The sequence below is a fragment of the Callospermophilus lateralis genome, chromosome 13 (assembly GCF_048772815.1).
Source record: "Callospermophilus lateralis isolate mCalLat2 chromosome 13, mCalLat2.hap1, whole genome shotgun sequence".
Lineage (NCBI taxonomy): Eukaryota > Metazoa > Chordata > Mammalia > Rodentia > Sciuridae > Callospermophilus > Callospermophilus lateralis.
In genome coordinates this window covers 10,964,436-11,098,056 of record NC_135317.1, presented here as the reverse complement: position 1 = coordinate 11,098,056, position 133,621 = coordinate 10,964,436, and the positions used below count along the sequence as shown (strand labels likewise).

Below are 133,621 nucleotides of genomic sequence, written 5' to 3'. Positions count from 1 at the left end.
GGAATGGGTGAACGCTGGCTGGTGCATGAAACTCTGGGGCCTCTATTTCAGTCACTGGGTCCTGGCCAGGGAGACTGGGGGCCCTGGAGGAATGTGGGGAATGAGCAGCCTGGGTCTCAGCCCTTTCACTTCCTCTAAGTCCACTGGTGCCCTGGGGCTGGCAGGAGTGTCCTTAGAGCCAGAATATTCTCTATAGAAAACCCTACAAGACCACAGGAGGATGAAAGCCTGTGCTATTTTGGTCTCTTTCCTCATCATGCATAATTTGGGGGAAATGTTAACTAGTAAATGTCTGAAGAAACCTGCTTGGGGGGGCTGGGGTTGTGGCTCAGTGGTAGAGCTCTTGCCTGTGTGAGGCCCTGGGTTTGATCCTCAGCACCACATAAAAATAAATAAATAAATAAATAAAGGTACTGTGTCCACTACAACTAAAAATATTTAAAAAGAAAAAAGAAAGAGACCTGCTTGGGCAGCAGGCTTCACCTGTCTGCTCTGGAGTCCCTGCTTTGTGTGAGAAAAGGGAGGGAGAGGGGCAGAGAAGGGAAGAGGGACAGTGAGAGAGGGAGAGGGAGAGAGGGAGGGGAAGGGGAGGGGAGGGGAGGGTTAGAGCAAAGTGGGGAGAGGGAAGGGGCAGAGAAGAGAAGAGCAGGGAGAGGAGAGGGAGGGATAGAAAAGAGGGATGGGAGAGGGAGGAGAGAGGGGGCAGAAAGGGAAGAGGAAGGGGAGAGGGAGGGACAGAGAAAAGAGAGGCGCAGGATGGGAAAGGGAGAGGAAAGTGAGGGGAGGAGGGTGGAGGGGAGGAGGGTGGAGAGGAGGAGGGCCCCAGGGACTGGGAGGTGGAAGAGGAGGGGGGAGGGGAGGCACAGCTGTCGCGGAGCCTGCCACCCGTGAGTCACAGTGCCAGCTCCCTCCACCAGCCTCTATTTTTACATCAGCGCCTGCTCCTGTCTGAGTGGTGAAATGAGCCTTCCCGCGGGTGGAGGGGAATCTGGTGGCAGAGGGTGAGGACGAGGGAGTGATTCGGATGTCTAAATAGGAATGGTAAAGCCATCCCTCTCTTATCAGGAGCTCTTCTGCCTTTTTAATAGCCAGACACTTTAGGCTGCAGCCTTTCAGAGCTGGAGAGTTTCCAGCCTTCCAGCGGGTCAGCTGGGAAGGGAGCAGAGAATCCACTAGGACCCACTGGCCTGGTACACGGGCAGCTGCAGGAGGGCTGGGGAGCTGTGCTCAGGCACCTGGGGGTGGCCTCACAGCTGCCCCGCCCAGTAGCAGGCTCCTGAGCAGATGGTGGAAGGAAGGGAGTCCAGAGGAGCACGGGCTGGCACACACTCAGCTGGACGCTGGTAGGTGGCACTCCCTCACGCCATCTGTCTGTGTATCTGAGCCTCAGTCTCCTCATCTGAAAAGAGGGTGCTGTGCCAGCTTTGCTGGCTGGGGGATCACAGCAACAGATCAGGGGCTCTGGTCTTGCTGTTTGTGATGAGAGGGATCCAGGGACAGTGCTTTACCAGTGTGTCCAGCACAGCTTGCCCCTGGCTCCTGGGGAGTGAGGTGCTGCCCTTTTATGGCCTGAGATGGGTACAGAAGCCTTTCCAAAGTCATTGAAGAGGGTCAAGGGGTCAAAACCTCAAGCCCCACTGGGGCCCAGTCTCCCTTCCAGGAAAGGGAGACTGGAAATATCAGGTTCTTCTTCCCCAGGGCTCTGTAATTCAGTGGGTGTTTGGTGCCTCTAAACCAGCTGTGTAGAGTCCTGGGCCCTGAGGCCATGTTGAGTCCTCCTGTGGGTGTTGAATGACGGAGGATCCTGGTCTCCCTCCTTCTGGGAGGGGCCCAGGAGTCACCTTCTTGCTACACCCTGGGGGGACAGAAGGCCAGAGCTGAGGTGTGCGCCTGGGTCCCCAGGTTGGACGCTGGCCCTCTGCCATTTCCTGGCCCATGTGCCTTATGGGGAAGAGGCCTGTTGGGTCTGGTCTGTCCTCCAAAAGAGCCCCGCCTTCAAAACAAGGAGCTGGGGCCTGGCCTGAGCCTGCCTGCACAGGGTGGCAGAGCCCAGGACCCCTGCACAGCTCCCTGAACCCTGAGGGCCAGCCGACAGGTCAGGCCCATGTAGGCACAGGCTCCCATTCTGAGACTCCTGGTCCAGTTGACCTCTTTCACATGCTCTGCCTGACCCTAGAAGGAATCAGAGGGACACTGACAAATGTCCTATTATTTTTTTGCTCACCTCCTGGGGTAAGAAAACACAGCTTTAAACACAAATGTTGGAGCCCAGGGAGGCCCTGGAGGCACCTCCGGGGTCTCGTGCTGGGGGAGAAGGAGCCTGCAAACCTCACCTGGATGGCCCAGGGGCCATTGTAGAGGCTCAGGCTGTCCTCCTTTTGTCCCTCCTCTGGGGGCTTGGCAGGAGCCTCAGCCCTTGCGCCTGCGCCTGTGCCTCCGCGCCTGTGCCTCCACGCCTGTTGCAGAAAGTCAGGCTCCCAGCCCTCCACCCCTCTTGGGCATCTGGACTTCTGCACAGAGTTGTGTGCTCCTGACTGGCCCCTGTGCAGAAGGTGATGGTGCACCTGCCCAGGGTGCAAGGCGGCTGGGCCCTGAGCTGCTGGACACCCTGTCAGGCCCAGGTCTCCCACCAGGGCCTTGTTGGTCTGCAATGCTCCCTGAGGGCAGGGCTCACGCTTCTCTTGTACTGTGGCCCCAGAACCCACACAGTTCCTTACACCAGGGCTGCTGGCTGACAGGTGAGGGAACTTCCCTCTGGGAGCCCATTTATTAGATCTGGAAACCGAGGCTAGGGGGACCAGGAAGTGCCTTGTCAAGCAGACATCTCCTGCTGCTGTCCAGTGGAGTGTCCTGGGAGGCACCATCCTGAGATGGAGGGACAGAGGCAGGGGTCACCTCTAGATCCCTCAGCCAGTTGCCTGATGATGGGGCTGCCCCTTCCTTGAGCAGGTTTCTGACTCTTCTGTCCTCCATGACCTCCATGGGTTCCCCTTCATGCTGTTGGTCCCTGTGAGCATCCCTGTCCTTGGCAGTGTCTACCTGGTCCTAGCTGGGTGAGAGCACAGGGCTGGGTCTCTCTGTCTTGGCTGACTGGGAGCCTGGGCAGGAAGAGGCTGCGGCAGAGCCCTCTCTATGGGCAGCCAGGGCAGGGCGGGCAGGGACAGCTGGGCACATGCCTGCCATTCCCCCCAGCATGCTCATCCTCTCAATATAGGCCCTGTTGGCGCCCAGCAGCCCTGCTGCTCTCCGGCAAGGCCAGCGGGGACAGGCCAGGGCAGGCCTCTGCTCTTCTCTCCTTGCATGGCCAGGGCCTGCAGCCTGCCTTCTGATTCGTGTGTATTATTAGTTCAGGGAGGGTGGGGCGACTGTCTATGAGGGGACCCTGTCCCTGGACCTGGGCTTGGTCGGGGTCCTGCAGCCCAGCTTCCTCCAGGCCAAATGTGGAGGTGCCTCATGTGCTGGGTAATGTCCTGCTGTCACTGATTCACAGGGACCTGCACCCGAGACTCCTTCCTGTGAACTTGCCTAGCTCTGGCTGGCAGAGCCCACTTACCTCCCCTGTACCTGGCACATCACAGCTGGGCCACGTCACAGCTCAACAAGGAATGTTCGTTCTGGAGTCTGAGAGGGGCTGCCCTAGAGAAGTGGGGCTATGGGGGTTCAATACCTCCTGCCCCACACCAGGGCCTGTGAGCACTGGGCAGGAGGGAAGGGGGCTGGGGGGGTGATGAAAAGTGACTGCATTTCTATGCAAGGGGACCCAACCCCCTTCACACACAGTATCCAGCAGGGGGGACAGCACTACCCATAGCCCCAGAGTCAGAGCCTTTATAGGAAGGTTTGTGCACCCTGTGGCTCTGGGAGCCCTCTCTGGTCTCTGGGTGCCACCTCCCCTTTCTCCCCTAGCAGGGCTCACACCAGCACCTCCCAAGCCATGGTGCAGTATCCTTGCTCTGAATCCACTGGTACCTGGCGGGTTTGCCAGTGCCCACTCCCTGTCCTGAGCAGGAAGAGCCCCACAGCCCACAGGTCCAGAACCCTGAGAAGCCTCCCCTGTGTCCTGCAGCAGGGCCCCAGGAAAGGTGGCCTTCCTGGTCTCCTGATCTGAAAGCCACTGGGACTGCACTTCAGTATCTCAGCCAAGCTGTGCCCCACATCTGGGCAGACAGCAGTTACCTGACCACCAGCCACCATGCCTGCTCAGTGCTGGGCAGGGAGCAGACCGGCTCCCCCACCTCCCCTCCCTGCATGGACAAAGGGCCATAGGGATCGCTCCTTGTCCAAGCCCAGGACACATCCAGTGCACACAGGCTCACAGATCCCAGAAGCTTCCAGGTGGAAGGCAAAGGAATCTTGACTTGACAGCAGCCTGGAGGGGGAGCACCAAGGGTCTGAGAGGCTGGCCTTGCCTCTCCAGAGTAAATGAGGCTTGGGAACTGCTGAAGACCTTCCGGGTGGGCTGTGCTCACAGAGGTGAATAAGGCAGAGGAACAGGCCATTTTGGGGCACCTATTGTGTACTGAGCAAGGTCAGGGGAGCATGGCTCCTGCCCCAAAGGGCTCCTGCATTCTGGAGAACTTGGAGTGGGCTGCATCCACTGCCCACATCTGCCAAATCTGAGGGCTCAGTGGCCTCTGGCTGGCACCCGCAGGACTGCAGGACCGAGGTGAGCTGGGATGGGGAGAGCAGACCAAGCCTAAGGACTATGCAGGCTTGAGGGCCCCCAAATGTAGGATCTTGGGGTTGTAGCAGGGTCCACTCATGCTCCGAGTTAGCCCTTGCCACTGTGACTGAGTTTTAAAATGGACCTGATTCTTTCTCCTCCTCTCCCCTTGCTCCTCCCTAACCTCTCCCCTCCATAATCTCAGAGGAAACAGGATGACTTCTCCCGCATCCAGGCAGAGAGCTATCTGTCCCTGAGCACACACCCACCATAGGAATGGGGTAATCCAGACTCTGGGGATGGCAGTAGAAGACCTCCCAAATTAACAAATGAATTACAAATGCAACAGAGACCACCTGGAGCGTCGCCTTTGAGTCACCTCTTTAACAGCCTGCTGACGGCAGAAGCACAGCCTCTGGGACAGGAGCCCCCTGTGTAAACCTCCTTTCCCTTTTTCTCAAAACCGCACTCTCCTTACTGGATTGGCATCCGGACAAGGACTGAGCTTTCAGCAACAGGGTGTCCATTTGCTCCCCTGAGCTTTCACTTCCTTGTGAATAAAAAGAAAACACTGTTTGCTCCAGTGGTGTGGGCTCATCACAGGGGTGGCTGCCATTGTCATGCAAGCAGCGAGAACAAAGCCACCGGGCTCTCCCCCGACCTAGTGCCCTCGGAGGCGGGGCCAAGCCTGGAGGCTCGGCCCCGCCCAGGGGGATGGTCTTTCCCAGGCCTGTGAAGAGGAGCGCTGCTCTTGGTCCTCTGCAAGTCAGGCTCCGCGCGCTGCTTGGAAGAGGAAGGCTGCTTGGAAGAGTGGAGGACAGAACAGTGGCCCCCAGGGATGTCCCCCTAGTCCTGGGACGTGACCTTGTGTACCAAGGGACTCTCTGGGTGTGGCTGAGGATGGACTTCCCAGATGGGAGCATATCCTGGAGTATCCACGGGGTCCTAGTAAGGGAGGAGGAGGCCCAGAGTCTGAGGGGGAACAGGGGAGCAGAGGTCAGAGTGATGTCTTGGCAGGAGGGGCCATGAGCTTGGAAAACAGATGGCCTCTAAGGAACTGGCTTCTTCCCTGGAGCCTTCAGAAGGGACGAAACTGGTGGCCACTTGAGTTGAGACCCAATTCAGAGGCCTGACCCTGAAAGGTGTGGGCTGGTAAGCTTGGTGGTCAGCCACTAGTTATGGTGATTTGTCACAGTACAAGGGCGCGAGTGGTGTGTCATGTGGAAAAGGGCCTTTGGCCGATTTCTTCTTGGCACTTTCTACAGGGCAACAGACCCTGTAGGGATGGGTGTGATTTCCTCTGGGCCTATATTACAAACCTGTTATCCCATGGTAGTCAGGTGGACGCTGGTGCTGGGCACCCACCACCTCCCCTTCGGAATTGAAGGTCACCTGTGCTGTGCTCCAACGAGGCAGCTGGCCAGCATCAGCCTTTACTGTTTGGAGTGTCTCCCTTTCCTGAGTATAGATGACCACAGTGTCCTGCATATGGTCTCTCACATGTTGCTTTTCCTGAGTGAGAGCATCTTCAGGAAAGGCTGCATTCGAGGGGCCCACAGCCCCAGAGTGTTAATGAGGGCACAGTTTGTGCATAGGCCACCAACCAAGCCTGTGGCTCCCTGTGTTCAAACCCCTCCAGGAGAGGCGGCTAGACCTAAGTGGGGTTGAAGAAGCCTCCAGACACATGCTGTGTTCAAGACTGAGCCCCAGATCTTCCTCCTCCTCCTCTTTCTTTCTTTTTATTTTTTTGGTACCAGGGATTGAATCCAGGGTGCTTCACCACAAGCTACATCCAGTCCTTTTTATTTTGTATTTTGAGACTGCATCTTGCTAAGTTGATCAGGACATTGCTAATTTGCTGCGACTGGCTTTGAACTTGTGGTCCTTCTGCCTCAGCCTACTGAGCCTCTGGGATTACAAGCGTGCACCACCACACCCAGCTGCAGAGCCTGAATTGTGAGGCCCTCTGCTGACCTGGGACCTGGCAGCTAAGCAGGACAGCAGAGCTGGGCACCCACCCAGTCCTGCCACAGAAATGCTGACATCCACCCAGTCCCATCAGGTGGACCCTGATGCCCACCCTGTCCTGCCATACAGATGCTGCTGTTCCCTCTCTAAAAACAGTAGCATTTTCTTCTCCATGAATTGGAGAAATGGCTGGAGCCATGTTCTGCATGTTTGGGAGCCAACCCTCTGGGGTTTGACCCCGTTCTCTCCTACCAGCCAGATGACCTCACCCCGATCATGTCACCTCTCTGTGCCTGTTTCTCCTGCAGGAAGGAATAATGGCTTTACCCATAGGGCATTGGTGTTTGCAAGGTGCTCAGAAGTGATGGCTTGCCCTGTTGGGTGCCTGCCTGCCTCACTCTGGTGCTGGCCTCGAACAGCATGCTGACTGGATCAGCTTCCATCCTCTGTGGTCCTTGGTGGATGGTTGAGTGAATTTCCACAAAAGTGTGAGGACGATTCAATAAGGGGAAGAACATCACTCTTATCAAATGTTCTGGGGAAGCTGGGCACCCCCTGCCAATGCACGGAGCTGGAGTCCTCCTTCACCCATGCATGCGATCGGCGGGATGGGTCACAACATTAACACAGCCACCTAGCCACTGAGAGTGAGCCGTGGCCATCGAGTAGGTGCAGGGCTCTGACTCCATAAACACAAGCAACAAAAGGAGGAAGAAACCAAGTGAACTTCATCAAAACTAAAACTTCTGTGCTGGAAAGTGAGAAGAGGACCCTCAGGATGGGAGAAACGATTGCAAATTGTATGTCTGATAAGAGACTTATATCCAGAGAAAGTGATTCTTCATTTCCAACATAAAAAAACAAACTAATTAGCCAGGTGCATTGGTTCACGCCTGTGATCCCAGCAGTTCTGGAGGCTGAAACGGGAGGATTGTGAGTTAAAAGCCAGCCTCAGCAAAAGCAAGGCCCACCTGAGTTCAATTCCTGGCACCAAAAACACAAACAAAACAACAACAACAAAAAAAAAAAAAAAAAAAAAAAAAAAACTAATTAAAAAATGGTGCTGGGCATGGTGGTGCACATCTGCAATCCCAGCAGCTCAGGAGACCAAGGCTGGAAGATATCGAGTTCAAGGCCAGCTTCAGCAATTTAGCAAGGCACTAAGCAACTTAGCTGTCTCTAAATGAAATATTCAAAGGGCTTGGGACATGGCTCAGTGGTTGCACACCCCTGGAGTCAATCCCCCATACCAAAATAAAATGAAATAAAAATAAATTAATCAATTTAAAATAAATAAATAAAGGCCCAAGGATTTGAATGGACTTTTCTCTAAACAGGTGGTGGTGACATGGCTGGTGAGCGCCTGACATTGAACACCCCAGTCATTGTGGAGACGCTGGCATTCCGCAGCCTCCAGCCAGTGCAGAAGGACTATGTGGGTGTCGGCAGGAATGTGGAGAACTGGAACCTGACATCACCACAGGAATCCCAGATGCAGGCAACAAAAGTGGCTGGACCCCAGGAAGCAGCTGATGGGGCCTCCAGTCACACCTCACCTCCTCCCCAGCTCTCTTTCTTTTAATGGGCATTTTTGCTTTGAGAGTGGGAGGAAGGCAGGAGGGCTGTGCCTCAGGCCTGGGTCTGTTCCGGAAAACAATGCCAATAAACTCCCTGCCCTCAGAATTCCAAACTGGCCAGGTGCAGCTGGACTGTTCCCAAACACAGGTGAGTCCCCCTTGCTGTGGAGCCAATCAGGCCACTGCCAGGACCAGAAGGAAACAGGAAACGGTCAGATATGCTGGCTGCACCTCAAATCCCAGCCTCTCTAGAGGCTAAGGCAGGAGGGTCGCAAGTTCAAAGCTGGCGTTAGCAACTTATTGAGGCCCTGAGTAACTTAGTGAGACCATGTCTCAAAATAAAAAATAATAAGGGCTCGGGATGTGGCTCAGTCGTTAAGCACTCCTGAGTTCAATCCCCTGAACATAGGGGGGAAAAAAAAAAAAAAAGGAAGGTCAAGCCTGGCCTGCAGGCTGGCTGCAGGAGGAGAGTGGGGTGGTCACCTGTTGGGCCCTGAGAGCAGCCCCAGGTCTCCACTGGAGAGGCTGGTTCATGACTGTGTGGTGTTTCGGGGGATAGAACTCAGGGCGTTCTACTGTTGAGTCATACCCTTGGAACTTTTAATTTTATTTCTTATTTATTTATTTTTAAAGGTTACAACTAATTGAGGAAATACTTCCTTTTTATTTTATTTTATTTTTTTTTTAGTTGTTGATAGACCTTTTTTTATTTATTTATATGCGATTCTGAGAGTCGAACCCATTGCCTCACACAGGCCAGGCAAGTGCTCTACCATTGAGCCCCAGTCCCAGCCCCAACCCCAACTTCTTATTTTTTAATTTGAGACAGGGTCTTGTTAAATTACTGAGGCTGGCCTCCAGCTTGTGATCCTCCTGCCTCAACCTCCCAACTTGCTGGGATGACACGTGTGTGCCACTGCAGTCTGGTTGATTCTCAACTGTCTTGGTGCCCTTCAGAGGCCCACTCTCAGGCTTAGAGCCTTGTGCCTCTCTAATTCCCAGGCCACATCCTCTGCAGTGCACCAGGTCCTCGTACCTATTTTTCTCCTCAATAACTGTGGGCAGGTTACTTCTGTCTTTGACTAATATTTTTGTTTGACTCACTTTAAGTCCCAATTTTCAGTTAGAATTTTCATTTATTGGAACAAACATGACACAGCTGGGCACAGTGGCACACACCTGTAATCCCAGTGGCTCGAGAGGCTGAAACAGGAGGATCATGAGTTCAAAGCCAGCCTCAGCAAAAGTGAGGTGGTAAGCAACTCAGTTTGACCCTGTATATAAATAAAATGCAAAATAGGCTGGGGATGTGGCTCAGTGGTCAAGTGCCACTGAGTTCAATCCCTGGTCCCCCCCCAACACCAAAAAATCAATAATAATCATGCCACAGATTTATTTAACTCAAGATTGAGGAGGCCAGTAAGCATACAGAGCTGTTTGTAGGATTGTGATAGATTGTGGGGGAGATGCTCCTGGGTGCATGTCGGCTTCGCCCTGATATCTTCAACTGGAAGTGCCGTGGATGCACCTGACCCTGAACGTCCAGGCTCAGCAGAGGGACCCTACCAAGGGCTACTGGGCCTTGTGCTGGCAGCTGACCAGAATCGGCTGCTCTCCAGTGCCTTAAGAGCTTCATACTGTACGTGGCCAGTCTGGGAAAAGGTGAAAATGAAAATTTGAAGTACTATTTCTTTTTTTTTTTTTTTTTTTTTTTTTAAAGAGAGGTGAGAGAGAGAGATAGACAGAGAGAATTTTTAATATTTATTTTTTAGTTTTTGGCGGACACAACATCTTTGTTTGTATGTGGTGCCGAGGATCGAACCCTGGCCGCACGCATGCCAGGCGAGCACGCTACCGCTTGAGCCACATCCCCAGCCCTGAAGTACTATTTCTACATGCATATTGCTTTCATACTGGTGTAAAGTAAAAAACCCAAGACAAATCACTATAAGTGTGAGGTTGAATGCTTCTAGAAGCGTCTAGTCACCAGTAAGGGGTGCAGTGGGTTGGGGCCTGTGTGCTCCATCTGGCCCTTGCCTGCCCTCTGGGCTGGCCCCCACCCCCTGCATTGCTGGCGGGTGTGAAATGGCAAGCTTCTGTTGAAAACTGTGTAGTGGCTGTAGTTAGTTGCTGTCTGAGGAACAGGAGAAAGGCCATTTATTACCTGGGGCTTGCGAGCAGCAGGGGTGCGCACAAAGGCAGGCAGGCAGTGCTTGGTTCTGATTTCTGGAGTGGAGTCTGTAGCTTTTGGCAATTCTCAAATTTGGGAGCCATGGACCTTTCAGTGAGCCTGGAGGTTGAGGCCAGGGTGGCCCATGTCCTGCCCTTGGCACGGCTATGCACACTGCAAGCTCTCACCACCCACTGTGCATGGACTCCAGTGACCCCTGGGACCTGGCAGCCACCTGAGGCCAGGGATGGTGGGGACCTTGGTGCTGCCAGTCCATCCTCATCCCCACAGCCATGCTCACTGGGAAGAGATCCCACACCAGCTGTTCTGTGCAATGACGGGGTTCCAAAGCTGAGTGTTCCAAATTCATATTGGCGTAGACAACGCCCCTCAGGGTTGCAGTGACGCCAGTTGCAGGTGGGCAGGGGATGAGGCTCAGAGGAGGCTCCTTCCAACCTTGGCCTGCCCGTGTCCCAGCACCTACAGGAGTCACAGGCCGTGTTGAAGAACGGGAATGCAAACTACTGATTCTTAGTTTTACTCATTCCTTGTTTTACTCGTACCCCTTAGTTTTACTCATATCCCTCCTCAACTTAGGAAGAATTTAAATCTGTTTTGGTACTGATTTCCAATTAAAATGTCTAACGTGTTTGCCTCCAATGTGAGTTTCACATTACAAACTCCTGCAAGTTTTTTTATTTTTTTATTTTTTAATATTTAGTTTTTAGTTTTAGGTGGACACAATATCTTTATTTTATTTTATTTTTATGTGGTACTGAGGATCGAACTCAGTGTCCCGTGCATGTCAGGCGAGCATACTACCACTTGAGCCCTCTCCAGCCCTTCTGCAAGTTTCATTGAGTTAAAATTGCAAATGCCAATCTTTTATGTTCATTCTGGAGAGTTAATAGTTTTCAAGCAGTTAAAAAATTATTTAAGGGCTGGGGATGTGGCTCAAGCGGTAGCATGTGTGCGACCTGGGTTCGATCCTCAGCACCACATACAAACAAAGATGTTGTGTCCGCCAAAAAAACTAAAAAATAAATATAAAAAAATTCTCTCTCTGCCTCTCTCCCTCTCTCTGCCTCTCTTCCTCTTTCTTTAAAAAAAAAAAAAAGAGGCAAAGCCAAACTTTAAAAAAAAAAAATTTATTTAAAACCTTCCAAAAATAGAAATAATACAAGAAAATAGAATCATTAGAAGAGGAAATCAAAGCAAGAAAAGGCTAAGAGTAGAAAACAGAGCAGAGTTGTGCACACAAACAGGCCTCACTCTACCTTGTACATTCTACAGCCGAAGCAGAAGGAAAATAGTTTTCAGTGTCCACCAATAAGAAGGAAAGTCAGTTTGTCAACAGAGGGTTGTATCCAGCGTCCCCTGAGAGCTTCACCATCTGGGCAGGTGTGGCCAGTCCTGGCTGGGGCACTTCTAGCCTTGTGCATTGCAGGCAGGAGAGAAGGGGCAGTTGAACAGCTCGTGTTGCAGTTGAAGGTTTTCAACATTCGTCTTCTTGGTTCTCCAGTCCCAGGCAAGCTCCTTCGGGATCAGCTGCAGCTCTCTGGCAGGTGTGGACCAGGAATCCTCGAGAGCTCAGGTAGGCCTTCCTGGATGCAGACCCTCTGTTCAGGTCTGGCTTCTCTCTCTGCAGGCCCACAAAGGTGCTCGATGCTTGTGATTGTGCCCTCACTTGGGAACTGTGCTGGTCAGCCCCAACCAGGGGATAGGGGGTGTGGTGGTCCCAGCATGTGGTTGCAGGCCTCAGAGACTGCTGATTCCCTGGTTGGACCTGGAAGAATGATGATGCTGTCTGCAGAAACTGGGACAGCAGAAGGGCTGGGGTGTGGGGAGGGAGAGGTGGCTCTGACGCATGAGCAGGAGAGGTTGACGAGCTAAGCTGGAGGACCAGTGGCCAGAGGGCTGGAAGGGTGGGGAGACCAGAGAGGGGCTGGACATTGAGCAGAATCCTGGCCTCAAACAGGGATGGTGAGTGAAGAGAGGTGAGGGGGTTTGAAAAGGGGAAAATGCAGGAAGCCCAGCGTGCTGGAAAGCCTACTGCAGAGGAAGGGATTGGGACAGTCGAGCGTGCTGAGAGAAAGCACTTATAGGCACATCACAGAGATCCATCTGGCTGAAGCATCAGGCAGATCCTTGGGAAGGGCTGAAGCATCAGGCTTGGAGCTCTGAGAGGAAGCTCCGGCTGGCTCCGGGAGCACCTCTGCTCTGAGGCTGCAGCACTTTGTACTTTGGTCTTTGTACTGCAGCTGCTGTTGTAGGGACTCAGCTGTGGTGTCCTCTTCTCACAGGGAGCTACTCCTGGCCCTGGCCGACCTGGATCCAGGCAAGTGCCAGGAGCCGCTGTGGAGCAGAGGTTGGATCTCACACTGCGCCCTGGCTGCAAGGGAGGCTGAGGAAATATTCTAGCACCTACACTGGGGAGGGTTCATGAAGAGGGTGGAGTGGACAGGGGCTCCTTGGGATGTCTGTGTTGGGGCTACTGAAAGGAGAGACAGAGACAGGGACAGATATTCAGAGAGAAGCAGGGAGGTGTCTCTGGATGTAACAGGGGTTCACTTGATGCTTTGACTATATCTCTTGTGGCTTTGAAATTTACATGTTTTTTTTTCTTTTCTTTTTCCCAAACAACTTCTCCCCGATCTGTTCCCTGATCTTCTTTTCCCTGACCTCCTCCCTGATGTTCATTTCCCTGATCTTTTTCCTAATCTCTCATCCCTAATCTCATTTTCTCTGAATCACCTCTTTAAAAGCCCCCTGTTCCTGCTGATGGGCAGAAGCACAGCCTTTGGGACAGGAGTCCCCTCTGTTTCTTCTTTGCTAGCAAAGCAATAAACCTTTTTCCTTTTTCTCAAAACTGTGTCCTTGTTATTGGATCAGCATTGGGGACAAGGACTGAGCTTTCGGCAACATGGAGGGACTCTGGGAGGGCTGATGGAGGGAGCAGAGTGGGAGAGACCAGGAGAGGTGGGAGCAGAGCCTGCCACATAGAGAAGAGCTTTCTGAGAAGGATAGAAATGGAGGTAGAGGAAGCTCATGGACTATGGCCTCACCTACTTAGTACAAGTCCTGCAGACAGGATGGGGTGATACCCAGGGAGAGTGGCAGTGCTGGAGGCATAGGCAGGAGGGCTCTTGGAGGTGGGAGCCTAGGATGGTGCATGGAGGGTGAACCCCCGCTGCTCATGTCTGGCCCACTGTGGTCAGGCTTAGTCACCAGCAGTTTTCCCATTTCCTTTTCTTTTTTTCACAACTGGGGATTGAACCTGGGGTACTCTACCACTGGGCTACATCCCCAGCCCTTTTTATTTTTGAGACCAGGTCTTACTAAATTGCTGAGGCCAGCCTCCAACTTGTGATTTTCCTGCATTGACCTTCCAAGTCACTGGGATTACAGGTGTGCGCCCCCATGACTGGCCAGCAGGTTTGCTTATGTTGAATCTCTATGCCTGTGTAGCAAATATCATTTTCCCCTTTTCCTTAGGGAGTCCAGCATCAGAACTTTCTTTCCAGGGTAGCCTCCCAAGCTGCTCTCACTGAAGTCTCTATTATGGTTTGGATGTGAGGTGTCCCTCTAAAGCTCATGTGTGAGATAATGCAAGAGGTTTAAAGGAGAAATGAGAGATTATGAGAGCCTTAACCCAATCAGTGAATTAATCCTCTTATGGGATGAACTAAAGTGGTAGCTGAAGGTAGGTAGAGTATGACTGGAAGAGGTGGGTCCCTGGGGGTGTGCCTTTGAGGTATATATTTTCTATCTGGAGTGTGGAGTTTCCCTGTTTCCTGATTATCATGTGAGCTGCTTCCCTCCACCGCACTCTTCTGTCATGATGGTCAGCCTCACCTTGAGCCCTGAGGAATAGAACCTGCTGTCCATGGACTGAGACCTCTGAAGCCCTAAGCCCCTAAATAAACGCTTCCTCCTCTACGATTGTTCTGGTCAGATCTTTCAGTCTCAGCAGTGAGAAAGCTGACTAAAACAATATCCCTCCCCCATGCTTGAGGGAGCAGATCTTCTCTCACCTGTCCTGCTGGGACCTGCTTTGAGTCCTTGTTGTCTGTCCATTTCCTACTGACTCCATGTCTACTGTGAGCCCCTGAGGTCATTCGTAACAGTTTTCTCTTGCTTACCCCAGTCCCCAGCCAGTGATATCTACCCTACTTACAGCTGGTCATCTCTGCTCATGGGTCCTAATCTCACCCATAGAACAGACTGAACTTCTTCCACACTGGTGCTTGTGTAGCGCTGCATGAGTGGGTTCTAGAGCACTTCACATCCCTGATAGAGGACACAATTCCATAGGTAACTCTCGGATCACAGCAAATTTCTTTCTTTGCTTCCTTCTTTCTTTCTCTCCCCTGCCCCTTCTTTTCCCTCTCTCTCTTTTGAGGGGTACCAGGGATTGAATCAGGGGCACTTGACCACTGAGCCACATCCCCATTCCTATTTCATGTTTTATTTAGAGACAGAGTCTCACTGAATTGCTTAGTGCCTAGTGCCTCGCCATTGCTGAGGCTGGCTTTGAACTGTCTATCCTCCTGCCTCAGCCTCTCCAGCCACTGGGATTACAGGTGTGTGTCACTGCACCCAGCTAGATTTCTTAATAGTTTGTACCCTCTTAAGGTCAATTATATCCCAGGAAACCTACCCGCAAGAACTATCAAATCCCATCTTTCTCATCCTTGTTATTTAAACACAAAGACAAATATATTGATGGATATTTGTCATTTGCATGCACACTGTCTTCTCTGTTCCATATGGGTCTCAATGGACTGTCAGTTCTTGCCTTCCACCTTAGCACCATCTGCAGGGATGGGGACATGGCCTGGGCATAGCTGACCTTTCCACTCAGGTATTTGCCACCACCTAGCGTGGACTGGATAACTGGAAGTTCTCTTGCTGATGGTCCTTAGTTGAGACAACATCTTTTGGGGACACAAGTGGCTCTTTCTCCATCTGTGGGAGGAAGTCCATTTCTAGACCGAGGGGAGGGAAACCCTTAGCAGGAAAGCAGAGTTCAAAGACAGAAGGAAGCCAAGTCCTAATATTATTGAAACCCTGTATCTAACTACCTGAGCCAGTAGATGACCTCCCAAGATGAATTGTTTGTCACTTCTAATGGAAAGTCTTGATGTAATAACACCTTTAAAAGAATAAAAACAAAACATTTAATTATGGAAAATAGGGACAAATTTTTAAAAATCAGATTATTTCTAATTCCATTTCTGAGTTATCGAAAAACTGGTATCACAGGGCTGGGGTTGTAGCCCAATGGTAGAGCGCTTGCCTTGCACAAATGAGGCACTGGGTTCAATCCTCAGCACCACATAAAAATAAATAAATAAAATAAAGATAATATTGTGTCCATCTATAGCTAAAAAAATATTTATAAAAAAACTGGTATCACACTAGGTGTGGGTGTGGCTGTTGCAGACTGAACATGGCTGCTAGCTGGCTTAGCACAGGGCCTCTCTGCAGCCTGAGTTGGCATTTACAGCTTGAGTTTTAGCTAGCATCTTAGGATAGGGCAGCAGATGTCCCGGATCTTCTGAGGCTGCTCCAGCTGCCTGTGCATGACCCAGGCAGCCCAGGCTGTCAGCTCCACCTGCCATGCAGTGGCCACCTGAGCCTTTCCAGCACTAGTGGTGGGACTGCCCAGCTCACCCCAGAATCCCAACAAGTCAAGTCATAGTTGCTCTAACCACTAAGTTTTGCAGAGTTACACAGTGAAAGTTGAGATCAACTGTGTAACTTCATGTCACCATTTCTTCCTCACTATTAAATATCCACCAAGGTTCTTTTGGTTGCCTAAGCATAAGGGGAATGAATTAAAATGTCCCAGAGGTGTGTCAAGGGGCAGAAGGTGACATTAGTAAGAGGAGAGGTGAGCTTTGGTGGGGACTGCAGAGCAGCAGATGGTGGTTTCCTTCTGGAAGCTGCACTGAACGTAGAACTTCAGGTTCTCAGGAGGGACAGTCAAACCATCTCATTGGGGCCAGTGCCCTCTCAAGGTCTTCAATCTGAGATGGGGGATGGGAGGGCACAGACACCAGGAAAAGGCAGTGAAGCCAGGAAATCCCAGTGCGGGAGCTGGATCTGGGTTGCTCATCCACAGACAGGCCTGCTTTTGCTTGTTAATTATGTTGCAATTTCCCAGAAGGTCTTTCCTTTCAAGGCTTTCTGTGCTACTGTATCAGGGCCTCTTTCTATAAAAGCAGGAAAGAGGGGAGGGCCTGCTGGGCAACATCAGACACTTCTGCACACTGTAACCACAGGCCACAGGCTTCTGGGTGCAAATGCATTCCTGAGCGGGCTACACAGTGTTGTTGCTCAGGGTGACCTGGAACTTTTGATCTTCCTGCCTCAGTCTCCCCAGTCAATGAGATTACAAAGTATGCCATTGCGCCTGGCACTACGCGGCTTTTAATCAATTAATGAATACTGGTGTGTTAAAGATAAGAAAGGCTTGTATTAAAAGAAAGGTTGAAAGCCAGAGCAACAGATACTGTGAACCAGGAGGAAGCAAGGTGACGGGCTTGTGAATGGGCCGCTGAGCGTGGCGGCGGCAATTTGGCCTGGGCTGACCGCTCCCTCCGGCGGATTAACTCCTGATCTGGGCCTCCAGGGCAGCGCTTGGACGCCGCGGGCTCAGCGCAGAGTGCGGGCAGGGGGGGCTGGGCTGGCGGGCGGCGCTCACGGCGCAGGCGGGGGACGGGCGGGAGCGCGGGGAGGCGTCTGCTCCGGGCTGGGGCGGTGCCTTGGCGTCGCAGCCGCGGGGCCGCCGACTGCCCGCCGTCGGCGACATCTTGTCAGGAAGCGAGGGACCGCAGCCGCGCTTTAGCTGCTGCGCCACGCACGCAACGGCCCGAAGAGGTAAGGCCGCCGGCCGCTCACACCGGTGCCCAGAGGTGCTCGGCCCGCTCTCGCTCCTGCTCAACCCCGGCCTCCGCTTTCCGCCTGTGAAGCCGCCCCCGGTGACGGGCCGCCGGGTCCCCTCTAGGAAGCCCGAGTGGCCCCGCCCCCGCTCCTGGACCAGTAGGGCCACCCCCGCCCCCGCCCCGACTCCGCCCATCCTCTTCAACCGGGAGGGCGGTGACACCTCCCCGAGCCCCCGCCCCGACTCCGCCCAGCCCCCGCGACCTCGAGGGCAGCGACACCGCCCTCGCCCCCTCCCGGCCCCGCCTCCGCCCCCGCCCCCGCCCCGTCCGGGCGGGGCTCCGGGTTTGAAACGCTCGGCGGGCCGGCCCGGGCGGGCGGGGCGGCCTCTGTCGTGTGGGCCCCTCAGGCAGCGGCGCGGAGCGGGCCGGCGGCGGATCGCAGCACCATGTCACCGGGCAGCGGGGTGAAGAGCGAGTACATGAAGCGCTACCGGGAGCCGCGCTGGGACGAGTACGCGCCGTGCTACCGCGAGCTGCTGCGCTACCGCCTCGGCCGCCGGCTGCTGGAGCAGGCGCACGCGCCCTGGCTCTGGGACGCCTGGGGCCCGGACTGCGCCTCGGACGACTCGGCCTCGTCGGCGGCGTCGGGCCCCGCGCCCCGGTGCGCGCTCGCGGACCCCGAGGAAGCCTCGGAGGCCTCGGAGCCCGCGGAGGCCTCGGCGCGTGAGGAGCCCGAGCGGCCTGCTGGGGAGCGGGGCGCGGAGGCCGGGGACGAGCAGGACGCGGCGCAGCCAGGTACCGGGCCGAGGGGCGCGCGAGGGGCCGCGCCGGGGTGGGGCACTAGGCGTCGAGCTGCCTGGTGTGTTTTTTGCAGCGTTTGGGGCGAAAGCTTCCTGTTTTGTTTTGTTTTCGGTGACGTGCGGTGAACCTGCCTACCCCCACGGAGTTTGAAGGGCGTTGGCCCCGCCTCTGCCCTCCCACTCTGCATTTCCTTAATTAGGTGGCTCAGGGTCAACCCAGCCGTGTGGCCTCTAAGCACTGCGGGGACCAGGTCTCTTCGTTGGCGATAGCTCCCTCGGCGAGCCCCCGACTCCGTCTGTTTCTTGCGGTCTCTCGCGACGGGAGGCGCTTTCATGACGCTCCCAAAGGCGTCCCGAGAGGTTAGGAGCCCCGGACTGTGCCTGGTCATAACGATGCCCGTGCTTTCCAAACAAATTCTCCGACCTCTGAGCTCTGTCTCTAAGGAAATGCTGTGCGCTTGGGTGCGAGGATACGCGGTCTACGCTGGCTGCTCTCTGGTACTGCCCACGCGTGACAGTGCGGCCCCCGTGCCTGCCGCCGTGCGCAGGCGGCGACTCTCTTTGGCCATTGCACAGGCCATGGCTCTGTCGCTGCCGGGTGTGGAGCCTTCGGTGTGCGCTGGAGTCCTGGGGGTGCTGGTACCCAGCGCGGAGGTAAAGCCTTCGCACAGCTGGGTGACTCCGGGCTCCTTCCCGCTGCTTGCAGCACTGACCAGGCGCCACCCCGAGGTCTCCGGGTTTTAAGGAGGGTCTAGTGAGAAAAATAAACACTGAGAACTTCAGTCACCGTTCTAGGAATATGTATTTTCAAAACAACATTAAGACGTAGGACCATAGTTTTTATCTCAGTTGCATAAACGAACTAGGGGAAGCCCAGGATCAGTGATCAGTCTGAGAAGCTCCACTCAGTCCCATTACTTTGCTCAGCTCCTCTCAGTTCATCCAAGCAGAGCTACCTTCTCGGTATGATGTCATGTGAATCCCAGCCATTCCTGGTGCTCAGGGCTCATTGCTGGAAATTAGAATAAACAGAAGATTGCGGGTGGGGGGGTGGGGTGGGGAATGGACGTTCTAGTGATGCCTTCCAAGGTGAGGTACATGCAGTATCAGTGCTGTCCAGGGGCCTTGTGGTACGGTTGAGTACCTGTGTTTGCCTGCCCAGGTGTGCCTTGTCTTCAGGATTACTGTGGTTGCCTTGGGAGATCCTGACTCCTGGTGGTTCTGAAATTCTTGGTTAAAACGTGTGGTTTGGCATCTGGGAGGAGGGGGATGCCTTCTGCATTCAGGATGGTGGCTGACTGCTTACCACTCTGGCTTTCCTTTGGTCTTGTCTCTTTTCCAGACAGGGTCTCCTTATGCTGCCTAGTCTGGTCTTAAACTCTTGGGTCCAAGGCGTTGTGCCTCAGCCTCCTGAGTAGCTGGGGCTACAGGCATGTACCACTGTACCCAGCTGTGTGTTCGTTCTTTCTTTCTTTCCTTCCTTCCTTTTCTTTCTTTCTTTTGCTGGAGATTGAACCCAGGGCCTTGTGCATGCAAGGCAAGCACTCTGCCAACTGAGTTGTGTCCCTAGCCACCTAACTGTGTTTATTTCTGAATCTCTGAACAATGTGGCTTTTGTTGACAGATCTTGTTTTTTTTTTTTTTTAAGAAATGAATGTGATTTTATTCTTGAAATATTCAATGTGTACAACATTCCTGAGATTTCCAGTTTTTCCATTGACTTTAACCTTTTTTTTTTTTTTTCCTTTTTAAAGACAGAGAGAGAGAGGGAATTTTTTAACATTTTTTTTTTTTTTTTTTTTTTTTTTAGTTCTCGGCGGACACAACATCATTGTTTGTATGTGGTGCTGAGGATCGAACCCGGGCCACCCGGGCCACACGCATGCGAGGCAAGCGCGCTACCACTTGAGCCACATCCCCAGCCCCTAATGTGGCCTCTTGACTTTCACTCTTCTCACTGCTGTCTTCAGCTGTACACATGGATAGTAGCCTCCTCCTTCCCAACAGCCATGAGCTTCTGCTGGGCCCACTGGTGGTGACCGTGATATTGGGCCTGTGGAAATAGTTGCCCAGGCTGCTTCTTGGGCTCCTTTTTCATTCTTTCAAATGGAGCTTCATCTGAGCCACTGTCCTGTTCTTCCTTTTTCCCTTGGAGCCTCTGACCTCCTTCTGTCTGGCCTGGCCTGGCTGCCTCTGGGTCCTCTGGCCGGTGGCCGTCACCTCAGGCTCTTCCCGGCCTCCCTTGGGTGGCAGCCACTGCAGTCTGGCTGTCATGCTTTTTTCTTGGTTTACTCCTTACTGTCTGGGGAAGGGGAAGGGAGGTGAGTGTTGGGGTTTGTGTTTGAGATGGCTTTATCCACCCTCACTGGTGAGACCTGGCTTGCCTGGCATTCTAGGTGAGTCAGGGTCTCCAGGAAGTCAGAAGGTATTTCTCCATTGCCCTGTGACTGCTGACTCCCGGGCCTCCTGGCTGAGGTCCTTGGCCTCTGAAATGGACCCCGTCTGTTCTTGTCCATTGAGCTGAGCACCTGAAGGGCTGTTACAGTGACATGCATGTTTTCCATTCCTGGAAGTTTTCTTGAAGTATTTTGTCGTTTCTGTATATATTTGTTTTCCCCTATCTTTCTTGTTGCTTCATCTTTCAGTGCTGGGGATGCAGTTCTGGTCCTTGCACGTTAGGCAAGTGCTCTACCACTAAGCAGCACATACAGCTCATTCTTTCCTTTCAAGGTTTTTAAAACTGATACATATAACAAAAATTGTACAGCTATATATAGTGTTCCAGTGACATTTTCATTCATATATACACACATAAGGTTTAAATCGGGTTGAGCATGTCTAGCTTATCAAACATTGATCATTTCTTCATGATGAAAACACTCAGAATCCTTCCCTCTGGCTTTTTAAATACACAGTACTTGTTGTCCCCTGGAGTCACCTGACCATGCAGTAGGCTCCTGAACTCCTTGTTCCCGTGCATTGTAACTTAGTGCCTGTTGTTCAGCTTCTCTGTCCTCCCTGCATCTGTTCTCGCAGCCCCTGGTCTGCTCAGCTCTTCTGAGATCAGCTTTTTAGATTTCACCTATGAGGGAGCTCAGGCAGCCTTTATCTTTCTGTGCCGCCTCCAGTTCCACCCATGCTGTTGCACGTGACAGGAGTCGTCCCTTGCCGTGACTGAGCAACGCTGCTTCACGAATGTGCACCATATTCTCTTCAGCTGTTCCTCTGTGGGGACACAGGTTGTTCCCGTTTCTTGGCATCCCGGATGCAGACATCTTTTGGACATGCTGGCTTCTCTTCCCTTGGATGTGCATCCATGAGTGACATTGCTGGATCGTATGGTAGTTCTATTTCTAATTTTTGGAGGTGCTTCCACACTGTCTTCCAGAATGGCTATGCTAATGTATATCCCTACTGGCAGCAGGTGGGGGTTCCCTTCTCTGCATCCTTGCTGACTCTGGTTACCTCTTGTCTTTTTATATTAGCGTTCTTACTGGAGTGAGGAGACATTGTGGTTTTGGTTTGCATTCCCTGATGGCTAGTGACATTGAGCTTTTTTTTTTTTTTTAATGTCTTCTTTTGAGAAATGTCTGTTGCCCATTTTTATTTATTTTTTTTAGAGAGAGAGAGAGAGAGAGAGAGAGAAAGATAATTTTAATATTTATTTTTTTTAGTTTTTGGCGGACACAACATCTTTGTATGTGGTGCTGAGGATCGAACCTGGGCCACACACATGCCAGACGAGTGCGCTACCGCTTGAGCCACATCCCCAGCCCCGTGTTGCCCATTTTTAAATTGGATTATGTGTGGATTTTTGCTATTGAGTTTTTGGAGTTCTTATATATTCTGGATACGAATCTCAGATATAGTTCATGTTTTCCTTTCTGCATTCCTTGACTAGATGTTAGTCTTTGTGAATTTATCCCCCACTTTTAAAATTTTTCTTTCCTAATTTTCATCTTTCTTTCTGTTCTGTTTTCTGGGTAACATTCAGCTGTATCTTCCAACTCTTATTGCATTTTTCATTTGTGGGGTCCTATTTTTTTTTTTTTAAATATTTATTTAGTTAGTTTTTAGCGGACACAACATCTTTATTTATATGTGGTACTGAGGATCGAACCCAGGCTGCACACATGCCAGGTGAGCGCGCTACCGCTTGAGCCACATCCCCAGCCCCCCTATTTTTTTAACTTAAGATTCACTGAATCATTTTCTGGGCCTGCCTGCCTCCCAGCCTGTCTCCCTCCCTCCCTGGTTCCCTGCCTCCCTTCCTCTCTGTTTCCCTCCCTCCCTCCCTCCCTCCCTTTCTCCTTTTCTCCCTCCCAGCCTCCCAGACTCCCTGCCTCCTTTTCTCCCTCCCAGCCTTCCTGCCTCCTTCTCTCCCTGCCTGCCTCCCAGCCTGCCTCCCTCCCTTTCTCCCAGCCTCCCTCCCTCCCTCTCTATCTCCCTTTCTCTCTCCTAGCCTGCTTGCCTCCCTCCCTCCGTCCCTCCCTCCCTCCCAGCCTCTCTCCCTTCCTGCCCTGCCTCCCAGCCTTTCTCCCTCCCAGCCTCCCTCCCTCCCTCACAGTCTCACTCCCTCCTTCTGTCCTTCCCACCCTCTTTTTATTCCTTTTTGAAAACAAATCTCTGGTTTTTATTGGGACACATATTGTCTTGTCTTGCTGAGGACATTACTGGATTCTGTGTGCTTTCTTCTCTGTGCTGCATTAGCACAGTCTATTTTCCCATCCTCTGTTTTTGTTTTGGCTTGTAATTCTGAATTGCACTGTTAGAAGCTTTTTTCAAGTGTGTGGTGATTCTCAGGTCCTTATTTTGCTTAAGAGATGGGTCAGGAAGGCTCTTTGGAAGTTCCCTGCATGTATATGGGAGGTGGAAGTGCTGAGTGTGGGACCCCTAGAGCAACTAGACTATCTCCAGTTTCTTATTTATTGAACCCAGAGGTTACCACTGAGCCACATCTCTGGCCCTGTTTTTATCTTATTTTGAGACGGGGACCAAGATACCTGCCTCAGCCTCCTGAGTGGCTGGGATGACAGGCGTGTGCCACCTCGATTGGCTTATACTGAATATTTTCTTTAGCAGAGAGTGTAGGTGGTGTGATTTTAAACAGTGTGTCTGAAGTAAGAAAAGCCATCCTGCCCACCTCCTGCCCTGCTCACCCAGCTCTTCCAGGCTCCCTTGCAGCTTCATCCCCTCCCTGTTTAGGCTTCCTTGGTGGCTTTGGTTTTAGACTTTCTAAACATTCACATTTCATAGGGTGAAGTCTGGCTCCTGGTTGAACTCTGCCTCCCTCACTCTTTTTGGAGGAGAATGTTCTAGGATCCCATGGGGGACTTGTTCCTACTTCTTATCTGGTTGGGGCCTTTCAGCTGGGGAGTTTCAGTTCAGTGATGTTTCTGACTGGTTTTGTGTGTGTGGTGCTGAGTATTGAACCCAGGGGTGCTTTCCCACTGTGCTATAGCCCAGCCTCCCCACCCCTGTTGTGTTTTTAGATAGGGTCTCCCTAAATTGCCCAGGCTGGCCTCAAACTTGCAATCCTCCTGCCTCAGCCTCTCAGTCATTGGGATCACAGGCACGAGACATCGTGTCTGGTCCTATTACTGTTTAAACAAATTTTCTCTGCTCTATTTGCTTTTTTGTTTGTTTGTTTGTTTTTCTGTAATTCTTGGCTGAATGGCATACTTCCTGGATCAAACCTATAACATTTTTCTTTTAAAATTGGAATTTTTGGTTTGTTTTCTGGGAGAACTCCTGAATTTTATCTTCCAAGCTCTGTATTAAAATTTTCCATTGTACCATTCCAATTTTAAAATCTAAGAGAAAAGAGATCACTGTTTTGGTCCTAAGTGTTTAATCTTTTTCTTCCACTTTTTGAATCTTGTCTCCCCTTGTCTTGGTGGTGGGGTAACAGCCATAACCTGCTTGGAGACCTTGCCCTCTGTGTTTTGTCTCCTTTGGGGGCAGCTCAGGTGCTGGCTCTCCCCTCTGCTCACATGAGGTATGCCCTGAACCTGTTTCCCAAGAGATGGATCCTGTAATCAGATGAGGACCCAGGTGTTCCTTCCTCTGGGGCACTGGGAACACTGTCATTATTCCCCTGGGATCTCTTGTGTGACCTTTCCCAGATGGTGAGGGCCCCTTGCCTCAGGGGAATGAATAAGACTGGAGGAGGGCTCCCTGTCTCCCTCTGCCCTCCTCACTGAGAGGCCTTCTTCTAATTCTGTTTTCTGGAAGGTGTCACCCATGACTTTCCTGTATGTGGGCGGATCTGGGAGCCCGAGCCCGAGCCCAGATCCCAGGCCCCTGTGCTTCCTGTCATCCAGCAACCCACATGTCCCCTGGTGGAAGGGAAACAACCAGTTCTGTGGCTGGATTGCTCTGAGCCAGAGTGGCTTAGACTAGGCTCCTTGTAGTGCTGAGGTTTCTGTGGCCTCAGTTCCGCCCTGGCACCTGGCCTTGGGATGCCTTGTCTGACTTCAGCCTCTGCCTAGCTGGAGCCGCTGGGTCCACCCAATGCGGGACCTCTCCCTGAGCCTGGCCCTCCTGACCACCTCTGCTGGCCTCCCAGGGCAGTGCCGAGACGAGTTGGTGGAGGCTCTGCTGCCCTTTGTGATCTGTCAGACAGCACCTCTCTGACCTGTTCAGGCCCCAGGAGTTACAGAAGTCTGCTCAGGCCCAGTGGGAAGATGGAGGCATAGCCCTTGCATTCTCAGAGCTGCTTGTGGGGCTGGGTGCTGACTGGTCGGTGCTGGACCTTTGGCAGGACAGCCTTCTCAGGACCTACTGTCTCCTGGTTCCTGTCCTGGGTACCTGGTCCTCAGGCAGTTGGGATGGCTCAGCCAGTGGGGCTGGTTGTGTCCTCCGCCCCTTGCCCCACTGGTTCTGCTGGCAGTTTGTGCTGAGATCCTCACCCCCCTTGTCCTTTGCCTTCGTGCCTTTGACTTGTCCTTGACCTCCCTCTCCCAGTGGGCTGGGCAGGGAGAGGCTACTTGCACATGTTTTCAGTGCTCATTTGACTCGGACCCCCCCCCCCCTTGATTTATTTGCATTTTTTCTTTCTTTCTCTCCGTTGGGCTACCATGGTTTGTGAATTCTTTTAGTTTTTCCCCAAACTAGTCCTTGGCTCTGTGGGTGATCTCTGCTCCTTGCTGCCATTTTCTTCCGGCTTGTTCTGCTCATTCTTACTTTGTGAGGTGGATACTCAGCTGCTTTCCCTGCCTTTCTTTCTTGATCTGATCTTTTAAAAATAGTACATTTCCTGATTATCGCTTTAGCTACATGCTGCATTTTTGTCATGCTGTGTTTTGACTCAGTTAAACACATTTTGTAGTTTAGATTCTTAAAAATAGTCACAAAAATTGATGAAGTTTTACACGTATGTATAAAACACAGACAAGGAAATATATTTATCTTTAAAAAACCTATATTACAGAAACCTACCACAGACACGCTAAGTGAGGGCACTGTTTTTTATTTTATTTTGTGACAGGATCTGGCCAAGTTGAATTGATGTCCCTCCCACTTCAGCCTCCTGAGTAGCTGGGATTACAGGTGTGACCATCACACCTGGCTAATGAGGGCACTTGGGGAAAATTCTCAATAAGATCAGAAATAAGAAAAAGATGTCTTTTGTCCCTGCTGCTTTAGAACTTTTACTTCTGTGTGTGGTAAGACTGGCAGAACATGCAATTCCCCATCCTTCAGGGTGCCTGGCTCCTGACTGAACACCTTCAGGGTTTCTGTGGCCACAGTTTGCCATGGTTGCTTAGGAGTATGAATAAAAATGGGAGAGATTTTTTAAAGTTTTTTAAAGTCAAGCTTAATTACTTTGTGGTTTAAGAATACATTGCATATGATTTCAGTTTTATAGATGTGTGAAGATTTGACTTACGTCTCTGGATGGCTAAAGTCCTACATGTGTCTACATCATCCTGATGAGAACCCATGTGCTGCCGCTGTTGGGCCTGCAACACTGCACCTAGTGGGTCGGATTCATTAATTCTGGTCAAATGTTTTTAAACAGACTGTTCTGTGATGAGGGGGCCTGTCCCTCGCTGACTAATATGTTACTGACACTTGGACTGTTACCAGTGTACTGAGGAATGGAATCTCGTTTTATTTACTTTAAACAGGTACTGAATAGCCCCATGTGGTTAGCAACTAAGCACTGCACAGCACTGTTATAAATCGAGGCAGAATTTGTTTGAACGTCCATCAGTTGCCTGTATAGAGGCGTAGCTGGTAGGGAATGTTGTTTTTGTTTGTCTGAAATGTCTTTATTTTAAACTTCATTCTTTCAACTAGGATTTTATTTTATTTCACACATGCAAGGCAAGCACTCTACCACTGAGCCACAACCCCAGCCCTTCAAATAGGATTTTAAAAGCACATATGTAATTATCCTGTACCAGGAACTATTTTAAGAGTTTTTAACTATTAAAATTACAGTGATTTGTTCTTATTTACCCATTTTTGCCTTCTGCTGCAGATGATCCCCAGCTGTGTCTTCCTCTCTAGGTGCAGAGGGCAAAGACGTAGTTATTTCATGGTTGGTAGATGGCGGTTCCAGAATCTCCAGCTCGTTCCAGCTGGCCAGCCTTCTTTGCCTTCTGTGTGTGCCTGTTGTCCTTGATGCACTGGGAGTTGAGTTGAAGGCATTTGTAGGGCTTCTTTGGGGCTGAGGTCTGCAGAGCACGATTGGTCTTGTGCTGGGTAGTTGTGGACAGTGTTCTCCTGGGACCATATTTTTTGGTCATTTTATGCCCATGGGGTGGGGGGTGTTGGCCAGGGCCATCCTGGCTACTCACCAGGATGGTGGCACCTGCCTTGCTGGGTCCTGGGCCTGCCATGCTCTGCCACCCTTCATCCTTCATATGGGGACAGCCAGACTGCCTAGCATGGCCCCTGCTCTTCCCCTCACACCATCTCCCTATGACATGTGGCACTCTTGATGGCTCTTTCCTTTCTGAAACTCCTTCTTTAGCTTCCCTTCTGGTGGTCTTTCTCAACTTTTCAGCTGTCCTTCCTCTGTCCTGCTCTTGGATTCCCTTTCTCTGCCTGCTCATTAGATAGCTGCACCCCAAGGCTTGGAACTGCCTTTCCCCTCACTTCTTGGTGACCCAGGCCACGCTGGAGCTCCCACTCACCACACTCACATCCAGCGCCATTGTCTCTCCTGTGCTCAGGCTGGGGTCCAGCAGGCCATTTCCTTTGCTGGGCGCCTCTTCTCATCCTTGGGTGGGCCCCAGAGGGTGGTGTGACCACCTGCCCAGAACACCTGGCTTGGTGTACCCCACTGAGCTGGGTCACAGGGCCCAGATGAGTCAGCACCTGTCAGCTTGGGGGCCTTCTCTGATCCCTGATGGCTGACCACCCTGGGGTCACCCTGGGCTGCTTGCCACTTTTCCTGGCACGCCCTCTCCTCCTAGCTGACCGAACATGTTTGTGCTACATGCCTCATTCCTAAAGTGCAGGTAGGACCACACTATTTCTCAGCTTGAAATTCCTCAGTGGTTCTCCATTTACAGGATAAAATTAAAACTCCTGAGTTTTGCATGGAGAGTCTGTATTCCTCTGCTACCTGTGGCCTCCTCCCTAGGCTCTCTGTGGACTTAGCATGTTGAAGTGTCTATCATCCCTCTCCAGTTCCCTGGTGCCCTTTCCTGAGCTGTGTCTCCTCCTGGCACTGCGCTCCTGCTCTCTGCCTGGCTAGCCCCAGCTTGTTTTCTATTATAGGTCACTCTTGCTTCTGGGGACAGGCTTCTGGGGTGAGCTGGCCACGAGGAAGAAGGGGTGCTCTTTAGCATGTCAGAGCCAGGTCCCACCCACCCCATACCCTCCTAGATCCTGAGGGTGTCCCTTCCCAGTGAGCGCATTTAGGCTGCTATCAGATGGAGCCTGGTGTCCCTCCTCCTCCCCGCACTCCACTGCGGGGCTTGAAGAGACAGGCACACCCTGGGCCCCAGGATGGGATATGCATCACCTGCCCCTCAGGGTTTGTAAGGAGTAGGGCCAGTGGTGGCGCCAGTCAGCACAGGCCAGAGTGGCAGGTGGCCTGCAGATGTCTTCATCGGGCTGCTGTGCCTGGACTGGATCCACTCTGCCCCAGGGGAATAAGGAAGGAGGCCACAGTGCAATCTGGACTGTGAGGGGACCAGGCCCCCATGGCAGGCTTACGGCTGGCACAGAGAGGCAAGTTCTGTGGCCTCTGGAGGAGGAGTCCACTAATGCCTGGACCTCAGGCTTACCTTGAGGAAGGAGGCAAACAGGCAGAGCCTTTTATTATGAAGGAGGGATTTACAAAAAATAATGGTAAACTCCTAAAAGGTAACTAGGAGAAATCAGAGCTGTTTTGAAGGTGTCTGCACTTTTTTTAGGGGGGTGGGTACCAGGGATTGAACTTAGGGACACTCAACCACTGAGCCATATCCCCAGTCCTATTTTGTATTTTATTTAGAGACAGGGTCTCACTGAGTTGCTTAACGCCTTTCTTTTGTTGAAGCTGGCTTTGTATTCTCGATCCTCCTACCTCAGCCTCCCGAGTAGCTGGGATTACAGACGTGTGCCGCTGTACACAGCCAGGACTGTCAGATTCTCCTCAGGCTGGGCAACCACATTCACCATTACCTAGTTCTGCTGGCAGAATTTAGGGCTGTGTAGACCTTGGAGCTGACCCCAGCTGTTGGGGAGCCCCTCAGAGCAGTCTACATGGTTTGCTATTCATACTGGGAATACAGAGCTGTCACCCAGGTGAAGAGCCATGAAGACTGCTTCCTGCTGGGACAGGGGCCTTCATGTCAGGGTGGCCAGCCAGCTCCTAAGAGCAGGTGAGCAGCATTTCCATGACCAGGAATATTAAAAAGAAATAGCCGGTAATCCCAGCTTCTTAGGAGACAAGGCAGAGAATTTCAATTGAAGGCCAGCCTGTGCAATTTAGGACCCTGTCTCAAAATAAATCAAAGGTGAGGTGCATCTCAGTGGTAGAGTGCTAGCTTAGCATGTGCAAGGTCCTGGTTCAGACCCCAGTACTACAAAAGAGATGCAATCCTGCAGCTCTAGTAATTAAAACCCAGCATTCTGTGGCAGACCAAGATGACAGTCATCCTCCCTGAGGCAGTGCCTTCTGGGCCTAGAGTGGGTGGAAGAGGCCCATGCCATGGCACTACACCTGTCAGGGCCAGGGGATGCCACACCGCAGAAGGCAGGGCCCGCTTGCTCTGGAATAGGCCAGTTCAGTGTGGGACATTTGTTATTTTAAGATGGGATAAAGGTCCTATGCAGATGTCTCTGTGCTTCTGTGCTAGTGAAACTTGGGAGTTGAGCCCTTGGTTAAAGTGTCGCTGGCTTAAGAAATATGATGCTGCAACCCAAACAGCAATTGCACGTAAGCGTGGTTCAAGGTATTTTTCTCTTGTTTTGTCCCTTTTTTCAAAGCACTGCCAGTGAAAGATGTAGAAGAAAAACCCGAACAACAAACCAGAGTGAAGGAGACGGACAGGTTACCCGCTGGTGTCAAACCCCGACAGCAACCAAGTGCCTTATTTGCTAGAGGAAGTAGGAAAGCTGTCAGAAGCCCCCAAAGATCATCCGCTAAAATAAAAGAAAACAAGCACCCATTTGCTCTTTACGGCTGGGGAGAGAGACAGACAGACACCGGAAGCCAGAAGACCCACAACGTCTGTGCCTCTGCCTCGGTGCATGAGGTGCGGGCCTGCCTTTCTGTTCTTCCCTGGAAACCACTGGGATGCACTGGGCCTGCAAGATCCTGTGGTGGGGTGGAGGTCAGGAAAGCCCAGAACCAGGGCTGGTTACCAGTAGGAGGCTCTGGATGCTGCTACTTGGGCAGCAGGGGTTTGTGCTGGGCGTTGGTTGGCACCTAAGGGGTTTACTGACACACACCAGGGGAGAGTGGGCCTGGCTGTGTGGCTCTAGAGCTCCCAGGAGTCAGGGGTGCAGAGAGGAGTACAGCAGGCCTGGACTTGCCGCTGCCCTTGTGAAGGCTGTTCTCTTTGGCTTCGACAAGCTGGCGTCCAGGGCTGCTTGGTGGCCTGCTTCCCAGATGTCTTCCAGGCCCCTCTCCTGCTTGTCCAGGAGGGATGCATTTTCTCCCAGGGCCTCTGGTCTTCTGACGAGGCCCTGTCTGTGCTCTGTCAGGACCTGAAGCATCTCATGGTGAGTCCCTTGGCAGCACTGATGCTGTGACAGCTGGAGCAGGGTGGCTCAGGAGAGGGACAGGAGCTACCCGCTGATGGCCATTCTACACAGCTTCCCTGAACTCTGGGCCCAGCAGATGCTGGCATTGGGAGTGAAATTTGAGGCCACTAGGCTGTTTTTCCAAGGACCTCAGTCCCTGGGGCTGATTTTAACAGGCTTTGCCGTTGAAGGGTGACACCTGGTGAAAGCCCTGGGTGTTTCCAGGTGTTGGTTTAGAAGGTGGGTCCCTCCCAGCAGATGCAGAGCTGACCCTGCTGCTCCCCGGTTCTACTCAGGGTTTAGTCTTCTGTTGCCCAGCATTGCGTCACAAGCATCTGGTGTGCATGTTCCTGGGGGAGCTCAGGTGTGCAGAAGGCCCATTGGCAGGCATTCTTGACGATGAGCGCAGAGTGGACTCACTGCTGTGTTTCTCCTCCCCAGATTCACGAGTCGGCGCTGCGGGCCAGGAGCAGGAGGCAGGAGGAGAAGAGGAAGCTGGCTGCTCAGCGGCAGCGTGCGCACTCGGTGGAGGTGCAGAGGGGCAGGACAGCGAGGGCCCCCTCTGCAGAGAACCCCTGGGTGACGGAGTACATGCGCTGCTTCTCAGCAAGGGCCTAGAGCTCCCCAGGGGCCAGTCTGTCTGTGACCCGGATCTGGCCGAGAGACCTTGACCATGCAGGGCCTCTCGGAGAACAGCTAAAGGCTGTCCTGTCATGAATCTCATCAGCTACGTCAGCAATAGGGCAGAAAGCTGAAGCCATAGACACTTGGTTACCTGTGAAGACAAGCCCCAGGCCCCTGGTATTCTTGTTAGAGTTGTGTCTGAGCATCTTTCCTTTGAGGTACTGACACCAGATGCCTTTAAAAAACTATGAGGCTTCCGTCCCCCTCTAGGTGGCACAGGTGGGATGTGTCACCCACCTTAGGGGCCTCCAACTCACACTTGTGAGGTCCCCGTCCTGCACGAGATTTGTGTTTACTGACACATGTGGTTTCCTTTGTGAGAGAGTATCCAGCAAGTATCATTCCCTGTGGCCTCGGGCCCAGTTCTCCCCAGGATCTAGCGTTCATCTGTGGTGAAACAGGGCTGTGATGGCTACTGCAGGTACAGAGGTGCTTGTGTTTCAGCTCACACCAACCTTCACACGGGTTGTGTGTTCAAGGATTGGGCTGGCGAGGCCTGGCTTCTCTGGATGATCTCCTGGGCGCTCCCTCAGCAGTTTAATAGCCACACACATTCCAGTAGACACAGCGTGGCCACTGTGTGTAGGTGGTTATGCAGTTGCTGTGAGCCAGTTCACCTCTCTTTAATTACAGCATTTCTCTTCAGAGCATATAAGATATAGCTGGCCAAGGTTACAGGCTGTGGACTCTAGCCTCTTCTGCAGCAGCTGGCAGGACATGTAGAATGCGTGCCCTGGAATCACATGGAATGAACTGAGACACTCTCAGAGACGCTGCCCACCTGCCTTCTCCACTCTTCCTTCTGCAGAACTTGGTCTTGGTGGTTTGTGGTGTTCCTGCTTCAGGTGGAACTGATTGTGTTTGGTTCCTGGCCAGCAGATCTTACCTACACCTTACAGGAGCTTGGGGGCCTGAGCGCACGCAGCTGTGTCTCAGCAGGGCTGATCCTTTTGTGCATTTGTCTCTAGGATGGAAAATGGTCTTCACACTGATTTCTCAGGTGCTGGGTGGGTCTCCCTGCTGATGAGGCCTGACCAGGAAGGACGAGGGCAGGTGCTCTAGGGGAACGAGCAGGTCCTGCAGCTTAGCCCCTGTGGGCGTGAGTGGAAAGTTGGTGTTGGACTTGAGGCTTGACATGCCTGGGTTTTCACTCAGGGTCTCTCAAGTCCGCTGGCTCTTAGCACACAGACTGGTCTCACTCCACATAAATTCACCATCTTGTCACTGTGTCGAGCCGTGAAAGTGCCTCTTAGAGCCTCCTGAGTGCTGTGGTCCTGAGGTGAGTCCTGTATGGAGAGCGTGCCTTGTCGTGGAGGAGTGTGCTTACCAAGAAGAAGTTCTACATGGCGTCTGATACCCTGACTATGAGTTCTAGTGAACTTTGATTTAACCAGTCACACATCTTCAAACGCTGTGGGAACCTGTGGGTCACAGAACCCTGGTATGGTGACGGTGTAGCTCAGGTGGTTTCACTCACTGGCTGAGCATCATGTTGCATCTGACTGTGTTGGAAAGTCAGCCGGGCATGGCACCTGGCACCCCACTCCTCCAGCCTGTGTCTGCTGGATGTCTAGGAAACACACTTGTCTGTGCGCTTTCCCCGACTCCAGGCCTGGAAGGCAGATTGGCAAGTATCCCTTCTTTATAAGTGAAGATGGATGGACAAGGTAGTTAAGGGACTTCTCATGTGCATGAACAACCAGTGGCTGAGTGTGGTAGCTGTGATCCCTTCTGTCTGAGCCCTCGATGGTCGAGATCCTCCTCTTCCCTTTTCTCAAGGGCACAGTTACCTTTTAAGCCTATGAATTTTTAAAAATTGTGACAATGTGACATTCCTACTTTCTTCTTTTACTGGGAACTGATGTGGTGGTGATCATGTTCCTAATTCTTAGGACATGTTGCAAGACAGGGAGATAGTGTAAAGCTGCCTTCAGGTTGGAAAAGTAGAACTGGTTGGAATCCAGTGTTATTTAAATGCTATATAAAGTCTTTTTAAAATTTTGGCTTTAAGTTCTTATTAAAACAATTTGCCATAAACCAACTTGTTTTTTTTACTTTTACACCGAAGCCAGTCATGGAATATTGGAGCAATAACACCCAGCCCTCTGCTGGGCCAACGCATCTTTGGGCGTCTGACTGCCCTGGTTGGAGCTGTCTGGCTCCTAGTGCCCTGACGGTGCACCCGACCCAGTTCCTGAGCGCCTTTGTGCAGCTCCAGTGATGACTGGGTCATGCTCTGGGGGAGGCCAGCACACATCCACCCCAGAGACCAGTGGTCAGTACCTCCAGTGTCCAGGTCCCAGGCCTGAGTTCATGGGACAGAGCTTGCGAGGCTGCAGGGAAGAGCGCCAGCCTGGGCTGTCAGCTAGCAGAAGCCGTGACTGCTAAATCTGCAGTTAGGAACAGCCTTGGCCATGGTACTTTAGCTGTACCTGTGGAGTTGGAGTTCGGGGCACTTAAAACACCTGAAAGTGTCAGCAATGAAGGGGAGGGCAGAGCACACCAGAGTGGTTTCCTGGTGGCTGACACTTCAGTGTGGAGTAGCAACACTGGGCTGCTGCCAATGGCCTGACCACAGAGTAGTTTGGATTCCAAGGACCAGCACCTGACCATAGAAGGTTCTCGCTCTGGGGTCTGGTCAGTCTGCGTGAAAAATGGTCCTGAAAATATGACCTGGTCAAGCAGAAGTTTTGCACCAGGGGTGGGCTTTTGTGTGCTAGAGTGACTAGAGTTACCAGGAGTGAGTATGCCCAACACCCGGCCTGTAGCCAGGGTAGTGCTGGACCAACCTCACCCCTTCAGAGCCTCCTCTTGGGATGCAGGTGCTGGGTGCCTTCCTCCCGTCTTTCCCCTTAGCATGGCTGGTCTGAGAGCCTTCGTGTTGGCAAGCACTGGGTTCACTTCAGACTTTTGCAGATCACAGGCAGCCCCTGGACTGCGGACTGGGCAGCGAGGACTTGGAGTTGTCTTTCCTAAGAACTGTGGTTTCAGCTCACATTTCATGTAGCATTTATCTGAGCCTTCTTGTTTCTGAGAAGCAGTTCTGGTTGGTGCGTTTGTGGCTGGAAGAGCAAGCACTGTGCTGGTGCCTGCATCCTCCATGGAAGTCCAGCAGATGCTCTGGGGTCCAAGAGAGCTGTGTGCCGAACACAGGCTCAGTGGCCCTGGTGTCTGGAAGTCAAGAAAGTGTCAGTGCTGCAGAGTGCCCACGATGTCAGGTGGGAACAGGACTCCCTGCACAGCTCTAGACACAGCTCCCTTTTGGGGGAGCCAGGCGGCCTGTGTGAGCTCGGCCTGGGAGCCCTGACTTTGCACTAATATGTTTTACTGTTATACACACCCTGCAGTGTTTTCCACTTTGTCTTTAGCAAAGTCTCTGGTTCCAGATGAGATGGGCAAGCACGTTTTGTGCTAGAGTGTCACTGAACACAGCTACGGAACACTGACTAGGCGCATCTCAAGCCAGGGAGGACAGCCTGCAGAGCCACCTTCCCCTGGTGTTCCACCCTGAGCCTACATAGCCTTCTTCTCCTGTCCTCCTGGCCTGAGCTCCTCATGGCCAAGCACAGAAGGAGCATGATGTGCAGACCCAATAGCTTCCACACAGAGGCAGGAGATGGACACAGGAGATGGACATCTGCAGCTTGTAGAGTGGGGATGGCCCCCTTTTTGTCTGGTTCTTCATTTTTCAGGCTGAAGATCCTAGGAGACACCGTTTGGCAGCAGGAATCTGAAGAAGGCATGGGGTGGGGGAGACCCAACCTCTCTCCTCATTGGAGCTGAGGCACCACCAGCCTGAGGCTGGGTGGAACGGCTCTCTTCCCTATTGAGGGGCAACCCAGGTCCAGCAGTGGGCAGTTCCAGGCTGCAGGATCAGAAAGGAACTGGCCAGTGCTGGGGAGAGGGGCAGGGAGAGCTGGGGAAGTACTCTGCCAGTTTTGTTTTTTTTTTGTAGCACTAGGGAGGGTGGAGGTCCCAGGGTGCTCTACCAGAGCTACATCTCCAGCCCTTTAGTTTTAATTTCAATTCAGGGTCTCACTATGTCACCCAGGCTGGCCTTGAACTTGAGGTCCTGTTGTCTCAGTCTTCAGAGTCAGTGGGATTTAGGTGTGCAGCCCTTCACCCTGCTCCCAGAGTTACTTAGGAACTCCTGGGCCGCTGGCCCACTCACCTTCTGCACAACACTCATCTGTGGAACTGACCCTAAGCAGCAAGCCAAAGACGGCTAGGAACTGAGCCCATGGCTACCTCTTCTCAGGCCCGACTGGCTCAGGTGGTTCCACATCCTACTATCAGGCATGGGAATTGCCAATAGGGAGGCAGATTGGAACTTGGGGCCTGAACCTCACCATATCAACTGGTTGCCAAAACAAGAACATCAAATTAAACAGGATACAAATCAGCCACCAAAGAGGGATTCTCACTGCCACTCCCCTCCCCTCCACGCCCACTGTGTGCTTCCACCAGCCTCTGGAAACCCTCCAGAGGAGCTCCTCTGTCCCTCCTCTGCCCCCCAGTGGGGCACAGATGGCAGCGCTCTAAGTGCTTCTGTGGTGTCCCCTGCCTGTGGCTTGGCAGCATGTCTGTGTCCGCAGTCCCCCACCTTCCCATTTCCTGGGCCTTTCCTTTTTGTGGTGTGGGGACTGAACCCAGGGCACCTTGTCCTGAGCAACACCCCCTTCTGTTTTTTGAGAAAGGATCTGGCTAGTTGCTGAGGCCACAGGCTGTGTCACTGTGCCAAGCATTTAGTTATTTACTTTTATGTGGCTCTCAGGATGAGCTTGTCAAATTCTGTTTCAAAATTCCATTTAGAAGTGTTATTAACCTTCATTGAATTGATAGACACTAGCCCTGCTTAGACTCTATCAGTGCAGGTAGACAAGCAGCGGAGCCAAATGTGTCCTCCCATAAAATACAGGCCTCAAAGCACAGTCCAAACCATGGAGACAAGCTGAACGAGATCCACCTCATGTCCCCATGCTGAGAAATCCAGCAGCTGTGCCTGGCTGAGGGGTCAGGCTGGTCCTGGGGCCCTGCTGGGGCATGGCTGCCCAGGGCCAGGGGACAGCCCTCCAGGAACCACCAACCACATGCTGGGACGGCCCAGGACTTCACAAGAGAAAAACCAACTGTAATGGCAAGATGAGAAAAGACATCACCATCTTTGCTTTCCAAGTTCCCAATGGCAAGGGACTTCTTAAGATGGAAACAAACCATTTTCCAGAGAAATCTGGAATACCTCCAATGTTTCCAACTACTACAGCATATGAAGCAGGTGAAGTTGGAAGGGTAAATTGGAGTCCTGTAGACAGCTATGTGACTGAAGAGCTGCTTTATCCCCACAGGTGGATATCGAAGATCTCCATGATGAAACATGGAGGAAGACCAGTGTGCCAAAAGGAGAACCAAAGCTTCCCTGGCCGTCACTTTGTGCCCTTTGGTCTCTCCGGCCTGGGCTGTCAAGTCCAGTGTTTTCGATAAATTCCCCTGAAATTCTAAGATGGATCGGGAAAGAGTTGCCTGAACTGGCACACAATCATTAAAAGCTCACAGGCCCCTCGAGGCCCCTCTAACTGTTCCCCCCAAGAAAGAAAAGCCCAGAGATGCTGAATGTGAGCTCCCACCCGGCTGCCCCAGCGCTCCGCTCCCATCATTCCTGTCTGAGTTCACCACTGATCTGCTGGGCACTGGGTTCTTCCCCTGGGGGTCTTCTAGAAGCCACAGCTATGTCTCCAGCTGTGACATCCAGCTCTCACGAGAGAGCCAGGCTGCAGAAGGGCTGTGACCACCAGTGTAAGCAATGCTACAGCCTTGCTCTTGCAAGACTGGAAACTGCCATTCCAGAATCTACACACGCTTCCTTGAGGACTTGACCGGGTGTCCTTCAGGGCAGCAGCCTCAGGAAGGGCACTGGGTCTGCTCCCCAGCAGACCCCTCCTCTGCCGCTGCATTAAGGATTGCAAACAGCCCAGCGCTGTCCTAAACCCTGCTGTGAATGCCACAGCTCCTCCCCTCCCATGAAGAGCTGACCCTCAGGGCAGTGGGCGACACCATTCCGTGTGAGACACTGGAGCATGGTCCAATTTGAGAATTTGCTTCAGAATCATTTTTCAAAGTAAAATATTAAGGAATTGAGGGAAAAAAACAAAAAACAACAACAAAAAAAAAAACTAAAACAGATACATACTGATTTTTTAGTCAAACAACTTCCCAGAGTTTGTGTCTTTGTGCTTATTTATTGATTAAAAGAGAATAAGCACTGGGAAGCTTCTAAATTAAAGTTAAATTTCTGGTCCATAATTAAAAAGTCCCAGTGGAAAGGCACTGAACTTGGGTGCTCTACCACCGAGCCACATCCCTTGCACTTTTTATTTTTTACTGAGACGGGTTCTTGCTAAGTTCTGAGACTGGCCTTAATCTGTGATCCTCCTGTCTCAGCCTCCTGGGTAGCAGGATCAAAGATGTGTTTACCACACCTGTGTGAAGAATGTTTTTTAACTTCTCTGACTTAAATAATACCTATTTCAACCTTAGAGAAAGATCTTTATCTATTTTTTGCATTGGTATTTTTAAGAATGGGGACAGTCTCTGTGACATAATAGGTGTCCCCGCCTCACACCCGCTAGGCCTTGCTGGATCAAATCCAGGCCAGCCTGGTAACCATAGCATACATCAAGCCACCAGCAAAGATTCAGAAGGCTTTCTTAATAAGTATGACCCTTATGACACGAACTAGAGTCTGTGGGTCTCTAGAAAAGGAACACAACATGCAGGTGGGAGGGGGCACATCAATGGCCCATTGACCCAGGTGGCCAAGCAGGAGGGCAAAAGTTCAAGGTGAGCCTCGTTAACTTAGCAGATCCTGTCTCAATAAAAATAAGGGCTGGGGATGAGGCTCAGTGATGGAGTGCCCTGGGTTCGGTCCTCAGTATTCCTAAATAGGCAGATAAATACAATAATTAAAAATAAATAGCTGGGCTCAGTGGAGCACACCTGTAATCCCAGTGACTTGGGTGGCTGAGGCAGGAGGATCACAATTTCAAAGCCAGCTCAGCAACTTAGCAAGGCCCTAAGCAACTCGGTGAAACCCTGTCTTAAATAAAATACCAAAAAAGGGCTGGGGATGTGGCTTAGTGGTCGAGTGCCCCTGAGTTCAATCTCTGGTACCAAAATAAATTAAAAAAAAAAAAAAAGTAAATAATGAGGATGAGGCTGGGCATAGTGGTGCACGTCTCTAATCCAAGCTACTTGGGAGGCTGAGGCAGGAGGATTTAAAGTTTAAGGTGAGCCTGGGAAACTGTCTCAAAATAAGAAAGGCTGGGATGTGGCTCAGTGGTAGAACACCTCGGGCTTCAATATAAAGGAAGTAAAAAACCAAAACAGAACACAACACAAAAGATTTGAGGTAGAGGCAGGGTGCCCTGAGACTGGACTCCAGTGGTCTTCCTAGCATGAAGACCAGACTGACCAGCAAGGGACAGCAGGGAGAGCGGCAGGTTTTGTCTGCTGGGTGGGACACAGCCCCTGGCCTGGCCTCAGGGAGAAGCCCTGAAGCCCATGGAGCAGGATGGTACCAGTTCACCAAACACCAGTTTTTATTTCATTTCTGGTTGCTGGTGAAGGGCGACTGCTCCAGCATCTCAAGTGTGGGGAATGTACAGTGGAGTGTGGTAAGTGCGGTTGAATAAGTGGGATCCTGGGTGCCGGTGCCAGGGCCCTTGCACGTTGGTCACAAGTACACCAACACGAATCTCTGTGCCTGTGGTTAAAGAAATATCCAACTGCATTTAGAGCACCATTCCTATCCTATCACACTCCAGGAACATGCTGGGGAGATGGACGGGGCCCACACAGCACAGCGCGTGTGCTCTCGGACAGGGTGGGGGACATGGAACAGGAAAGTCACATGCGCGTACACATCGGCCGGTGTCGTCCCTCACATCAGGTTTATTACGTGGCTCCTGGGCTGTCTCCGCCAGCTGGAGTAGCGTCCCCATAAGATCCACTTCTGCACAGAGAAGAGGAGGAAAAGCTGCAGAGTCTCCAAGCTCCAGCCACTGTCCCAACACCACGCAGACACTTGAAAAACAAAAACATTGGGAACAGGCACACCTACAAACACAGAAATACACCTGCTGGGTGCTGGAGGAGCTAAGTACACTTCCTCGTGACTAACATTATGTCCACTGGGCAGAGCTGACCGTGGCATTGGCCAGAGAAGAAGCTTTGAAGTCGGTGGCAACACGCTGCTTTATGAGCAGGCCTTGGGCTGGAGCCACAGGTGCCACGTGGAGATGTGAGAAACCAAGGAGTGCCTCTGCAGGCACCACGGTGGGTGGGCTTCGGCCATTCCTGTCCCCATGTGCCCTGCTGTCCTCTGAAGGGCCTGGGAGCTCCTGAGCATGGACTCTGGCTAACGCGGTGCCTCCTTTCCTACTGAAGCTCCGCGGCCCTCCTGCTGCAGGCGGCAGGGGGCTCAGGGAGCTGGCACACCCACCTGTGTAACTCTAACAGCCACACTCCTGCACGCTCGTGGCCTGAGTGCGGCGTGGGGACCGGAGCTGTCTCAGGGCGGCGTCTCCGTACTGGATGCCCGAGCCCATCCTTTCTGGGTCCAGCTCACCTATAGGACAAGCACATCTCTTTAAAAAGCATTGTTGTTATCCCATGATCCCCAAATTATGTGAAAAAAGTGTGGAACACCATGAACATGTGCCCCCTTTCCAGGAAAGAGGAAAAACGTGTATGTTAGCACGCATATGCATTAACCACCTCCAGGACACAGAGGACTGGGAACAAAGTGGCTGCCCCATGTCCCCATGACAGGGAATAGCAGAGGTAGTGTGAAAGACCCCTTCTGCTTGTACTCTTGTACCACCTGAATTTGGAATTACATGGATATATTATGTATGAAAATAAAGTCAATTTAAAACTGAATTACTAAGATGCCACTGTCTACTTTTAAACTGGCAAAAACCCAACTCAGATAATATAACACCCCAGGACACAGCATAGTGAGGAACCTGCTGACAGGAGGTGCCACAGCCCCTGCCTAACCAGCACGTTGCACGAGACTGGAATCACATACTCTTGGTGCTTTCAGACCAGTGTGCAAGAGCTCATGAATAGCAGGTACTGGCATGACCAAACCTCTAAAATAGGCCGGTACCACAGATCTTGGTGATGCATGTGGATCAGTGCATCTGACACGCCTGTCCCTGTGTGTGCATGATGTGCATGTGGAGCAGGGCAGCTCACATGTGTGTCCCTGTGCATGCACGATGTTTACTTGGAGCAGTGCAGCTCACATGTGTGTCCCTGTGTGTGCACGATGTGCAAGGTGATGTACAAGGAGCAGTGCAGCTCACACGTGTGTCCCTGTGTGCATGATGGGCAAGGTGTTGTACATGGAGCAGTGCAGCTCACACGTGTGTCCCTTTGCATGCATGATGTGTATGGTGATGTACATGGAGCAGTGCAGCTCACACATGTGTCCCTGTGCACACAATGTGCATGGTGATGTACATGGAGCAGTGCAGCTCACAGGTGTGTCCCAATGTGTGCACTATGTGCATGATGATGTACATGGAGCAGTGCAGCTCACACGTGTGTCTCTGTATGTGCACGATGTGCATGGTGATGTACATGGAGCAGTGCAGCTCACACATGTGTCCTTGTATGTGAACGATGTGCATGGTGATGTACATGGAGCAGTGCAGCTTACATGTCCATGTGCATGCATGATGTACAAGATGATGCACATGGAGTAGTGCAGCTCACACATATGTCCCTGTGTGTGCGCGATGTGCAAGGTGATGTACATGGGGCAGTGCAGCTCACACGCATGTCCCCATCCCACGTCTGCACCTCCACCTGGGCTGAGAAGATGGCTTAGGCTGAGCTTCCCACTGTCCCCATCCTGGGTCTGTTCCTCCACTTGGCTGAGGAGATGACTGGGCTGGGGTCCCTTGCTCCACACTTTGGCCATGGACTAAACCTGTGCTGCCATTGCTCAGTTTTGTTTGGGCCTCCTGACACTGAAAAGAAGATCCCACCTCTGAGGTTCCCCTGCCCAGGGGCACTGACACATTCTTGGTGACACCGTCCACTAGCCCATTGGTGCTGTTGCCACCATGTCTGGGCTCATCTCCCTTCCTTGCTTCCATGTCCTGGCTCGAGCTTGCCAACTGTCCTGTGCTTGGATGGTCCCTGAGTGCTGTCTCTCCTCCAGCTGTCCTCCTGGAGCCCCTGTGTGATCACCTCAGTCACCCTGATGGCACCCTGCCTGTCCTCCCACAGAGCTTCTCCTCCTGGGTGGATGTCAGTCTCAGGACAGCTCCAGCCCTGGTCCAGCAGCTCCAGACATGGCCAGGGTAAGGGCTTCTGTAGCACTCCGGGTGGCTGCTGCACAGCCAGGCTGGAATCCCTGAGTTTTGAGAGGCAGCTGCTGGCCTCACAAGACTGCAGGCCAGTCCTGCCTCCTGGCTTCTCTGCCCCTGCCTCCCCTCCCTCATGTCCCTGGGCTGACTGCTGCCCTATAGCTGCATATGCCCCATTCGGCATCTGCTTTTGGAAGCCTGCCTGGGTGATCTCGACTTCCTTCCTACTGCCCTGGCATCATCTGGTGACAGTAAGAACCCAGTGTGACAGAGGACAGTGCTGGCACTTTGTCCCTGCCTGCATTGGGCCTGGAGTGACTACACAAGTGTCTGCTGTTCCCACAGCATCCTGTAGCCCCAACCCCATGAGAGAAGGAGCAAGCTGTTGAAGAGACCTTGGAGATGCTGCCCTGGGGTCAGGCAGGCCCACCACCCTTGGGCCTGGGGCTTGCATCTCAGCCATGGGCCCTTTGGACCCTAAGTGGAGATTTTAATTCAGTGGGTACAGAGAGAATCTGCTCTGCCCAGTCACCACGCAAAAAGGGGACCTTGCAGAGCCAGCAGGAAGAGCAAGTAGGAGGGCCATGCCTGCCAAGGGCTTTACCTGACTCTATCCTGTTGAGTATTTTTCGTGCACACTGCACAAACGCCTCTTCCACGTTCTCCCCAGTCAGTGCACTTGTCTCCAGGAACATCAGCTCTGAAAGTGATGTCAAATAAGACACGGTGTATTTAGACAGTGATCACACTTGTCAATCTCTAACAGGCTGCTTAGTGTTCTCAGAATGGCAGGAAGGCCCAATTCATGACCTACAGCCATCTATTTCTGAAAAAATAATATTAGTATATGTCAACATGCTTTAATAAAACGTTAACAGGATTAGTAAGACCCCATCTCAAAAAAAAAAAAAAAAAAAAAAAGATTTGGGGGCTGCTGGGGATGTGACCAAGCTCTAGAGTGCTTGCCCAGCACGTGCAAGGCCTTCCGTCTAATCCCCAGCTCCACAGAAGACCCCCAAACACTTAAACACAAAATCAAAACTGAAAAATGTTGGAGGTGTCTAACGTTTTTCAAACATTAGCTATTGTCTTGGCTGGTCCTGACCCGTTGGGGAGATGGATGAAGCTGTAAACAGGCTCCCTGTGCCAATGACCATCAGGAAGGAGGCAGGAACAGGCCCTACTCCCAGTGCATGGGAAACCTCAATGTCCTTCTCCAAATAACCTGTCTCACCAGGAACAGGACCTGCAAGTATCTGCCCGCTAGGGGACTACACTGCGAGTGGCCACAGTGTGCACTGTGGCTCCCACCCCCAGAGCCACCCAGGGCCCAGCAGAAGGTGTGTTCCTGCCCCTGAGGTGAAGGCCCCCTCTGCTTCCTCCCGGCACAGGATACTGAGCGGTGACCCCTGAGCAGCTCCTTCACTATGGCTTACGTGCGTCTCTGACATTTACTTTCTTAGCAAAAAACCCGCAGAGCTGCAGGAACACTGTTTGGGGCCTAGAGACCAAGCAAACCTGATTTTAGGATATTCTAGTTGTTGATTGGCACTCACAGTTCAAGTTACCTAAAACGTCTGCATTTGCTCCATCCTGTTACCCATGAGCAGCCACCTGTGCTATGTGGTGGTCTTGTGTGTCCTATCTGGCAGTTCAGAGGTGTCAAAGCCATCTGTACCAAGTGGCTCTGATGGTCTACGGGAAGCACAGCCAGTTGGCCAGAAGCGGGTCTGAGGCTTCCTTTCCATGCACGAGGACACAAGTTAGAGTGCTGACTCTGAGCCCAGGGCGGAAGAGACCTTGCAAAGTGTTACAGGTGCTTCCATCAGCGTGGTGGCTCTGGGGCCCAGGGCTCTGGGGCAGGGTGCGCTGCGTGACCACGCTGACTGAGTTCACACCCTAGTGGGAGTTCTGCTTTCCCAAATGCAGCCTAACCTTGACCCTCCTGCAGAGCACCAGCATGGCACCCATGTCCACACCGAGAACCACGAGGGGGAAGAGACTTGCCATTCTCTTGCGCGAACCTGGAGGCCTCTAGGAAGGTGACTTCCCGGTCAGTGTCCAAGTCCTTCTTGTTCCCGCAGAGGAGGATCACGATGCTCTGACTCGCCAGCATTCTGGCATCTGTTAACCAATTAGTAAGCGCATTGTAGGTTTCTCGGCTGCATGACACAAGATTGTGAAAATGATACATGTATTTTTTAAGACCAGCAATCTTTCCAGCTGCTTGTCCTACTCCACTGCTCGGCAACATGCCGGGTAACGGCCTTAGGGTCCCCTGGGGAACCTGAATGCACCCAAGCTGCCAGGGCTCAGAATGAGGAGCCCTGACTCTTCAGGAGCACAGAGGGTGCGAGAGCCTGGTGCCTGACTGCTGGGCAGCTGGGCACCCCTCCATCAACCGTCCTGCCTGTGCTGCGCTCTGCTCATGGGAGTCCAGCAGGTGGATTCTGCTAGAGACTGTGTAGGAACAACTGCTACCTCCTCCTCTGCCCTCAGGAGCCCTAGATGCACAGCACCACTCCACAGCCCCTGCAGGCAGGCCGTGGCCAGGCCGTCCACTCAGGGCCCACTCAGACCCGCTTTCTCCCCTCCTACAGCTAAGGGCAGGTGCATCTGCAGCCTGATGCCCTCACGCCTCGGAGGCCAGAGAGGGGCAGCCATGTGACACCCCATCCCTGGACAGGTTCCTACTCAGAAGGACGCTCTCAGGTGGCCTCTGCACCCCGAGTCTGAGCCAGGCCTGAATCCTGGGATCAGCATGGTGCATGGGATTTCCGCAAGGACAGGAGCACTCTATATGTTGTGCTGTCTGATGCCATAGACACAACAGCACTTGAAATGTGGCCAGTGCAACCAGGGAAATGAATTTTTAATCTTTGTCTCAATGGAATTGCCACATGTGTCCAAGGGTTACCCTGTTTGTGCTCCGTAAACCGATCAAACCCTCCGACAGCCTTGTGAGGACCATGTGGTCCCCATCACACGCACCTACAGGCAAGGAACCCAGGCAGCCAAGTCTTTGCCTGTGAGGTCACACATAGGGCAGCTGGCCCAGGACACAAGCAGCCTGAGCCAGAGCTGTGTCCCCACCTCCCTGGGTCACTTCTGATAGTGCTAATGGAGAGCTCTGTGGGTCTGCAGGAGAGCATCCGGCACCAGGGGCTTCATCTACAGAAGCCTCCCAATGTTTCTCAAAGACCTCCAAGACCCCACAAGGCACCTGCCCTTGGGCATCTGGCCAAGACCAGCCCCGGGGACATAGGGCACCAATGTCCGGCTCAGGGGAGCTGGCATTACCTGGTGATGTCATAGACGAGGAGCGCACCGGCCGCACCTCTGTAATAGCTCCTTGTCACAGACCTGAAAGGACAACAGCAACTCTAACTTAACCACTAAGACCCTCCACTGCCCAGCACCACCTCCCCAGACCCCCGGGCTTGCTTTGTGAACCCCAAAAGAGACAGGCCTGGTGTCAAAGAGCACGAGTCCGGAGGGTGAACACATGTGTCATCCTCCGGGAATCATGTCATGGAATCAATGGGAGGATGTCAGGCTGGGATGGGCAGGGTGTCTTCCCCAGAGCAGCACAGCTGCCTGGATGGCAGGGGGGCAGGGTGCCTGCCCCCTCAGGGGTAGTGCGGGCCTGGGCAGCAGCCTCTCGCAGCCTGGGTCCAGTCACCCCCCCCCCACCTCCGGATCTAATCTCCTGGGACTTGGTTTCCCTTTTTACAGTTGGTTAAGTGGTTAAAGGACACAGCTGTGAGTGGGCACTCCTCTGGCCACAGAAGAGATGATCCCAAACTCCCAGGCTTGTGAGTCTTAGGGTTCTTTCTTCTGGTATTTGCTGCTCATTTCTATAAAGTGCCTCTGAAGTGGTTTATGCTTGGGGCTGGTGCTTCCTGCCTCAGTAGTCTCATGTTGGGTGGCAGCGCATGCCAACCACCTGGGCCTTCCTCAGGTTGGGGTCCCTGGGCTTCATCCATGGGAAGTGGCCTCTGCCCCTCCTCACACCTTCTGGCCACCATCTTGCTCCTGCACTGACCTGCCAGTTGTGCTGTGTGAGAGTTTTAGGTTGGAAACTTTCCCCTCTGAGTTCTGAAGGCATCCACCCTGCCCTGGTGCTGGGGAAGGGACCCTGGGCCTCTGACTGCACAGCCAGCTTTCACCTTCATCTCACTGGGTCCTCAGCACCTTGGAGCTCCCAGTGCTGCACTTGGCCCAGTGCGGTTCTGACTTCTGACCCTTTCAACTCTCCTCTTGGCTCTGGGGAGCCTTCTCAGCCTGCCCTGCTCTGGACCTCCCCACCATCCCCTGCTGTGGAGTGGGTCGGCCACCTGGACTGTGGTTGCTCTGCTGCGGCTCTGGCTCTCTCCTGGACCCCTGAGCAGTCTGCCCTGGGTCTTCGCTGAGGCTGGCTTGACTCTGCCCTACCCCTGCTGCCTCGCTGTCTGGGAGGCTGGCCACTCAGGGACACCTCCCGAGGGCACTCTTCATATGTGTTCAGCACTCTTTGTTCTTATTTCTGGGGACTCCCCCTTTCCCCCAGAAAGTCCTGGCTGATGTTCTTTGTTTGGGCTCTTTGACCATTGGTACTGTGTTCAGTAGTCGTTTCTTCTGTCGGATCATTTCTGTTAGGAGCCAGGGATGGAGAGGGCTGGGGAGGACTTGCCAACCTCACTCTGATCCCTGGAGGGCCTGGGGCTGCTGTACCAGGAAGCCAGTGCTGGGCCTCGACACCCCTCGAGCCTGTCCATTTTCCTGCAGTCACCCTTTCTTTGCCTGGTACTAGCACAGCTGGCTGCCAGTAGTCAGCGGGGAAACAGGGGGAGGCCAGGGCTCTCCTGCAGTGGGCCGGCCCTGCCAGGCAGAGCCTCAGACTCTCACCCCAGAGGCTGCATCTCTCCAGGGTCTGGAAGCTGGTGTCCCCAAGCCCCACCTTCTCTGGGACTCCCAGGAGGGGCTGCCACACAGAAGAGCAGCTCCTTTCCTACCTGCTTGAGAGGCACTCCTGGTCATTCATGTCCTGGGGGCTCTGGGGTGGAGGCTGCATCAGGTGGGACCACCATTCAGCCAGGGTATCCAGGAGCAGTGATGGCGGGGACACTGTGGTATTTCTGAATATTACTAACACACAGTATGTACCAACCTTAATGAAAAGCTAAAGGTTTGAAGTGGAGTGAGTTTTATTTCCCGAATCTCAACACTGAGAGTGTGCTCTGATCTGGTGTACCTGTAGGAACCCAACCAAGCGTGGCCCAAGTCCTGCACCCGAATTCTTGACAGCCTGCCAAGTACCCACCCTGCAGGCATCTAGCCACAACCTTGGGCCTTCATGAGTAACAGAGCAGAGCCCCAAGCAGCTTTTCAAAACCCCACCTAGGAAGGGAACACAGGCGGATGTGCCCTGGCTTTGCTGAGATTCCCATTTAAACATGGCTCCAGCCATGACCTGCGGCAGTGAGCTGGCCGAGTTAGAGGCTCCTCGACCTCTGGGCTCTAGCCCCTTCAGCGGGAGCTTCCAGAGGCAGAGCTGGAGGCAGTGCAGGGGAGGACATGGGGCAAGAGAACATGATTATTTCACCTGAAGTTTCCAAGACTTTATTAAATCAGAGGAAAAGCTACCTGAATCGTTCTTGTCCCGCTGTGTCCCATATCTGTAACTTGACGTATTTACCACCAACATTTATTATTTTTGAGCCAAATTCCACTCCTATTGTATGATTTGAGTCATCTTTGACTGAAAAGGAGAAGCAAAAACAAAGCATTTCATTTTAGACCTTTAGGGAAAGAGGTCACCCCATCTGGTCAGCGACACTGAGGTCAGGGGCTGCTGGGAGGCTAGTCACTTCTGCCCTATTCACCTCACAGCTTTAGGTGAAATGCACACCACCCTGTTCTCAGAGGCCCTAGAGCTTTCTCTCCAAGCCCTTTAAAGCTTGCACCTCTGAGCACAAAGGCATCCTCTCCTGACCATGGCCTGGGGATGTTACTTACATTTTTTTTCAATAAACTGATGAAGTAAGCAAGATTTGCCAGTCCCCGCATTTCCAATCACCAGGAACTTAAATAGAAAATCTGCAAGACAGAGGGAGACCATGAAAAGCAACTTGAAAGTGGAGGCCGCGTTCTTATTTCTAGACTGCAACGCTCATTGAGGTCCTGTCTGTTTAACGGGACAGAGGACAGAAGCAGGGGTGCTGGAAGGTGGTACATGCTGGCTGGCCTTGGCCCTGGCACCATCCACGCCTCCTGGTGCCCCTCAGGGCTCTGCCCATCAGTGCACTCTGAACCACTTCTTTTGAAGCCTGAAGTTGAGAACCAAGTGAGCAAAGCATGTCCCTGCTAGCCTCTATTCAAAGGTGTGTGCGCACTCAGTTCTGAGCAGCAAAGCCCAGAAGTCCCAAATGTGCCCTTACAAAAGCATGAGCCTGGAGACTTGGGAGCTTCCAGGGTTCTTGGGAGGAACAGGCAGGCCCACTTGCGGCCTGGGTGTCCTCTTCCCTGGTGACTCGAGGGAGGGACAACTCAGGCCAAGTTCGATGAGCACATCCTATGGGCAATCCCTGACTCAGGGTGGAGAAAGCCCACATGTCCTCTTCACCCACAGTCCTACACCCCCTGGGACATCACGTCCATGGGGTGGGGACCAGGGGGCTCCAGGATGGGCTGTGCTGGTCACCGTGGAGCAGCACAGGAGTCTGTGTGGCTCTGGAGGCCTTGCCTTGCTGTGCCTTTGTTGAGGATCTTTTCTCCTGCTCAGCCTGGGAATGGCACTGCACCGACCCCCTCTCCAGCTCTGCATGTCTGCACTGACCCTGGCTTGCCAGTGCCACCCCACACCACGTCATTTGGGCCTGTTGTGCCTCCTGCCTCCTGCCTCCTCCCCAGGTGGTGCCAAGTAGTCCCTGACCCTGGTGCCCCTTCCCTAATTAGACTAAGAGCCGCTGGCACTGGCCTGGCCTGGCCCTGCCACCTGTGTTCAGGGACAGTGCTATTAGCAATCCACTAACAAGGCCACTGACAGGGGGAAAGGGCAGCAGACAACCCTGCCATTACTGCTGTACTCCTAGGCATCGGACCCAGCCAAACCAAGGTGGGTTCACAGACCCGGCAGGTGGACGTTTCATCCTTAAAGCCTCAACTGGGAACAGCCAGGTAGTCTGCAGGGGGTGCTAGGTTGCACTTGGACTCCCAGCCCAGGCCTGGCAGGTCCCCAGGGACTACAGAGCCAGGAATCACAACCATGAGCATCCACTCCTAATAGTCTCGAAATAGCAAGATACAGCAACAGAGCAGGGTAGAGGCTGCCAGGGTGGGTGGGGCAGGAAGGCAAGAGGAGCTGGCATCCTGGGGGTAAGGGTTCTGCCAGCCACAAGGCTGCCATGGCCCTGAAAGGATTTCTCTCTGGGGAAATCCCTGTGGAGGGGCCCAAGACCCTGTGAGCCTCCTTAGAAGTGTGAGCCTGCAGAGGCCTCGGCATGGGAAGCGCGTCAGCAGACAGAGTGGGTGCCACTCTCAGGTTCCTGGCCTGCCCCGGGAGCAGCACCAGGATGCTTTGGAAGAGCGTGCCCCCTGAGGAGCAGAGGCACAGCCAGGCTGTCCTCAGTCCCCACCTGCCTTAGACGCAGGCGTTTGGTCACATGGGTGAGCCTCCAGAATCTACCTCTAGGGGCTGTGGCTGTGGCTCAGCGGCAGAGCACTTGCCTCACACATGTGAGGCACTGGGTTTGATCCACAGCAGCACATAAAAAAAAAAATAAATAAATAAACAAAATAAAGATATTGTGTCCATCTGTAACTAAAAAAACAAAAATAGAAAAAGAAAAAAGAATCCACATCTAGTGAGGCATTGTGGTTAGTGCCCAGTGATCTGGACCCATGGGTCACTCTGGATGGACGCATACTGCAGGCTGCAGGTAGGTAGGCAGCTGCCCCGGGAGCCCTGGTTTCTCTCCTGGTGCTCAGCAGCTCAGAGAGCCCAGGAACTGAAGGGAACCCAGGTGGCATGACGGCTAGGGAGGGCTCTTACAGTCCATCCATTATGACAGAGGCCGTATGTTTATGAGAACTGAGGGCTCAAAACCCAATTGCAGACTTCCTCTCCTGACCCACGGTCTTCAGGTTTACCTGTGGAGGGCTTCCTCAGAACAGGTGGCGCTGGAAGGCAGGGAAAGACCATGCCCTGAAACACACCTGAAGCAGACGCCCTGCCATGCACGGTGAATGTTCACACGAGAAATGCAGAACCGTGGGCAAAACAGGCACAGGCAGAGGTCAGCCAGCCTGGGTGGACACGCAGGTCAGGCCTGCGGAGAGCACAGGCCAAGGGGCAGATACAGGCAGAGGCACAGGTGATGTTCCTCCAAGGCCCCTCCACCACTTCCCAGGCCAGGCAGATGGGGCATGTGCATGGGACGGCCAGACACGGTCCTGAGTCCTCAGGAAAATCAAGTCACAGTGGATGAGATGGCTCTGCCTTCCTAGCTGCTCTCTTAGGTAAGGTCAGAGGGAGGCAAAGGGCAGAGCCCATGCACCTAGGCGCTTGGCCCCTGGGGCATGGGGTCAGGGCTCACAGGGCACACGCAGAGAGAGGGCAACACACTACCCAAAGAGGAGCCTGCAGCTATCCAACTGAAGCCAGGGGGACTTGGAGGGGAGGTGTCCCCGAAGGCTCCTGTATTAATGCAGGAATGCTCAGAGGTGAAATGATCAGGTCATGGTAGCTGTGACCTAATCAGTGGATTAATCCACCTTGTGGATTAATAATTTGAGAGGACTACTGTGCCCAGTGGTCCCTGTAGGCAGGTCTCTAGGGGTGCCTTGGGGATTATCCTTGTCCCCTGGCTCTCCTCCTCCTCTGCTTCCTGGCCACCACGAGCTGCACATCGTCCTCTACCAGGCCCTTCAGCCAGATGCTCTGCCTAACCTGGGCCCAGAGTGATGGAGTCACTGTCTACGGACTGAGACCTCTGAAGCTCTGAGCTCAAAATGATTTTTTTCTCCTCTGAGTTGTTCTGGTTGGGTATTTTGGTCACAGTGATGCAGAGCTGAGTGACACAGCCACACACAGTGGACGCAATAAGAATAGGAGAGAAGGTGCCCAGAGAGCAGCCAGGGGAGAAGAGGCAGGAGAGAAGGTGACTGGAGGTGACCTGGAGGAACCAAGAGATGCTGACCAGCTCTCTGCATAGACACTGCAGGCACCATCTCAGTCAGGGGTTGGGGACAGAGAGAGGTGCAAGGCAGCTGACCTTGCTGAATGAGCACTGGCCCAAGGTCATCAGGAAACAGCAGTGGAAGAGCTGGCTGGGCGCATAACATGGAAGACACTTGCTTCAGAACAGAGTGTGGTACCTGCTGCAGGAAGGCTAGCTCCAGAGAGGCCCGGAGCTGTGCGAGGATCCTGCAGAGGGCACTGGAGGCAGTGGGCTCCCATTGGTGCTGGACGCTGTGCCCAGGTGGCATCGTGCAGAGTGGAATCAGGGCATCTGTCGATTCCAACTTGTAGCAGAGAACCCAGAGATGCTGGGTTCTTGGGTCTGTGACCCTGCTGACTCGTTCCCTGAGACCACAGGCACCAGGGATGGTGCAAAAGCAAGAGGCTCAGCAGTGAGCCCAGCTGCCCAGCATAGAAATAGCCATCTCTCATTGCTGCCTGCTGATGCAGTAATATCTTTAAATACAACTCCCTGACTACGTGGAAAACCACCCAGAAGAGAAGATGGAGGCTCGAGAACAGTCACCCTCAGGCAGGAGCACTGGATTTGTGGGAGGACCAGCAGCCAGCGCTCTGTGAAGTGTGGGAGGAGTGCCCCAACCAGAGCCACAGAGAGTGGAGAACTAAGATCTGCACTGGAGGTTGTAGCTGGGCTCTTTGCAGTATCAGGACCTGGTGAAGGTGGACACATCCTCTTCTAGGTGCCCGTCTTGTGTACTGGCAACAATCTCTGCAGGCAGAGATGGTGCCTGGCCATCGTCCCACCTCTTCAAGCTGTTGGGACGACCTTCGGGTTCTCAGGTGAGCTCTGGATGCAGGTGCATACAGAGCATGTGCATACTCACAGTGGCCAAAGCTCACCCTGCTGATGTCACAGCATCTTCATTCCAGAGGCCATTGGGTCTGTGACAGTACCCTGGTGCATGTCGAAGGCTTGCTTTACCTTGGGTCCTGCCCCCACCTCTAGTCTGCCCTGAATTCAGCGATGAATTTCAGCTCAGTTTGAGATGTCCAGGGACCTCTGTACCATGCACTACAGCAAGAGTGGATCAGGGTCACACTCGCAGTCTCTCTCCTCACCTGTGGGTGCAGCCAGCCTCACCTCCCCTCGGTGTGAGGGCGAGCTCCCCAGTGCAGTCCCTCAATGCAGGCCAGGTGAGGCCACCCCTCAGCTCCCGTGCATCAATGTTCCTTGAGGGAAGGCCATGGCCTGGTGGTGGAGATGGCACCTGAGAGCTAAGGCCATGCAACAGATAGGGACTGCTCGTAGGGAACCAACTGTGTCACTAAGATGGTGTATGCCAGGAGAAAAAGGGATGGCCACTTTCCTTTTTTTTTTTTTTTTTGGTACTGGGATTGAACTTGAACTCAGGGGCACTCGACCACTAAGCCACATCCCAGCCCTATTTTGTATTTTATTTAGAGTCAGGGTCTCATTGAGTGGCTTAGTGCCTCATCATTGCTGAGGCTGGCTTTGAACTCTGGATTCTCAGGTCTCATGCTCCAGAGCTCTTGGGATTACATGTGTGCCCACCATGTTGGGCCACCCCATGTATTTTGAGTTGGGTTTTCTGCCACTTGCAGAATAATAATCCATCATCTACTAAGTAGAAAACCTTAATCATAATATTTTTTTGTCTGGGCTTAGAGTGAGAGGATTCATTCAACAAGACTTTCATGAATAGCGTGAGGCTGGGGGTCCACCCTGGACCCAGGCCACAGCAGGGTGTGTCCATCCTGGGGATCCAGGCCAGGTCTGGGCTCTGATAGTCCCAGCAGGGCTGGACTCTTATGGCCTGCCTTTGACTGCCATGCCTATGGCTGACCAGCTTCCACTTGGCCTGCAGGCTTTCTCTTCAGGGGCAGTCTGGCCCAACAGCTCTGAGTCCAGGGCAATTGTGCTTTGAGGCATTGAGCTAGTTGTAGGCTTGATTCTAAGGGGGACTGGGTCTCTTTGTTTTCAAACTTTTGGAGGTGCTCTGGCTCCAGGCGGATGCCCCAACCCCAGGAGGATGCCCCAGTTCCAAGGGGTGCCCATCTCCAGCAGGATGCCCCAGCCCCAAGAGGTGTCCTGTCTCCAGCAGAATGCCCCAGCCCCAAGAGGTTCCCGTCTCCAGGAGGATGCCCCAACCCCAAGGGGTACCCCACCTCTAGAAGGATGCTCCAGCCCCGAGGGGTGCCCTGTCTCCAGCAGGATGCCCCAGCCCTGAGAGTGCCCCAACTGCAGGAGGATACCCCAGGTAACTTGGCTTCCACAAGGGACACAAGGACATTATGCCGTCAATGCAGCTCTTCTATTTATTCTGGCCTTTCGTTTCATACATTGTAACCTCTCAGGTGGAAGCAAATGGAGCCCCTTCAGTGTCCTCTGAAGGCTTGCAGTGCTCAGGACTGTTCAAAGCACCAGGACAGAAGTCCCAGGAGCCTCCCCAGCTTCTGAGGACTTGCAGTCTCATCCTAAAAGCTTTGCTCACCAGCCAAGTTGACTGAGCCTCAACACGGGCCTGAGGGTCGTGCAGGCACAGGGCTGGTGCTCACTGCACCAGCACTCCCCGAAAGCCTGGCACAGGCAGGCAAGAGAGCAGGAAGGAGGGCTGTCACTGACTGCAGGCACACAGAGCTTCCCCGTCCTTGTCTTAGGGTCCCAGTTGCTTTGCTGCCTGATTCAAAATTCACATTTGAAAAGAAAAGGATCTGCCTCCCTCTAAGGTTGGTCCTTCTGTTCACCACTGTCATCCTGTGCTCGGTGGCCAAAGCCCTCTCCACAGACCCACCTTCAGGCCAGGAATGAGTTTCAGAGGAAGAGGAGCAGCAGGCACTGTGTCCCTGTGGCTCTTGTCCAGTGCTTTGTGCTGGCCTTCAGACTCGCCTCTGCTGTCCCCCCACAAGGGGGGGGGTGCCCAGACATTCTGCTTGCCCTTGGCCCTCACTGACCATGGACAGGGAGCAACTGCAGCTATCGAAGGTGGCCAGGCGCAAGGTGTGTAGGAGAGCTGTGTGTTCACACGGCTTGCCTTCCATCACACCTGGGCTTTGTCCCCATGGAAAGCTGTTAAGAGTGGGGGCCTTCAGGAGGGGACAGGCCTTGGGATTGCCCCTTGAGGCTGGGTTGGTTCTGCTCTCTGGGATGGGGCTTCCTCACAGGAGTGGGTCAGGGCTGACATGCAGGACTGGACTAGCCAGAGCAGGTGTTAAGAGCCAGGCCTCCCTCCTGTCTGGCCTTCCCACATGCCCAGGCACCCTCCTTCCCACCACCAGTGCCACACTCTGGAATATCTCAGCCTCCAGGACTCCGTCAAAAAAAACTCTTCAAAACTTCATTGTTTGTGGTACTGGGGATTGGACCCAGGGGTGCTTTACCACTGAGCAAAGTCCCCCAGCTCTTTCTATGTTTTACTTTGAGAGAGGGTCTTACTGAGTTGCTGAGGCTGGCTTAGAACTTGTGATTGTCCAGCCTCAGCCTCTTGAGTAGCTGGGATCACAGGTGTGCATCATCATGCCTGCCTGGCAAAAATAAACTTCTTCTTCTTTTTTTTTTAAATTACCCATTCCCAGGGATTCGGTTTTAGCCACAGGACATGGACTAAGATGAGTACCTTAGGACTGAGGAGTCAAAGGCTTTCTACAAATTCTCGCTGCAGACCTCTGGGCAGAGGGTTAGACTGGGAATCCATCACATCCGTCTGACTCATCTCCACAGGAAGGTTTAAGAGAAGAAGTTCCAGACACATGAGCCTTCTTCTCATCCAAAGAAATACTCAGAGCAACTGGGCATGGTAGTGCATGCCTTTAATCCCAGCACTTGGGAGGCAGAGACAGGAGGATCACGAGTTCAAAGCCAGCCTCAGCAAAAAAAGTGAGGTGTTAAGTAACTCAGTGAGACCCTGTCTCTAAGTAAAATACAAAATAGGGCTGGGTATGTGGCTCAGTGGCGGATTGCACCTGAGTTCAATCCCCGGGACTGTCCCCTCAAAAAAAAAAAAAAAAAAAAAGAGAGCAAAGATCACCAAAGAAGAGTAATTTAATTACTCATCAAAGAAGAGTACTTTTTTTGCTGCTGGGGATGGAACTCAAGTCCACGTGCAGCCTATGTTCCACCAGCAAGCTAAAGCACCCCTACAATATTTAACCTTGGATGATTCTACACCAAGTAGCCCAAAGAGGGAAATGGTTCCAACAACCGAAGATGCCACCATTCGTAGTACAAGCAGGTTCACCCTCATGCCTGCAGAAAACCATTCTCCAAGGAGCTCAAAGAGCTTTGGGGATGACCCTTACTCAAAGCACAATGATCTCCCTGTGATGCCATGGCTCAAGAAGAGCCTCAAATAAATTTTATCAAGCCCCTTCCCAGTCCACCTGACCAGAAACCCCCAGCTCCGGGGAGCTCCTGTGATCCGTGATCAGGGCCAGCAGAGGTGCTGGAGGGTGGGCCTGACGAAGCGGGCGGCAGCTCAGGGCAGTCCCTACACCTGCCAGGAGAACTCCAGGAAGCCCTGTTTTCTCCATTTCCAGCTAAATAAACTGCTCTCAATTAACTTTCCATTGCCGTTTCAGGGGCAGGGGTGACTTGAGCTATAGTAAAGGGCATCCAGGAAGACTCAGCAGTCAGCTAGTTTTCAGTGAAGGAGAAAAGCAAAAGCACTTTCCAATAATGAATTTATTCAACCTGAAGAAATGTCCTTGTTTTTCTGCCTCCTTTGTTGACACACTCTGGAGTTCAGGTCCTGACATCTATGCCCCTAAGACAGTGGTGATTCAGGTGACACCTAGTGCAAGTTACCTGGCACCTTCTTGGAGCCAGGCGGCTCTGAGCCTGCTACTTCTCTTTCTTGGGGTGCCCTCCTCACTCCATCTTGCCTTATCAAGTCTGGGCTTCACCGAGAGCAGGGTTTGATGGCCAAAGCCAGTGGGTTTGCTTCCCAGGCTGGTCACAACAAGCTGCCCATCAGGTGGCTTTGAACCATAGAAGGTGCTGTCTTATAGTTCTGGGGGCAGGGAGTCTCACATCGAGGCAGGGCAGTTGAGCTCCCTTTGAGGATGCCAGGGAAGGGTTTTCCTTGCCTCTTCTATGTCTGGCTGCTGGCCGATATCGGCTCCTTGGCTTGTGGCCGTCACTCAATCTCAGCCTCCACCGGAATGTCACATCCTCTCTGTGTGAGTCTGTGTCCTTACCTCACAAGGACAGCAGTCCCTGCATTAGCCTACCCTACTCCAGTATGACCTCATCTTAACTCTGTCTGCAAAGAGCCTGTGTTTTTATCTTTCTCCTTGCTGTGACCAAAGACCTGACAATAGCAAACAGAGGAGGAGAAGTTTATCTGGCTCACTTTTACAGACTCACTTGTGTAAATGGCCGGCTCCTTGTTCTGAGGCAGAACCTCATGGTGGAAGGGTGTGGAAGAGGAAGGCAACTCAGGACACGGCCATCAAGAAGCAGAGAGCTCTACTCATCAGACACAATATAAAACCCAAAGGCACAGGCCCAAGGACAGGCCTCCTCCAGCCATACCCCTCCTGCCCACAGTTACCACCAGTTAATCCATTCCAGTGAATTAGTGCACTGATCAGGTTAAGGCTCTTAAAACTCAATCACTTCCCCTCTTAGCTTTCTTGTATTGTCCCACACCTGAGCTTTTGGGAGACACCTCATGCCTACATCATAACAGCCTGCTTCCAAATAAGGTCACACTCACAGACTCTGGGGTTCAGGACCTAGGCATGACTTTGGGACACTATCCAACCCGCAGCGTCCCACAAGGACACAGGGTTGACAGCAAATGTCCAGTGATTCTCCTGATCACTCAGTAAATACACGATGCCGCACTGTTTTCAGAGGGAAGCACAAAATGAAAACTCTAAGAAAATAATATGATAAAAACGAGCCTAGGACCAGCAACTCACATGGTCCTCTCTCACAAACAGGCCTCCTACAGAGGCACATCTGCTCACAGGCAGTCTGTTAGCGTTCTCTATTCCTGAGTTTCCATCACACTGTCTGGCACCCCTGCCACGTGTCCTGAACAACATGTTTAGCTCCATCCTGAACATCACTGCTGGTTTCAGGAATTCCTTGGGGACAGGGTGCATGCCCCAGGCCTCAGGTCGCTGGGGCACAGGTCCTTGGGGAGGCCCAGCAACACTCCACAGGGCCTTCAGAGGTTGTGGACTTTACATCTGGGAGCACCTTGTTTCAGATTAGTGGTACTTGGACTGGGCATCTCTATTCCCCTCTGTTTGACACTTTGATTCTGTGTCATGATATTACACAATCTAGAGCACTGTCCATGTGGCTAGGGGCCTCTGAGCTAGCACATATGGTCTCCACCATCCATGGCAGGTGCAGTAATAGCCTGAACATGCTAATGAAGTGGTGGAACTGACCCCTTGGCAGCACATCCCAAAGTGGCTCTCCCCTCTTGGTCACAGACCATCGAGCTTCCAGAGCCCCCTTACACAGGAAAGGATGATCCCAGAGTACAAGGAACTCAAAGGCCAGGCAGACACTCCTTCAGCAAGAGGCAAGCGTTCGAGAGGAGGGGACATGAGGCTTTACTTTGAGGAACAGTTTCATGCAGACACAGCCATACCTGAAGGGTCAGTCAAGGTCTTGGTTTAAGGTGACCTTAGGTTGGCAACTTCAACCACCATGCCAGCTTTTTTTAAGTTTCCTTTAATTACTCCACTGGAGGAGAGGATTAAATCCAGAGGGAGTGAGAAGTAACACCCATTTGGAGGGGCCATTAAATCATACTAATGGCCCTGTCTCTCGCTGAGCCCACTGGCCCCTTGGTCCTGCCATGCCCAGCACGCCCAGCATACTGTCAGGACTGTAGCACTTCCTGTGAGAAGCTCTTTCCCCACTGATTCATGACAACCCCCCACACTCCAAGCCCTCTTCCTGGGTGACCTGCCCCTCCCAGTGTTCCTGACCCGGAAGCTGGGTGTGGCTAGGGAGCAAGAAGTTCAGAGGAACACAGGTGAGATGGCACACGAAGATTCTCTGCGTGGACAGGTCTGACTGGCTCTCTGTAGAACCAGATGGCAGGAGCCACCTGGGGGGTACCCACAGCCAACAACACAGTCCTAAAGAAGCCAGTGGCTGAAGGATTCCCTCAGCTTCTAGGGACAGATGTCAGGCCCCACTCACCGAAGCAGGGCAGTGCCAGTTGCTGGCAGAGGAGCAGGTGCCCTGTGAGCACTAGCATGACACCCTTCCAGCTTCCCACCCTCTCAAAGTCCAAGCCCTCCCTAGGCCCCTCTGCCCCTCACCCTCCCAGACTATGGTGCTCAAATACATGAAGGTCTGGGCTGAGGTCCTGTGCTGCCTGGGCTCTGGCTGTGGGGCTGACACCTCCATGGCCCTGAACCTCTGGGTCAGTGCTCTTTGCCATGTACTTGCAGGGATTACATTCTTCAGAACTCTTGCCTGGCTTTAAGTTATTCATCTGTCGGTGTCCAGCTGGACGTCCACACTCTTCCCCACTAGACTGTACACTGTGAGACCTAGCAGATGTCTGTGGTGTTTGTTTCTGCAGTGTCCAGAGCCCTGACAACATGTTCCTGAGGAAGCCTGCAGCTGCAGGATTCTCTAAGTTCTATGCCTCCTCCACACACCTTAGTGGAGGACAGGAGACACCTGCCAGGGTGGGAGCAAACCCACCAGGCCTAAGGTCCATATTTGCACACTGGAGCCTCTGGGACTGTCAGCTGTCACATCTGAAAGAGTAATCAGGGGTTGGCAGACTGGTCTCCACTCTGATACAAGGTTCAGGTCCTTTATTCAAACCTAGTGGGTGGGAGCAACTTAGTATATAAATTGGAAAAGCTTTGATTTATCAAAAATAAATTTGCTTAGCACATCCATGTTTGTAAGGGAAACAAAGATTAAACAGACTGGGCTCTGCTTCCAAAGTCCTCATGGTCATCAAAAGGAGATGTGTTATAAATAGCCAGAAAGTAACCAAGAAAGGGTTGAGAGAGGAAGACAGATGAAGCTGGAGGTCACAGGAGAAAGATGGGTTAATCACTGCTCCCTCACTCTAATCCTGCTGCAAAGAAGCAAAGAAGGGAACTCCCAACCAGGAACAGGGATCTGCCGGGTCAGAGGACACCCAGAAACAGGTGCGGCCCTGAGCCTGCGGCTCTCACTGGGCACCAGCGGTGGAAATCAAATCTGGTTCCCACACTCTGCGCTGAATTAAATTCGGTAAAGAAAAACCTAAGGGTGGCAGCGGGGCGCACGCAGGGAACCTGAGTCAGCCATCATCAGCCATATGCACTCCCAGACCGAGCAGGGCACCCTGACACCGGCTGGCTCTGCTACCCAGAGATCCTTCGCAAGATGCGTACCTGGCCCAGCCCCCTGCCCCGTCGGTCACTACCACCGTTCAAGAACCCAGACCCGCCTGGCTGGACACCCGGTCACCCCGCGAGCCTGCTCTCCCGCCCCGCGGAAGGCCCTACCATAGGTCTCGGACATGGCGGTCTGCGACATCCTGGCCTCTCTCGCAGCTCAGCCGGGGTCTGTCGGGGTCCGGAGAGAAAACGAGGCGGGGACCGACCAGCGGGGCCGGGCGGGTGCCTACAGCTAGCGCCGGCCACCGCGCTGCGGCCCAGCCGGACTCGGCTCCGCGCATGCGCACGGCTGCCCCGCGGAGGAGCCAGGGAGCTGGGCGGAGGATGGAGGGTGTGCTGCACGGTTGGGGCGGCGGCCCGAGCACGTGCGCGCCCAGCTGGTGTCTGCGGCAAGGCCTGCTGCAGAGCCTGAGGTCGGCCGGCTGGGGGGACTCGCGCCGAGGCCGTGGGTCCCGGAGGCCAGGAAGGACGAGGAGGAAGAGGAGCCCAGGCACCTGCACTGGGCGGTCCTTGTGTCAAATGCCGCTGCAGCACAGGATGTGGTCAGCCTCCCGCGGCTCTCAGCCAGAGCAAGCTTCCCTTATGTGGTAGTTGGACGCAGGATAAACCGCGGGAAGCCGAGCTCTTGGCCAGATCATGCAGGCCTCCCGGCACCATGACGTGCAAGCCAAGAGTTCCCGAAACCGACTCTGCGCACCCGTCTGGGGGGTCTGGGGGAACGTGCGTTCAGGGGAGGCACCTCCTGGCCCTCAGGTGCAGGTGCAGCAACAACAACAACAACACACACACACACACACACACACACACACACACACACACACACACCAGTTCAGAATTTCCATTCTGTGGAAAAGTGGAGAGACCTGGCTTAGTCCACGGCGCCCGTAGCATCCCCGGGGGCTGTCTTGGTGAGGGCAGCACACATCTGCCTCCTCGGTTTGGCTCTGTCCTCCGCGGGAACTGACCACAGACCTTCAGTCTCCCCAGCACTTTTGGGCTCTACATTCGTCTTGCTTCCAAATCCCGGAGGGGCAAGCCTTGTGATCTAAAGTATTCTGTGTATGCTTCTTCTCTGTGGCCCAGACCCTCTGCTGCTTTCTGCCAGGCTTCATTTAGGCTCCTAAGCAGAACAGTCTGCTTCTGATTAAGGCCTTTCAGAGGACAATGAGGGAAGAAGGAGGGAAGAAGCCAGTGCCCCTGAGGACTGTTCCCTTCCTTAGGTCTGAATTTCCTCCCTACCAGAAACTGCCGTGGGTCAGGAAGAAGTCACTGGGTCAGTGATAGTTCTTGATGATGTCAGAAACTGGACCCAGAGGCCAGGGAAACCTATGCATATAGTAGCAGTGACAATTATACTGTCATTCCAAAGCTGGCAGCAGTGTTCTGGACTGTGGGCATGGCCTTCAAAGGCCTTCAGCAAGACTGGGGAACACCCTCCTCCAGGGAGATCCTTGTTTTCACGGGGTAAAGTCAGATCAGAACTGGAAAAGGAGACAGGTGGCAGCTGGGGTCTGAGAGAGCCCCCTTCCCTGGAAGCCCTGTGCAGGTCTTTATGGCTGGGTGAAAGGCTGGGAGGAAGTGATTCTCCTAGGTATTGCGGGAGATTCCCAGGTGCTGTTGATGCTATGGAAAGAATGGTCAAGGTAGCGTGTGTCTTTCTCCAGTGATGCCTCCTTTTTCTTCAGAGGTTTGTAGCAGAGTGAACATGTATGTCCCAAAGCCTCTGCACACGTGATGAAGGGAAGGTGGAGGGAGGGTCCCTTCTGATCAGACTGGTCCCTGGTTCTCCCCAGGTTTCCAGGTCCTGGGCTTGGTGGGGGCACTGTGCTCAACCTCAGTGGCATATTGGCTTTCCTCCACAGCTGGAGTTGAAGAACAAAAGTGGGCTTTGTCCCACATTTCCCCAGGGACTCAGAAACACCTGGTGTGACTTTGAGAAGAAGCCAGGTGCTGCACATGGAAACTTGAAATGTGAGCCTGTTGGTGCCAGGCTGTGGACCTGCATCTGGGAAGGACCACAGAGGCCATAGCCATTTTGCCTGCAGGCTGCCAGGCAGATCTACATCTGTGACACACCTGCTGTCAGGGCACCTGTAGTCAGGACAGCTGCTGGGATGGCCCCTGGGACAAGCTCCCAAGGCACCTGTGACCAGTTCACCTGCACACTCCGGGGTAGGGAGACGTGGCTCCTCAGGGCCTGTGCACCTGGCTGAGCAGACAGGCAAGGTCTCCCAGGGTCTGAAGGTCACCTGGACATAGTCATTTCAAAGAGGTCAGGAATTGAAATATTGCCTCCTGAAGGGAGGAGAGGAGAGAGTGTGTGGGAAGCCATTCTGCCCGCACCCAGGTTTCCTCGCCCCCGCAGCTGGTTCTGCTTCTACCCAGAACAACCTTAGTGGGGTGGGGTGGACGTGGCTGCCCGTGTTTAAGGCTGTCCTTCCATTGTCTTTGAGGCTCGTATATCCCTATGCTCACTATAGGGTGCTGCTGTGTCCAGGCCTTCCCAGTGGACACAGGAAATTTCCATGATGCTGTTTGGCCTCCTTGATGCTTCTTAGAAATAACTTCTTGTGAGGTTAACTTAGTGGTTGTCTTGGAACCAGAGATGGAACCCAGTGACAGTGGAAATGAAGTCAGACCCAAGAGTTGAGAAATCAGGCATCCTTGCTTCTATCTGGCTAATTAGCTTCCATAATGCTCATCTCCTGGGGGCTGGGCTGTGCAAGAGAGGACAGCACACACAAAAAATTTTTCCTCCTCCATTTGGGTCCACCTCAGAGATGAAGTTAGGAACAAATTCACAGGGGGATGTAATGAAACGGCAGGGCGCTTGGGCATCTGTTGGCCCCTAGTGGACCCCCTAGATTGAGCCCACTGTCTGGCTCCTGGTGGGGTTTTGCACCATTGGGGGGCCCAGAGCTCTGGCCTGAGCTGTGGTCTGAGGCTCTGTTTCTTCCACCTTCCTGGGTAGAGAGGAGGACGTACCTTATGAGATGCCAAGGGTTGAGCTGTGTCCCCCAGAAGATGTGACCACATCTGGAGAAAGGGTCTTTGCAGTTGTGAGTAGGGAGGGAAGATGTAGTCCTCAGGGTGGCCTCAGCCAGTCTGGCGTGTGTCCTTGCAGGAAGAGGAGGGGTGCTCTGGGACAACAGACTCAGATGGAGTGAGGGGTGGGACGCCGAGGAGGGTGAAGGCAGCCCACAGCCACCAGGTGCCCCAAGGGGCCGGGAGCCTGCCATTGGCCACCTCCAGCCTCCAGAATGCTCTTCCTGCTGCTCCAGCCTCTGTTATGATGGCCCCACAGGCTAACCTGGGATTCTGAGTCGGAGGCTGTTGGATTCCCCCTGCCGCATGGAACTGTCATGGACAAATCAGTTTATTTTCTCTGAGCCTCAGTTTCACAAACCAGAAAATGGAGAAATGCAAAAGCAACTGCCCTGTCCAGGGCTCCCACAAGGATGGCTGTACTGTGTATGGTCCAGCTGTTTGCTGGTTGCAGAACTCTCTATGGTGGGACACTAGGCGCAGGCAGGGTGGAGGGAGCCAGGTCCTACAGACTCGCCTCTTCTCTGCTCTCACCTGTTGCCTGCTGCTGGGCAGCACTGTGAGGTGACCCCAGTGGGGAGGTGGTGTGTGTGTGTGTGTGTGTGTGTGTGTGTGTGTGTGCGCTGGCCCAGATCCCTCAGAGGGTCAAGCTGCTCCCTCCAGAGTGCCCTCATAGTGTGGCAGCTAGCTGCCCTCAGAGTGGTTGCTGAGAAATGGGGACAGAGGGAGCAGGGATCAGGATGTGTGTGTGACCTGGTCTGTCACCTCTGCTGCATTCTAATTATTGGAGTGATTGTGTCCCATCGCACCAAGCCAGCAGGAGAGGAAGGTTCACCTCTTGGAGGGTGGTGTCCTGAAAGTTTGAGGATCTCTGGGAATGCCTCCTCTCTGGGCAGGGCTTTGCCTGTCTTACCCTGGAGGGAGTCTCAAGCTCCTGGAGGGTCTGTCCGGGGCCCTGATGCCCTTCCACCTAACTCAGGGTCTGTGGCCATACTCCTGGTGTGCAGATTTGATCCATTCACACTCAAGCCAGAGGTCCTCAGCTCCTGGGTCCAGCATCACATTCAAACAGGGACAAAGGAACCACTCCAGAGAGTTCGATGACCCACACGGTTCTGCAGATACACCTGCAGCCAGAGCAGAGGAAGGGGCCAGGCTGCCTACTCCAAGGCCACTCCTAGTCCCTGTCTGTTCCTGTCTGTCTGTTTCTCTCTCTGTCCTCTGCCCCTGCCCCTTTCTATCTCTCTATGTGTCTCTCTTTCTCTGCCTCTGTCTCTTTCTTTTCCTGTGCCTGTCTGTCCCTCTCCTTCTCTCTGGGCATTTGCAGCTATGCTACATTGTCCCCTCCTCTTTTGATTCTGAGCTGTTTTCTCTTTCCCTTTCTAACTTCCCACCCCCAGAGGTTATTAGAGAATCAGATGAACAGTTACTTGTTCTATTGAGACAAACAAAAGAAACAAAGCCTCTTTGTTATGCAGATAGACTTCAGCTTAAACAAAATGTGCACCAAACTCCATAATAGAAACATTTTCTTAAATATAACTTACCTTCCTGATCCTGAAACCAATACTTTGTTGCAGAGAATTTGGATTTTTAATAGAGAGCACAAAGGAGAAAATCAAGACTGTGTTATTCCATGCTCAGGGATGATAGGTGGACACGGGGGTATGTGCCCTTCATCTTTGCACACACATGTGCACACATATTCCTTCTTGGTTTTTGTGTGTGCATTGTTTAATAATCCACTTCTTTCATGTTACTTTCTGTGGTGAACATTCTCCAGGCTAGCATTTTTCTGTGGTCTATTTTTAATTATTGTGTATTTTAAATTTTTACTACATGAATGTCACAGTTTATTTAATCTATTATTATTGGTCATTTAGGATCCATGAAAGGCTTTGCCACTAACAGAAGCACCGTGCTGGACATTCTTGATCCACACCCGTGTTGTCCTTGGCATGCACTCCTGGATTGAGGGAGTCCATGCTGACCTTCAGAAAGATTGTGCTCATCTCCAGCTTCCTGAGCAACGAAGGTACTGCTTCTCCACACAGGTAGCTGTGGCCAGCATAATTTTTTCCTGCTGTCGATGTTTAATTGTATTCTGTTGGGATCAGAAAGCATGTTCTGTATGAGGTAAATGTGTTCTAAGGCCAGTGTGGTGTGCCTTGGGAACAGCACGGCTCTGCCGAGGTCGGCGTGTCCTGGCTCAGCCTCTTGAAACTCTCATGTACTTTCTGCTTTCTGCACTCTTCTGTCACCAAAGGAGAGAAGCTGGCTTTCAGCTTGTGTCCCTTCCTACCAGCTTCTATGTTCTGTGATTAGGGCCATGTATGTTCTGGTCCTGGCTGGGTGTGTGGATCACAGTCCTAACCCCTGATTCTGGTCCTGGTTGGGCCTATGGGTCCTAGTGTATCTCTGTCCTTCCTGTGTCAGGGACAGACTCACATAGGAAGTGGTAAGTCACTGACTTAAGATGTTAACTCTATCTCCACCTAGAACAGCCCGAGAACTCCACCTCTCCCTCCATATGCAGGACAGGCACAGAGAGAGGCCTGATGCATGCAACTTGCCATCTGGTGGGTCTGGCAGCCCTGTGCTCCCTTCTAACCTCGGGAGAAAGCCTTCCTTTCCCTGGCCCATTGCTTTGTAGAGGCTTGCTCCAGTTTCGGGCCACCTGTTTCCATTTCCTAAATAATCCCTGTTGCTGCTGCTTTTTGTGCCCTTGGCCACAGCTGCCATGGGAGATGGCTGACCCCGGAGCTCCTGAATAGTCAGGCTCTCTAGTGTGGTCGTTTTTAATTTTTCTCAGAGGCTGTAGACTTCAAAGGCTTGGTCTCATTTGCAACGATGAGGTAGAAATCATGGACACTCAGATGCCTGGGCAGATGGGAACTCCCTCTGACCCTGCAGGTTTTAAGTGGTAGAGTTTGTTTGAAGAGCTTCGGACTCGAGGTGCCCAGTTCTTACTCTGTTCCTGGTAGCAGGTGTGTGCTGAGAAGCCCAGCACAGATCCAGGTCGGGGTCCTATTGTCTATGGTCTTTCTCTAGTCCTGCGATTTTTTCCACTGGGAAGTTTCTAAGCTGGTGAAAGTCTTAGACTCTTCTGACTGGGCAGAGGGCCAAGAGCAGCAGGAACTGGGAGTGTGTTTGGAGCAGCTGGGGGTCAGATTGTGGGGTGGGCGACTGTGAGGACAAGAGCAACACCGAGGGTCTGCAGAGTGTCCTGGGGCAGGACAGCCACCATGATTGACAGTTCTTAAATTATGAATTAACAGTGGGACCCCTGCAAGCTCCCCCCGGGGTTTTCGAAGCCTTCCTTCCTGCTCTGCTGCCAGGTGGGGAGGAGGGACTGTGGAATGGTGTTTCTCCAGGTGGCCTGCCTTAGCAGGTCCAGCACTGGGACTTTCTGCAGCTTCAGGCTTCCTCCTGCAGAGCTGCACAGTTGACATTGGCATGGTGGTGAAGAGAGAGCTTTTAACAAAGCAAATTCTGTGAGTGGGGTAAAAACAATGGAACTCAGTCTGCACTGGAACAGGAACTGCTTGTTCCTGCTGCTACCCTTTGTGCTTTATTGGTCGAGTGTCCCTGGTATGTTGTGTTCCAGCCCAGTCAAAGCTGAACTCTGCTATTGCCTGTTGCTGGGCACCCAGGGTTGGGCAGCCAGAGGCTGGGCACCCTGAGGCTGGTCACCCTGAGGCTGAACACCCTGAGGATGAACACCCTGAGGCTGGGCACCCTGAGGCTGGGCACCCTGAGGCTGAACACCCTAAGGATGAATACCCTGAGGCTGGTCACCCTGAGGCTGGTCCCCCTGAGGCTGGGCACCCTGAGGTTGGTCACCCTGAGGCTGAATACTCTGAGACTGGGCACCCTGAGGCTGGTCACCCTGAGGCTGGGCACCCTGAGGCTGGTCACGGTAAAGTTGGGCATTCAGAGGCTGGGCATCCTGAGGCTGAACACTCTGAGGCTGGGCACCCAGGGACTGGGCACCCTGAGACTGGCCACTCTGAGGCTAGATGCCCTGAGGTTGGGCACCCAGAAGCTCAACATCAGGGGCTGGGCACCCTGAGGCTGAACACCCTGAAGTTGGGCACCCTGAGGCTGGACACCCTGAGGCTGAACACTCTGAGGCTGGGCACCCAGGGACTGGGCACCCTGAGACTGGCCACTCTAAGGCTAGATGCCCTGAGGTTGGGCACCCAGAAGCTGAACATCAGGGGCTGGGCACCCTGAGGCTGAATGCCCAGAGGCTCAGCACCCATAGCCTGGGCTCCCTGAGGCTGGGCACTGTCAGAGCCAGAAGGTCCTTCCTCTGAAGGCTGGTGTTAGGGCTGGGCCTGTCAAGGTGCCCAGATTGTGCTAGTTTCAGACTTCTAACCTGTCCCTCTGGGATGCTCCCCATCTCCCCCAGCTCATCTCCTCCATCCAGGGTTGGAATCCTCAGAGCCCTCTGCCCAGTGAGAGTCCCCCCACCTGGCACCGGCCACCAGGCCTTCTCCTCCCCACTGTGGAGAGCTGCGTGAGTTATGGAAGGCGTCATCTAGCCTGTGTGATCTTTGTCCTCAGCTGTGTTCTGCCAGGCAGGTAGGCAGGGCCTCCTGCAGGGGATAGCACCTCCCAGTGGCTCTGTGGGCCTGTGGGGTGAGATCAGGAGTTTCCTCTTCCGCTAAGCTTCCTGCTTGTCTTTCTGGGAATGCCAGATTCCTTTTAAGAGCTAGAAAGTCGATTTTGGGGGAAGCACCCCCACTTGGGGCAGCTGGAGTCTCTGTGGCCCCTGAGCTCAGGCACAGGAACCCTGCCTGGGAGGGGGGCGGCCTCTCTCCCCTGCGGGCCCACAGGGCTGTGCAGTTCGCCCCATGGCCTTCGCACAGTCTGTTGGGCTCTGCAGCTGCCCTCCGGCCTGAGCCTTATTCAGATCATGTTTCAATTCCCTGCAGCTTTAACTAGGAGAGGAACCGGCAGCACTGGTGGCGCCTCCTGGGGCCAGCCCTCCTTAGGTGTTTCTGAGTGTGTCTTCACTGTGTCCTTTGGGCTCCTCTTTCCGGCCTATGGCTGGTCACCAATTGGCACCGCGGCTTTCCACTGAGGTCAGGCATGTCAGGAAGCCTCTCAGCCATCCTCAGGGGCTGGTGGCTGGGAACACACCTACCTCGTCTCCCGCCTCCAGAACCTCAGCATGGCGGCCTCTGTCTCTTTGTGAACCCCGAGTCTGTCCAAGCAGCATCCTTGCGCTGAAGTCACTCTAGAATCAGCCAGCAGAGGGCAGGAGTGTGTTGCTTTTGGCTTAGACTTCTGGAAAGATGGGCCTGTCACCTCCCGGCTGGGGAAGCAGAAACCTCCTGGCTTGGAGGTGGACTGTGTGCTACACAAAAAGAAGTCTGATTCAGTTGGTCGAGTGCTTGCTTCACATTCACAAGGCCCTGTGTTCAATCCCCAGCACTACACACACACACACACACACACACACACACACACACTAAATAAATAAATAAATAAATAAAATAAAAGAAGTCTAAAAGGCGGTTGGGTTGTAGGGAGCTTGGCTGTGCTGCTGTGAGCTAATTGCTGGTCCTCCCTGAGGAGTTTCTGTAAGGAGAGCCTCGTCTGTCTCCTGGTCAGCTGCCTGGCATTACCCACAGGCACCAAGGCAATCTCAAGACCCTCAATCCTGCCATATGTCTCTCTTTACTCCCCACCTCCAGTTTGTCCTTTGTCCCTCTGTGTTGAAGACCCGAGACTAATGCTGCAGGTGTGGAGGTGTCTGGTGTGGGGCTGGGGTAGCCCCGGGGGAAACCAAGCCCCAAGAAGGCGAAGGGGAGGCCTGGCGCCTTCCTCCTTCCTCTGCCCCCGACTTCAGATGCATCTCACAGACCTCTGTGAAACTCTTGGTCACTCAAAGCAAAGTTAATTACAAGCCTCTTGCCACCCGCCCCACCCCACTCTGCTCTCCAGGGCAGAGGATGCCGGCAAGGTCAAAGCCTCAAGTGATCTGAGCTGGCAAAGCTCCTGTGGTTACCCTGGGTGTGCCCACCCCGCTATACCTGGTGCCCCCCTGGGCAGCTATGAGCAGGGGCACTCCAGTGGCCCTGGAGCAGGATGTGGGTGGGGGCAAGCCCCAGCTGGCCCCAGGAGGGTCAGGCTCAGCGTCTGGCTTGGCTCAGCTTGAAGACAAGGTCTGGGCTATCACCTGTGACTTGAAGGCCTCCATTCCTTGACCTTGGCTGGGCCCATCTACAAATGGAAGGCTAGTCTTGAAGCTTTCTGGGGCCCTTGGTGGAGGGACAGGGCACTTGGGCAGGGTGGCCCACTCTTCCTGGCTTTAGCTCTGGTAGTCCTACATCTCAGGAAGAGCCCAGCCAGGGTGGGAGGGCTGGCCATTCGTGACCTGTAGTGTGTGAGGTCATCTTGGGCTGATACCTGTAAGTGAGCCGTGCGGCTCCAGGTGGTGATATGGCATTGGGAGCATAGCCCTGCCACTGCAGAGCCAGCATGGGTGTCACCAGGGATGCCTGGAGTGGCTCCGGTACTCTGTCTGGAACCCTTTCTCCACCTGGCCCCTCTGAGCCTGACAGGCTGCAGTAAGCCCTGCCAGTGGGTGCTTGCTGGCCCTTGCCTCCAATAGCAGCAAGCACTGGTGGGTGCACTTGCTGGCCCTTGCCTCTAGCAGCCTCCTCCACACACAGCACTTCCTCTGCCTGCAGCAGAACTTGTCAAAAGCAGGTATTTCTTTTATGCCTTTGAAAAATTCAAAGGAACCCGCTTCCTGGGAGATCTGGGGAAAGGTGCCCGGGTCAGAGGGGCTGTGGCTCTGGCCTGGACCCTGCTGCCCTGCCCTGCTGCCTTGCCCTGCACCCTGTCCTGTCCTGCTCTTCAGTGCTGGGGGTCCCCTGCCTGAGGGAGGTCCAGCCCCTATGGAGATGGACCCTGGTCCTCTTTGGGTCAAACCACACACTTGACTCTGCAGTGCCCTGATGAGGGGGCTGGATGGCTGTGGAGGCCCTGAAACTCTGGACAGTGGCCATTTGCTGATACTGCTGCCCTGGGTCCACTGCTCCTTTGTGTGGGGGCCCTGTGCCCTGTTCTTGGAAGGCAGAGTGAGGTCAGCTTGGCTCAACATGGGAGTGGGACTCACAGGCTCCTGGCCCATCTCTCAGGCACAGAGGAAGTGCTGTCCCATTCCTGGCATTCTAGAGGGTAATTTCTGTGCACATTGCAGACAGGACCCTGGCCTGGGGAGATAGAGATGGCTCGGTGCCCTGTTCCCAGCAATGGCCCTTGTGGGTGTTGAAGGGATGAGTCTACTCCTCTTGAGAAGGGGAAACATCCCCAAGGGGCTGCAGGGTGTCTGGGAAGGGGAGGCTGCTGGTGGGCAGGGAAGCCGCTCATGTCCAGCATACTTTCCCCCACCCCACCAAGGGGCTGCCCACCCCACCCCCACAAGCAGGTGGTAGAGGAGTGAGCTGTGTGTGCTGAGTGGCTCTGACCAGGGCAGTGAGGGACTGCTGTAAACTGCTTGTCCCTGCCCTTGACTAGACCTCAGTTGAAAGCCAGAGGCAAGACAGGCCTCTGCTGCCGTGGTGCTGGGGGAAGTCACTGCTGGCTGCTCCCCAGGTGCAGACCTGGGAGCTCTGGGCCTCCCTCTCCTCCAGCGAGCAGCTCTGCTGCCACCGAGAGCCCAGAAGCCAAGGCCAAGGCTGGCAGTGGGCAAGCATCTCCTCCAGGCTCTGGACTCCGTGGCTGCCTGTACATTCACACAGTCACAACAGATATACACACATGTAGGCACTCTTGTATACCCACCACACACACACACACACACACACACACACACACACACAAATAGCACACCCATGTGCACAACACACACGTCTGCAAACAGACTCTACTCATGCACCTTCTTCCCACTGGAGCACCGGGAGAGAAGAGGCTGCCCTTCTCCTAGGCTTGAGGCCAGCTTCCCCAACCAACGCCTGGAAGGGATTTGAGTGCCCATCTGTGACTCAACCCTCAGCCTGCGTCTCAGAGTGACTGCTACTGTGGACACATGTGTGCTTTCATGGTTTGTGGCTTCTGAGGCTTGGCTGGGCGTCTGCTCCATGTGTGAATATGGGTGTTGGCCCTGGTCTTTCTCCCTGGGTGGCTGCTCAAGCCATCTCATCCTGGTGCTGGCCATCCCCCTACACTGAGCTCCACCTTGGGAATTCAGAATGCAGCCCACTCAGGAGTCCTGATGGGGCTAGTCTGTGCCACGGGGTGCCTTGCTGACCAGGTCCAACGTCTCCAGGGGTGGAGGTCAATGTGGGATCAGCTGGCCCTCTAGATAGGAGGTGGGACTGGAGGACCTGAGGAGCCAGGCCCTGGCTCCTGCTCCAGGCCTGTCTGCCCTCGACCCTCCTGTGACCTGGTGTCCTGAGCACCTGACCACGGGCTCTCAAGAGCCGCCCAGGAGCCATGTCAGCAGGATTCTGCAGTGACTTAAGGGCTGCGCTGACTTGCCATGAGGTAAACCTCGTGGTGTGACCCGCATTTAAAAAGCCACCCAAAAAAGAGGAGCATGTGCTGCAGTGGGGTTTCCTTCTGGGGCAATGAAAGTGTCTGAAAGATTGTCACGATTGGTGGCTGACAGCTTGCGACACATGAAAGTGACTGAGTGGATGGTTCACACAGGTGACTTTTGTGGCATATAGATCCTATCTCAATCAGTGTTAAAAACCAGAGAGCCCTAGACACCCAGCAGGCTCTGCATGGGGACTTTGTGTGCTCTGTGAGCCCTCAGTTGAAAGCCAGAGGCAAGACAGAGCAGCGGCTCCATGCTGCACACGCAGCCAGTGAGACATCACGCTTATGGAATGTGTGTGCGTGTGTGTCAGTGCAAGTGTGCAAGGTGTGAACCATGCACATGTATGGGAATGTGTGTGCATGTGTATAAATGTGAGTGTGCAAGGTACAAACTGTGTTCCTGTGGTGTGGATGTGAGTGTGTACATGTGTGCAAACGTAAGTGTAAACTACGTGTGCCTATGGTGTGGACATGAATGTGCACATGTGTGTGAGTGCATATACGTGCTAACTGTTCATGGATGTGGACACGAGTGTGTCATGTGTGTAAATGCAAGTGTGCACAGGTATGAACTATGTGTGCCTGTGGTGTGAATGTGGGTACTGGTTGTAGTAAAAACGCTTCCTCTGGACTAGGGTTGTGGCTAAGTGGTACAGTCCTTGCTTCGTACATGTGAAGCACTGGGTTCGAGGCTCAGCGCCACATAAAAATAAGTAAAATAAAGGTATTGCGTCAATCTACAACTAAAAAAATAATAAAAAATGCTTCCTCTATGGTTGATCCTGAGAATGCTGGCTAGCACCTACCCAGCCCGGGAGGACACTTGTGGTGGTCATTCATTCCCCCCACCTTCCTGTCCAGAACAGAGGAAGCATGCCCACAGGGACCTGGGATGCTGGTCTGCTCTCTGGCCACCTGTGAGGACCCCCCTGCCCTCCAAGGACAAAGGCTGCTGCAGCCAAACCCAGGTCTTTTCCAGTTATCTAAGTTCACACCTGCCAGGGGGATACAGAGGATGGCCTGAGGTTTTGTAGGTGACTCTCCACCTCCTCTGGGACTCCCTGCCACCTGCACTTGGTTGTAAATATGACGGTGTGGCAGTGTGAGTGGGCTGTCTGCCTGGGGCCTGCTGGGATCTGTCTCAACAGACTCTCAGGCGCCCCAGCCCCTTCCTCCTCAGGCTCAAGAGGCAGGGGGAGGCAGCTTCCCTCCAGGGGCTGAGGCATGGGTGGGCACCGGGTGGGGCCTCAGCCATTGCCACTACTAGGATGAGGGCTTTTCCCTCAGGTAGATGATGTCACCTGGTGCCTAAGACCTCTGAAGATGGTCAGGTGGCTGGTCAATAGTGTCCCTTTAGGGATGAAGGGCGTTTCTGTTTCTTTCTGGTGACTTTCCCTTGGGCTGTTTTCTCCCTGGTGCTGCCTTTTCCATGACAACCAGAGAGGCTGGGTGACCCATCCAGGAGAAAGATCACATTAGGAGTGGCAGGCTGGCAGCTGTATCCTCTGACATCTAGGGTATCAGAAAATCCACTGGAGAATACTGAGAGTTAACTGTTTTTGTAAGTTTTGGTTTCAAATTCCTTTTGATGTTAGATAGAGTAAGATGACTACTAATTTATAGCCACATTGTGATTGATTTGGGAGAGATTTGTATGGAGAAGGCCATGGGAACCTTTTCAGGTTCCTTGAGTTCCCTCAGGGGCTGAAGCTAGGGGACATAGAGCCCATCAAATAGATAGTATGGGTAATGGCAGACAGTGGCTGGGGGTTGGCGGCTGGTGCATAGCACTGTGGGTATGGTGGTTGGTGGTTGGAGGTTGGTGGCTAGTGGCTGGTGGTTGGTAGATGGTGGTTGCAGTTGGTGAGTGGTGAGTGGTGGGTGGTGGATGGTGGTTGGTGGTTGGTAGCTGGTGGTTGGTGGGTGGTTGGTATATGGTAGATGGTGGATAGTGGTTGGTGGTGGATAGTGGTTGGTACATAGCAAATGGGGTATGGTGGTTGGTTTTTGGTGGCTGGTGGTTGGTGGTTGGTTGATGGTGGTTGATGCTTGGTGTGGGTGGTGGTGAATGGGGGTTGGTAGCTGCTGGCTGGTGGATGGCATCCCCAGAGACACCTCAGAACCATTCAATTCTCCTAGGAGACAGAGGCATGTTATGAACACATGGAGAGCAGTACAAGGGCTGGTAGAGGTGACAATGCTGCTGCTGCTATTATGTCACATCCTAAACTCTTGTGGAGCAGAGCTAGGAGCAGGCAGGTATGAGGGCCAAGTGCACGATGTGCTTGAGAGTACTGGCTCATTTTAAGCGCACGTTGTGTGGATGTCTCTGTGTACCAGGCGCTCTGAGACCCCTGGGGGACACCACCCACCAGGCTCTCTGAAAGGACACCACCAACCAGGTGCTCTGAGATCCCCAGGGACACCACCTACCATGTGCTCTGAGAGGCCTGGGGAATACCACCAGGTGAGGGACACAGAACCCCTTGTCTTGCGCAGCTCAGTCCTGAGTATGGGAAAGATGGTCCTGAGCTATCATGAGGCCTCTGTGGAGGAGGAAGCAAGGGGAAAGTTCAGCGGTAGGTGCTAGGGGTGAGAGGAGATTCCTAACATCAGGGGCCATTTCTTCTGCTGATGAAATTGACTATGGGTCCAAAGAATGACCATGATATTGGCAGACACTCAGAGCTTTCCTGTCAAGCCCTACCAGTAACAGAGTTACGAGCCCACACTCATCAGCAATGGACCAGCACAGGATCAGGGACATGAACCTGCAGCTCCTGATGATGACCGCACTCTCCAGCCGTGTGGATACCTCTGTGGTGTTTGAAGTTGCAGAGCCACCTGGAGAGGCATTGCTGGGATGGTTCCCTGTTGTGAAGGATCACAGGAGTCCAGGCATCTCCAGGAGCACCAGAGAGCTGCCATCACCCCTGGAGATCTGTCTCTGGAGGTCTCTCTCTGGAGGTTGCTCTCTGGAGGTCACTCTCTGGGGGTTGCTCTCTGATGATCTGTTTCTGTTGGTCACTCCCTGGAAGTCTCTCTGGAGATCTGTCTTTGGTGGTCACTCTCTGGAGGTTGCTTTCTGGTGGTCACTCTGGTGGTTTGTCTTCTGCAGTCAGTCTCTAGAGGTCACTCTCTGGTGGTCTCTCTCTGGTGGTCATTCTCTTTGGCGGTCATTCTCTGGAGGTCATCTTGCTGGTGGTCACTCTGTCAGTCACTCTCTCTGCCCTCTGCAGGCCCCACTCACCAACACCTCCAGCGTCTTGTCCTAGGTGAGGCTCAGCCTCTTCGCCCTCTGGAAGGGGCTGTATTTATCTGCTTCTTTCTTGCTTATTTCTGCTTTACCTTCACATGATGAGTAGGTAGTGCGCTCACTGTGGACCCCACTTGCTTTTTCCTGTGGAGCTCCTGGGTGGAAAGGCCTGGAGGCCACTGTTCCATGGTGCAAGGGTCCACAGCTCCTGGCTATGTCAGGCTGCTGGGTGCTCCTCACAAGTCCTGCTCATTGTTATTTTTTCTCTGATTTGAGATCTCCTGCCTCAGCCTCCCAAGTCCCTGGGATTGTAGTGTGTGATGGGTGGGTCTGTGTTGTGTGTGGTCTGGGCAGGAAGCTGCCCTGTCCCTCCCTAAATCACTTTTCATTCTTGACCATCTTTCCATATGCCTTTGGAACATAATCTCCTCTTTGTGACCAATAGTTAGATTCCTGAGTGTAGTCTGGGAACACTCGAGGTCCAGCTTGGGTGAAGAGCTCCCGAGGCTGGCAGTTCAGAAAACGTGGCCCATGTTTCCTGTTGGTTACTCCAATCCCCAAGTAACAGAACTGAAGAAGAGGGGCTGCTTCCTGAGATGGGAGGGGAATCACACCAGCTGGCTTCTTGGCAGCCTGACTGCAGGCCATGTCACCACTAGGTGGTCCCAGCCAGCACTGGCCTGCTTGGTCAGCTCAAGGAGCCACAGTGAGCCGTTGCTGGCTGCAGGGTGCCAGGCTGGTGCCTTAGCTCTTCCTGGAGGGTCTGAAGTGTGAGATCCATTTCATGAGCTTTTGCCTGGCTGGCACTTCCGTGTTGAGGTCCTGTGGTCTTCTGAGGATGGTTGCCCTTTATACGCCCCTGGCAGCTTCCTCTTCAGTTTCCTGAGCAGTTAGCTGGAAACTCAGGAAGGAGTACTTTCTACTTAAGGCTCATAAGTGAACCTTGGTGAAGCCAGGAAATCCTCCTGTGGGTCCTTTTCTGGGGGCTCTTTGGGCCTCCCTGTTCTGAAGGCCACCCCTGGGTAACAGCGTGTGGGGACAGGGGGGTCAGGTGGAAACCTCCAGAGTGTCCTGTGCTGGTCAGGGAGGTCAGGTCACCAGAAGGCCAGACACTTCCTGCTGCCCCAGCTGTGGTGCCCGAGATGCTCTCCCCGCTCTGCAGAGCAGGAAGGAGGCTGGGGAGAGGCTCTGGAGTCCTGCGGTTGTACAGTCAGCGAGGGCCACGTCAAGCCTGTATCTGGGCCCCTTTGCCGGCCTGGAGTGAGGCCTCAGCGCTCCCCACCCCCACCGTACCCAGGTCCTGACAGAGGTCAACCCCCGGGAGGGTCTGGCTCTGAATTTCCAGGTCACCTTCATTTCTAGCTCTTTAAAGCCATTCTCAGAGTCAAGTTTCTTGTCATTCGAGGAGGGACATGGTCTCTCTGGGTGGTGTTCACGATCGCTGTAGCATGATCCCCCAGGGTAGGAGTGTGTTCCCTTCCCAGTCTGACTGATGCCTGTCAGGCCTGCTTCTTTGTCTCCATTCTGGATGCAGGCTGTCTTCCAGGATGGCGAACAGGCTAAGTGGCTAGCGCTCAGCCTCTCCCCTTAACCAGCAACTGGGCTTGAGGTTCTCAGTGACCAGGGACTTTTTCTTTCTTTTAAAAAAAGTTTTACAAATACATTAAGTATGGCAAAGATGAGCTTCAAATTTATAAGAACCAATATATCAAAATATGATGAGGTGGGAACACTTCCATTTACAAAATGCTAACAACCAAAGGTTGCCTTTAGCATGTCTTTAAATGGGGAACTACCTGAGTGCCTGTCATGTGGTTTTGTTTCTAAAACTAAACCAGGTTTTTATTCAAATATATCATTAGACATAACTTACCTAGCACCAAATTATTACATGGTGTATATGGTACAATTCCTAACAACAAACCCAGCCACAGCTAGCTCAGCTCTTCCATCAGCACCTGAGATGTTCATGAGGCATCTCCGAAAATAATGTATAACCAGAACATTTTGGAAACACCAAGTCAAAGTTAAATATTTTAACTGCATGACTCCATCCTGGATTTCAATATTCTAGCATATATTTGTATCAGCTACTATTGCTGTGTAACAAATTATGTGAAAAGCCCAGTGGTAAAAAGGATAATAGACACCAAAGTCCCCAGTTGGAGGGCCAGGGGTTCGTAAGCAGTGTGGTTGGGTGGTTCTGGCTCAGGGCTTTTCCTGAGCCTCAGCTGGGATGTTGCAGGCTGCCTCACCTGAGCTGGGCTGCAGAGGCGGCTCCCAAGGTGCTTCTCTGGGCCGCAGGTTGGCTTCTGGAGGGAGCCTGGGCTCTCTGTAGGAGCCTGTGATCTTCAGGGGATTAAGAGGCTTCTCCCTGAGAACAAGGCAGAAGCAAGACTTAGATAACATGCCAGTCACCTGCCTAACCTGCACTGATGTGGGAATGCTAGGAGGGTATGGAGCCAGGGACAAGGTCTCTGAAGCCAAGCACTTGTCCTGGGCAGTGGGGCGGCATCCCTGGAGGGCTGGAGTGCACAGGGGCCCAGCCACACCACCGACTATCTGCTGCTGTCCCTAGCCAAGTGCAGCAGATGTCCCAGGCTCTGTGCACCCACAAGGGCCACAGCTGTGAGCCAGGGCATGCTGATCTGTTGCAAAGAGGCAGCCCAGCCCAGTGTGGACGCCACTCCACATAGCACAGGTAGTCTGGATCCCCTGAGCACACACAATCCTGTGACCTCAACCTCCCACTTCCCCACAAGTGGTGGGAAAACGGAAGTGGGGCAGACATGACCGGACAGCAGGGCTAGCCAATAATGTGGTAATTTTCAAGACCCCATGATCATAAATCTGGACCAATAGCAGTGGCCCAAGTGCTATACAAACCCCTGGATTAGCACACCCAGATGGCAACCTGCTGACAAGGCCATCTCTTTCTCTGTGGCTGCTCATTTCATCTTGGTCTTCTGTTGTCTCATGAATGTGGCTGGGGTGAGCTGCAAGACTGGAGGGAATAGCCTGCCACCGAGGGCTGCCACATGCCACTCAGTACTAGTGCAAAATTCAGCTGTCGTGTCTGCAGTCCTCAGAGCTGCCTCTGGTTGGTAACCCTGCATTGTGAGCTGCTAACACTAAAGGGGATTTTCTTGGCTACAGAGGCTTGCTGCTTACGCCAACTACCTGCCCACAGAAGCTGAGAATTGAGTTTCATGGCAAACCCAGGAAGCAATGAGATTCCTGATCTCAAATGAGTGCTTGTTCCCAGTTTGGGGCACACTGCTACAGCTCAGGCTGTCCAAACCAACTACTTGCCCAGGGCCAGTTGCTGGCACACCCTGCAGGCTTTTGGCATTATGGCATGCATGTGTGTGCGGGTGCAAGAGAGGAGCAGAGATCGTGGCATGAGGCTGTGTGTTGCACCAAGTGGGCGTGGTAGGGGTGGTGGCTGGGAGCTCCAGGCCACGTGCAGCAGGGAGCTCCTGTGTGCCTAGACAGCCCCCAGTGTGCTCTGGAGCTGTTCCCTTGCAGGGAACTTGACCCACTCTCCTCCTGGTGGTCACTGGGTCCTGGAGTTGGAGCTTCTCTCCACTCTGTCCCTTCCTCACCTGCCACTGCATCTGGATCTGCCATTTCACCTCCACATAAAGCTCTTCCTGAGCTGCACACAGTGGCACATGCCTGTAATCTGAGGGGTATGTGGGGCTGAGGCAGGAGGATTGTGAGTTCAAAGCCAGCCTCAGCAACTTAGTGAAGTCCTAGGCAACTCAGTCTCTAAATAAGATAAAGAAATGGGGGCTGGGGATGTGACTCAGTGGTTAAGCACCCTAGTACCAACCAACAAACAAACAAAAAACAAACCAGACAAAAATCAAAAGCCAAACAAACAAAACCCCAAAATTCTTCCTGGATTTTCTTTCACAAAAAGCTTTGTTGACCCAATGTTGTGAACTAGGATTCAGTAATTGGCAAGAGAAGTTTGTGCCCACTCTGGGCAGTTGGGCCACACTGGTCTGGCTGCTCTTTGGAGGAAGCAGTGCTCCCGGGGTATAAACCAGAACAGGAAAATCCCAGGTGAGAGAGAGACGACACCATTAGCAAGGGGCTGAGGGTTCTCTTGCTCAATAGCAATCACTTTAGGCAAAGTGCAGCTCCCTGAGTGCTAGCAGCTCTGGGCTCTGGACACCAGTGGCTCTCAGCACTCAGTGTAGCTGCCCCCCTCGCTGCTCTTCTTCTCTTGCTGCAGCTACCAGTTCTTGGCTCCTGCCTTTCTCTGGCTGCTGGCCACTCCCAGTGTCACCAGCTGCCTTGCTGGGTGCTGGCAGTGCTGTAGCCCTGTGTTGCCAGACCTTCTGCTGAGTCGTGGGGGGACCTTATGGGGACAGCTGAGGGACTGCAGAAGGGTGGGGTCATCTAGAGAGGGTATGAGTGTGGATGGGGCCACTTGGGATGGACCCAGCCAGACAGAGCCTGCTGCAGCCAAAGATTAAGTCTCTGAGTGGCCAGGGGGGTGCCTGTGTGGCCATGGCTATCAAAGCTGGGAGAATTAAAAGCACCTCTTGTGGACTGCTAGGCCCTTCTCTTCTTTTTCAAATGACCTCAGCTTTCATGTCAAGTTAGAGCTTTTGTCTTCCCTGCTGGTGGTGACCCACACGGCTCCCAGGTCTTCTTACTAGCTGTTTTCCTGCTTAGACAGGGCTCAGCCATCCACCTGCTGCCCTGTCCTGAAGTGCCAGGTCTTTGAGCAGCATCTAAATCCATACCCTCAATGGTGGATGTGGGCAAGTGGCAGGCAGGACCTGGAAATGGGCATCCTCACTTCCATGAGCTTGCATGGCAGATGCAGGAAAGTCCACCAGGATCTTGAATAGTCCAACCCTAGTGGAGAAAGATATATCACATTCCAGATGGGTGCCATCCAGAGCGTGTGGGGGGTGAGAGCCTCTCCACGGAGCCCAGGTGCCACTGAGCAGGCTCCCCACCCACTCCCTACTGCTCTCTCCCACCCACTCCAGCCCCTTCCATGTCTTTCCTCCTTCCTCTCTCCCTGTCTTCCCTCCCTCTCCCTCCTCCCTCTCTATCCCTCTCCTCCCTCCGACTTTCCTCCTCCCTCCTCCCTCTTCCTCCCTCCCTCCTCCCTCCCTCTCTCTCCCTCCTCCCTCCCTCCCTTTCCCTGCTTCCTCCCTCTCCCTTCTCCCTCCCTCTCTCTCCTCACTCCTTCCTACTCCCTTTCTCTCCCTCCTCACTCCTTCCTCCCTCCCTCTTCCTCCTCCCTCTATCTTCCTTCCTCCCTTCCTCCTCCTCTTTCTTCCACTCTTCCTCTCCCCACTTCCCACTCTCTCTCTGCCTCACCTGCAGTGGTCTCCTGGGTGAAGCTACAGATCTGTGAAAGCCATTTCCCTCCTTCTAGGACAGGAGATCTTCCCCTTGGGTCTCTGGTAGCTCTGGAAGCCTGTGTGTTGCTCCCTCTGTGTTGTGAATGCCCACACTCCTTAGCACAGGGCAGTTCAGCACCAGGGTGACTGTGACTGTGAAGAAAATTGGCTTCTAGTTTGGGCAGCAGGAATGAAGACTGATGCTGGCTGACAAACACTTGTGGGGAGTTGGTGCTCTCCTTCAGGCTGGGGAGCGTCCTGCCCGGGCTAACCCTGCCCTAGATGTGCTGGCATCCCCACCAGCCCACATTTTCCAAGGTGTGTGCAGTCATCTCCCTGACAGTCTCAGAACAGTTGGTATGTCCAACTGAAAGAGGGAAACAAGAGAGATTAAAGAAATGGCTTCAGTGGATTCTTCCCTGGCCTGTTGTATCCTCTGCTGGCCACCCCATAAAACAGCCCTGTCCAGAGGCAGTGGATGGTAGGCTGACAGCACCGTTTTTGGCCTGCTTGGCCTCTGGAGCTTGGCCTGAGGAGGAGGATGGCCCCTGGTCCCTGGACACTGGCCCCTGGCTGGCTGTTGGTCACTGTTCAGGGTGGGAGAGGACACAGGATCTTATGGAGGTAATTTCTTCTCCTAGGGCTCTGTGCCCAGATCTGTGGCTCAGCAGCTCCCAGGGCCCAGGTTGATAGGAGAGTGGTGTGTATGGGGGGTGAGGGCTGTATCTGAACCTCAGGTGGACAGTTGGATGGTGTATGTGTGTGGGAGTGAGGGCTGTACTTGAGGTGGACACTTGGACGGGAGGTTAAGGGCTGTACCTGAGCCCCAGGTGGACAGTTGGATGGGGTGTTGAGGTCTATACTTGAGCCACAGGTAGACAATTGGATGGGGTTTTGAGTGCTGTACCTGAGCCCCAGGTGGACAATTGGATGAAGTGTTGAGGGCTGTACCTAAGCCCCAGGTGGACAGTTGCATAGTGTGTGTGTGTGTGTGTGGGGGGGGTTGAGGGCTGTGCCTGAGCTCCAGCTTGATGGGAGGTGAGGGTTGTGCCTGAGCCCCAGGTGGACAGCTAGATGAGGGGGTTGAGTGCTGTACCTGAGCCCCAGGTGGACAGTTGGATAGTGTGTATGGGTGGGGGTGAGGGCTGTACCTGTACCCCAGGTGGACACTTGGATAGGGGGCTGAGGGCTATACCTGAGCCCCAGATGGACAGTTGGATGGTAGGTTGAGGGCTCTACCTGAGCCCTCCTGCTGGCTCTTCATGATGTCGGGAACCCTGTAGGAAGGGTTTGCGTTCTTTGGCACACTTTGTTTACAGACCTCCTCACCACACCTGTGCCACCGCAGGCCTTTCTTCAGCAGTGGCTGTGCTGTGGGAGTCTCACAGAAATGACCCCTGGGCACACGGCATGCAGAAGTGCCCCAGGCCTGACCCAGCTTCTGTGGAGTTCTGGGTAGCTCTGTGCATTACAGCTGAGCTTTGAGCTGGGACAGTGGAAAACGAACAGGCTCTGCTGCCACCGGGTCCCGTTGGAGGCAGGAGGCGATGCTGGTGGGCTGGTCTGGACTGACTGGATGCACGGGTGGATGATGAGGGACCAAGGGCCAGGAGGAAGGGCACTGGCAATTAGCTCTCAGTGCAGCTCTGTACCCACAGGGGTTGAAGTCAATGTGCGTCTGATTCTTTACACTTATATCTAAATTGCTTAATGACCTGTTGTTGTTTTATATCATAGTGTAAATTTAGTTCTGCTCACCTGATATCATGCTATAATATTGTTGCTTTGCATGATAGTGATTTTCAGAATTTTCCACACATGTGTTTTGAAATGGGACTGCATGGGATCTGAAATGTGTTGAGACGTGACACCTCAAGCCTCGGATGACCAAGAACCGGGGTCAGCTGAGCATGGAGCTATTGGTCATGGCAGGACTCTGATTCTGGCCTGTGTTCCTGGGGACTTTGCAGAGAGGGTGGTTCTGAGTGGCCTTCTTGCCTGTGACACTGGGGATTTCCCTGGGCTCCCTGTGGAGGGTTGGGTGTGGGAACTGTGCAGGGCAGGGCCACTCATGGGGTATCCTTCCCCTCCCCAGGCTCTTGTTTTGTCTTCAGACCAGTTCTGGATTGCAGGGGTCAATCAGGCCTGTTCCCACCCAGGCCTTTGCTCTCTGCTTTGCTTGAGGGAACCAAGGAACTGGCCACCCAGCTCTTCAGCACAGCCACAGTTGGGCCCTTGGGCGTCCATCCCTCACCTTTGGGCACTGTCAGCACAAATGCATGGCTTGAAACCAGGATGAGACAGTAAGTCAATGGAGTCAGAGAAATGGAGCCTGGACCCAGGCACAGCTGGAGAGGGAGGCTGCAGCAGGAGGCTGGGTGATGGTTGTGGGTTGGTTAGATAAGGGTCTGGCCGCATGGTCCAGGGAATAACACTGACCTTCCAGCACAGCACAGCCGATTGAGAGTTGCAGCAGGACTCTCTTGGCAGAGGATGAAGGGCTGTTGCTTTGGGTGTCTGTAACTGCTGAGATAGAGCTGTAAGAAGTGCAGGGACCAGAGTCTGCCATCCCTAACATAGACCCCTCTCAGTCTTCAGCCCAGTGAGCCAGGGCTAGGCTTCAGAGGGATAAGATAATAAATTCATGATTTTAAGCCACTGTTTTTTCAGTACCAGGGATGGAACCTAGGGGTGCTCTGTCACTGAACTATGTCCCCAGCCTTTTTAAAGAATCATTATTATTACTATTTATTTATTTATTTTTTTAGAGAGTCTTGCTAAGTTGACCAGGCTGGCTTGGAGCTTGTGATCCTCCTGCCTCTGTATCCTGAGTAGCTGGGGTTACAGGTATGGCCACTGTGCCTGGCTTAATGCTTTATTTTATGTAATGTATATTTACCCATTTCTTCTGATTCTCTGGGGAGCTCTGACCGATGCATTGCTCTAAAACACAGAGATTTTTAAAGACCTGCATTGCTGGAATCACCCCAGGGATCCCGGCTCAGGTGCTAGAGCAGAGCTGAGGGATCTGCACTTGGGACTGTCCCTTAGCGTCTGGTGCCAGCACTATGGGGATCACCCTTGAGAAGTAAACCTCAGAGCATCTCCTTGCAGCTGGCAGTGGGGGAAGACAGCCCCACCCTGGTCCCTGCCCTGGGGGTCAGCCGCTGAGCTTGTAGAATGCTGGTAGCAGGCTTGTCTAATGCAGGTTAAGTGCTTTGGCCTCTCAGGCCCCTGGGGGAGAGGTCACCTGAGGCTGGCCTTCAGTGTGAGCCTGTCCTGGCCACTGCCCCCTCCAAGCTGCCCTTGCAGCTCTTGCCCATGAACTGACTGGCCATACAGTCCCCTCGGACAGTCTCCTCTCAGCACCTCCCTCCCTAGAACCTGTCCTGTCCTGCTGCCATAGGGTCCACCCAGATATGAGATCTGTGCCTGCCCCTTGTCTGCACCTGTCCTTGCCCTGGGTGCATCCACTCTGCTCCCAGTGCCCCTGGTCCCCATGTTCTCAGCACTGGGCTCCCGCCACTTCTCCAGGGCCTTCTCTGCCTTGTCCCCAGGACCCACCAAACCCAATAGTGCTGGAGCATAATGAGGATTAGCACCTGCCCTTGCCCTACTGTGTGCTTCCACGGGCCCTACCCTGCCTCCTGGTGAAGAGGCCACTGTGTGTGTAGGAGGAGTTGCCATGGAGGGTCAAGCGTCAAGGGCTGCAGACCATGTCTAAGCTCAGATGGCTGGCTGGAGCTGGGGACCAGGCACAGCTGGCTCAGCTCTCTTTATGGCAAGGAGAATCAATGTGGAATTACCAGGACTGCGAGAGGAGTGAGGACAGAGGCCAGGGAGCTGCATGTGCTTGGAAACTACAAAGCACTTCTGAGCCACTGGGCAGTCGGTGGCCAGGTCAGGCTCAGCTCATACAGATACTGCGATCTGAGCCTGGAGCAGGATCCTGATGTGGAATGAGGTTGAAGGAGGTTTGGGCTAGGGAGGTGCAGAGGGTCAGCAGAGCTGGACAGGGGCAGGGCCTGGGCAAGGAGGTCGTGAACTGTAGAAGGAGGCTTAGGACAGGGAGAAGCAGTTCTGAGGATAGGAAGAAGCAGTCCTGAGGACAGGGAGAAGCAGTCTCATGCCAGGGAAGGGCTCCTGGACAGTCCCCAGCCAAGGACACCCTGAAGCCTGACCTCCCTGGTGCCGCCCAGACTGTGGGCCAAGCTGAGGTATGGCTCCCACCCCAGCAGCACCCACATAGCACAGAACACATGGGCTCTGCTTGGGTAGCAATCTGTGTATTCTATTGTAGAGTTTCATTTTTTTTAATAGAAAGATTTTAAAATTAGCATCAACATTTGGGAAGAAATAAACTCCCTTCCATCTGCTACTGAGTTTGGTGGCACCAAAAAGGCAGAGCTGAGCCCTGCACCTTCCCTGTTTCAGTCTCCCACAGCCGGCCGAGCAGGTGCTGCCTCTGCACTGGCCTGATTCCCTGCTCTCCTGCCTCCCGCCCCCCTCCCCTCTCTCCTTCACCCCAGCTCAGTCTTGCCTGCCAGGTTGGGTATTAGTGATGGGCACCACCTGCCCTGGCTTCTAGGCTCGTCCTGCACACTGTCCTGCTCGGGAATACTGGCACCGTCTCTTCCTGGGAGCAGGGCCGGGCCTTCCTTCACTCGGAACATGAAAGGCTTCTGACCCCAAGGTCAGGACTCTACAGGATCTACAGAGCCCCCACCCAGGCGGCTGCTCTGTGTCAGGCCTCGCTGTTGCACTTGCAGACATTGGCCAGCAGAGCCAGAGGCTCAGGTCTCTGGGCTTTTTATGGTCCCTCCTGGCCAGAAAAATATTAACTTTGACCCCCTTAAAAAAACAAACAAACAACCCCCCCCCAAACCCCAAAACTCCTGGGTCTCCTCTAAATCGATTATATGATGGTATTTTTCTTGTTCACAAAAGCCCCTGTGGTGAGTGGCAAATTCTCACACGATCTCACCAGGCAGGACTTGCTTTCCTGCCATGAGCTGCCACATGCTCCAGATGGTCCATCGCAGGAAACAGTTGACTAGTCCTAATAGTACAAGATCCACCCAAACTCCCACAGCCTCCTGCTCAGCTCTGTGTGGCCTGAGGGTGTAGCACTGCCCAGGGTCTCAGCTTTGGGATTTTTTTTTTTTTTTTTGTACCTAGAGACCAAGAAAAACACAGTGAATTTAATAATAAAAACTAACGTATGATTTGTAATGTTGCTAGATTGAGGTGGAAAGCAGCTCACAGACAGCCAAGACGGACAACACTCAACATCAGTGACGCTATTTATTTGTGGAACTGGGAATTGAATCAGGAGTGCTTTACTCCTGAACCACATCCCCAGCCCTTTTTTATTATGGGGCAAGGTCTGGCTAAGTTGCCCAGGCCAGCCTGGAACTTGTGACCCTCCTGCTATGGCCTCCTGGGTTGCTGGGATGATGGGCATGGCTGCCGTGCCAGGCCACACCAGTGACTCCGCAGAAGCAGCCCCCAGCCTCCCATGGGAGCACTGCTTTCCTTGCTGCCATGTGGGCTAGGGGTCTCAGAGAGCTGACCTAGGGGCTCTGGGAAAACTGAGGTCTGGTGAAGGCCAGAGACAGGAAGAGGGGCAGGGCTGCTTGGAACCATGGTGTGGTCCACACTACCCATGGCACCCTGGGGCTTGAGGCATCTGGCCATGAGTGGCCCTCTCTCCATGGTCACCCTCCCAGCCCTGTTCCCAGACAGACTGCAGAGATGGACAGAAGGAGTGTCAGGCCAGTTCTTTCCTCCTGCCCTGTGCTAGGAGGGTGAATGGCTGTGATAGGGGACAGGGTGGACCTCAATTCCCTCACAGGACAGACCAGAGGTGGGGGAGTAGAGGGGACTTGTCTGTGGCCATCCCAAGACCATGCTCCTCTGGCTGCTACACTCTGCCCTGGGCACCACAGTCCATAGGAACTCAGGGGGGCACATGGAAGACCATTATAGCTTCCTCAGGTGCCCTGAGAAGCTTCCCTGTCACCCCTCTTCTGTCCCGCTGGCCAGCATAGGTGAACGATGCTGCATGCAGCCCTTGAGAGGAAAGTGTGTCTCTGGCTGGGAAGAATGAGTGGAGCCAGGCATGGCTGCAGCCCCTTTCTTGGTTCTCTGGGGCTCCTGGTCTCTGTATCTGCCTGAGGACTGTCCCTGGCCCCCATAGGTCTCCCTGCAGGCGCTTCCTCCTTGGCCTCTTGTGAACACACAGGTTGCATTTTGTCTCACTCCTGGACTAGGAGAGTTCTCAAAGGAACATAAACCAGGGGAGTCGCTGTAGACAGGAACGAGAAGTGTCCAAGGGCAGCAGTCTGAAGGGCCATCAGTGTTTCCCAAACGTTCTCTGTGGACTCAGGCTTGGCAGGTCTGATGGACCTGTGACTCTGCCTTCCAACAAGCTGTTGCTGCAAGGGGACCTCGGAGGGTCACTTCAAGTACTGTCTATGCCTGGTCCTCAGGACCCAGAGAGTTGGTCACAGATCATGACTGAAGTTTCTGTGAAGGAGCTGCTGGTGAGATCAGCAGACTCCCAGATGTCCCAGGAGATGCCCACTGGGAGAGGCCTTGTCCTGCCAGCTGAAGACCAAGACAATCAGCCTTTGGTTTGCTGCATAGGTTCTGTAAAACCACTGAGGGCTCTTTTGCTCTGATCAGATGGAAATCATGGGCAGGCAAGGCCGCTCCTGTGTGTCTGCCACTCTCCCCTCTACTCTCCTGGATGCCTAAATCAGCAGCCTCCAGCAGCCTCCAGCAGCTCCCAGCAGCTCCCCCAGTTCCGACTGCTAACACCTTTGTGTCACCAGCCCTGGCCACTGGCCACCTTCTATGCTACAGTCTTAGTGCAACCAGTACAACCTGCTTTGAGGCAGAGACCGGAAAAGTGTAAGTGAAGCTCCAGCTCCCTTAGAACTTGGGACACCAGTGACCCTCAGCTCTTAGTGTTCACAGTTCCCCTCATTGACCTCCTGGTGGCCCAAGCCAGCAGCCACTAGCAGCCCTCTGCAACTTCTCTAGCAGCCAGGGGTCCTGGCAGTTCCCCACCATCCCTGGCCATCCTCAGCATCACCAGCCCCCGGTGAAAGCCGACCTCAGTGCCAGCAATCTCAGAGATAGCAGCTCTGTTTGCAACCAGGCCAGCCTGCTTTACTGAGACAGAAATCACAAGTAGGCAAGATAAAAGCCACCTGAAAGAGTCTTCTATTGGATCTTACTCTGCCGCACAGGGAGAAGCAGTTGGTGAACGGTTCTGATGGGAAGGGGAGGCTCCATATATACACAGAAAGGGAGATTGTGCATGTAGTGTCCTGTGGCTGAGATTTTCTGCTTAGTCAGGAGGAGGGAGGGGCTCCTGTGGATCTGATGGGGCACAACTGAAGGGCTGCAAGGGTCAGGTCATCTAGAGAGGCAGTGGGCAAGTCAACTGGAGCGACCTGGACAGAAGCTGCTGCTTCCAGAACTAAAATCTCCCTGAGGAGTCATGGGGCATCTCATGTGGTCATGGCTGACTGAGTGGTGATGGGGACAGCTGTGGCTGTCGAAGATGGAAGAGGAGCCTTGAACCCTATCTTGTCTCAGAAGGAGTTCTACAGCTAATCTGGACAGCAGCATCAACCCTTCTGGGGTCTCCAAGCCACTGGCCTGTCCTGCAGGTGTCTGAGTCTCCACAATCATGTGATCATATCCTGGAAGAGAGGCTCTGTGTGTGCATGCGTATTGTAGATACACACGTGTCCGCGAGTTCCCTTACCTGTGCTCACACTGCAGCCTTTACCTTTACCTGTGCTCACACTGCTGTGAGATTTTGGACAGGCTACCCCAAACCTTGGCTTCCTTCTCTGTATGTGGAAAGTGCACAGTGTCTGGCACTTGGGAAACTTGGAATAAATAGGAAAACAGCCTGTGTCAGGACCTAGAGGAAACTGCCCTCTGGGTCTCAGGGCGTCTGGCCTCTGTCACTTTTAAGGGTGAGAACCTCACCTTTCCTGGAGCCCTCAAGGAAATGGGGCTGTGGGCCTTTCTCAGAAGCCCGAACCCCGAGGCGAAGCCCCTCCCGGTACACCTGTCTCTGTGGAGTGCAGCTCTGGCACAGTAGGGTCCTGCCTGTTGTCCCCTTTCCCCTTGCTGCCAGCACAAGGGAGATGCAGCAAGGGGCGGTTTCTAGGCAGGACACTGGCCATAGCTCCTCACAGGGGAGTGGTTCTCCCTTTCTGTTTTGATTGGCATGAGCTGTTCATCATCTGTGCAGTTCTCTGGAGAGAGTAGAAACCTGATTTCCTCTCTGAGCAGTCGTGAGCGCTAGGCCCTGCTCTGCTGTGCTGAGCACTGTCTGGGGGTTCCTGCCCCTCTAGGCTGCAGGCCCTGAAGCTGGTGCAGGATGTGCTGAGGACCAGGGCCCAGACTTCACGAAGAAGCTTGGGGGCACGAAGATGGCTGGGAGGGACTGTCCTCTGGTTGCGTTATGGAGTGACCCCACTGGTTCCATTGAGTCTCTACTGTTACCAGTGATGATTATCAATCAGGGCCTAGCCTGTTTCCCCAGATGTTGAAGATTGAGCACCCGAGAAATACCGAGGTGTATCCCTATCCAAAATGCTTGGAACCAGACTGTTTCACATTTAGGGGTTCTTCAGATTTGGGGATATTTGCATAGATGTTACTTGTTGAGAGTCCCCAACCCCAAATGGCCCAAACTTCAAAACTGACTGGCTACTCTGGTTTTTGGGTTTTCAGATGCCCACCTCTTGCATTAAGTCCTGGCTTTGCCATTGGCAGCTTTGAGGGGAGAACCCTTGGGCTGATTCAAGTCAACAACTCTTGTGTTTCAAGTTTCATGCTTACTTTCCAGGTAGGACCCCAGTCCAAAGCCAACACTCAGGTTGCTCATCTGAGCTGCCATCCCAAGCAGGGAGCTCAGTCTTGGCACCAACACCTGACCCAGGCGGGGACTCAGGGTCCACATATAAGAGGGAAGGCCACAGAGCAGTCTCATGGCCTTGGCAAAGGCAAGTTCAGCCAGCCTCCGGCTTGGGCAGTCCCTGGTGGGTCCCAGTGACATGTTGGGTCCTGGTCTGCATCTCTGCAGGTTCTGAGTTGTTGAGATTCCTCTGCCAACCAGGTTACGGAGCAGCTGGTCAGAGAGGTCTGAGTGGACAGATAGAGAGACTGCTGAGGTGGAGTCCCTGAAGGTCTCTCTGAGTAGATGCTGTGGCCCTGTGCAGGGTCCGGGCCTTTGCCACACCCCATTCCTCACCTGTCCCTAGAGTCCCAGATGGAGCAGTAACAAGCCCCCCATCCTGCCTGCATCTTCCCTGGCACACATGCCCATGTCTGGAGCCCCCTCTGCTGCTGCTAAGGACCCCCAGACCCTCAAGAGCCCTGCTTGTCTCTCCATCACCCAGACCTTCCCAGCTTAGCAGAGGCCTGGTCCCTCTGGCTCAATCTGCAGGCTCAGCTCAGGGGACCATGGTGCCCAAGACTGTGGGCAACTGAAGACCCTTGTGTCCTGGCAGGAACTTGACGCAACTCTGATTGTGCCAGTGGCATTGGGAGCTAGTGGCCACTAGCGACAACTTTCCTATGGAACACAGGCTGTGACTCCTCTCACCTGAACAACACTCAGGGGCTCAGAAGGCGGGGCCAGGAACTTAGCTAGAGCAGCTTTCATGTGGACTTTGCAGGCTGGCTATGCTGTGGTTCTTCTGCTCCCCTGCCTTGCACCTGTACCCCAGACTCCACTCTGCCTCTTGCTTACACTGGTTCCCCACGGTTGTAGCACTGGAACTTCCTGCTAGGTGCATTCAGACCAAGGCCTAGGAGACTAAGAGCCATCATCCATCACCCTTCTCAGAGGTGAGCTCGTAGAGGCCTAGTTCTCATTTGTAGAACTATGTGGTGAAGCATGAAGACTTCACAGAGAATCATGCAGTCCAGCTACTTCCCAGACTCCATCATCATTGGCATGAACAAGGGCAGGCGGCTGTCCTCAGGTGGCAGGCATAGAGGGCCTGCATGGTCCTGGGATCTACTTTGCACTTCATGCCCCTGAGGGCTCCAAGGAATCCTGCAGGAGAAGCAAGCAACATGGTCAGCTTTATGCTTCATCTCTTCCTGGATGCGAATTCTGGTAGATGCATGCTCAGGAGGCTTGGCAGCCATTGAGTGCAATGGGACATGAGACCCTGCAGCCACAGAGCATTTGGACTGGGCAGATCTGAAGGGAGATGTACTGGGAATAACACCAGGGCAAGAAGAGCATGCACTATCTCACTAAGGGTTTTGGGACAGGAAGGGGAACTGGAAAGATGTGGGTCCTGGGTAGGAAGTGGCTTCTGGCATGGTGTGGAGCAGTGGGGCTATCTGTGCCCTCCTGCATAAGCTGGGACTTCAGGGCTGCTCTCACTCCCTTTCTCCTCTGCGTGGTTGCCTGCTTGCCACACTTTATGCACCTCCTACTTAAACAGAAAAAGGAATTCAGGGGCTGGTGTTGGAATGTCCTCGACACTTTGATCTGAGGGTATGGAAAAAGGAGGCTACAGGGAACCTGGAGTGCAGAGACCTTGGAGCTCAGTCGGGGTGTGGTGTGCCCGACTGGCCAGCAGCCAGAAGCACTTTGTGAGTCATGGAAGATGCTCCAATCAAAGGCATAGGACTATTCTTAGTCCTACAATTTCACAGAAAGTTAAAATTTGGTAGAGTGTCTTGGGGGTCACAGGCAGGGAGCATCAGCAGAATCCATGTCAAACAACCTTAAAGCAGGTGGGCTCCTCAGGGGAGCCTTGGATGTTTAACTGATCCTTGGGGCCCAGGCAGCCTTGGGCATGGTGCTGGTGTCCCAGCCTCTGTCCCTGTCCTCCCAGACCGCAGCATGAGCGCACCCTTCACCACAAACACGCCGAGTCTGTGTGGCCTCTGCCCTTTGAGGGAGGCAGGGGCAGGAGACACCACTAACATTCAAAGGTGGTTTCAGCTGCTAAAACGAAATCTGCAGACTGGGTGGCTTGGAAACATCGGCCTGGGCGTGGCAGGGCTGTGACAGACAGAAGGCACCTCCCCAGACTTCCTCTGCTCCCACCTCTCAGGCCCGGTAAACCCACTGTGGCTCTGGCTGACCAGGAATGAGGGGGCCTGAAGAGGTCGCACAGGAGAGATTTTGTTTCTTTGCTCTCAAATCTGACAAGGGGAGCTTGTCCACGTTTAAAAAATCACCCCTGGACTAAAATCTAAGCTTCAGGAATTCAATCTGCAAGGGACCCACTTTCAAGAGGTCACTATCCTGGGGACATACAGGATTGCAATCCTCCTGAACGCCTAGTCACGTGCATCCCAGGGCTGTTCTGAAGCTGGACTTTTCATGGGAGTGGAATGTGCTCTTGAGAAGTTTCACTAAAATACTGTGGCCAGTGAGACTGGGCAGTGAGACTTCTGAAAGTGACCCTCCCATCTTGCCTTCTTGATTTCCTTGTTATGGCTCCTCTGCACTGGGAAACAGCTCCCGGATGCCAAGGTTTGGTCACTACTGCCTGGAGGTGAGGTGACAGCCACCACTGTCCCTCCATCTCATGGCTGCTGGCAGCAGGTGACAGGGTCCCTAGGTGTCGACAGGGCTCCTGTGCCCCTGCAGATGCACCTTCTTGGTCTTGCCTGAACAGGGCATGCCCAGCACAGGACTGGGGCAGAGGGCATGGGCAGAGGGCATGGGCAGAAGTGGGGCAGCAGCTTGTGTCTTGTGCAGGGCTGTGGAGACCCTGGGTCATACCTGCAGCTCAGGACACCTGCTGATGAGCCCCACTAGGCTATGTTGATAGGCAGGCAGTGGTGTGAGGCCCTTGTCAGGCCTCCTCCTGTCCATCAGCCACTGGTCCTATTGGAGTCCTGCCTGAGGACAGTGCCCTACTGATTTAATCAGGCCTTGGCATATCTCCGGAGGAGCTGCTCTGAGAAGCTGGCGGGGCCAGAGGCTTGGGAAGCTCCCTGCTGCGAACCCTGCCCTGCACTGTGGGTCTTGGGGACTCAGTGGCTATAGGTAAAGGTGAGCTCAGCGGGGAGCGGCTACCCAGGGTGGGCTGGCTGTTGGCCCATGGCCTACTGTGCTCACAGCAGTGCCCTCTTCCTCTGCAGCACCCAGCAGATGTGACCTCTGTACACTATGGTGGGGCTCTAGGATCCTCAGCCCTCTGCCCACTCGCTCACCAACACACTGCTGAGGGAGTACTATGTACCTGGAGCTGGGTTCAGCAAGGTCTTGCTCTCCTGGGACCTGCATGGCAGTGGGAAAGACAGATAAGTCAACAGCAGACACAGTGTCCAGCACCATGGGCTCCTTGCAGGTGATGTGGTGAGCCCAGGGCTGTGTCAGGGCCTCCTCCAGGGCTCTCACACATACCAGTACCAGCCCTGTGACGGAGCCACATGGAACAGTGCCCACCAGGTCCTGGCTCTGAGGATCTGGTGAGTTCTAGGCACCAAGAGGAGGCTGCATGGCAAGGACACAGGGCGTTCAGACTGAGGCAAGGGCAGAGGGCAGAATGGTAGATCAGGCCAGATGGCTGGGGCTGCACAGGCTCTAAGCCCGAGTTTAGGCTTATTTTAACCACAGCTTGAAGTCATTGGATGATTTTAAACAGAAGGACATGGTCTGATTTGCATATTAAAAAGATCTCCCAGCTGCTGTGTGAAGAATGCCTTTTAAAAGTGCAAAAATAGAAATAGGAAAACCAGTTAGGAGGGTCTGGCAGTAATCTTGGCAGGAGGTAGTCACTGTCATTGTCCCCGTTTCTTGGGGGGCCAGTTTAGGAGAGGACAGGCCCCCTTTTATTTGTGTAGCGTCCATACTCCACAGGAAAAGCCTTTCACCTGCCTCACTGGACTTCAGAATAGCCCTGGGATGCACATGACTAGGTGTTCAGGAGGCCAAGAGTGTGGCCAGGCCCTGATGCCTGACCCACCTCACGCCTGTCTTCCCTGTCCCCACACCATTGCCCAGGTCTGGAGCAGTGGGTGGAGAAGCCAAACCAGGCAACTGTCCACGGGTCCAGGAGGAGCAGGGGCTCTGCTGCAGAGAGGGAGGGAAGGAAGGAAACATCGCTTTTCTCCACTTAAAATCCAATCGGAAAATCCAGGGCCTTCTGCAAACAGTGTGTGCATACCATGCAGGTCCAAGCTGCATCCAAGTGCTATCGGCCTGAGGAAGAACCCAGATTCCTCCTTCCAGGCAAACCGCCTGCCCTCCATCAAGGAAGAGGACTTCCACAGAGACCTGCTGGTCCTCAAGGGCAGCTACCACCCTGCTAACTGGTCAGCTGCATCATCCAAGTCATCTGGACTAGAGAAGCCCTTTACTAAGTGCCCTCAGCCACCTTCGGCTGCCTAGTGAACCCCCCAAACTTAGCCAAACATATAATGATGTTTTTGCTATCCCTGTGAATTCTGTGGCTCTGGAATTTGGAAAGCAGAGTGAGCTGGCTTGTCTTTGGCTGGTGTGTCTAGGCCTCCACTGAAAAGACCCCATGGGCCAGGAGCTGAAATCTGTGACCCTGACCGAGCTGGGCTGAGCCTGCTGCTCTACTGGATTCCACCTGGTCCTTCCCTCATACAGCTCCTCACAGCATGGAGTCCCCAGGAAGCTCCATCTCCTGGCTCAGGCCAGAGCACCCACACTCTCCTAGAGTGGGCACCAGAGGCCCTGCCTTCCCCTGGAAGATCACCAGAATTGCAGCCACGCTGGCACTGCCACCTCGCACCTCAAGCAGATCACTGCACGTGAAGGATTCATGTAATCGGGAGATATGGTGCGTGTGCAGCCCCATTTTCATAGCCGCTATCCGTGGTCAGCAAAGTTATCTGTTGATATCAACTGAGTCAGAGCACAGAACTGTGCGTATTCTAATCAATAGAATGCCAATGTTTCAGTTCTGGGGCTGGAATATGGTGCTGCTGTTAGTGACAATGCGTGGGTGAGCAGGACCCAGCCCTGAAGCCTGGCTCCTGTGCAGCACTGGGGAGCGGCTTGCCTGGCCAGCACAGCATCAATCCAGATGCTTCCTGGAAGGTTTGTTTCAGGCAGGTTTTAAAAAGTAAAAAAAGTATTTATTTCAGGTATATGTGACTGATTATAACTGTACACACTCTTTTCATTAGGAAAAGCCCAGCAGGCCTCATGCTTGGAAATACCTGGAGTAACTTGTTATGAGCTTGAGGTAGAAATGCAGCCATAGGAGAGAAAACAAGCGCGCCCACTAAGAAGTAAGAAAGTGACCCTGAGGCTGATCCCAGGCCCTGGCCCATGGCCAGCTCTGGCTGAAGTCCCGGATGAGTCAGAGCACGTGAAAAAGAGACCAGGAATCTTTTCCAAAAGAGTGGGGATATGCATGTGCATAGGAGAGGGGGACAGTCCCCTTAATCTGAACCTCTTCTATGGCTTTTTTTTTTTTTTTTTTTTGCAGTATTGTGTACAGAACTCAGTGCTCAGTACTCTACCACTTGGCTACAATTCCCATCTTTTCTATTAAATTCTTAAAATGTTTCTGATATAGGCAGGGCCTTGGTAAGTTGCTGAGGCTAACCTTGAATTTTTGATCCTCGGGCATCAGCCTCCTAAGTAGCAGGGATACAGGTGTGAGCATCATAATAGGTTTACACACGGTGGAGTGATTAAATCAAGCCCATACACCTCACCATTGCTTTGAATGCTTACCATTGTTTTTTTTTTTTTTTTGGGGGGGGGGTGTGAAAAGAACATTTGAAATTTAGTGACTCGGTAAGTTTGACATACACATTGCTGTTAGAGTCACCAGCTGCACCACAGGGGTCAGAACTCACTCCTGCCATCTGAAACGCTGACCCTTAGACCAGCACCTCCCCAGCCCATGCCCAGCCCCTGGAGACCCCTGGTGGCCATGCCTGGCTCCACCTGGCTTAGGCCCTTCAGCTCTCTGTTTTAGGGCTGAGTGGTTTTCCCTGAACCTCCATCCTCCGTCCTCTGTCCTCCGTTGGGCCTGCAGGCTCAGCCGCAATAAGCCCTGAATGTGGCTGTCTCCTCCGTGTTCTGATTTCAAGTGCACCGCCTCCATGGCAGAGCACAGTTCTGGAGGAACCTCTGTGCTGCTTCCCCTCAGGCTGCACTGATCTCCATTCCGCCCCAGGCCCCTCTGTCCTGCTCCTTCCTGCTGACAGCATCACACCAGTGAGGCTCAGCTCTCTCACAGGGCCACTAATGCTGGCAAGATTACTCACACCAGTGAGTGCTCCAGGCTCTGTGAGGGCTCAGCCATTGGCCACTTGACTCTGGGCTTTACCTCCTGTGTGCAGAGCCCAGGGCTGAGCACAGTGAGGCTTTGGGACTGTCTCAGTCCCTGGGCAGGTGTGCGGCCTCCAGATCCTCAAGGATGAACCAGTACTTTTCAGAGACCCTGTGGATATCTCACTCCACAGAAGCTCCTTTCACCCTCTGGCCACTCCTGGTCATCCAGCTGGTACTGCAGCCTGGGCAGAAGCAGTGACTGCAGCCCTCTGGGGTGCACTCCCTGGCTCAGAGCCCGACCTGTGTACTGAGCTCCACAAATGCCAGGTTCCCAGAGGTTGAGAATAAGTGCTCCTTGATGTGGCCCTGAGTCCCTTGGCCTCCCAGGACCTGGAAGCCCTGGCCTGGGAAGCTGCAGTAGGGGCGAGAGTCTGGGCCTGGGGCTAGGTGTTGAGGAAGCAGCAAGCTGGCTCCTTCTCTGCTGTGTCCCTTGCTGGTCTGGTTCCCGCACCTCCCGGGCCTCCTTCATGCTCACCATAGTCACGTCAGCTCTGGTGATCGTTGACTCTCATCTAGGATGTCCTCTGGGCTCACTTCTGGAAAATGGCCTCTGTTCTGGTTTCTGTCAGCACAGCAACTGTGGACTCCTGCCAGGTGGCCCATGAGCCTGGCAGGGTGGGTCGCACTTGCCAATAGGTCCTTCTCACGGGTGGCTGAGGCTTGGGAAGCTTCTGCCCCACCTGCAAGTGTGTGCTCAGTGAGGCCACATCAGCAAGGCCACATCAGCATCCTTTCCCTTTATACTGGAGCCCCCATGCCCAGGCTTCCCTGTCCTACATGCTCCAGCTCTGACCTCCAGGGCTGGGCTCCTCAGCAGGCCTTGTGAGCTGGCTTTCTGTCCTGCTGGCTGCCTCCAAGGCTGGCTGTTCTCTCCACCCATCCCTGCCCACAGATGCCTCCATTTCATTCTGCAGCCAGCCTCATCCAAAATTAAGCTGAAGGTTTAACAGTGCTTGTTCACGTCTGACTGTGTCCCTCAGTCTGCCTCATCGGACAGGAGCCCAGCACAGTGCCCACCCTGCTAGGTGCACAGCAGAGCAGAGGGGACCAGAGGGATGGGGTGGAGCCAAGCAGGTTCTACTTGAGAGGTCTCCCAAGGAGGACTTCCAGACTTGGAGGATACTGTACTAGGGCCACGGGTTGCAGGGTGGGCCGGGCAGGGGTCCTGGGCTTCTGCAGGCCCTGGGTGTTCAGAAGATGTGCAAAGTGTCTACCCAGAAAATGGTCAGGCATTCCTGGGAGATGCTGAGAAAACCAAAGAAAGGGGAAAACATGTCTTTTTTGTGCATTCAAAGACTAAACATTTAGAGTTATTTTTTTCTTCCCCCAAAGGTCTAGATAGATGTAACAAAATTCCAGCAGGGATTTGTGTGGAGACTGATAAGCTGATTTTCTAATGTACCTGGAAGAAATTGCTGAGAAAGAGGAAGGAAGGAAGGAGGAAGAAGTTGGAGGACTCTTTCTATTAGATACTTAGACTGTGAAGCAGCAATACCACGACAGTGCCATGCCTCAGCGGGGACGCAGCTTGGCAAGACCTTAAAATAGAGACTATCCAGACCCAGCCATTGTTTCCCCTTTCTTCATTTTTTCCTTTCTTTCTTCCTTTTCTTTGGAGGGGGTCACACCCAGGCTGGCCTTACCTCCTGGGATCAAGCCATCCTCCCTCCTCAGCCTCTGGGTAGCTGGGACCACAGGGACACATCACCGCCCAGAACAAAATATGGTAATCTCGACTTTTGTTATGCACAGAGGCAATTTCAGTGGACAGAAGATCAAATGGGAAGATAAAATTAAAAGGCTCACAAGGACCACAGCACTGGAAAATGTCTTTGTTGCCAAGAGGTCCCAGAAAGCGTAACCATAGAGAACAGGGAGATATTAAAATTTATAACTCTACTTATCAAAATACACCATGGGAAGAAAGATCTCTGCTGCATGTGATGAAAGGCTCCTGTGAAGAAGAGACAAAGAACTGCAGATCAATACGGAAAGGAAGACCGAACCTGAGCGGGGTTTTCTGATGACCTTCTCTAGCCACTAATGAACCTGTGAAAAGGGGCCGACCCTTGCCCACCATCAGGGAGATCCACATAAGAACCACAGCAAGGTAGCACCTCCCACCACTGGAGGTGAAAAAACCCAAGGAACCCACACTGGCAAGAGCTGAGCTACGGGACCCTCCCTTCCAGCAGTGTCCATGGCTCGCCAGACTGGCTGGCTCCTTGAGGGGAGCCAGGCCCTTACCCTGTGCCCGCGGGTCTGCTCCAGGTTCTGCCCACCCCTCCCAGGTGCATGAACAGAAAAGGCTCTCTGTGGGGCACCCCTGCGTCATCCCACGGCAGGCACAACACAGTGAAGGGTGGTGCTGGGGACAAGGCCCCATGCAGCCAGAAGTTGGCCTGTGCAGCTGCTGGAGCCTGCTGTCTGAGCCCAAGCTGAGCAAACACGCCAGGAACAGTGCCATGCTGGGATTCACCCGTAGGTGAGGCTGGCGGGTGTGGGAGGGGTCTCCGCAGGCAACTGGGTGGAGTCATAGGGCTGCTCACTCTGGGCTGGGACAGTATTCACTGTGCCTGTCACAGGCCAGCAGAGTTTATCTTTTTTTTTTTTTTTTTTTTTTTTTTGTGGTAAGATATAAACTTTATTTATTTATTTATTTATATTATTTAAAAAAAATTTTTTTATTGGTTGTTCAAAACATTACAAAGCTTATGACATATCATCTTTCATACATTTGATTCAAGTGGGTTATGAACTCCCATTTTTACCCCAAATACAAGTTGCAGAATCACATCTTTGAAGAGGAGGGATGAGCAAAGGAGGGTGCAGGATGCTGCTCCAGCTTTGCGTGTGCTGGTGGGGTCATTCAGCTCCTCAACATCTCCACTCCCCTGCAACCCGTTTGGCCTGGGCAGCAGCTTGGCTCAGTCACAATGGCATTTCCATCGCTCCTTTAAGCAGACCCTCTTGCAGAAAAAATGGAGCCAGTGTGGACTGCTGTCTTTTTTCACCAAGTTCTTTCAAATGTGCACACACTTCACATGGAATCCCCTCCCCACAGTTTTGGAATATCCGAGTGTCAGCTGCCCACCTGTGATGGCTCTTCCCTGGTTCTGTAGACTCAGTGCTGGCTCTGCCTTCCAGTTTTCCTGCATGATCAGAAAGAGAGGAGTGGGGCCAAATGCCACCTGCACTCAGGGCTCTCAGAAGCCCATGAGTCCCAGGTAATTGCCAGATTTAAGGATGCTGGGAATACAGCATGCAAACCTGTAGTATTTCCAGGAGTGGGAGCCCACAAATGCACACACCCCACAACAACCTGTGAGTGATCCCATTTAAGAAAACAACTAAATGTCTAAATGTGCTGTCTGTGTGCAGCAAGGCCAGGATAGGAGCGCTCCTTCCTTGACTCAGGGCAGCTCTGTCCACCAGAGGACACGATGTTTCTCTTCACTCCTTGAGCAACCATATAAGCAGAGCCCCTGCTCTTATCTTAGGGTTACGCAGCTCCCCAGGGTTGCAGCAAGTCTGTCCTGGGTGCTCTTTCTCCAGGTCCCTGCCTCCTCTGCCTCATAGGGTCCAGCTGTTCGGCCCAGCCTGGCCCTTCCTGGGACTGACTTTCGAACACAGTCGCAGGGCCCACAGGTGGCAAGACGTGCCTCCCTGGCTGGTGGCAGGGATGGGATGCCTTCCTGTGGCATAGAACTAGGGGAGGGACACACTGCTTTGAGCTAAGAGGCATTGCTCAAGAGGTACTGCTGCCTTTTCCTAGGCCCTTGGGGGTCCAGATTTGGGGACATGACCCCTCCATGTAGAAGGGTGGCTGATCTGGGTTTGGTTGGCCTCTGCATTTCTCTTGTTTTTATTAGTACACTTTAGGCTGGAAGGGTCTCTTACAGGACTGGGAGCCAGAGGACCCTGCCAGGGCTACTGAGCCATGGCTGCACTTGGCAGAACTGGGCTCAGGCAGTCCTCCCATCTCATCTGAGAACCCTGACCTAGATAGACCCCCACTCCTTTCAGGTGACATAGCAAGCTCCAATGATAAGAACAGTTTGGGAAGAAATGCTGGGCTATCTTGAAAACAGCTTATACTGGGTGCTGGGAGCCATCAGCCAAGTAGGTATGACAAATTCCTTGCCAGCTTACTCCCATGCTGTCTAGTGGAAGGACTTCTGAAAGGTGACCTTGCTCAAGGACCAGGGCAGGATCCGTGTTTAGGGTGTTCCCCCTTTAGAATAGGGCAGTTTAGCATAATAGGAGAGTAGGGTGTTTCCCCTTTAGAATAGGGTGGTTTAGTAATAGGAGATTAGGGTGTTCCTCTTTTGGAATAGGGCGTATCCTGCTGCTGAGTTCCTCTTGAGTGCTTAGGGTCAGACAGTATTTTTTGAGAGACAGAAGCCCATGCGGTGTGGATTTGGGAGGAGAGGATTTGGGCAGAGAACGGAGTGGATTTGGGCAGAGAACGTGGATTCCCCCAGAGCGTGTTTGTAGACGGCCGGTGTGAGTTCGGGAATAAAGAATTGCTGTTTGAATCTACAAGCTGTGTGGAGACTCGTGATTTGTGCCCAGCCAGAGACTGCGGCATTTGGTGGCTCGTACGCGGAACGTCTGAAACTTGAAGGTAAGTGAAATTGCTCGCCCCTGAGGGAAGGCGAGAGAATGGGTGACCATTTCAGAAAACAATGTGTTCTTCTTTTGATTTATTTTGTTTTTCTTTCAAGCTGCCTATCCCTAGAAATTTCTCAGGCAAACTGGAAAAAATGGTTGACTAAAGGTTTGAAGTTTGTCGGCCCTGAGGAAGAGAAAATTGATACAACGATTTTTTATTCTGTTTTTGCTTCATTCAGTTTCGGTTTTGTTTTGTGTTATCTTATTGGGTTGCGTTATCTTTATAGTAGATTAAAACAAACTGAAAAGATGTTAAGTAAATTGTTAGAGGTTCAGAATATGGTGAAAGACATTTTAGATCAAGCAAAAGAGAAGGTCTCTCCAGCTAGTCAGACAGAGGAAGAAAATTTAAAGGAAAAGGGGTTGTTAGAAAAAAGGCCACAACAGGAGGCTGTTACTAACTCCGTTTTATCACAAGAGGGTTTAATTCAACCAACAGCCCCACCGATAGAGACAGCTGAGTGGCCCTCAAACCCCGTAGTTGATAAATGGAATCCTGAGACAGGACCTCAAAGATTAGCATGCCCTGTACTTGAACAGGTAGGAGGGCAGCGAATTCACCGTGCTTTAGATTTTAAAACAGTGAAGCAGTTAAAGGAGGCTGTAACAACCTATGGTCCCCAAGCTCCCTTCACGGTGAGCATGGTCGAGTCCATTACTAACTTGGACATGACGCCAGCAGATTGGGCTAGCATGTGTAAATCTGTGCTAAATGGAGGACAATATTTGTTATGGAAGGTTGCCAATGAGGAATTTTGTGCAGAGACAGCTAGGAGAAATGCAGCAGCCGGTTACCCTCAAAGAAATTTAGAAATGTTGCTAGGAAAAGGACCTTATGAGGGTCAGCGGCAACAAATTGAATATGATCCTGCTATATATGCACAAATTGCTGCAGACGCAGTTAGGGCATGGAAGACTTTACAAGGACATGGAGATTTACAAGGTCAGCTATCTAAGGTAATACAGAGAGCTAATGAACCTTACGCTGACTTTGTAGATAGGCTAATTCAAACGGCTGCCAAAATTTTTGGGGATACGGAACAAGCAATGCCATTAATAAAACAACTGGCTTATGACCAAGCAAATCGTTGCTGCAGAGAGGTTATTAGACCATGGAGACATGAAGATTTAAACACATATATTAAATTATGTAGAGATATTAATGAACAAGGGCAAGTCTTGGCAGCTGCAGTACAACAGGCTTTAGATACCAGGCCAAAAACATGCTATGATTGTGAACAAACAGGACATTTTAAAAGGAGTTGCCCCATAGGAGGAGGATTTAACAAAACTAGGTATCAAAGAAATAGAATACCGGGTATTTGCCCACGATGCCGTAGAGGGAGACATTGGGCTAATGAATGCCGTTCTCAAACTACCATAGAGGGTACTCCCTTACCAAAAAACGGAAAAGGACCAGGTATTTACCCACGATACCGTGGAGAAAGGCATCAGGCTCCGTTGCCAAAAAACGGACAGCCGGGCCCAATGCTCCGGGGCCCACAACCACAAATATACGGGGCAGTGGAGGAACCCAGCAACACCATCAGAGTAGTGCCCAGGACACATTGTCCATTAAATCCCTCATCAGACAAACCCGAGGGAGCGCAGGGTTGGACATCTGCGCCTCTGCCAGAGCAGTACTAACTCCAGAGATGGGAATTCAAATCATTCCCACAGGAATAAAAGGACCTCTTCCCCAAGGGACAGTAGGCTTATTATTGGGACGTAGTTCATCTACATTAAAAGGACTTATGATAAGTCCCGGGGTAATTGATCCCGATTATGTAGGTGAAATAAAAATTATAGCTAGTTCTCCAAGAGGTATATCAGTAATTTCACCTGGAGACAGAATAGCACAGTTGTTAATAATACCCAGCCTACATAATAAATTTCCTAGTCATAGTGTAGAAAGAGGTTCCAGGGGATTAGGCTCCACAGGTGTAGATTGGGCTATGTTGTCTTTAAATTTAGATTCTCGCCCAATGTTAAAACTAAATATTCAAGGACACGACTTTAATGGGCTACTGGACACAGGTGCAGACCTTAGCATCATATCTAGTAAGGAATGGCCAAAACATTGGCCATTACAACAAGCCACTCAAACGCTTCGAGGCCTAGGAGTGGCTACTAATCCCCATAGAAGTGCAATGATATTAGATTGGAAGGATCCTGAAGGTTGTGAGGGAACTATACAGCCCTATGTATTGGATCATCTTCCTATAAATTTATGGGGACGAGATGTCCTAGATCAATTAGGTTTGACATTAACAAATAACATCAATCCTAATGCGCCCACTACTAGGGCTAGACAAGGTTTTAGGAAAGAAAAAAGATTAGGAAAACAAGGACAAGGTATAGCAGCACCAATTCAAATAGATCAAGGAACAGACAGACATGGGTTGGATTTTCAGAAAGGGCCACTGAGACAATCAAAATTACTTGGAAATCAGAAAGACCAGTGTGGGTTCCTCAGTGGCCCCTGACTAAAGAAAAGATACAAGTAGCCCATGATCTGGTCAAACAACAATTAGTGGAAGGACATATACAACCTTCCATATCTCCTCATAATACTCCCATTTTTGTCATTAAAAAGAAATCTGGTAAATGGAGATTATTGCAAGATTTAAGAGCCATTAATAATGAGATGGTTATTATGGGACCTGCTCAATCAGGGATTCCTCAATTGTCTGCTTTGCCAAAAACCTGGCATGTTTTAGCCATAGATATTAAAGATTGTTTTTTTTCAATTCCAATTCATCCCGAGGATAGTCCACGTTTTGCATTTACTATCCCTGCATTAAATCATGAAGGTCCTGATCAGAGATATGAATGGAAAGTACTCCCTCAAGGGATGGCTAACAGTCCAACTATGTGTCAAATATATGTTAATAAAGCAATCCAGCCACTTAGAAATCAAAATCCTGAACTACAAATATTTCACTATATGGATGATGTATTATTGGCACATAAAGATAAAAACATATTGCTGGAATGTTATGCCACACTTACAAACTTATTAAAAAATTATAATCTAGAGATAGCAATAGATAAAGTACAATTAAATTTTCCAATTAATTATTTAGGAGTTCTATTATCCTCAACCATGGTCCGTCCACCAAAAATTCAAATACGAGTAGATCAACTCAAGTCACTTAACGACTTTCAAAAGTTATTGGGAGACATAAATTGGATAAGGCCTTATCTAGGCATACCAACAGGAGAGTTGGGACCTTTATTTGATATTCTAAAAGGTCCATCAGATCCAAACTCACCTCGCATGTTAACTCCTGAAGCAAGAAAGGCATTGAAAATTATTGAAACATATATGGAAAATATACATTTGGATAGAATTGATATAAGTTTGCCTTTATTATTTATTGTACTACCAACAAAAAATATTCCTACAGGAGTATTTTGGCAAGAAGGTCCATTATTGTGGATACATTTATCTTATTCTCCTAACACTATTCTTACTAGGTATCCTGAGGCTGTAGGACAATTAATACTCAAAGGAATAAAAGCAGCGAAGGGAGTGTTTGGAATTTCTCCCAATAAAATTATTACTCCATATACTATGGATCAAATTGATGAGTTAGCTAATGAGTTAAATACTTGGGCAATAATCATGTGTAAATCTAATGTTTCATTTGATAATCACTTACCATCTAATCCTTTGTTGTCTTTTTGGTCTAAGCATCCTGTAGTTTTTCCAAAAATGACAAGAAAAACCCCCATCATGAATGCTCCAAATATATTCACTGATGGGTCAAATAATGGTACAGCAGCAGTAGTTACCCCTGATCAAACTTTTACATTTTTAGTACCCAAACAATCAGCTCAAAAGGTAGAGCTTAATGCAGTATTACAAGCTTTTTTAATGTTTAAAGATTCTGTATTTAATTTATTTTCTGATAGTCAGTATGTAGTTAATGCTATAGTATCTCTTGAAGATGCTGGTAGGATTTCCCCTTCTTCTACTGTTTTCTCTTTGTTTTCCACTATACAAAGTCTAATCTGGGACAGAAAAGATCCATTCTTTATAGGACATATTAGAGCACATACAGGATTGCCTGGAGCCCTTAGTTTGGGCAACGATTTAGCAGATAAAACTACACATGACATACATATTTTCTCTACACTAGAAGAAGCTATGAATTTTCATAAAAAATTCCATGTTAATGCTAATACTTTACAAAAGCGTTTTAAAATAACTAAGGAACAAGCCAGACATATAATAAAACAATGTCAAAATTGTGTGACCTTTTTACCACAAGTTAATCTTGGAGTCAATCCTAGAGGACTGATACCTAACCATATTTGGCAGATGGACGTCACACACTTGCCAGAATTTGGAAAATTAAAATATTTACATGTTACAGTTGATACTTCTTCCGGATTTTTGATGGGCTCCCTTCATGCCGGAGAAAAAACTAAAGATGTTATAGCTCATTGCTTACAAAATTTTGCCACTGTGGGTGTTCCTAAACAGTTAAAAACTGATAACGGTCCTGGCTATACCTCTACCTCTTTTAAACAATTTTGCTCATCATTTGGTATTACTCATATAACAGGAATTCCATACAATCCACAGGGACAAGGCATAGTTGAAAGAGCTCATCAAACTATTAAAACGTACTTACTAAAACAAAAAGAGGGAATTGGAAAGGGGTATATATCCCCCAAAGATAAACTTAAAATAACACTTTTTACCCTAAACTTTTTAAATTTGGATTCATCAGGACTTAGTGCTGCAGAAAGGCATATGTATCCAAAAAATGTGCATAAGCCTAAAGTTCTTTGGAAAGATATTCTAACAGGACAATGGAAAGGTCCAGACCCAGTGATTGTCTGGAGTCGGGGCTCTGTTTGTGTGTTTCCACAGGGAGAACAGCAGCCGATTTGGATTCCAGAAAGACTAACTAAAGCAATTTCTACAAATCGAAAAGAAGATGATTTGACTCAAATCCATAACAGCTGATATCCAGAACTCCAGCTTGGCCATTCTTACATCTGCAACAGTGATTAACAAGGATGCTTTTTTCAATATCTATTTTATTATTGCATTTTTCCCACATCATAAGGTTCTATTTTTATTTTTTGAGCTCACACAAACCTAGGTTAATGTTTTTCTGATCAGTTTTATTTTTTTTTGACTATAGAGTTTTTAAACATTGCAATGGAGATTTCACCTAGGTAAAGCTACAAGGCCTTTATTATTATCTTATGTGTTGTACGTTTGTTTGCACATTTGTGTTTTGTGTTGTATGTCTGTGTGTGCGTATTTCATATATGAGGAGCGCTCATGAGAAAATGGATCCAAATTATTATTATTATTTTTTTTTATTCACGTGATTTAAATGGCTTAATTTAAATTAAGTAAACAGCTGTTAAAGATTCTTTTTAAAGGTGGTTAACAGATCTGCTTGTTTACTAATTTAAATCAGGTAAACAGCTGTTAAGGATTGTCTTTTAAGTAGGTTAACAGATCTGTTTGTTTACTTTCACCTTTCCTTTTCATTATATTTAATAATTCTTTTCAGGTTAATGTCTTTTTAGCATCATTGCCAGAATTCCTATCTTCATCCCAATGAATATAACTCAACAAGTATGCTCAATCAAGGAGTCAACTTACTTTGGGAGGAAACGGACTTTGGGAGGAGACGGACAGATTGATAGATTCCTCCCCTTTGAACTGCTTACAGAACTTGCCTGGACTATGTAACTACGTTTAGTGCAGCAAATTGTGGTAATGCTGGCATATCTTTGCTGATGGTGTCACCAGTGATCTTTGCTGATGGTGTCACCAATGATGCAATTTTTCCAAAGGAACTGTCAATTGGCTTGGTGTCGTGGCATTTCTGTATCCTCCTCCCTTCTGCTAGTGATGGTCTAAATTTGGGGGCCAATGGCTATATGCTGGACCGGCAGTCAGTGACGGGTATGATCCAATTGCAATGGTATCAACCTAAGACAGGAGGCTGACGCCTAAAGGTCAGTTGCCTAAAGGTCAGTTTTCCCATGACGGGTAAGAACCATATGTTGAATTGGACAACCTACCAGGCGCGGTCCTTAAGCCACATTAACCTCACTCCCCCACTGGCACCAAGGCCAAATTTGGGGGCCAACAGAGGTGAGGCAAAGAACCTCACCCCCCCACTGGTGCATAGACCTATCCACAAGTATGGCTGTATGCTGGACCGGTAGTCAGTGACGGGTATGATCCAGTTGCATTGGTATCAACCTAAGACAGGAGGCTGACGCCTAAAGGTCAGTTTTCCAATGACGGGTAAGAGCCATATGTTGAACTGGACAACCTACCAGGCACGGTCCTTAAGCCACATTACTTGTTGTTTAATTAATCAGAAGGGGGGAGATGCTGGGAGCCATCAGCCAAGTAGGTATGACAAATTCCTTGCCAGCTTACTCCCATGCTGTCTAGTGGAAGGACTTCTGAAAGGTGACCTTGCTCAAGGACCAGGGCAGGATCCGTGTTTAGGGTGTTCCCCCTTTAGAATAGGGCAGTTTAGCATAATAGGAGAGTAGGGTGTTTCCCCTTTAGAATAGGGTGGTTTAGTAATAGGAGATTAGGGTGTTCCTCTTTTGGAATAGGGCGTATCCTGCTGCTGAGTTCCTCTTGAGTGCTTAGGGTCAGACAGTATTTTTTGAGAGACAGAAGCCCATGCGGTGTGGATTTGGGAGGAGAGGATTTGGGCAGAGAACGGAGTGGATTTGGGCAGAGAACGTGGATTCCCCCAGAGCGTGTTTGTAGACGGCCGGTGTGAGTTCGGGAATAAAGAATTGCTGTTTGAATCTACAAGCTGTGTGGAGACTCGTGATTTGTGCCCAGCCAGAGACTGCGGCAACTGGGGCATGCAGAAGCAGGGTGGGAACAGAGAGCGGGGTTGTTCCTCTGGGGATCAGGAACTCGGGAGAGAAGTCATTCTAAGGGGAGGAAGTGCCCCCAAGCCTTTACCTCCTCTCACTACTGCTTTCGAGGCCAGCCCAGGGTCACCTCCACTGACCTCACTGCTCCTCTGGGCCCCCAGCTGGCTGAGACCTTGCCTCTATCACTTCATGGTGGCACAGGTTTTCCTACAGCCTGGGCAGAGGAGGGAGGTCCTCCAGAGTGGGTGTGGGCATCTCGATCCATCCAGTCAGCTGCCTGTCTTTCTGAGGCTGCTCTTGGAGGGGTGAAGTGGGGGGCCAGACACTGTTAACACCCTGTGTGCCAAGCCCCCAGGGGCAGGCACCCCGTCTCGTCAGCTGCTCTGCCTCAGGGGGCTAGAGGTGGCCCAGGACCCTCACCTAGGCTTATAGCTGGGCCTTGGGAAAGGAAGAGCTGTCCTGGCAGGCTACATGGCCGGACTGTCACCAGACACCAACAGGAGGCAAGGTCTCTTGAAAGCCTGGCAGCTGGCCTGCCTGTCATTGGAGTGGAATGCAGCCTCCGACTGGCTGCTTCAGGATGGTAGGACTTCTTAATCATTTTAAATGAGGCTTGCCACATTTTCATGTCCTCAAACCAGATAGAGTACATGTCTCAGAACTGTTTCATGTTTGAGGATGTTTTATTTGGAAAGGTCTCAGCCTTCAGGAAAGTACGTTTGGAAAGTCTTTCAATTTGGAATCATAGCTGCAAACATCTCTTGCAGTTTTAAAAATTGTGGCAAAATATACAAAGCCCAAGGCTCAACAGCTTCGTACTGCAGTGGCCAGGGCTGTGCTGTTAGGTGCACCTGTATGGCTCAGCCACCACCACCTCCACCTGGAGAGTGTGCTCATCTTCCCAGGTGGAAACTGCAACCTTGGCCAACTCAGGAGTCCCCCACCCTGTTCTGACAGCTGCCACTCTCCAGGGCCCTCAGGCGAGTGGAGCCAGTCCATCTGTCCTTCCAGGCTGCCTATCCCTATAGCTACTGTCCTCATGTTCACCCACAGTGCTGCCGTGTGTGCATGGCCTTCCTGTTGGGGCTGAGTGGCATCTGCCAAGTGGGTGTTATCCACCCAGCAAGAACGGTCGCCTCCCTTATGATTCTGAATCCCTCCTACCCTGAGCCTAGTTTCCCTGCAAAGGGAAATTTCAGAAAATTTGGTCATATTAGTTCTTAAAGATATCAGGAAAAGTCTTTCATTTTGACTTTTAAAAAGTGAATCGTGCTGTGCAAGAACTGGAGGGAGACTTCAGCTTGAGGAAGCCTTGGACCCACCACCCAGACCCTCCTGCTATTCTTGCAGCATCAGCAATCTGGGGTCCAAGTAGATCAAAACTGTAGTTGGGAAGTCCCCCAAGTCACTGGAACAAGAAGTGAATAGGCTTAAGGGTCTGCAGGGGCCGGGGTGTCTGAGAGGCACATCAGCTGCGGGTGTCCTGGGGGTCAGTGGATGGGGGCAGGGTAGAAGGCCTCCTGGCTGTTAGCCTGTCCGCTCCCTGTGCTGGCTTGGACTCCACTGTGCCTATGCGGGTGACTCGTGGGTGCCGTGCTGCTCTGTGTGCCTTTCCAGACTCCTTGTTCCTATCTTCAGGCTGGGCTGCCTCTTCCTGCACCTGCAGCAGCTGGTCCCTCAACACAGGCCAGAACTCACCCCACTGCCATTGAGGGTCCTGCCAGCAGAGGGTCCCCGGGAGGTTCAGCCTGCAGACCCCCTCACTGACATGGGCATGTTCCAAGGCCTCACTGAGACCCTTGCAACTTGGTAACCATGTAATCTTCCTGAGGCCCCCAGTTCTACAAGCTCCTAACCCCTCAGGACCTGGACCTGCCCGTCTGTCAGGACGCTGGGAAGCTGCCAGGGTCCTTCTTCAACAAATGCATGGAGGTCTACCTTCTGCCCTCAGGTCAGGTCTGTCTCTGTCCCCCACACCCTCTACACCCCCATTTCCCCTTCCAAGTCTTTCTGAGTTCACAGAATCTTTTTTAAGCAGGCTTGCTTGAGAAGTGAAATGAAGAAGACGGAGACCCCTGCCTCAGCCGGGCAAGACTGTTGACAGACTCAGTCATTCTCCTGAAGCCTTCCCAATCCCCAAGTGAGACCAGAGTGTCTCTGGTACATGGTGGCACTGGAGAAGATGAACCCACATGCGCTCCAACGATGAGAAGCACTGTACCTACAGCTGCGCCTGCATGGGGTCAACGTGGTTGAGCTAGCACTTGCAAAGCTTTGGGATTCCCCTGACAACACCTAGGCCCAGCCTGGCTGACCTGGGGGCTCCCCAGCCCCTGACTCTCCTTCGGCAGCACCCTGGGATATGTGGCCTTCATCTTGTCTGTGCTGTGGTGCTGTTCACCTGGCCTGTTTTTCTTCAAGAAAAACACATCAGCATGGGATCCCTGGACTGCTCTGGGTAAAACAGCACAGCAGACCTGTGTGGCAGGACTCTGGCTGACTCTTAGGGTCAGAAATAGACCACCAAGTCTAAACCCTGGGGTGGGGCCCAGGAGGCTGCCTGTCAGTGAGGTGTCCCCTGGCACACAGAAGAGGAAGCCGGGATAGCCCAGCCCCGTGTCCATCTGCATGTGAGGATCACCCAAAGGCACAGGGCCTTCTGCTGTCTAGAACCCTCCAAGGCAGCTCTGTAGTGACCTGTCCATCAGGCACAGGTTGCCTCCACCCGTCAGGTGGAACCTGTTCACCACATGGCCATGAGAACTGCACAGCCGCTCCTAGCTACATGTCAAGCTGACACCTCCTCAGACCCTCTGCCCTGACAACTCTGTGGAACTGGCTTGTGCAAACCCTCATCTGACCACGTACAGTGACTCTGCCCCTTCTCTTGTTTCTCTCTGCTTGTGCTCTTGCCTCAGCTCCTGTACCCTGCAGCCACCTGTCCTTTTCTCAGTCTCTCTGTGATCTACATATGTCATTGTGTAAAGTGTGACATGGGGAGTACTGTAGATGTTAGGAATAGAGATCGGAAGGAATAAAGGAACTTGTGTTTTGGGCCTCTGACTACGAGGAGACCCACAAGAACATGGTGAATGGCCACCGTAGACGGTGTTGTAGCCTGGGAACTCTGGGTCATTCCATGCATTCTGACTGTGGAAAGACAGATTTGCTTGGTCCACGTTAATGGCACAGCTTGCTCATGACAGTTATCTCCTGAGGTGCTGGGCTGGGAGCCAGCCCCAGAGCTCTGCGTGACACAGCTGTCCTAAGCACCAGGTCTCTGTCCTCGGAGGTCATAAGGTTGTCCTGCTTCCCCAAGATCAGCTGTTCTCAGGATGCCCGTGCTCTCCTGATCCTGCAGAGAAGGAGGCCACTGTCTCTCTCCTCCTTGATGGTCCCCCTTGGGATGAGGGTGTTCTGCAGGGTTCTCTGGGCCTTTACTTGGAACTTACAGAGCCTTGGCCTTGCTGGGAAGTCAGTCCGGGCTGCTTACTTTTTTGGCCTGAAGGAACATTCTCAGAGACCTGCTTTTCTGGGGTTAGGGACAGGGTCACTGGCCTGTTTCCTGTGCTCAGGGCTGCTGCCAGGGGCTGAAAGATCAGCCTCCCTGTGTGGCCAGGGCCCTGGCTCTTCCTTCCTTTCCTCCAGGTCCTCACATCTAGAGTGAAGGGTTTACAAAGCTGAGGGAACGCAGCACACAGGATCATAGCCACAGGGCAGAGGAGGTGCCCTCACACGGGCATCTACCTTGTCTGCAGGACCCGGGCATCTTCTAAATGGGAAAGTCTGAGCTGCTCCCCACGGTCCTCCTGAGGTCCTCCTTGCAGTCATCCCTGGATTCCAGGAAGGGGCAGGGGAGCTGCCACGTATAGGCAGGCCGAGTGTGCCCCTGAGATGCCCTTTATACTTGGACAACGGACTCAAATGCGGACATTATTGATTTGAGAACAACATCTGCTTACTTGCTTACTTGCTATTTGATGGAACTGTTCTATGCAGGAAACAGAACTAGTCCCATAGATGACATAAAATTAAATAAAAAAGTTCTGCCTTCAAAAAAGATGGAGTTTGATGGGGCAGCAGAGCACACACATTAGAAATGACAGCAAAACCCCATAGAGCCTTCCAGGTGCTGTGGTCGGGCAGGCCCGGGGATCCCTGTGGATGGCCGGGCTGGGGGCAATGCAGGGCTCCTGTGGAGGAGCCAATGGCCGGCAGTGAGCTCATGTAGGAAGAGGAAAGCCAGGCTGTGTGTGTTGGGGGGAGAGGGGCAACATGGTCAGGGCCAGACCAGGTGTTGAGGCTGAGAACAACTTGCTGAGAAGCTTCAACTTCACAGAGCAGCAGGGACCGTCCATGGGTCAGTGGGGTCCTCAGGGCATTCAGAGTCCTTGCCCACGTGCTCTGACTGGTGTTCTGTGTCAAGCTCAAGGACACACTGCAGCTGGGGTCTCTCCATCACAGTCCCTCTTCACCCTACCCAAGCTCAGCTCTGGCTCCACCTCCTCACATTCTCAGCTCTTAATTCTGCAGGGTCACAGTGAGCTGTGCCTTAAACACAGGCACCACCTCTTTCTCTCCATACCATCAAAATTCATTAAAGGACAATGAATTCACAGGCGGCAGCAGCAGATCACTGAACACCTGTGGGCCACCTGGGGTCATAAGTAGGGCAGTGACAGGTTCTTTTTATTCCAGTCTTAATATCTAATATCTGTAACACTCAAGTCACACGTCACCCTTAACATGTGTGTCACAGAAAGGCTGAGAAGAGTTAAGGCGGCTGTAGAGGTACAGGATGCTAAGCCAAGGGCACAGGCAGAGAGGTAAGAGTGCACAGGTTCAGAGTCGCTGTAGGAGGCCAGATAAGTATTCAACAAACCAGTTCTGCAGAGCTATCAAAGCAGAGGGTCCTGATAGACAGCAGCTATAGTTTCAGAATGTCAGCTGGATTGGATATACGTGGCCATCACAGGCAGGAGAAGCTGTGCTGTGCTGAAGCCTGAGGAGAGAGATCTGGAGGTGTGTTGCTGTAGAGATTTTCCTGGGCAAGGATTATGACAAGTGACCAGATGATGGGGTCTTGGTACTGCCAGGTCCAGCCTCATGGGGCTCCTCCTTTCATGGGCCTTATGAAAGCAGGTTCTGTCTGCTGAGCTTGATAAGCTTCCATGTCTGGTGTTCCTGATAAGATTTGGGATTGTCCATGTGTCCTGGTTTACTTTGATAAGTGGGCATGTGTAAATTATTTATCAATTTGGGCTTATGGTGGTCCTGGAAAGATGGGGGTTGTTCACTTGTATAATCAGCCCTTCTATCTTGGCATTTGGGCCAAAAAAGAGTGATTCAGGGCACACAGAGCCTAGAACTACTGTTCTTATACCATGGAGATAGGACGGGCACAGCCTGGAAACGGAAGTTCTGTACACCATGGAGTCACTCAGGGCAGGCACAGTCTGAGAACTGCTGTCCTAAAAGCCATGAAGTCAGTCAAGACTGAGAACTGCAGTTCTATATACCAGGAGTCATTCCAGTTTAGACACAGCCAGTTTAGACACAGTTCTATATATCATGGACACACTCAGGGCAGGTGCAGCCTGGGAATTGCTGTTCTGTACACCATGGAGTTGCTCAAGGCAGGCACAGTATGAAAACTGCTTTTCTTTTTTATGTATTTATTTTTTAGTTGTAATTGGACACAATACCTTTATTTCACTTATTTATTTTTATGTGGTGCTGAGGATCTAAGCCAGGGTCTTGAACATGCGATGCAAGCGCTCTACTGCTGAGCCACAACCCCAGCCCCCTGAGAACTGCTATTCTATGCATCACGGTGTCCGCATGGCAGGGGCAGCATGAGAACTGCTGTTCTACACACCATGAAGTCACTCAGGGCAGACACAGCCCTAGAGTTGATGTTCTATACACCATGAGGTCACTCAGGGCAAGAATAACCTGAATAGTGCTGTTCTACATACCATGGAGTCACCCAGGGCAGGCACAGCCTGAACACTGTGTTCTGTATGCCATGGAGTCATTCAAGGCAGGTAGAGTGGGGAATTACTCTCCTAAACATCATGGAATCACCCAGGGCAAACACTGCCTGAGGATTGCTGTTTTAAGAGCATGGGGTAAATCAGGGAAGGCACAGCCTGAAAGCTGCTGTTCTAAACACCATGAAATCACTCAGGGCAGGGGCAGCCTGAGAATTGCTGTTCTACACACCATGGAGTCACTCAGGGCAGGCTCAGCCTGAGGACTGCTGTTCTATATATCATGGAGTCACTTGGGGCAGGCGTAGCCTGAGAACTGCTATTCCACACACCATGGAGTCACTAGGGCAGGCACAGCCTGAGGACTGCTATTTCACACACCATGGAGTCACTAGGGCAGGCACAGCCTGAGGACTGCTGTTCCACACATCATGGAGTCACTAGGGCAGGCACAGCCTGAGAACTGCTGTTCTATACACCATAGAGTCACTAGGGCAGGCACAGCCTGAGGACTGCTGTTCTACACACCATGGAGTCACTCAGGGCAGGCAAATCCTGAGAACCGCTGTTCTATACACCATGGAGCCACTAGAGCAGGCGCAGCCTGAGAGCTGCTGTTCTGCACATCATGGAGTCACTCAGAGCAGGCAAAGCCTGAGAACTGCTGTTCTATACACCATGGAATCACCCAGAGCAGGCACAGCCTGCTTTCCACTCAATTCATATGGCTATTTCTTGAAAAGTCCAGTAACTCCAGGAAGACTGACACAGCATTGGTTTTAGAATATAAGGGAATGAAGATATCCCTCTGTTCATTTCAGAATAATCAGGGCAGAATCTGCATGAACCTTCAGGTGGTCTTCTCGTCTCCATTCTCTGCCGCATCTCGATCATGTGGCACCTGTTGGCCTTGGTTTAAACACTTGTGAACCAGGACCTCAGCACAGGTCCTTTGCTTGGTGAGCCTCCATGATGACTTTGTCCTCCTTTTTCCAAACATGAAACATTTAAATGTACATAAACACTACACTTAAATTTCAAGCATTTAACTGAGAAAACACCATTTCTTTAACAGGTTGTAGTTTGCAGGGCATTTTAACATGCACTTTGACTTTACAAAGCCACAGAAAAGGGTTTGCTCTCCAATTTCTTATGTGGAGACACAGGATCACTGAAGGAAACAGGGCAAGGAAGGCAAGGCCTGTCTCCTTCCTGCTCCTCAGGAAATGCTCCTCCTGCAGTGGGCATGGAGCAAAGCTGCTGCCAGTGCTGGGACGTCACTTTGCCTGAGCCAGAGACCTCCAACCCCTCTCTCCCATGGACTCACCCCCATCCTTGTGACTTCTCCCAGGTACCTGGACCCAGGAGACAGCCTGGCAGTGGTGGGAGCTGGGAGGATTGGGCCTGCCGTGACTCTAGCAGCCTGACATGGGCTCTTTAGGGATGGAAGGTTTGGAGGAAGGATGTGGAAGGTGAGATGGAGCCACTACCGGGGCCTGCCCACCTGCCTGCAGCCCCTGCTGCCTTCTGGGCCTCTGGCACCATTTGCCTATCCCTCCACCTGCCCACCACACCCACCTGGTAGATAGAACTCCAGCAGGGAATCACCCACATTACTCTTCCTAAAGAAACTACATGCTTGGGAGGCTGTGGTAGGAGGATTGCAAGTTCAAAGCCAGCCTCAGCAACCATGAGATGCAAAGCAACTCAGTGAGACCCTGTCTCTAAATAAAATACAAAGTAGGGCTGGGGATGTGGCTCAGTGGTCCGAGTGCCTGTGAGCACAATCCCTGGTACAACCTCCCCCCATCCAATAAAAGAAACTATGGGTTTAACTCAAATTCGGAAGTTTCAAATGCTTGACTCCAACTCCAAGTGGTCTTGCTTCCAGGTGACCCTGCTGTAAGTCCTGACCTTGTCCAGCCCACAGCAGCTCTCTTAGTGCCTGACCACACGAGCTCCTCTCCACAGAAATCCTGGGGGTCCTGTGTGTCCAGATTCCAGTGAGGCCCCTGGTGTCCCTGGTCTGGGTGGGGCTGGGCAGGCAGGCTGTGCTCAAGCAGAACCGCCTGGAATCTGCAGCTAACCCACTGGGCTTTCAGTGACTGTGTGACCCTCGTGGGCCACGCCTCCTCCTCAGGGTTTTGGTAAAGACCACAGGGCAGGAGTGCCAGAGTACTTTGTACCTTGTAAAGCCACATGCAGATTACAGTGATCCCCGCAGGAGGTAGTGTTGTCTGTCCCCTGTATATAGGCAGCCCTGTCCTGTCTCCTGCATAGTAACTTTCCTCATCTTTCATATTTTAGTCCTGCTTCATTTAGGGCTGCTCCTGGATCAAAAGAGCCTGCAGAGGTCTGGCACTTTGTGCAGAAACCAGTTCAGCCTGTGCTGCTCGAAAGACACTCTGATAACAACCACACATGTGAACCCGTGATGTGGACCACATAACCCGTCGGCCTTTCTGTTCAAGGTTTGTATAATTTTATGTTAAATATACCAAATAACATCAGCAGTTGCAGTTGTCAATTCTTAAGACAACTAGGTCTGAGCTCAGCCTCTTACCAACTTACCTCTGTGGAGCATGTAGGAGTTTGGTTTGGTTTTATCTCAATACTTGAACTCCAGCTTTGTTTTTAAGTCATTGATAAGGATTCAAACATCTGGAATGTAGTTGGAATACAGTCAGCTGAGATCCTGTGCCCCTTCCTGTTTCTCATGGAAGACTCCTGTGCAGCCCAGCCAAACTTCATGCCTGGCCATGGTGCCAGGGCAGGTACCAAGCCTCCTTGGGCCCTGGAATCCTGTCCAGCACAACTCTTTCTAAATGTCCCTTCCTCCAGGTCAGTCTCTGACCTGAGTCTGCATCTGGGCTCCCAGGCAGTGAGGTCCGGTGTCTTCTGGGGAGGGGAGTGCCCCAGCTGAAGATGCAGTCGTGCCTAGGTGGGCCACCTCAGCTCGAGCCAGCCCTACAGTGGCAACTAGGGGCTTGTCCTGTCCCCAGTGCTGTCAGCCCACCGTGGACCTGGCTCCTGCTGACTGTGGTCCTCCTCTGCAGCAGGGAGACTTACCTTCTGTCCAGGAGCAGGCGATACCTTCTTGAGCCTGATAGACCTGCGGCCTCTTGAGTCTGTTTCCCACACTGCTTCTTTTCAGGGCTCACTTTTTCCATCCCCAGGACCTTTGAACAAATTCTTCATTCCTTCTGGAACTTTCTCTGCCCCTCCCAGCCCTGTCTTATCCCCTGTATAGTAACTTTCCTCATCTTCCATATTTTAGTCCTGCTTCATTCAGGGCTGCTCCTGACCTCCCAGGCGTGGCCAGACCTGGACACCGCCTTGTGGTCTTTCACAGCCAGGGGCCCTGCAGCTACCTTGCTGGCCCTCCAGTGGTGAGGGGTGAGGGGCTTTGAGGCTGGGCTGCCCTTCAAGTCAGACACATGCTGGGTAGTAACTGCAGCTGCATGAGGAAGACAGACCTTCCTAAAGCCGGTTCTGTTTTCCACAAGATTTAAGAGACTAGTGTCTGAAAACTAGTATTGGCCTGTTTGGGGATATACAGTGCATAAAGCTATAATTTTGTGGCACTGGTGACAGAACAGGGGTGGTTGGAAGTACACAGGAGCTGAGCTTTTTATGTTATTGAAGTTAAGCCGGTGTGAATTCACACTGCAGGACGTTAAATGTAATCCCCATGGTAACCACAAAAAATAGCATAGAACAGACACAAATGGAAATGAGAAGGGAATTAAAGCCTTTCTGTTACAAATAGTCGGCACCACAGCAGACTATAGTGCAGAGACGAGAGATGGGAAATCTGCAAGGCAAATAGCAGACGTGACAGAAGTCTGTCCTTCTTATGAGGCTACTTCAAATGTAAATGGATTAAACTCCCCAATCAAAGACAGAGATTGACAAGCAGGGTAGAAAGAGCGGAATCAGTGAGGTGCCGTCCACAGGAGCCTCACTTTAGGTCCACAGACAGAAAGCACGAGGTTAGAGCTACATGTTCCTTGAAATGAGAAGACAGCAGAGAGGATAAGATAGATGTAAAGTCAAATGAAGTGTGAAGCCCAATGATGTTAAAGAGAATCCCAGGGGAAAGCCAGGACATCTTGTTGACACAGTGAGAGGCACAAGAGCCATCGCGTGCCTCTGAAAACACCATCTGGGTGAGTGGAGCCGGCCTGGCCGCTGAAGGAGAAGAGCCCCACAGTCACTGTGGGGTTTATTGTTGCGCTCTGGGTGATTGAAGGAGCAGCCAGGCAAGAAGGCGGAGGATGGGAACAGCACAACACACAGCAGTGCCCCAGGAACCTGCTTCTCTAGCCCTAGGGCACCTCCGGGATCATGTCTGTCAGTCACTCTGAAGTCCCAGAGGATGCCATAGACAATCCTCTCTGGCCACATTGGGATGTAGTTAAAATCAAGAAACAAGAGCAAAATTGGAAAATGCACAAATTTGTTGCAAATAAACAACAGTGTAAATGCCAACAGGTCAAAGAAAAAATGCAATGACACGTGGAGAGATAGTCCACAACAGCAGTGATCAGGAGATGCAAATCAGAACCACAGAGAGGTGCCCCATGAACATCTTGCCCCTTAGGATGGCTCCCACACACAGCTGGCCAGAGCCAAGCACTGCCCCTGGCTCCATGCCCACAGAATCCCATGCTGGACATTGGTCCCAGGTGCTGGTATTGGGCATTGGGTCTTTAAGGGTGGGGCCTGGGGTGTGGTCCTCAGGTGGGGCTGCCCCAGGGGGACCTCAGGAGGTTGTCACAGAAGCCTGACCCTTATTCTCAAGTTATGGTGTGTTGGATTTTTGGCACAAGTCCTCCTCCCAGTGGTTTCTCTATCTTCCTCTAGATAGCACCAAGCTGGGAACTCATGCCTGCAGGGCAGCTGCAGGAGTACAGCCACACCAGGGTGGGACAGTCCACATGGCAAGCCTCAGCCTGACCTCCAGAGGGTCTCCTGGGATGGCTGAACACAGCATTACAAGTCGGTTTGCCATGGCTCACCGCTGATGATCTCAGGAACGATGCACATTTCTTGCCTTCTCCCTGGGAGTGAACGCACTGTTTCCTGAGGCAGTTCTGTGAGCGCTTTCTTGCTGGCCTGAGGACGCAGATGAGGGTACATTGGCGCCAGTCTGCACACTTTGTCTGCTTCACCGGGCACGAGGCTACTCACACTCGGAACTCATCTGTGCTCAGCATGAGGCCGCCCAGATCAGGACATAGTGTTCTGCACAGCCATGTGTCTGCTGAGTGCAGAGTAGTTATTATTTTTATTGCTTTAAGAAGCACATGGCGTCAAGGCAGGAGATGGCGAGCTTACTGGTCTTGGGCTTTGAACCTTATTTTCTGTCCCCATTCATGTTAAAGGAGCATCTCCCACAGCAATCTCTGAACGCCAGGACACATATTACTGGGAAAATAAGCCTTTCTGAGGCATGTCAAGTGGATCTGTTCAGGATGCCGGTTTCCTGAGGATTCTTGGAAGATAGTGGGGCCTGAAATGGGCTGGAGGAGGGGCTCTCCTTCCTCCTCCCATACAGAGCAGTCCTTCCCCAAACTGCCCAGCCTCCTGAGTGCCAGGAGGCCACATAAAGGCTGGGTGAGAGTGGCAGGCTCCTTTCCCTCAATCGATTCCCTTACAATCGAAGAAGGATCTTATCCTGTAGGATTAAAGAACATTGAAAAAGAATTTTTTTTTTGACACTGAGGACTGAATTCTTGGGTACCTTATCCCTGAGTTGTGCCCAGCCCTTTTTATTTTATTTTGAGACAGTCTTGCTAAGTTGCCCAGGCTGGTATTGAACTTGCCAGCCTCCTGTCTCAGCCTCCTGAGTTGCTGGGGTTATAGATGTGGTCACAAGCCTGGCTTGACATATTTTTGATGTTAATTTATTTTATAAATTTTATGTAATTCAGGAACATCTCAAGGTATTGGAGAGAATCTGTGACTCCTTTCTTGCCAATCCCTTTTATGACTAATGTTGCTACTCTTTATTTGTATAAGGGGGAAAAATAGAAAGAAATTCAATGCTGGACCCTGTTTCATTCTAACAAGGATCAACCACAAACCCCCTTCTTATACTTGTATAGAATGTTTAGTTTTTCCTTTTATTAAAGAAAAGGCATACTTAAATTTTAGTTTCACCTTTAATTTACACTTTTCAAAATGTGCAATAAAGCATTACTTTGGTCAGTTGTAATAGAAATGCAAGCAAGAAAAGAATGAAGTTTGATAATTAAGCTTTATGGTCACCAGAATATTAAAAAAATTTCAATTCATACATATTTGATAGAGAACTGAGAATGATCAACAAAGGTCATATATTTAGAATCAGAACACAATTCTGTGGGGATAAACGAAATGGGAATAGCTATTCAGAGAGAAAGGAGATCAGAGAGTTGTAAAACATCCAGCTGCTTCTGGGGGAAGCAGAAGTGGGTGGCCGCTGTGGTCGTCAGACCCATGAGCTCATCTGAAAGAATGACGTGGGCTTTAATTTAAACCACCAACATTTACAACATGTTGAGAATTCTCTGCGACAATTCAAATCTTCATGAGGAATTTTAGCTGTCAGCTCAAAAATATGTGAAGGTAATTAATTTTATTAAAAAAAAAATCTTGGGGCACACAGGAACAAAAAGCTTGCATGTCACAGACCTAGAACCATTCCTGACCAGCAGATGACCCGGCAGGGTGGACCCACCCTGGTACAGGGTATCTACTTAGCCCACATAGGGCCTGGTAGGAGAGCTGCGCCTGTGTGTACAGCTGTGCGTGTGGCTGTGTGGAAGCTGTGTGTGTGCCTGTGTGTGCATCTGTGTGTGTGGCTCTGTGTGAGCCTGTGTGTGTTGCTGTGTGGTAGCTGTGTGTGCACATGTGTGTGTCTGTTTGTGCACCTGTATGTGTGCTGTGTGGTAGCTATGTGAGCACCTGTGTGTGTGGCTGTGTGTGTGCCTGTGTGTGTGGCTGTGTGTGTGCCTGTGAAACTGTGTGGCTGTGTGTGCACCTGTGTGTGCACCTGTGCAACTGTGTGGCTGTGTGTGTGCCTGTGTGTGGGTCTCTGTGTGGGTGTCTGTGTGTACACCTCTGTGTATGTCTGTGTGCATACCCATGTATGGCTGTGTGGTAGCTGGGTGTGTGTATGTGTGTGCGCCTGTGTGTGTGGCGCTGTGTGTGTCTGTGTGTGCACCTGCGTGTATGTCTGTGGATGGCTGTATATGGCTGTGTGTGCGTGTCTTGTGTGTGTCTGTGTGTGCAGCTGTGTGGGTGCACATGTGTGTGTCTGTGTGTGTGCCTGTATGTGTGGCTGTGTATGCAACTGTGTATGTGTGCCTGTGTGTGTGTCTGTGTGTGCGGCTGTGTGAGTGCACCTGTGTGTGTCTGTGTGTATACCTGTGTATGTGGCTATGTGTGAGCCTGTGTGTAGCTGTGTGTGCCTCTGTATGTCTCTGTGGTGTTTGGGCTCTGGGGGTAGAGGACTGGCCTCCCATCTCCTGTCCTTGAGGACTGGGCATCTCTCTCAGGCACATGGATGTGTCCAGGCTGCACGTCTGATGTCAGGGCAAATTTCATCCTTCACACTTGAATCCTGCCGTCCATGAGATGAGCCACTTCTGCAGGCCACAGGAACAAAGGAGGGGCAGCCAGCGCTGTCACCTCAGCTGGTATTGCTATAATTCTTCCCATGTATGCTGCACCAGGCCCAGACAAAGTGTCCCTTGCCTCAGAGGCTCCAGTAGGTTATTTGAATAGGAGCTTCACTGGTGGTGCTTTTCAATGATTCCACTTATAGGGTGTCCCCAACCAGCAGAGCTCAGGGTCTGATTTGAAGCAAGTTGACATGATTGCTGCTCTGAGCACTGTGGGACCTGCGGGGCCCGGCTTGTAGCTGGGGTACAGGTTTCATCAGTGGGCCTGGTGCAGCATGCATGGGAAGGATTATAGCAATACCAGCTGAGGTGACAGTGCTGGCTGCCCCTCCTTTGTCCCTGTGGCCTTCAGAAGTGGCTCAACTCATCGAGGGCAGGATTTGGGTGTGAAACTCACTGGCTCAGCCTCTGAGGGGCTCTGGAGGGAGCACCTGCTGATAAGGGCCCCTCAGAGGCTGGCCCAGTGAGCTTGCAGGAACAGATGGTGCCATGGCTGCATGGCCTGCCTGGGAAGGGGGACCTCACCTCTGCCTTGTCCTCCAGAGGGTCAAGTTCTCTTTTGATCACTTTAGAATATATTTGAGCACAATTTGTTTACAAATAGAAACCATATTTTACAGACAGAATCTGGAGAGCCATTAGTGTCACTTGGAGATGTGAATGGTATCTGCAGGTAGCTGGGAGACAAGGGAGGTTCTTGTGCAGGAATGTGGTGTCATTGTGCTGGGGCTGAAGCTGCAGGTCTCAGGCGAGGTTCCCAGGGTGGAATCCAGGGTGCTCACTCCTTGGGCACAGCTTCTCAGCCACCAAACCGTGCAGCTGTGGCCACTGATCCCTGTTGAGAAACAGCAGCAGAGTAGTTGAGTGGCAGCCCAGGTGGGTCTGAGTGTGGGCAGCAAGTACAGCTTGTGGCACATGGGACCTGCTACATGGTTACAGTCAGGCCTGGGCACGGTACAGACACCTGCTGCATGCAGCACTGCAGCCCCATCCCAGGACTCAACCTTCGCCTCCTGACCTGCAGTGAGGAATGGAAGTGGGCAGAGCTCGAATGGAAGTCAGGAATGTGGTGTCATTGTAGCCTTAGTACATTTCCAAACCCTAATCACCATAAATTTGGACCAATAGCATTAGTACATTTCCAAACCTTAATTAGCATAAATTGGGGTAAATAGCAGTGAACCAGGTGCTGTCTGAACGCCAGCATACTCAGATGGAGAAAATCTGCTATTGACTTCTCTCTGGCAATGCAAGGGTTCTGTTTCCATTTCTACTCTTCATAACTCTTACACGCACTCATCTCATTCTGTGGGTTTCAGTCTCTGAATTCACTAGACAAGCAACCAGAAAGAAGAAGAAACTGACAGTGAGTTGCTGGGGTCTGCTGCACCACTGCCCGGGCTGTCCTACCATTAAGAGCTGTGACATTTTGCTGCAGTCTGGCTGGGCACAAATCACGAGCCACTCAAGCAGGAACAAATTTTATTTCCGAACTCCTGCAAACACCATGCACGCGGCCTTCTCCCGGGACACACCACACACCAACCAGAAAATCCCTCCTCTGGCACTTCCCCAACCAACAGGAACTCCCCAGGAATCCCCGAGGAGAACTGTAGCCGGTGCCTGAGATGGACAGCAGGGGTCTAATATACAATTGAATACACAGCTTAACATAACCATCATCATCTCAATGGCTTGCTGGCGTCACCTCTCAACCACTCCATTCTGGCAAAAATGCCATGTGTCATTCCCACTCGCTATGGCTCCAGCAACATTTCTTTGCTGCAGGGACCTGCAGCGTGTGCAGACACCACCTGCCAGTAGGAGCAGTGAATCCAGATTAACCTCAAAACTCTGTTTCACCTCCCCATGGAGGAGGCAGCTGAAGGTCCAGTTCTAGGCAGGCCCAGGGACTCAGAGATGCTGCAGCTCAAAGGGCCTCTGTCTGGATGGATGTGAGGGTATGATCAGCCAGGTCTGAGTGGCCAGGGGACTGCCTGAACCAGGCTGAGGGCTGACCTGAGAAGGAAAGGCTGAGCCCCAGTGGGGCAGCCCAGAGGCTTAGCCATGTCAAGTGCTGTTTGGAAGAAGTATACGAATGGCTAGGGAAGAAACTCTAGAAGCTAAGATAATGTGAGGAGTCAGAGTTGTACAGGGATTGGTGTCCTCAGCTTAAGGTGGTTGTGGAGGATGCAGAGGACCTTCCCGGGCTGGGGCAATGGAGGGCCATGTCAGGCATGCTTAAATCCCAAAGGCTGGGCTGGGGAAGCTACTCTGGGGATGGGGATGGGGAGGGGGCTCAGCCCTGGGGGCAACAGGTCCCTGAGAGGCTCAGAAGAGCCATGGAGGAACATCAGGGTAGTGAGAGGTAGAAGATAGCCAGCACCAAGTGGAGTGGGAGAAGATACACTTCTGAGAGCAGGAAAGGAAGTTGGTGTTGTCCGGATGAGAGTGAGGAGCAGAAAGGGCAGGAGTGCAGGGCTGGGGTTGTGGCTCAATGGTAGACCAAATGGTAGACCATTTGCCTAGCATGTGCGAGGCCCTGAGTTTGATCCTCAGCACCACATAAAAATAAATAAAGGTACTGTGTCCAACTACAACTAAAAAATAAATATTAAAAAAAATTTTAAAAAAGAAAGGCCAGGAGCAGGGGCAGGGAGTCCCCCCTGGAGGGAGCCACACAGAGCTGTCCTACAGGACTTGTCCCCTCCAAGCTGGATGTCAGATGCTGTGCCACCCTCTCCAGAGAAGGGATCTCCTCACCCAGCCACAACCTATAGTGAGAGGAGATTGATGGTGACCTGAGATGTACAGTCAACAGGGAGCGGGACTTGAAGCCTGAAACAGTGCCTCCCATATTTGGTGCCAGACACTGGCCAGACCACTGCTCAGCATCCCAGGTAGAGACCGCCCATCTCCAGATGCTTCCCATCCAGCCCTCCTCTGGCAGCTGCAGCCTCTGCACTGGGAAACAGGCCTACCCTCAACTTGGACTCCTCTGCATGGGGACCTTCCTTGAGCCCAGCAGGATGGAGGCTGGGTGGGGATAGATCAGCAGACAGACTGACTTGGGTCCCAGGGTCAGCCAGGAAAGTGCTGAGCCCTGACCCTACCCTCCTCTCTGCAGCTGGACTGTGCCACTATGTGGCTGTCCTCAGCTGGTGCATGGAGCTGCAGACAGAGAGGCCCTGTGAGAGCCAGGCCTGGGGCTGTGTGCTGAAGAGCTGCCCTGGGGACACCACCTTCCAACTACCTCCAGATGCTCACCACGAGGAATCTCCCTCAGTCCTGGGTGTTCATGGAGGTGCCATTGTGCAGGCTCAGGGGTGATGAGGGCACCGGCCACCAGCTCTACCTCCAGCTCTTCTCCTCCAGGGAAGCTGGGGTGGGCTGGGAGGTCAACCTTCAGATCACAATGGCAACCAGCCTATATGAAGGCCCTGGGGACATCAAGAATTGGCTGTCAGACAAAAGCTTCTCCTGGCTCCAAACCTCAGGGAAGGTTGAGGGCTAGGAGCTCCATGCCAGGTCCTGAAACCAATGCGTATGTATTTCACAGAGGCAAAAAAAAAAAAAAAAATGCAGAAAACTATAGCATGTGTCTATCTGTGCACCAGAGTCTGCAGATGGGTGTGTGTATGTATACATCCCAGATACTACACTGCACAGTGAGGGTCCAGGGCCTGTCAGTGTTGCCTCTTTGGGGCTCAGTATCTACACACTCTGTAGTGTGTAGAACACACTGTGCCTGCCCTGGGTGACTCCATGCTGTGTGGAACAGTGGTCCTCAGGCTGTGCCTGCCCTGGGTGACTCCATGGTGTGTGGAACAGCAGTCCTCAGGCTGCACTTACCCTGGGTAACTCCATGGTGTATAAAACAGCAGCTCTCAGGCTGTGCCTACCCTGGGTGACTACCTGGTGTGTAGAACAGCATCTCTCAGGCTGCACCTTCCTGGGTGACTCCATGGTGTGCAGGACAGCAGTCCTCAGGCTGTGCCTGTCCTGAGTGACCCCATGGTATGTAGAACAGTAGACCTCAGGCTGCACCTGCCTTAGGAGATTCCATGGTGTATAGAACAGCAGTCCTCAGGCTATGCCTGCCCTAGGGACTCCACGGTGTGTGGAACAGCAGTTCTCAGGCTGTGCCTGCCCTGGGTGACTCCATGGTGTGTAGAACAGCAGTTCTCAGGCTGCTCCTGCCTTAGGTAACTCTATGGTGTGTAGAACGGCAGTTCTCAGGCTGTATCTGCCTGAGTGACTCCATGGTGTGTGGAACAGCAGTCTTCAGGCTGCGCCTGCCCTGAATGACTCCATTATGTGTGGAACAGCAGTCCTCATGCTGTGCTTGCCCTGGGTGACTCCATGGTGTGTAGAACAGCAGTTCTCAGGCCGTGCCTCTCCTGAGCCACTCCATGGTGTGTAGAACAGCAGTTCTCAGGCTGTGTCTGCCTGAATGATTCCATTTGTAAAGCACTAGTTTGCCGTGAGTTATTTGATTTTGAGTATGGGTGCCAAGGTAGAATGACTTCACACCTGTTTGTACAAGTAAACAGCCCCCATCTGCCTGGCACCACCAGAAGGCACAGATTGATGCATAATTTATGCATGCCACCCTGGAAAAATAACTCTGGAACACCTGGACATGTGGCCATCCCACATCATGTCAGGAACCCCAGACATGGGAACTTATCAATCCCCCCACCAGATGAGAACCCCTCCCTTGAGACCTGTTAAAGGAGGAGCACCCTGAGACTGGACACAGCAGCTCCTTGACCCCGTCACCTGGTCACTCATCAGGGGCCTCACCCAGGAGAATCACCACAGCGATGAACCTTCGATTTCCTGTCCTATGGGGCCTCAGCAGTGCCAGTGAAGACCACTCACGGCCGTCTCCCAGCTGACACCTCGAGCTGACACTCTGAGACTGAAACTGCCATCCACCTGGACGCTCTGCTTTGACCCTGCTGCAGAACTGGTTTGTTAAAGTCCTGTCTGGCCACCTACAGCGACTCTGACTCTGCACTCTCTTCTCTCTGCCTGTGCTGTTGGCAGGGCCTCCTGTGACTCTGGGGAGCGTTGGCCCTTTCTTAGTCTTTCTGAGACCTGTTTCTATATCATTGTGTGAAGTGTGGTGAGACTTGTTTAGATATTGGAAATTAAGATTGGAGTAAAAGGTGTGAGTGCCCTGCTCACGACCACCAGGTGACCCACAGGTATTCAGAGGTCTGCTGAAGGTGGTGCAGCCGGTGAATCATGGTTATTCAGTAAGCTCTGACCTCGTGGAGAGGCACAGAGCGTTTTGCCTATGTTGATGACATCATTCACTCTGGACACCTTCCCCTTCTTGTGTTCACTGGTCCACTTAACCTCAAGTCCTCTGTCTCCATCCTCCCATCTCCCAGGCCAGTGTGGACCCTCAGGCAGCTGTGGCCCTCTTGCCCTGCAGCCCCAGTGCATAGTGGGATCCTCCCTGCTCACACCAGCATCAGGGCTGAGTCCCCAGTTCAACAGAAGCAGCGGTGGTGGGGTCTGCAGTGGGCCCTGTGCCCCCTGGAGCAGGGAGCTAGGCCTCCGAGCAGTCCCTGAGCTCCTCCTCTGTGAGCTGGCATGAAACACACTGTCCACTGGCCTTGTGCTGTGAAGTAAGAGCAAGGGAGAGTCAAGTGTGGACAGGTGGGTGCTGGGCTGGGAGACAGCACCCTGTGGGACCTGACTGGCCGGCCTCTTCATCTGAGCATTGGAGCAATTAGAGCCCCAACCTGGGGACTCACAGGAGTGAGATCAGCTTTCCTCCGGGCTGTGCATGTGGACTGCAGAATCAAAGGAGCAGAAGGTACCTTTGCCAGTGCCCGCTCCAGGACAAGAGGTGTTGGTTTCCTCTCTCAGAGTCCTTCAGGTATGGGGAGGGAAGCATCCCAGTATCTCTCCACCCTGGATCCTAGAGTCCTAGACACAGGACATGCTATCTTTAAATCTCCAAACAAAACAGTGTTTACAGCCAGAGGGGAGTGGCTGACCAGCCCTTGGATAGTAGGATTGCCTATGTCAGGGACACCAAGTCATGCCTGTGGGGTCAGCAACATGAGTCATTGCCTCTGAGCTCATCTGGCTCCAGCTCCAAGCAAACAGAGCCCTGCTCTGCAGATCAGCTGGGCAGCAAAAGAAAGAGAAAGACCAGAGGAAGCAGGGAGCGCCAGTCAGCCATGGGAGGGAGTCACTGGCCAGGGCAGGCCAGGCCTCCTAGCCTTTGGCCTCCCAGCCTCAGGCCTCTGCTCTGTGAATAGTGGGTACCAGGGGCAGCATTTGCTGAAGGACATTGCAAGCAGAAACTTATGGTGACACTCATGTCCCCTCATGTGGCCCTGCTGAGCACTGGGCTGGAATGAGCCTTTCCCCTCTTCTGTATCATCCAGTGATGGTTTTCTCCTGTCCATGTCCTGAGCACAACCTCTCCTCTACAATACCTTCATCAAAACCTGCGCCTGCCAATGTGTGATCATCACCAGGCCTCTGGCTCTCCAGGCACCTCAGGTCAGAAGGGCCCTATGTCCAGAGCTCCCACTGAGGATCCAGCCAGTGTCTTGGGCCCCAGATGGGCCTCCTGGGAGCTGCCCTCTTTTCTTAAGATGGAATAGGCCAGGCAGGCACCCTGTGGATGAGATCCAGAGGCAGGCAGCAAGTCCTGGACGCGACTCATTTTAGACCCTAGGGCCTCTGCCTCATTGTCTGCAGAATGTCAGGTTGGGGCTGAACCCTCTATACATGAGGCCTGGAGGAGGCTTGCCAGTCAGCCAGGCCTAGGGGAGGTGCCTTGGTGAGGAGGAGTCACAGATCACAGAGAACCACAAGCCATAGTAGGTCCGGTGTGATAGCTACATAGAACTTCAGTTTGGCCTGCTTTGGGGGTCAGCCTGGAAAGTGGTCCCTGGGCCATGAGAAGTTTTATGTTTGCTCCTTTTTATTGGAGGTGTGTGGGGATTCTCATTTTAAACCTGCTCCTGACAGCACTATTAAAGATATTCTGGATGTGAGCTTTCACTTCCTGCCAGGGCCGGCAGTATGGAGTCCCCCACTTGAGACCTATGAATCCAGGAAAAGCAACACCAAGCCAGTAACAAGGCAACATCGTAACAGGCTGACCAGCCGACAGGGCCCAGTCTCTCAGATCAGGACTCATGGCTTGTCCCACAAGAGCTGGAACAGCCAGGAGAGCTACCAGGTGTATGGTCCTCCTCTGGAGCAGGGTGTGGACCAGGCAGCAGCTTCTCAGGACCTCATGTTGGGCCTGGGTGGGGAGGAGAGAGCATTTCAGAGAACACTTTGCCTTACATGGAGCACGTCCTGGCACTCCCAAGAAAGCCCATCAATGGATGGACGCCAGCCCAGGGTCTCTGCACATGAGTCTTTCAGGGGCCTCTGAGAGGAAAAGTTCTGTTTCCCCAGACACTGCACTTGTTCTCAGAGCTGAATGGGCAGTGTCTGCATCGTGAGCCAGGTTCTGAGGTCAGAAGGCTGGGAACAGTGCAGGACCCCGATGCCAGAAATGGAAAGGCAGCCTCAGCGACCAGAGCTGCAACAGCTCACCAGGCATGGACAGTGGGGCCAGCCAAACAGGGGACAAAGGCAGGCACCAGACACTTCAGCACAGCAGCCCCAGCCCTCCTGATGCTTTTGCTGTGAGCTGTATCTTCCCACGGGCACACCCATGTGCTCACGCCCGCAGAGCACCCTTCCTGCACACTCACCCAGGCCCATACCCTGGAGGGAGCAGAGACAGGATGGTATGTGAAGCTGAGCAGAGGCAGAGGGTGAGGTGGTCTGAGAGGCAACAGGGATGCCAGCCCAAGCAGGAAACATTGCTGGGTCCCTGCTCTGCCGCCCACTGGCTTCGTCAGGTAAGGGGCTCAATCTGGTATCTTTCCTCTAAATGAGGATGCCGCCATTTACTCATGATGAAACGAAAAGATGGTTAAAACTCCTCGTCACATGCAGGAGCCACAGTGAAAAGTGGGACACACTACAGCAGCCTCTTGCCAAGTCCGAGCTGAAGGCAAACAGCTAATGGAAGCTCCACCGTCCTCATCCCTGCTTGTCACCTACTGGGGAACCAGAGGCCACAGGGCCTGGAACCCAGGCTGATGGGAATACCATCTAGTGTCCATGAACAGTGGCACGAACAACACCCTGTCTTCATTTCACAACTCCATATTCTGTTCATCAGGAATTTTTGGCTTTAAAAATAAATTTTACTCTTCAACGTTGCATTGAAGTACTATTTATCTCGACTGCTGAGTTAGTTCCTCCCTCACCCCACAGCTCCAGCTCACCATAGCACGTTTGATTTCGGGGCACCTGGCAGCTACAACAGTCTGTCTTTCCTCCTGTGTGTCCTATCTGCCAAATAATAGGCTCCAGCAGACTACGAAAAAGTGAGGGAGCTGGCCCTTGACTTGCAGGCCCTTCCCTCCAGCTGGGAAGCCCATAGGACACATTTCAAGGCAGTTTGAGTTCCTGAGTTAGGATCAGCTGAGGCTGAGGACTGTGGCCATAAGCCCTGGCCATGTTCTGGGTGCCTGGAGAAGAACCTTAGGGAGGTTATCAACAGAGCGGCTCACAGGCCCAGATGGCGCCTCCATTGTCTGCTCTGGGTAGATTTTTGCTCTGACCCCAGTAAGGGAGATGGGCTCAGCCCTCCAACTACTCTCAGGCTCCTGGGACCCCGCGATGTAATCTGGCCACTTCAGCCCCACCTAAAAGTAGATCTTAATGATGTGGTTGAGAGAGAGAGCGAGCAAGTAGCAGGAGAGGGGATCAAGACCTGGTCAGGTCAGCAGGACACCCAGAGTAAGGGCTGTTGCACCCACATGCAGCATGAGGCAGGAGCTGGAACTCCAGGCCTTGGAGGAGATGGGGGAGTCTGGGCAAGCTGAGACTCCACTGATAACGATGGGTCTGTGAGGCTGTAGGATTCAACCTGGTAGGCGTGGATGCGTAAGAAGGCCTGTGGGGCTCTGTAATCCCATAAGCGTTCTGTAAATCACAAACTAATCTAAAATAAAAAGTTTATTTAAACAAACAAAATGAATGTCTCAATGGCACAGAGGAGAATCGGGGACAGGAAGAAGAGTGCACTGCAGGTGTTGAGGGTGAGAGCAAATCTGGCCACAGTCTTCCCCAGATCTCCCCAAAGGGGCCCCCAGGGCATGATGGGACCTGAACTCTGAGGAAGCAGCAGAGAAGGAGCTGGGCTCAGTTTTCTTCTCCTGTGAGACCTCAGGTGGGGGCCACAGCCCGGATATCCTAGGCTGAGGTGACTCCTGGGTCCTGGTAGTTATGGCACAAGGCACAGACATTGGAAGCCAGGAGGGTTCTCACCACTTGAGAAGAGCCGGCTGCCCAGGGCTGGCTCAGGATCAGGGCTCTGGGCCTGGATTCAATGCCACTGGCTGAGTGGGCTGGAGCTGCAGCCCAGTAGAGCCTCTGGCTGGGTGGGGCTGAGGCAGTCGGGACCAGTGTTCCCTGCCTGGTCCCAGGCAGAGGAGCACAGAGATGCTCAGCCTCCAGGTGGACTGAAGATGGGTTGGACGGTAGTGGCACTTGGGGCACAGCCGTCCCCACCTAGCCTCTAGGGCTCTGTGTTCACTTGAGTTTCTCTATCTGGAAGCCCAGGGCAAGGCAGGGGCTTTCACAGGCTGAGCTAGAAATAGATGTCTCCCCCAAGCACAGCCTGCACTGAGGTGTGCACACACTGCCAGGTGGGCACGTGGGCTCCCTGCAGGAGACCAGCAGACCATGAGCTCACTGGGGTTTGCTTTCCTGTGGCTTCTCAGAATCACCAAGAGGAGTGGGCTTTTTGTCTGGAGTCTGCTTATTCCAGCCTCTAGCTGGAGGCTCTGGGGTGCCAGGGTGGGGGGAGCAGAGAGTAGGACCCACTCCTAGGTGGCAGCTGCAGCAGCATTGCCCAACAGACCCCTGGTTTCTCTTTTGTGGGAGGGGGCATGTGCCTGCCTGTCCACATCTAGCCATCAGGGCGCAGTGGTGGGCAGGTGGGACCACAGACCAGGCCTGCAGGCCCCTTCTGGACCTAGGGGCATAGTTCAGGAGCTGGAGCTGGTGGCTTGCTCCCTTGTTCCCCCAGCTCTGGCCCCCTGCCCTGCTCTGGGGCAGTTCTTCCCTTCTGGCTACCTCCAGCCTGCTGGCTCTCATCCAGCCCCCTGGGTGTAATCTGGGCACTGCTGTCCCTTGAGGGGCCCCAGCACCTCGCTGCCCCAACCTGCTCCTCTTTCCTCAGACTCCTTAGCCCCGTTCCCTGAGGTTAGGACCCTGTCCTTGAAGCACAGAGTGAAGGCGAGAAGGGTTAGCGACCAAAGAACTGTCCCCCCGCCCCCACGTTAACATTATTTAATAACAATTTTCTTAGAAATTTCAAGAGAATGATTTTTAGGTTCAAACTTTCACATTTACTGCCCAGCCTCCTACTGTAAAACAGAACTTGATCACCTGAGGGGTTTTGGGAACCACAAAATACGTTTCCTATTGGAAGGACAAGGTTAAGGATCATTGTGTTCGATGAGCTTCAGATAAGACCTTGATCATTCCCCACTTGAGAGACTGGAGCCTCCACCTCTCTGAGCCAGGAGGAGGCCGGCTGCAGGCTGCATGCCCCGCTCCCTGCAGGCTGAGCTAGAAATAGATGTCCTCCAAGGTTTCTAGGATCTGGGTTTGAAAGCACAGGTTCTGCAGCTTGCTGGGTCACCCCCATGCAGACACATGGGCCAGGGTCCCTAGGAGTGGCTGCCTGTCCTGGGCCTGCCCAGCTCTTCATGTTCACCTTCTCATCTCTGTGTCCACCCCATTCACTTCTGACTAGGAGGAAAGAGGCCAAAGAGAAATGACTCTGCCGAGTCCCTCCTCTCCTTCCACTCTTTTTGATTTCTTTTGGAGCAGATCTATCCTATGTGCAGTTTTACATTTGGTTCACATAATAACAGGTGATTTTAATCACAAGAGATTTTATGCCTGATTCATCTCATCTTCTGAATCTGTTGATGCTGACCAAGATAACCTTAAGTTGGACCACAAGATGACTGTAAAGTGGACAATAAGATGGAACACAAGGTGACCACAAGATGCATCACAAGATGACCACAGGATGAGCACAAGATAAGCATGAGATGGACCACAGGATGGACTGTCTCCCACTACCAGAAGAGAGAGAGATGGGCCTGGTGACTGGAGCATTTTCCTATTGAAATAACATCAGAAATGTGAGTCACAAGTCAGTGAACCCTTCACCAGCACATGGATGTGTGGTTCAGGAACAGTCTGTGGACTGGGCATAAATCTACTGCCCCAGACATCAGTGCTAAATTCTGGCTGGCAAGGTGCCCTGGTTTGGGTGGCGGCCCCGCTAAGCCCTTTGCCCACATGGTCTTTTCTCATGCTCACGACCCTGGGAGACAGACAGTTGGACAGTCTCTGTTTACAGATGAGGAAATCCAGACCTAGGAAGTCTGAGGAGTGACGGTCAGTGTCCAGACCAGCCCCTCCAACACCCCTCTCCTGCCCACTCTGGCAACACTGTTGCCTGCCGTGTGGGCTGTTGGCTGATGGAGGAGCTGGGAAAGACCCATGCATGACACTGTCCCCTGGATTCTGAGAGGCAGATCCCACTTACAGGAGGATGAGGACTCTGGGGAAGATGAGTGAAGCATTTTAAAATCATTTTCCAGCATCAGAGAGTCTCTGAAGCCAGGTTCCAAGAGCCTAGGAGGAAGCAGAAGGACTGTGACCACCAGTCTCCCTGCTGAGCCCTGGCAGAGGCTGCAGGGGCGAGGACAGCAAAGCCCTGCCTGGCCACATAGAAGAGACCAGACACTGATGAGAAGGCCAGCAAGGGGCAGAGGCCCTGCCTCACCCTGTCCCCTCAAACTCACCGACACCCAAGGGGAGTAGAAGTGAGCCTCCTCAGGCAGGCCGAGAGCTCTGAGCTCACTCCCTGGCCACATTAGTGCATCCTGGCCATGGGCCTAGGTTGAAGCTGAGAGGCCTGTGCAGTAGTGGAGAGGACCACAGGGAGCTCAGTACCTGCATGGCTCTACTTGACCCCCGCTTGCTTTGTTCTTGCCCATTTGTTGTCTGTTTGCCACAAGTGTCCCAGGACTAGAGTAAAAAATCCCAGCCAAAGGGCAGGACAGGGCAGCTGCCAAGACAGGACTGCCCAACTCCAACTACTTCACCCACCCAGCTGCACCCGGAAACGCTGTGCCTACCCTAGGAGGCCAGGAGGAGAGATGGCACTGCCTGGGCACCCGTCTCCATAGGTGGATCCAGGAAGGCCACACGGGGAGCTGTGGCTGGTCCACTGAGCATGAAGTCCCTCCCTTCCCAGAGTTCCCACAGGGAGGAGAGATGCCCATTCCGAGTATCAGGGGCAGAGTGGGGACCCCAACCTCTACCCCCATTGGTCCCTTCCCGTCCAGAAGTGCCAGAGAGCCAGGAAAGGCAGCAGCTGCAGATGCAGACCTGGCCCTGCGGGGTGAAGAGCTGCATTTCCATCAAGCGCTACCCATCGGAGAGGAAAGGCAGGGACAGCATGCCTCCTGCCTCAGCGCTTTTTCTGAGTGACGTCTGATAGTTGAACCAAAGGTACAGTGCTGCATGACGCTGAGGTCAAGCACTGTCCTGCGGCAGCCCGCCGACACCTGTTGCTGTCCCCAGTCAGACCACAGGTATGGCATGGGCCTCAGCCACGCAGAGCCTGCTGTGCCAGCGCGGGCCTGAGGCATAGCCACCCAGGGCTGAGTGAGCCGGGACACTCTGGACTGTGCAAGGCAGCCCTGCCTGGCCTGGTGAGGACACCTGCTCCACACAGGGCCCAGAACCCCAGAGCATCCACAATACAGCAACCCCAACCTCCCCCTTCCCCACGAGTGGCAGGAACATGGAAGTGAGGAAGAACTGATTGGGACCACAGGACTAGCCAACAGCACCGTACGTCTCAAGGCCTCATCAACATAAATGTTAACCAATAGTGTTGAACTAAGTGCTATACAAACCCCTAGACCAGCAACTGCCCAGTGACCTGCTTCTGGGTTTCTTGTGTCTCGTCAGGGTTCTGCTTCTATTTATCACACTTGAGTAAATTCTATTTCTCTCAGTTTTTCCTTCCTTAGTCTTGTAAATTTCTTTCCTTATATTTGAAAGAATAGAACCCAGTAAGAAGTAAGTGGGGGGCTGCTGGGGATGCTGTGACACTGGAGGGTGTAGCTCCCACTTAGAACCGCAGCCCTGAGATCTACAACATTCCATTGATAATAGTGAAGAAGCAGTGGAGAATCATTTCATCTCAAACCTCAGCTTCATTTCTGCTGAATGTATGCATGGGGATATTTAGGAGAGTTATATTGTAAACTGGGGGAGAAGATACATAAAGGGAGGTAATGTGTCTGTGTAATCTAATGCCTACGACAACCTACGCAAAGCAATGATCTCTGGACACTAAGTAAATGAAGACAGAATCCTTTGGGTGTTCAGACAACCCACAGGAAGGCAGGGGAGGAGAAGCAGAGAGAACAGACAGAACAAGCAAATCCCCACAGGCTATGCTTACACATGTCAGTTACTTTAAATCCCAAAAGATCTAAGAACACCAATTAGAAGTTAACGGCAGGATGAGAGTCCTTCCTGACATTCCGTGAGTGTGGCTTGGCTAGAAGTGAGGTGGAGCTTTGCCATGCATGTGGCCAGTCCTCGAAGTCTTTAGGAATTTGCAGAACGGAGACATTTATGCCTGAGGAGACAAGCAGCAGGTTTGCCTGGGAGTCACTTCTGTGGCTTCCCTGGAATGGCCATCTCTCCCTGCCACCCCTTACAGGCAACTCTGCACTGAACTGGGCCATAGGTCACCTTCCAGTTGAGACCCACGTC

At 52.5% G+C, this 133,621-nt stretch overlaps 2 protein-coding genes and 1 long non-coding RNA gene across 9 annotated transcripts; 2 read left to right on the top strand and 1 right to left on the bottom strand.

The window, feature by feature from the left end:
* Positions 1–1,004: 1,004 nt before the first annotated feature.
* Positions 1,005–11,960, top strand: LOC143379380 (uncharacterized). The gene is made up of 3 exons (XR_013088477.1): positions 1,005–1,343; positions 7,969–8,356; positions 11,901–11,960. It is a non-coding gene; the product is annotated as an uncharacterized LOC143379380 (long non-coding RNA).
* Positions 11,961–17,277: 5,317 nt separating this feature from the next.
* Ccsap (centriole, cilia and spindle associated protein) lies at positions 17,278–32,981 on the top strand. Of its 3 annotated transcripts, none has more exons than XM_076831956.1 (3): positions 17,278–18,063; positions 29,502–29,770; positions 30,702–32,981. In XM_076831956.1, exons 1-3 carry the CDS (start codon positions 17,715–17,717, stop codon positions 30,876–30,878), a joined length of 795 nt encoding a protein of 264 aa, XP_076688071.1. In that variant the 5' UTR covers positions 17,278–17,714; the 3' UTR covers positions 30,879–32,981. The 3 variants fall into 3 exon arrangements, with proteins under 3 accessions (XP_076688071.1, XP_076688073.1, XP_076688072.1); XM_076831958.1 differs by lacking the exon at positions 17,278–18,063 and adding an exon at positions 25,138–26,049; XM_076831957.1 differs by lacking the exon at positions 17,278–18,063 and adding an exon at positions 26,327–28,894.
* A 4,065-nt stretch (positions 32,982–37,046) lies between these two features.
* Rab4a (RAB4A, member RAS oncogene family) lies at positions 37,047–59,256 on the bottom strand. Of its 5 annotated transcripts, none has more exons than XM_076831963.1 (8): positions 59,010–59,249; positions 47,321–47,401; positions 46,949–47,063; positions 44,624–44,686; positions 43,331–43,485; positions 41,928–42,023; positions 39,442–39,567; positions 38,872–39,056 (listed from the first exon to the last, which is right to left on the bottom strand). In XM_076831963.1, the coding sequence occupies exons 1-7, from the start codon at positions 59,038–59,040 to the stop codon at positions 39,452–39,454; spliced, it is 657 nt and encodes a 218-aa protein (XP_076688078.1). In that variant the 5' UTR covers positions 59,041–59,249; the 3' UTR covers positions 38,872–39,056; positions 39,442–39,451. The 5 variants fall into 5 exon arrangements, with proteins under 5 accessions (XP_076688074.1, XP_076688079.1, XP_076688078.1 ...); XM_076831960.1 differs by having other exon boundaries at positions 38,872–39,023; positions 59,010–59,248; XM_076831962.1 differs by having other exon boundaries at positions 38,872–38,952; positions 59,010–59,248.
* Between the last annotated feature and the right edge of the window lie 74,365 nt (positions 59,257–133,621).

Bases quoted from the DNA above. Each gene is read 5' to 3' on its own strand.
- Ccsap (XM_076831956.1), top strand. From the start codon at position 17,715: ATGTCACCGGGCAGCGGGGTGAAGAGCGAGTACATGAAGCGCTACCGG. The intron at 18,064-29,501 runs GTACCGGGCCGA...CTTTTTTCAAAG, and splicing joins GCAGGACGCGGCGCAGCCAG to CACTGCCAGTGAAAGATGTA. The intron at 29,771-30,701 runs GTGCGGGCCTGC...TCTCCTCCCCAG, and splicing joins CCTCTGCCTCGGTGCATGAG to ATTCACGAGTCGGCGCTGCG.
- Rab4a (XM_076831959.1), bottom strand. From the start codon at position 59,040: ATGTCGCAGACCGCCATGTCCGAGACCTATG. The intron at 44,687-46,948 runs GTAGCTTTTCCT...TTGTCCTTTCAG, and splicing joins GCGGGACAAGAACGATTCAG to GTCTGTGACAAGGAGCTATT. The intron at 42,024-43,330 runs GCAAGTCTCTTC...CATCACTTTCAG, and splicing joins CAGGTTCGCGCAAGAGAATG to AGCTGATGTTCCTGGAGACA.